This window comes from Glycine soja, chromosome 2, assembly GCF_004193775.1.
Source record: "Glycine soja cultivar W05 chromosome 2, ASM419377v2, whole genome shotgun sequence".
Lineage (NCBI taxonomy): Eukaryota > Viridiplantae > Streptophyta > Magnoliopsida > Fabales > Fabaceae > Glycine > Glycine soja.
This window is the reverse complement of record NC_041003.1, coordinates 27,647,768-27,791,946: the sequence shown is the minus strand read 5'-3', so window position 1 is coordinate 27,791,946 and position 144,179 is coordinate 27,647,768. Positions and strand designations below refer to the sequence as shown.

Below are 144,179 nucleotides of genomic sequence, written 5' to 3'. Positions count from 1 at the left end.
TGTGCCTGGACAATGTGCATCGGACTACATCCACTGGTTCTACATGATTTCGCATCCATTCATGATGCCGACACAGCCCGAGAATCCACCTAGACATCCACCTGTGATGCGATGAGACATATGTGGAACCAAATATGCTTGAGTTCTCGGTGGCAGCAGCAGCTATGGAGGAAATACCTACACATGCACCTTCTCATGTGGAGCAGCCTTGACATGCAGTGGTAACATATATATTCATGTTATTTTTAATCTGATTTGATTTAATTATGCAATATATTCATGTTATTTTTAATCTGATTTAATTTAATTATGCAATATGGTAATACCTTATCCGTTGTTGTCAATGTCATAGGAGGCTTGCCAAGCAATTGCAGAAAGGTTGGAGCGGTTGCTCAACCTAAGGATAGTGACTAAAGGCACATAAGCACACGATGCATTGCAAGACTGCTTAAGGATCGCTAGGGGTGTCACTGTAGACCGCAATGTTTATGTCAGGTCGCAACGCACGGATCATGCTTGAAGACATTTTCAATTGTTTTGGAAATTTTTTAGACTATGTTTATAATTTTATTGTATTTGACAACATTTTCGTTTTACCAAGCTTATTTGAATTTTCTTAATGTTACTATTAATGTTATTATTAAGAAAGAAAGATAAATTATTTTACCCTAGAGCGTAACACTAAACCCTGGTATTGACATCATAGTTAATTGTAACAACCACGTAAGACTAAACCCTAACTGTAACATATAATACATAATTACGTGAATATGTAGTGAACCAATTATATATTAATGTAGTACATTATAATGTCATCGGTATGTAAATGTTCATTGTTCGCTTAAATCAACATAGTATTTTTTGAACATCATCAAATTTTTGTACCGTTACATTCTACTAATATATGAAGTTAGTCACTACTTTGCCTGGGGATGACAATTCCAAGACCATAACAAAGCTACGGGCGGTAAGGGATAACGGTCTCTTAAATAAATCTGTTGCACATGCACAAACAATTTCAAGTTACGATAACACAATTAATTTCATTAATTAAAAAATATGAACACGATGAACGTACTTGAACAAAATGATTGTCAAATACGTGACCAACACATATTACGTGATGCACAAAACAAAATGGTTGCCAAATGTCAAGCTTTATTGCAAAGACAACGATACAAGGATAACATTATATCTTGATGCTATGACATATCCCATGCCAGTTATATCCATCCACTTATCTGTAGTAACCTGTAAGAACCAACTATACGGATTACATTTATGTAAACTAAACTTAAAAAAAAATAAACAAAACATAAATTACATGCCAAGGATAATCCATCAACAAGTAGGGACCTCTTTAATTCCTCAAATTTGTCTATGCCACCAAAGAGGTTTATGAACTCATCAGACCACTTGGCAAGTTCTTTAAGCAAATTATTACGCATCAACGACCATGAATCTTCACCCATACCTAATAATGCAGCAATTGCATGATATCCACAGTTATCGTCAGCTTTCACATCCACAATGTTTTCAATGAAATCATGAATGAACGAATGAAATTGATCCAACATCGGCATGGTCCTTCTTGGAATGGCCTGGTCAGAAGATGATGCACTACGTTTGATTGAAGAATTACTATTTTGCACATAATGTAAAGCATCAACATACTCCCAATAAGACAAATCACACTTTAATGATCTTTGATATTTGGTCATCGATTTCTTCTGTGCACCTTTGGTGTTGACCTTTTCTGGAGGAGGACACATAGAGTTTAGATCAAGGTAGGCAATTTCCTGGAGTTTACTCTTTAGAGTTACTTTTCCACAAACATCAAGCTCCTCAAATCGCTTGGATATGGTTTTCATATCTTCGGTTATGGTTACTTGGGCTCAGATAACCCTTGGTATGAAAAACTTAGCCTCCGTCAAAACATATGGATTGTCTCAAGTGGGATGGTACCAAGAAATACTAATATTACGAATTATATTTCAAATAAACATATAAACAAATAATTTTTATTTTAAACAATAAATACTAACATATTTATAATTTAAAAATATTTAAAATTTTAATATTTTTTATTTAAAAAAATTAAAAATATGTATAAAATATACGAATTACTTAATCTGTATGTTTTATACGAATTACATAATCCGTATGTCATGCAAACACAAAAATTTTACAGCGTACCTCCGATGACCCACTTCCATTAACAACCGAACCTATCACCGCAACAATCACCACCTTGACTCCTACTATTGTGGAAGCTCTCATTTATTTCCAAAATTGGCTTAAATCTACTAAGAAAAATGTTAATAACTTGCAAGTTGAAATAAATGAAGCAAAAAGATTGAATCAGATGTGTAATCTCTTATTTCAGTTTTTATATTTGTATAAAATATCAATTAATTTTTGTGCTAACATAGTTGTGCTTAAATTTTTTAAGTTGTTTGGTTTAACTTTAAATACTGCGGGTATTGGGACTCCAAGTGTTGGGACGACTAGTGTTGGAACTTCTTAAGGTATTTATTACTTTCAAGTACATTATTATTTATTTTTCCTTTTTTCCATATTTATTTTTTCTAACATATTTATAATATTAATGGATCATATTTTGTTCATTTGTTTGAACAAATCTGGTTGCAATAAATGTGGTTGTAGCAAATCTGGTTGCAAGAAATTAGTTTATAGGAAATAATTGTGTTTCAGACTATTATAGTATATCTCTTTGAAGAATATTTTATTTTAATTTGTATTAGTCTATTTGAAAATATTATGTTGATGGTGCGAAATGAATCAATTTTACTACTTTCAGACATTTGATAATATTGTGTTAATTATATTGGATATTTGGAATAATCATGATATAAAGTAGTAGTTCTAAGAAAAAAAGATCAAATTTAAATGGGTAATCCGTTGGTCTGAACTGAACCAAACCGTTCATGAATGGATTGGGTTGGGTTGGGTTAAAAAAATTGTGAAAATGGAACCAAATTGAACCGATCAAATTTGATTGGGTTAGGTCTTAAATTTGGTCAAAACTGGTTCGAATCAGCCTACGAACACCCCTAAACCTCATAGTCAGTTGCTAAACGCAACTCTCTATACAAAAAAACTAAGAATTGTAGCACCCCATGCAAATGTCTTACACTCGGTCATAGAAATTGAAGATATATCAACCACATTGAACTACTAGTTTTGTCAAGAAATAGAAAACCACCAATATACCTTAAAATCCAAGCCCTGGTGTATTTCCTTAACTTTGTTGCCATTGTGTTGAGCAATGTCACCATATTGATGTGCCAACCACTTTAATTTAACAGTACTACCCCTTAATTCATTCTTCGCTGGTGTCACTCCAAGTAACTCTTAACACAATGAACTCTAATCCATACTTGTTGGTGCTATTAGAGGTGATCCATTAACAGACATGCCCAACAAAATGACGTCTTGTAGAGTGATCATGCATTCTCCACATCTCATGTGAAAAGTATGGGTTTCAGGTCTCCACCTCTCTAAAAAGAAAGTTATTGATCCCACATTGATGCGCATCAATCCAAGCTAGGCAACATGATAAAAACCAACTTCAACTAAAAATTCTGTAATTTGGGGTGAAATTTGTTCTTCTCTGTCATTTTTGGGTAAGGTACATCTCACTAATAATTTACGTTTAGCGAGACGATTCCAAATATGTTGAGAGATATGTTTTTCTTGCATCCATAAGATATCATTGTTAATAGGTCCAAAATGAACGTAAAGAAGCCATATGACTACGGTTAATATTCACGGTAGATATTATAAAATACTTCATAATTCAAATACAAAACTGAGAAAATTAAATTCTATAAAAACAAAAATTTATATAATCACAAAAAATTTGACTGCTATAACAAAAAGACTAGACAATTTTTAATTTATGAATTTATAATTGAAATAAAAAACTTAGAAAATTAAATTCTACCATAACAAAAAAAAATTATATAATAAAAACAATTTAACAGCAATAACAAAAAGACTACAAAATTTTTAATTTACGAATTTATAATTGAAATAAAAAAATTAAAAATTAAATTCTACAATAAGAATAAATTATATAATCACAAAAATTTTAAATAACAAAAAGACTATACAATTTTTAATTTTCAAATTTAGAATTTAAATACAAAACTTAAAAAATTAAACTGTACATTAACAAAGAATTATACAATCACAAAAAATTTAAATGCAATAACAAAAAGACTAGACAATTTTAAATGTATGAATTTAATTAGTATTTATTTTTAAGTTTTTAAGAAATAATTTTAGTAGTGAAAATTACAAAAATCAACTTATGAAAAAAATTACGTATAAAAATTACTTTTAGTAGTGAAAGTAAATTTCAAACTTTAAAAAATTTACTTTCTTTACTACAAATACTAAAATTACTTATAACTCAATTACCATGAAAATGTTTCACATACAACAAAGTTTATTGTCACAAAGCAATGTTCAAATAAAGGCACAATAAGAACTACAAAACTTATTTAAATGTAATTGACTTTCAAACTTTAGAAACTAAGAACTTGAGTAATTGGTGCAAAGAGAACCCACAAATTTTGAAATGTCCCAAAGTATCGAAACACATTGAGAAATTGAAAGAACCGGAGTGAAAACAACCACAAACAAACGGGTCTCTATATTTGACACATGAGTAAAAACTATTATTTTAACTTAAAGAGTCAACATTTTACATTTGTTGGTTCAAAGCTATTTTCACAGGACTTCCTGCGTCTACAAGACTGGGTAAGTGACCTCCTACTTCGACGAGACAAGGCAAGCACGCACATGGTGTCTAGCAAAATGAATTTGTTATTTCAAAGATGCATCACATCAACTTAACAGTGACCAACAAAACAAATTTATCGTTACAGTACCCGACAAAATCATCTTGTTGTTTTATATTTGTATGAGATGCATGGAACAACATGCTTGAACCAGCATTCAAGGTTATTGTTTGTTTGAACTCCATCAACCCGCTATTTGTTTTTGTTGTTTCATGGAACATTATTAGTTAATCATTAATATCAATTGTCCAACAAAACTTGAGAGTCTTGAACTAGCAATTTACAATTATTGGTTTATGTGGAAGCCTTTCTCAATTTTTTTAAGCCAAAAAAGCATGCAGCAATAGAAAAACGAGTCAAAATAGTTGTTTCACCTTTTTTTGAGTAAAAAACAAACCCATGCCAAGAATTTGTTTTAGAATGAATCTATTTTGATAAAAAGTTTGTAAAAGTGACCCAAAAGCGTCAATCACTTGCATTGTCCATATGTGAAATTGTGTTACACTAATCTAAAGTGTAAAGTAACTACGCAAACTTTTATATCTCTCAAGGACGTGGGTTCAATTCCTGCCATGACAAGTAATATGTAACCCCTTAGTGTGTGACACCCTCTACCCCGACATACATATAAATAAATAAAATATATAAAATTATTGATCAACAAATTTACGTGGATAAAAAGTTTGTTAGTCATCTTATACAACTAACTTTTGTATAGAAAACTTTTACAAAATATGTATATTTTCCCCAATTTATAGTTCTTTTCTAGGATTGTACATAAATTTTGCTTTGCTTTGATCTCTGTTCATTAGAAGCCTCTTTATATGGAATTAATGTTAAATTCTCTTCAATTTCAGGCAAAAATGAGCAAATTTGAAGAAGTGTCAAAGTGGATGTTGCGCTAAGCGAACTCCGTGCGCTTAGCGCGTATCAGCGACTAAGCCCAGCACAAGAGTGCTTAGCAAGTCAAGGGAATCTAGAAGGGCATCTGCTACGCAAGCTTGCACTTAGCGCGATATCATCTCGCTAAGCGAGTCATCTGTCACTTTCCAGGCTCAACGCAAGATTGGCGCTAAGCTCAAATTCACTTACTCGCGCTAAGCGCAACGTCTAGGTTTTTTAGCCCTTTTAAAGCCTGATTTGCACTGAAAAGAGAGGGGGGAAGAGCTTTTGGAGTGAGACCACAGAGAGCCTCTGAGTGTGGACTGCATAGAACGAAGAAGCAGAGCAAGGAGCCAAGTTCTCAACTTTTAGAGAGATTAAGGAGCTTTTGAGTGATTGTGCGGTGCCAAGAGGTGGAGGAGACATCCCCCCTCCTGTGTAAGCAAGCAATTTCTCTTGATTCCCTTTCTTTATTGTAAAAGGAGCTTCCTTGCCATGGAAGGCTAAAACCCTCAGTTGGGGATTTCTATTGAACAGTTGATGTAAAACCTTTTTCATATCTAATTAAGTGTGTTTTATATGTTCATTGCTTCTATCGGTGCTTGATTCTTGCATGCTTTTGGTCTGATCACCCATTGGTGTGTGCTGTTAGGAACTTTAGCATTGGGAAATGTACTATTTCCTTAGAACTTGATAGAGCAGGGCTAGATAACTGCATTGCTAAGGATAGGGTGCAGGGTTTTAGTTTTTATTATGATGTGATTATTATGTTGTGATTATAATGTTGTTTAAATTAAACCGAGTTCAACAAGAGGGATGTGAGAACGAAGTTTAGTTTAAATTAGTCTAAACTTGTGAGACATCGAGGTTTAGTACTGGAGCCTTTGGCATAGAACACATGAACATCCTTAATTAGAGAAACATCTTTAATTGCATCAACTTGTTCAGTAGGAAGACCCAACGCCTTTAGATAATCAGTTTTTTTTTTCTCACACTTACTTGCTCGTGTTTATTGTTTTCATTAGGATAGAATACACTTTTACTTCAATTCACACTTATTAATTTCTGTTTACAAAATGCCTGATTATTGAACACAACTTTGCTAAATGAACAAGTTCACTGTGTTTGATACTCGGGTTATTTTGTTTTAATTATTTACTTGGCGACCCGGTGCACTTTCCGGTAAATCACTTTCACGTAAAAAAAGTAATTACAAATTTTAGAAAAAGGAACTGTGGAAGAGGGTCAACAAGCAATTTTTGGCGCCGTTGCCGAGGAACTTTTTCCATTTGGAAAGTTTAGTTCAGTTTGAAGGCATTAATTCATTATTCTTTGATTTATTAATTTTTATTTTTGTTAATATTTGTTTAGTTCAGAATTTATTTTCTTCTTGAATTGGTTAACTATTGTTCCTGTTAGTGTTTGTATGCGTAGATCTTCTATAGGTGAATTGGTTCCATTGGATTTAGAAATTTAAGCCACCTTTAGAAGAAACAACGCAGAGAGAAAAAGAAAGCTTTTGCACGACAGAACAGTAGCATCAATTCTTGAAGAGACTCACTTTTCTGAGTCATCATCTTCTAATTCACCTACATCCAGGGAATCTCAAACAGCGGAATTTGAAGCCAAAGTCATGGCTGAAGAGCAACCTCGACGAGTGACCTTGGAAGATTACTCAAGTACTTTAGTGCCGTAATATTTCTCAAGTGTTGTGCTGCCAGAGGTTCAGGCACAAAACTTAACTTACCCACCTTCATTGATACAGCTAATACGGAGCAATTTGTTTCATGGTTTACCAAATGAAGATCCATACTCACACTTGGCAACGTATATTGAGATTTGTAATACTGTCAAGCTTGTCGGTGTACCTGAAGATGCTATTAGGCTCAGCCTGTTTTCATTTTCTTTATCTGGTGAGGCCAAGAGATGGTTGCATTCATTCAAGGGCAACAATTTAAAGACTTGGGATGAAGTTGTTGAGAAGTTTCTAAAAAAATATTTCCCAGAGTCTAAAACTGCAGAGGGAAAAGCTGTAATTTCTTCATTTCACCAGTTTCCCGATGAATCTTTGAGTGAGGCATTAGAAAGATTTTGTAGCTTGCTGCGGAAAACTCCCACTCATGGTTTTTCAGAACCTATACAGCTGAACATCTTCATTGATGGGTTACGACCGCAGTCAAAACAATTACTCGACGCTTCTGCAGGAGGAAAAATTAAGTTGAAGACACCTGAAGAAGCCATGGACTTAATTGAAAATATGGCTGCCAGTGACCACGCAACTTTGCATGATACAGTTCATATTCCTACCAAGAAGAGTTTATTGGAGCTTTCATCACAAAATGCCTTGTTGGCCCAAAATAAGTTGTTGTCCAAGCAACTTGAAGCTTTAACTGAAACACTAAGTAAGTTTCCAACTCAATTGCATGCTAGTCAACCTTTACCTTCATCTATTTTGCAGGTTACAGGTTGCACACTTTGTGGTGGAGCTCATGGGTCAGGCTTGCGTATTCCCACTAAAGAAACATCTCATGAAGTTAATTAGATGGGAAACCAGCCTAGACAAAATTTTAATGCAGGCGGATTTTCTGGATTTCAACATGGCCAACCTTACCAGCAGCATAATCAATGGAGAAATCACCCTGGTAATCAGTTCAATAAAGACCAGGGTGGGCTACCTAACAGGCCACAACAACAAGGGCCTAGTTTATCTGAGAGAATAACAAAGCTGGAAGAAACTCTTGCTCAGTTTATGCAGGTGTCATTGACTAATCATAAGAGCACAGAGTCAGTCATCAAAAATCTAGAGGTCCAAGTAGGCCAGCTAGCCAAACAACTTGTAGAAAAATCTTCTAGTACCTTTGGAGCTAACACTGAGCAGAATCCAAAAGAAGAATGCAAGGCTGTGATGACCCGAGGAAGGAAGGTAACCATGGAGGAGGAGAAAAAGAAAGAGAAAATGGTGGAGGATGACAAACAGCAGTTGGTAATTGAACCAGCACCTGAACTAGTGCAACCTTTTTCTGAACTTATAGAGGAGGAAGAAGAAGAGGAGGATGAACAGATGAGAGAGACACCAATAATTTTGAGTGAAAAAGAAATAAATGAAAAAGAAAAGAAAGAAAAAGAAAAAGAAAATGGAAAAAATGAAAAAGAAAAAGAGAGAAAAGAAGAGACGAGAAAAAGCAAGAGTAAGTGTGCTAGAAAGAAAAAGAGAGAAGCATCTCCAACTGAAGGGAGAGAAGTACCATATCATGTGGTACCTTCTAGGAAGGACAAAGAAAGACATCTAGCTAGATTTCTGGATATTTTCAAGAAGCTAGAAATTACCATGCCCTTTGGAGAAGCTCTACAGCAAATGCCGCTCTACTCTAAATTTTTGAAGGATATGTTGACAAGGAAGAACAAATACATTCACAATGAGAATATAGTAGTGGAAGGTAACTGCAGTGCAGTCATTCAGAAGATCCTTCCACCAAAGCATAAAGACCCTGGGAGTGTGACCATTCCTTGTTCAATTGGTGAAATCTCGGTGTGAAAAGCTCTCATTAACTTTAGAACCAGTATCAACTTGATGTCACTCTCCATGTGTAGAAGGTTGGGGGAGTAGGAAATAATGCCCACAAGAATGACCTTATAGCTAGTTGATCACTCCATAACCAGACCCTACGATGTTATTGAAGATTTTTTGGTTCGAATCAAACATTTCAATTTCCCAGCTGATTTTGTAGTGGTGGACATAGAAGAGGACTCTGAGATTCACTTAATCTTAGGGCGCCCGTTCATGTTGACTGCAAGTTGTGTAGTAGACATGGGAAAGAAAAAGCTGGAGTTAGGCATTGATAATCAGAAAATCAGCTTCGACTTGTTTGATGAAGAAAAACATTTGTCGGACCAAAATGTCTGCTTACAGGTGAAGGAGTTTGATGAGAAGGTTCTGAAGGAGAGAACCAAGATTGATCCAGGATAACAGAGAACTATGCGTCAAGCTAATGACGTTAAACAAGCACTTGCTGGGAAGCAACCCATTCATTTATTTTTAATTTTGTTTTGCTTGCATTTAGTCTAGTTTGATTGTTTGTGATTGTGTGATCTTCAGCATGTTTGGTATTGAAGGAATGGGTTCATAAGCTTTTCTGAAGAGGTGGACAGAAAAAGAACTCAGAAAAATTTTCAGTTGTTCACTCGCTAAGTGCACCTCTCACGCTAAGCGGGCCCTTGCTCGCACTAAGTGCTTGGACCCCTGACTAGTGGCTGGAAGGTAACACTAAGCGCACTTCACTGCGCTAAGCCCAATTACCTTTCTGGAGTTTGATTTCTCGAATTGGGCTTAGCGAGGTGATGCACCAAGCGCAATTCCCTCTTTGTTTTGGAAATCTTTGGAATTGCGCTAAGCGCCAGCTGAGTGCTAAGCGCAAGCCATCACTGCATTAAGAAGCATGTTTTTGCGCTAAGCCCACCATTGGTGGCTAAGCGCGGATTGCAGGATCAATCCAAGCTGCAGGAAGCGCTAAGCGCGTGTCCTCGCGCTAGGCCTAAAAACCACTTAATTTGAAATTTGTGAATTGGGATTAGCGTGAGAAGTCACACTAAGCGCTTGGGCCTTAAAACCCAAACATCGTGTTGTCACGCTAAGCGTGGCTGTGCACTAAGCGCGCAACACGAAACTGCTAAAATAGAATGGGAATTGACTAGGCAGTTACCATTTTACACTAAAGAGCATTTTTCCCATACACTTTTGTGCATTGTGCCCTTCTTTTGCGCTGTTTTATGCATAAAGTTCCCTGCATTCCCACATTTCTGCTTCTTCATGCTATCTGTACTTCAATCCAAGTAAGCTTTACTTGCTTGATTTTCTTTTCAAGTTTCAAACTTTAGGATAGAGGACTTAGTAGTTTGTAAGTTGAATCTCTGTTTAGTTTTAGTGTTATTAGGTTAGTATGGTTAGAATAGACTTAGGGTTTCATTGTAGGAGTAATGTAGTTAGGATCTAGTGGCCTAATAGGGGCCTTAATCGAAAGGGGTGAAAAAACCCTAGGTTTTTTCTGGAAATCGAGATGAATTCACTAAGCATCATGTTGCGTTAAGCGAATTCATCGCTTATGTTGAAGATTTTGATTTCCATATGATCCCGCTAAGTGTGGCCTTGTCGCGCTAAACGAATTCATCTTCTCTGTTGAGTATCAATGTTGAACTCACTAAGTGCGCATGTGCACTAAGCGAGGGATGTGTTTCAGACACTTAGAATTTTTGAATTTTGTTGAGCGCTAAGCGTGCCTGTCACGCTAAGCGCTATTTCGTCTTTGTTTTCAAATTTCATAGAATTGGGCTTAGCAAGCCTACTCGCTAAGCCTGTGCTTTCTTTTTGACTGGTTGCGCTAAGCCCGGCTTGCCGCGCTAAGTGCTAATCCCTCTCTATTTTGAAAACTTGTGGAATTGGGCTTAGCAAGCCTGCTTGCTAAGCCTATTCTACAGAAAAAATATTTTCTGTGTTCTCGCGCTAAGCGCGTGGCTATCGCGCTTAGCCCATGAGTAAATTTTCATAAGGCGCGCTAAGCGCCCAGTCTTATTTCTAGTTTTATTTTCTGCTTTTCTTTTTTAATAAATCCTGTGTAATCTTGTCTTATGCTTCTATTGTTTTATAGATGGCTTCACGAAAAAGGAAGGCAACAGCTTTGGTACCCCAGGCCAGATATGATAGATCTAAATTTTCATCCCAAGACGCTTGGGACCGTTACATAGATAATATACACGGCCGGAAGATCCTTTCGGAGAGAAATGTAAAGTTGTATGTCACTGAGTTTGATGAATTCAGAAGGGAACTAGAAAGGAGAAATTGACATAAGGAACTTAAAAACTTTTCAGATGGGAGCATAGACGTAGCAATTGTCAAGGAGTTCTATGCAAATCTCTATGACCTCGAAGACAAATCACCCAAGCAGGTAATGGTTAGGAGGCATCTAATAAAATTTGATGATGATGCCCTTAACTGTTTCTTCCAGACACCGGTGGTCATAGAGGAAGGGGAGAGCCTGCCAGCCTAATCTAGGTTTGCTCAGTTGAGGCCAGATTCACAAGAGTTGGCAGCCCGCTTATGTATCCCTAGAAAGGGATTTGAATTGAATGCAGACGGGCTGCCTCTGAAGATTTTGAGAAAGAATTTGACTATGTTGGCCCAAACCTGGAGCGTACTTTCCTTTTCTAACTTGGCCTCTACCTCTCACACTTCAGACATCACTTTAGACGGGGCCAGGTTAATTTATGGCATTATTCAAAAGATGGACATGAACCTCGGGTACCTCATCTCGAGTCAGATTTCTCTTATTGCTCAGCATGACTCCTCGAGGCTAGGTTTTCCTGCCCTCATCACTGCCTTGTGCAAGGCCCGAGGAGTCACCTCTGACTCTTTGACTTTTGAGAGCTTGAGCCCAGCCATTAATTTGGCATATGTTAAAAAGAATTGTTGGAACCTGGATGACCCTTCGGTCTCTTTTCGAGGAACCCACAAATTTAGGGGCAAATGATCCGAGGTACCATCTTCTTCTGCTCCCCCTTCTTCAGCTCCTTCCACATCAACTCCATCTACATTTGCATCTGCTCTCCCACCTTCAGTCCCAGCTCCAATTCTCCTAGGGCTTGCCACTCCTAGCTCAGAGCATTTATTGTCCATGCTGCAGATTTTGCATCAGGGTCAGATCCTGATTATGCAAAGTCTGCAAAACTCGGTCTAGCAGAGGCATGTGATGAGCGTTGAGGAGTTCATTCAGTCGGTGGCTTGGCCAGGAGTCCAGTCTTCTCCTTCGGGAGGGGGTAAGGCCTCAACAGCCCAGGAGTCGCAACCAAAGGAGGAGGATGACACTATCATTCTAGAGCCCACTCCACCTGAGTCCTTTACTTTTGAGGCTGACACAGTTATTGCTTAGGAGGATGTGGCATCACCAGAGCCCTTCCCTTAGGTAGAGCCATCTCCATCTCCTTCCTCTGAGCCTAAGCCATCTGCACTAGCACCAGTGCCTGACCAGTCTACTTCTCAGGACCCATCATCTATACCGCTGTTGGATCTGAACGAGCATGCAGAGGATCATTCAAAGGATGATTGACAGGATCAGGACTTTTATTTTCTTCCATTCTGAACAGTTTATTTTTATTCTATCTTTAGTAATTTTTATATTTAGATCTATGTTTATGTTTCAGTCTTTAAATTTCAGTTCAGTTTTTAATCTCAGTTTATAGTTATATTTTGTTTGGTAGCTTGTATAAAAGCATGATTAAACAGTACATTGATTATATTCAGTGGTTTGATGTCTGATTTGAAATTCGGTGTTTGTGATTGGTTTGAAATGATCAATTGTATGATTCGAGTGGATTGGAATGTGTAGATCATATGCCTTGAATGAGCATGCTGTCATTAGAAGAGAAAGAACATGAAATTAAGATTATGACTGAAAATGCTAGTCGATTTGTCAGATTGATTGTGAAGGAATGTGTTAACCATAACCCGGTGAGAGTGTGATCTCTAATTGTGAGAGAATGACTAACATTAAGCAATGATTTTTTCATGAATCTCTAAAGTATGGAAAGAATGCATGAAATTGAGGATGATGAAGGCCATGTTTTGATTGAAAGTAGCCACTTAGCCAAAAAGCTTACCTTGTGTATGAATGAATTATCCCTTGCACCCAGTTCAAGTTGAAAGTATGATTGTTTGATGGAACCTTGAGCTTGTACAATTCATCTCCTGCTACCTTGTCTTAGGTTGTAGGAGAGCATCATTCGTAGAAAGAATCTTGGTTCAAGGCAAAGTTGCTCCAAATTTGGGGGAGTTACATTTCAAGTTAATTTTGTCCCAAATTTGGGGGAATCACTGGGTAAAAGATTGAAATGGTAAAAAAAGAGTAGCACACACAGTTAGTTAATAAGTATGTGTTAAAAAAACTGTAATTATAAAATAAAAGTGTGTGTGCCGCTATTCAAGAAAAAGAAAGCTAAGTGCGAAAAAAGGCAAGTAATAAGGTTGGAACAAAAAGAAAAAGGTTGATCTATGGATGAATGCTCTCCTAGAACTTAAGTTTTGCATCCTAGAAAAACCATGATTAGTTTGTAGCCCGGCCTCATTACAAGCCTAATAAAGTCCTTCGAATTCAGTTTGTGTGTTCTTGACTGTATGATATGAGATGAAGTGCAAAGGTTGAGACTTGTGTTAGTTGTTGATTGATAGATAACCTAAACACTTGTGCTGGAGTGAAACAGTGACCATGAGGCTTTGGTTAATGACCCTTCCTTGATATCTGTCATTTTTACTAGCTTACTTCAGTTATGAGGCCTAATAAATATGTTCATATCTTTGAAAAGTTGCATGTCTTGTGAGAAGCTGTTGGTTGAAGCATTAAATGCCATTTATTTCATGTGATTGAATTCTTTGGAACAAACTTTGTTTTTGAATAACCACTGTGATTTTGTCACTTGAGGACAAGTGATTTGTTTTTTCTTTGCTTGAGGACAAGCAAAACTGTAAATTTGGGGGAGTTTGTTAGTCATCTTATACGACTAACTTCTGTACATAAAACTTTTACAAAATATCTATATTTTCCCCAATTTATAGTTCTTTTCTAGGATTGAACATAAATTTTACTTTTCTTTGATCTCTGTTCATTAGAAGCCTCTTTATATGGAATTAATATTAAATTCTCTTCAATTTCAGGCAAACATGAGCAAATTTGAAGAAGTGCCAAAGTGAATGTCGTACTAAGCGAGTTTCGTGCGCTTAGCGCGTATCAGCGGCTAAGCCCAGCACAAGAGCGCTTAGCGAGTCAAGGGAATCTGGAAAGACATCTACTACGCAAGCTCGCGCTTAGTGCGATATCAGCTCACCAAGCGAGTCGTCTGTCGCTTTCCAGGCTCAACGTGAGATTGCGTTAAGCTCAAATTCACTTACTCGCGCTAAGCGCGACGTCTAGGTTTTTAAGCCCTTTTAAATCCTGATTTGCACAGAAAAGAGAGGGGGGAAGAGCTTTTGGAGTGAGACCACAGAGAGCCTCTGAGTGTGGACTGCAGAGAACGAAGAAGCAGAGCAAGGAGCCAAGTTCTCAACTTTTAGAGAGATTAGGGAGCTTTTGAGTGATTGTGCGGTGCCAAGAGGTGGAGGAGACATCCCCCCCTCCTGTGTAAGCAAGCAATTTCTCTTCATTCCCTTTCTTTATTGCAAAAGGAGCCGTCAATACTGCATGTTACATCATGAATAGGGCCTTAATAAGACCCATTTTAAAGAAAACCCCATATGAGTTATATAATGGTAGAAAACCTAACATTTCACATCTTCATGTTTTTGGTTGCAAATGTTTTGTGCTTAATAATGGTAAAGATAATCTAGGAAATTTTGATGCAAAATTTGATGAAGGCATCTTTCTTGGATATTCATTGCAAAGTAAAGCATATAGAATATATAACAAAAGAACTATGAGTATTGAAGAATCAATTCATGTTTCTTTTGATGAATCTAATGCTATTCTATCAAGAAAGAATATACTAGATGATATTGCAGAATCTTTAGAACAAATTCATATACATGGATAAGATTCTAAAGGAAAAGGGAAAGGAAGCAATGAAGATCCTCAAGAAGAAGCAAAATCAAATGATGAACTTCCAAAAGAATGGAAAGCCTCAAAAGATCATCCCCTCGACAGCATTATTGGTGATATCTCAAAAGGGGTTACAACTAGACATTCTCTTAAAGAATTATGCTATAATATGACTTTTGTATCTATAATTGAACCTAAAAATATAAAAGAAGCCATAATAGATGATAATTGGATAATTGCTATGCAAGAAGAACTAAATCAATTTGAAAGAAACAATGTGTGGGAACTTGTTGAGAAACCTAAAAACTATCCCATCATAGGAACAAAATAGGTATTTAGAAATACGTTAGATGAACATGGAATAATCATTAGAAATAAGGCTAGATTAGTTGCAAAAGGATATAATCAAGAAGAAGGTATAGATTATGAAGAAGCGTATGCTCCAGTTGCTAGATTAGAAGCCATTAGAATGCTCTTAGCATATGCATCCATAATGAATTTTAAGCTTTATCAAATGGATGTTAAAAGTGCTTTTCTAAATGGCTTAATTCAAGAAGAAGTATATGTTGAACAACCACCAGGTTTTGAAATATTGGATAAGCCAAATCATGTCTATAAATTGAAAAAGGCTTTATATGGCTTGAAATAAGCCCCTAGGGCTTGGTACAAGCGTCTAAGTAAGTTTCTTTTAGAAAAAAAACTTCTCTAGAGGAAAAGTGGATACTACTCTTTTTATAAAGAGAAAATCACATGATATTTTATTAGTTCAAATTTATGTTGATGATATTATTTTTGGATCCACTAATGAATTATTGTGCAAGGAATTCTCCCATGACATGCAAAGTGAGTTTGAAATGTCAATGATGGGAGAACTTAATTTCCTTCTTGGATTGCAAATTAAACAAACCAAGGATGGTATCTTTGTCAATCAATCCAAGTATTGTAAAGAGTTAATCCACAAATTTGACATGGAAAATGCTAAGCACATGGCTACACCAATGAGCACTGCTTGCTATCTAGATAAAGATGAAACCGGTCAGTTAATAGATGTTAAGCAATATCGAGGTATGATCGGATCACTTCTTTATTTATCTGCTACCAGACCTGATATAATGTTTAGTGTGTGTATGTGTGCTAGATTTCAATCAAATCCTAAACAATCACATCTTAGTGCTATTAAAAGAATCATAAGATATTTAGTAGGCACTATGAACATAGGATTATGGTATCTTAGAAATTCCACATGCAGCTTAATTGGATATTCTGATTTAGACTTTGCCGGTTCTAAAACAGATAGAAAGAGCACAAGTGGAACTTGTCAATTCATTGGATCTGCTCTAGTTTCTTGGCATAGTAAGAAACAAAATAGTGTTGCTTTATCCACTGCAGAAGCGGAATATATTTCTGTCGGCAGTTGTTATGCACAAATCTTGTGGATGAAACAACAACTTTCTAACTACGGAATCCTTCTTGACCATATACCTATTAGATGTGATAATACAAGTGCAATTAATCTTTCAAAAAATCCAGTTCAACACTCTAGAACTAAACATATAGAAATTAGGCACCATTTTCTAAGAGATCACGTTCTAAAGAGAGATTGTGTATTAGACTTTGTTGATACAAAGAATCAACTTGCTGATATATTCACAAAACCTCTCCCCAAAGAAACATTCTTCTCTGTTAGAAGGGAATTAGGCCTCTTAGATGTTAGTGATTTAGATAAATAAGGATTGATTGATTAATTTATTTTTATGATTGATTGTTTGTGTTAAGTATGTTACTTTGCTTGATTTTGTTTAAATTCTTGTTATTATGATAGGCTTTATGAATTATTGTGTGTTTGATGTTTGAATGATTAAATTAAATGCATTAGCAGTGATGATTGATAGTATTAGATGTATTTAGCATAGACATAGGTAATTTTTAGAGAAACTAGCCTAGTTTATGCTCTGGTAATCGATTATCATTCAGTATAATCGATTACACAAGAACAGGCAGCCTGTAATCGATTACAACACCCTGTAATCGATTACCAGAAGGCTTACTACTCCTGTAATCGATTACCATACCTTGTAATCGATTACACTTCGTCCTCCTCTATAAATACCCACGAAACCAGTCACGCTGCGCAGCCTTACCCTCGTTCTCGAGCCTCCTTCATCCCTAATCTTCAAATTCTTATATCTTCCTCATTTCTCCACCAAAACACGTCCCGTAAAGCCCAATCTTCCTCTTTTTCACTCCTCTTTCGATTCCACCGATTGAAATTCACTAAAACTTCATCAAATGGAAGAATCGCCAAAAAAGAGAAAGGGATCATCCTCCACCGCCGCTGCTGCTGCCCATCGCCGCCACGGACCATCCGAAGCACCCACAGCACCTATCCATCCTTCCTTGTCATCTCCAAGATCATCCACTATGTTTTCTTCCGATGATCAGCGTCTATGGTACCTTTCTCAATTTTCTTCTAGGATCATTTTAGACCCTAAGTACCTAGACATAGATTTCTTCAATGATGAGACATTTGATTGTTATCAAGTGTTTCAAAATTCTGGCTTGGTTGATTTCATGTCTTTAGAATTGCGTTATTATCCTGAACTTGTCAAAGTCTTTTATTTCAATTTAAAAATTCAGGATGGCATTCTTTCTTCTAAGGTGCATGGTATTCCCATGATCATTGATCAATCATTGTTCTTTTCTTTGACTAAACTACCCAGTCAAGGTGCACCTTTTGAGGGCACCATTGTTGATGACTGGAAATTTGATTATTCTAGTCATGATGCTCGTTGTATGGTTTGCAATGACCAGGCTGAAATGACCGGTAGATTGCTGGCCAGATCATTAACTTTTGATAATCGTATCATGCACTACATTATTGTTAGAATTTTGCTTCCCTGGTCTTCAAATTTGGCTCAAGCCTCTGAGGAGGATTTGATTTTGATGTGGGCTTTCCTTACCGGTCATCAAATCGACTGGGCTCACTTGGTTCGGTACCGAATGCATAAGGCATTACAGGCCAATGGACCTCTCCCTTACCCTCAATTGGTCACTCTATTTCTCCGTCATTTTCAAATTCCGCTTGATTATGAACCATTTGTTTAAGTCAAGCGTTCCTTTGCTATTGGTGCTGGTGCAGTCACTTCTTTTGGATACTGTAAGGATCGGAATGGTCCATGGCTGAAGAAAGATGCACTTCCTCCACAAGATGAGCGTACTCCTTCTCCTCCTCCTCAGCGAGATGATTCAGCCCTCATGAATGAAGTTCTTTCCGAGTTACGGGGTCTGCGTACTTATGTTGGAGAACGTTTTGATTTATTGGATAATCACTTTGCCGGCATGGATATCCATCTCACACAACTTGAAGAAGATGTGGGTTATATTCGTCAGAGCTTCGACCTTCCACCACCACCTCCACCTTCTTAGAGTTTAGTTTCTAATTTTCTTTTAAGCCTTGTATTTTGGCTATGGTAGTTAAGTTATCATTTTTTGCACTTTATTTATCTTTTAGTATTTGGACTTTAGTCTTTTATGTTTAGATTCTATGTGGTTTTGAATTATGACTGTTTGGATTATATTTTGGTTATGACTTATTTATGATTTTGGTTGGTTATCACTTATAATTGATCTTAGTCCACTTCATTATTTTATCTGTATTGATTCCCACGAACTTTGGCTTTTTGATGTTGCCAAAGGGGGAGAAAAATGGGGTGGTAGAGAAGCTTAGAAAAAGCTTAGAAATCAAGTGATCATCAATTCCAAAACATAGGGCGAGTGAACGCGCAATATATTATGCATATATATTGCTTGCTTGTATCTTGATTTCAGAACTTATATTGTCATCATCAAAAAGGGGGAGATTGTATAAGCAAATGACTTTGATGTTTTGATGATGATCATGATGATTTGATGCAAATGATGCAAATGCGCTTTTCAAGTTTAAATTCAAGACAATGATTCAAGAATACAAGACACAACATCAAGATGATCACTAGTATTTTAGGAAGGGAATTCCTAATTGATATAGCAAAAGGTTTGGCCAAGTAATTGAAGTTAAAAAGTGTTTTTCAAGAGATTTACTCTCTGGTAATCGATTACCAGAGGATGTAATCGATTACCAATGCCCAAAAATGGCTTACAACAGCTATTAAAAATTTGAATTCAAATTTTAGACTGTGTAATCGATTACACAATATTGGTAATCGATTACCAGCAGTTAATAAACGTTATAATTCAAATTTTAAAACCTGTAATCGATTACACAAATCCTGTAATCGATTACCAGAGAAGATTTTCAGAAAATAACTTCCAAGAGTCACATCTATTCAAATGGTTTATGAATGGCCATCAAAGGTCTATTTATATGTGACTTGGAAACACGAATTGTGAGAGAGTTTTCATTGCCCAAAAATTTTTATCCTCTCAAAAGATTAAGAGAGTTTTTCTGAATTGAAATGTCTTATACTCTCAAAGATTCCTTGGTCAAACACTTGCATATTCAATAAGGAATTGTGATTGATCTTCATTGTACAATCTATCTCTTTCAAGAGAGATTTCTTCTTCTCTTCTTCTTACTTCTGAAAAGGGATTAAGAGGACGAGGGTCTCTTGTTGTAAAGGATTCCTGAACACAAGGGAAGGGTTGTCCCTGTGTGGTTCAGACTTTGTAAAAGGAGTTTTACAAAGAGAGTGGAAAATCTCAAGTGGGTTGCTTGAGGATTGGACGTAGGCACAGGAAGTGGCTGAACCAATATAAATCAGTTTGCATTTCTCTCTTCCCTTAAACTTCTTTTATTTATTGCATTTATCTTTTGCTTTAAAGAAGTTTATTCTGAATTATCTTTTGAGTAATTCATGTTAAGGGTGCATTGTTAATCTAAAAAGAGAGAGTGGAATTTTAATTGAGGAATAGTCTTTGTATCTTAATTCAACCCCCCCTTCTTAAAATAACCGAGGCCATTTGTTTAACAGGTTTTAGTTTTTATTATGTTGTGATTATAATGCTATTTAAATTAAGCCGAGTTCAACAAGAGGGATCTGAGAATGAAGTTTAGTTTAAATTAGTCTAAACTTGCGAGACATCAAGGTTTAGTACTTGATCCTTCGGCATAGAACACAGGAACATCCATAATTAGAGAAACATCTTAAATTGCATCAACTTGTTTAGTAGGAAGACCCAACGCCTTTAGATAATCTGGTTTTTTTTCACACTTACTTGCTCGCGTTTATTGTTTTCATTAGGATAGAATACACTTTTACTTCAATTCACACTTATTAATTTCTATTTACAAAAGGCTTGATTATTGAACACAACTTTGCTAAATGAACAAGTTTCATGTGTTCGATACTCAGATCATTCCATTTTAATTATTTACTTGGCAACCCGGTGCACTTTCCGGTACACCACTTCCACATAAAAAGAGTAATTACAAATTTTAGAAAAAGGAACTATGGAAAAGGGTCAACAAGCAGTTCACATTCACTTCACTATTACCAAATAAGACTTATTAAAAACATATTTGTCTCAAAACAAGGCCGTCAAAGTTTACAAAAAAATGTTTTGTTAAATCAATGAGGTAATATAAAATAAAATAATATCATGCAATTAAAATAAAAACTCATCCCCAATGTCACATCCTATCAGAGCATTGTGTCCCAACGTCCTCTAGCACAAGGTTCTTTAAAGTCATCCACCTAGTCATCTGCTCCCACGAATACAAGGTTCGAGATCATCATAGGATCCAAACACAAATACCACACAGGGAGTGAGTTATCATACAGAAAAAAACTAAACAAATAAACAAGACGTAATCAAAATAAATTATGGAAATATTTATAACATAACTCAACTTAATACAACCCACATCACTTCACCACTTTATCTTTAAAATTCGTTTTTTTCAATCACTAATCACATTACACATGAATCACACACTCAAGTCAAGACATAATAACACTCATCAATTTCATAATAAACAATTAGCAAGCATTATGCAACAATTATACTAAGACTTAAACCTACATGCAATGCAGTACCAGGTCAATGAAAAACCACCCTAGGGAGCCGAGGAGTACATAACAAGACACACCACACAATGGGTATGTCAGGTCATTCTCACTAAGTAAAATCATAAGGTGATTGTTTGCAAACGTCGGCAAGTGTACTGATTCGCACAAGTAGTATAAAACAATAAGACCAAGTATCGTATCCTCGGAGAATTTGTTTCACTCAGACCATGTATATTCAGTATGTAAACATTTGTATGGATTAAAGGTAAGGTAAATGTTAAGTTCTATACTAGAAAACCCATTTGAACATAAACAAAATATCTAAAGCTATGAAAGTGAACAACTATCAAGTTAAAAGCGTTGGGTCATTCTACTGTATTTCCCTTGATGTTTAATATGTATTTTTCTCTATTTAACGTTATCCCTGTGTTCTTATGCTGAGAAACTACTCAAACCAAGATCCCTCTAGTGAATGAGTCTAACTTTCTTTAAACTTCGTCCTTGATCCCTCAACAAACTTAGTCTAAAATAGTTGCATTAAGCCTATAGCATAATATGGACTAGATCACTGCACTCAATTCTTAGACATACAGATTTCTAGCTTGCTTTACCAAGTTCTAAGGCTTTAAAGCATTTCCTAATGCTAAAAATCCTAAGTGTATATACAAATGGGTGATCAAGCCACAAGCACATAAAATAAGAATAGATAGAAGTAATGAACACATAAAAATAACATTAAATAGATAGTAAGAGTGTTACATCAAGGTTTTTCAGCAGAACTCCCCAACAAAGAGGCTTAGCCTTCCATTACAAGCAATGCAATCTCACAATACAAGGAAGGAATAGCTTTGAGTGAAAGAAAATGGCAAAAGATGATTGAGGATGTCTCCTACCACCTCTAAACCCTAAACTTCACTCCTTCTCACCTAAGCTCTCTTTGCTCTCTTTCTGTCTCTTGTTCTCCCAAAAAATGTGATTTCCTCTAAACTCCCTTTATTTTCGCCAACTTCAGTGTTTTAAAGACTCTTGGACCTTTCAGCTTCCAAAGGCTCGCTTAGCAAGACTGGCTCGCTAAGCGAGAGTAAGTGAATTTTGGCTTAACGAGACTGGGCGCGCTGAGCGCGAGAAGAGACAACGTCCTCCCTGGGCGGGCACATCTCTGACTTATCATCTTCTAGGGTTTCCCAATCCGTTAAGCGAGTTGTATGCCTCGCTAAGCGGATGCCACTCGCTGAGCGGATCAGTCTCGTTGAGTGAGTCATCAGTTACACTAAATTTCTCTTCTTTGGCCTGAAATTGAGTTGAATTCAACATTAATTCACAAAATTGGAGTATATATTCTATAAAATCACACTAAACAGAAAAATATGTAAAATTCCTACAAAAATAACCATAAATTGGAGGTAAAACGTTATTTCCTTGCAAATATTCAACATTAAACTAACTCATGAATAGCAACTAATGATGACCAATCAGGGTCACTCTATTTTGCAAGAATACTCTAACCATATGAGATCAACATAGGCTTAAAGGAGCACTCAAACCGAGTGTCTTTACCCCCAAAGCCTAGACTCCGAAGAATCCGTTAGGGCCTCACCTTCCTGATTCAGGTCCAACCCCTAAAACAATTTTTGCAAGCAAACACTGCTCATGAATTATACAATACCCATGACGTCACACTCGTGTTTCAAACACGTTTAACATATTGCGCTACAATTTAATACTAGTTCCTAACTAGGAACCTACACTTTCTCTTTAACATTGCGCATAAACACTTTTCTCAATATAAACACTAGTCGGGTTATTCTAAAATTCACAGCTCACAACACAATTATTATCACATCAAGTGTTAAACGCACACACTTATTCACAATCAAATATCATGCCCACAACTTAACATCTCATAATGTCACAATCCACCATCACAGGTTTACATGTATCTCACAAATTAACACATGTTCAACTTTGTATTTATACTTGATTTCAACAATAATATCATAAGCAGGCACTGCTCATGAATTATACAATACCTACGATCAAACACTCGTATTTCAAACATGTTTAACACATTGTGTTATAGTTTAACACTGGTTCCTAACTAGGAAACCTACATTTTTCCTTTAACATTTTGCATCAACATTTTTTTCTCAAGATAAACACTGGTCGGGTTATTGTATAATTCACAGCTCATAACACAAGTAATGTCACATCAAGTGTTAACCACACACTCATTCACAACTAAAACTCATGTTCACAACTTCACGTCTCATTATGTCACAATCAACCATCTAATGTTTACGTTTATCTCACAATTTAACACATTCAACTTTGCACTTATACTTAATCTCCATAACAATATCATAATCTCAAAGAAATATATTATTCTACAATTCATCGTATATTCAATTTATCACTTATATACAATTTCAATCACAATTTCATAATCTCAATATAACTATTTGTTACGCTAATCTTATTCAAAACACAAACAAATTATACAAAAATATTTCTCAATCCACGGGGAGTAAAACCCCTCAAACAATTTCATATAATCATACAAGAAGAATTTTAATACAATAAACATTCCAAAATAAACCCCAATTTGATCCTTTAAGAACCCCTACACATGTTCATTCTAACCCCAATTGTGATAAACTCATCCCTTACCTCTAAGCGGGCTCATGTGTGTATTCTAACGGTGATAGCGGCATCTCTAACAGTTTCCTAAGATTCCTCAAGTTTTTCCTCTGATTGTTCTGATAGGGTTTCCAAGCATTAGAGAGAGGTGTGACACCCTCTACCCCTCACATATATATTAATAAAGGAATAAAAATTCAAATATTAATTAAAAGTATTTTTAAAAAAAATTTAAATACAAGTCTTTCAAATGGGAAAAAGGCTCACATTCATTTTTCAAACATCATCATAAAATTTTTCTAAATAAATAATAAATTCACTTCGACTCAAAGAAGGCCATCTAAGTTTCATACAATTAATATAGAACCTATATCCTAATGTCACATCCTATCAGAGTGTGGTGTTCCTGTGTCCTCTAGCATGAGGTTCTTCATAGTCATCCACCTATTCATCTGCTCCCCCGAACACAAAGTTCAAGATCATCACAGGATCCAAACACAAACAGAAAACCGAGAATGAGTTATCACATTTCTAACTACTAGAGAGAAACAACACAACATATAGTAGCCAAATACAATTTACTTAGCATATCTCACATTATTTCATCACTTTGTCATTCATCAATCACACTTTCCATCCATCAATCACACCTTTCAATCATCAATCACAATACATAGGAATCACACACTCCGATCAAGACATAATAACACATTAATTTCATAATAAACAATTAGCAAGTGTATGCAACAGTTATGCTAAGACTCAAGCCTATATGCAATGTGGTACCATGTCAGTGAAAAACCTCGTCGGGCGCCTAGGAGTACATGACAAGACAAACCACACAATAGTAAGTCAAGTCACTCTCACTAGGTAATATCATAGGGAGACCAGTCAGGGTCACAGTATTTTGCGAGAATGCTCCAACCATATGGGATCAACATAGGCTTAAAGGAGCACTCAAACCGTGTGACCCCCAAAGCCTACACTCCGAAGAGTCCGTCAGGGTCTCTCCCTCCTGATTCAGGTCCAACCCAGAAAACATTTTAGCGCACAGACTCTATCAATGAACTGTACAAAACACACAACTTCTCTATTGTTCTCAAAATAGTTTTAACTCATCGCCCTAAAAGGGACTTAACATTAACTCGTCGCCCTTAAAGGTACTTATAGTCGTGTGATTATACAATTCATAGTTCATACTCAATGCACACAATATCTCAATCACATACATACACAATTTATCACATACACTCGATCTCAATCACAATGGTATAATATCAAAATAGCATGTTATCACACATCATGGATCATATACACTTTACTTATGAACTATGCAATACACACATTTACTCAATTGTTTTCAAAATTATTTTAACTCGTCGGGTTCCCACAGTGAATCCCTATCACAATACTCGTCGCCCTTAAAGGGTCTTACAATTGTGTGATATCTCAGTTCATAGTTCACAACTCAATACATACATCTCATCTCAATACACATATATTTCATCATCCGTCACATGTTCCATTTATCACATACGCACAGTTTGAATCATCATTTCATAACCTAAACATAATAATTTATACAAAAGATTTTATCACAACATGGGGTGTAAAACCTCTGAAATAGTTTTTCACAATTGTATCAAAATCAATTAATCAAAATCATGGGTTAAACACAAAGACATCAAGAGCACTCAAGTTTATCAATCAATTCTCATCAGGATATCAATTGGTACATAGAACACAATAATATTGTATTTATAATCATAAAGGAAAAGTTATGATTCAATAAACATCTCAAAATAAACTCAAATTTAGTTCTCTAAGGATCCCTACACATGTTCATTCTAACCCCCAGTTGCGATAAACTCATCCCTTACCTCTGAGCAGACTCACGTGTCTTCAGCCAGCGATAGTAACATCTCTAGCGGTTCCCTGAGATTCCTTCAGTTATTCCTCCTACTGCTTTGATAGAATTTCCAAACATCAGAGAGACGGAGAAGAGATTGAAACTTCCACTTGTACTGTCTTCATGCGATTCATTTTTCTCCCTCTACAAATATTATCTCAAAAATCCCAATGGTGTAAGTGTTCGCAATTGAATTTCAAACAACATACCCAAATTTCATGAAATTCCAACGGTTAAAGAAACCGGGATCATAGTTTTACCGAGACATTTTTGGGTTTCTGCGAGAAATTAAAATGCTACAATACGAAGGATTTTCCTCTAAGCTCAGATATGATTTTGAAATTCCCAACGGTGAGCATGTTTGAAATTGGGTTGCAAACTTGGTACTCAAATTTCACAACGATCCAACGGTGAACGAGTCTGAGATCGTCTTTTTTCTGAGACAGGTTTGGTGGGTTGCGGGAAAAAGAAAGGGTTTTGAGAGCAGAAGGGAAAAAACGAAAATGAGACCAAAGAGAGGCACCTGACTCAACATAACTATTTATACCTAGGGTACTAGCCTATTATTTTCTCTACATTTATTTATTTGTTTATTTTATAAAAATAAACTTTATTTTATTTTCTATCAAACAAATAAATGAAATACCCTTTTTATTTTCTCTCAAATCATTATTTTAATTAATAATTATATCTCCTTATTTATTTATTTATAAAATCTCATCATTTTTCTAAAACTCAATTTATTTATAAATAACAATCATTTTTAATATATATTACAAAAATTGGGATGTTACAAGAGGAGTTCCACTGTCTACGTGAGATGAGTATTTCTCCCTCCACAGATAGTAGTTTACAAATCCAAATGGTGAAGATGTGCATAAATGAGACAGTTTTGGGTTTTTGCGGGAAAAGAAAAAGCTACAATGCAAAGGATATTTCTCTCAGCTCTGACATTTTTTTGTAATTCCCATGATGAGAATGTTCGGAAATGAGTTCCTAACCCGGTACTCAAATTTCACGATGATCCAACGGTGAATGAGTCTGAGATCGTCGTTTTTCTGAGATAGGTGTGGTGGTATGCGAAAAGAAAAAAAAAAAAGAGTTTTGGGAAGAGGAGAAGGAAAACGAAACTGAGAAGAAGAAGAGACGTAGAAAGTATTGTTATTTTTTTATTTATTTTTTTATAAATAAATACTCTATTTTATTTCCTATCAAATGAATAAATCAAATATCTTTCCTTTTTTTCTTTCAGACCATTATTTTAATACATTTATTTCTCCTTATTTTTTTAATTATAAAATCTCATCATTTTTTAAAACTCTTTTTTTTTTAACTAAATTTTTTTTTTAATTTATTTACGAAAAATGGGATGTTACATAGTGAGTCTTTAGCCCTTACCTTGGTCTTGATATGAGCTTCAGGGATGTAATTCACCTAAACTTTCGTATATAAAAAAGTATTAAGTAATTACGTTATTATTCAATCATAAAATAAGTTAATTATCTTTTATAATAATTATTTTAAAACTTTTACCAAAAATATTTTTGATTGATTTTCAGTTTATATCATTAAATTCTTATTATATTATAATTTAGAATAACTTTATGGGTTTGGTTAACAATAATACCACAAGGACACTATAATAAACTAGGGGAAACACATCATGATTTTTTTTACAGATATATTTGGTTTAAGTATTTTAAAAAAAATAGGTTCATTTCCATTATTTGTTCTTTATATTTTAGTGATTTTTTTGTTTTGTTCCTTTAAGTTTCAAAAGTATCATTTTGATCTTTTATGTTTTTAAATGTTTTGTTTTAATCTTTTTAGCAAAAATATTAAATATGTTAACAGAAAAGTGTGACATGTTTGTTAACATTGATTGGGATGATGATATGGCGTGTTAATTGAAACAACATTGTTTCAAACAATTTTAATCCAGTCCATTAAGTTTTTAAATGGTTCCATTTTGGTCATTTAAGTTTAAAAAAATCATTTTAATACTGTCAATTCCAAATACGCATACTCAATACTGGTAGCAGATTACCTTCTGTAACATCCTGGAAATTTCTATCCGGAATTTTTGGAAACGATGTATTTTGAATGATTATATATAAGTATTATTCAGTGTATATGCCTATATGTTCTTGGTAGAAGTAGGAATAGCGGGGGGCAAGATATGCGGGTTAGGCTAATTAAGGGAGAGAAATCCATAACTGGGAGGTTATGGGTTAATTCCTAATTAATTAGTTAAAAATCATCGTTTTGCGTGCGACTTAAAATTTAACGAAACCAACCTCTAAACCACGCTCGGGGTTTCATTCTGAGCATTTTGATATATATATATTGCTTGCTTTCGAAAACTGGCCCCGGCGGACGCAGAGAAACGCGAGAAACTGGAATCAGAGAAACGACACGCAAACCGAGGCAGGATTTTAGCGTTTCAAAGGTCAGATTTTTCTCACTTTTGTGAATGAGTATAGGTCACAGTCAAAAAGAGAAAGTGGGCCCTTTTGCTCCAATTAAATAGGGACATGTGGCAGAGCTTGAATAAAATAATGGAAAAAGGGGAAAACCCTTTTTATTTTAAAACCAAAAAGCTTTTCTCTCTCCTCACTCAGCCAAAGCAGAAATTCAGAAGCCTTTTCTCTCCCTCTCTCACGTAGCTTTCTTCTTCTTCATTCTCCATTGAAGCTTCAAGCAAAGCTTCAACCTTTGGCCACCATTTCTGCCCCAAATCGTGAAAGGAGAGCATTTTTGGAGTCGTGAAGTGCGTGGCTACGAGTGGGACTTCGAAATTTCAGGTTTGGGTGGACTTCTTTCCCTCTTGATTTTCGTGGGTATGGGGTTTTGGGAGATATGAGGGGTAGTTTTGTTAGTTTTCTGCTGTGTGATGATTATTTGTGAAGACATTTGTTGAAAGCTTGTCGAAATTGCCATGTTTGGGTGAGTTAGACATACCTATTCTGTTTTAGGGTTTTTGTGATGATGTTTGTGATGTTTATATGCTGAAATTGCTGATGGAAATCTGTTAGAGATGAAGGGTAGAACTAACCCAAGGTTAGAAAGTGAGAATGTGATGTTATGAGTGGAAAAAGAGTGAGACTTTGAGAGTTGGAAGGCTAAGTCTGAATTCTGTGGTAAATGGAGGTTAGAGTGAGTTAATACTAGCTTGAAATGTCATTTAGAACATGTGAGAAAGGTTAGGCTGAGCTAGAGAGAAAAACAAATGACCAAAGTGAACAAAGAGTCATTGCTAGGGCAAATTTGGGTGTTGAAGAGTCAAATTTTGATTCGGTGAGATTTTAGGTGTAAATCCAGTTTGAACAAGTCTAAATGGATGTTATGGACTGGTGTGAGGTGAGAGTTTGCCTCAAATTTACCTCATTCTAAATTTCACTTTTCAAACCTAGAAAACCCATTGAATTGAGGGGTTTTGGACACCTAGATTTTGTGTTGCTGTGGTTTGAAGCTTGACCTTGGTTTAGACATGATTGATACATGATTTGGGACTTGTAGGATTTGATTTGGGCAAGATTGGATGAGGGGAAGTGTGGTTTTCGAAATCTGCATTTTGTGCAGATTTTTGCTGTGAAATTGTGCAGCAGGATTTTGCACAAGTGCAGAAAAATACTAGGCTTTTGCTGGTTGTGGAAAGAGCAGTGCAGAATGAGTTCTGGATGTTTGCTAGTAGATCCCAACGGTCAAAATGTAGGCTTATGTACTAGAGACTTCCAGTAAAAATTTGGAGTCGATCCAACGGTTAACGAATTGGAACGAAGGAATTGTTACTGGGGTCTTTAAGTGAGAAAAGCTGTGATTTTGGTTGGTGTTTTGGCAGAGTTTTCTGCCTTTGCTCTGTTTTCTTTGCTGTGATAGTTTGTGCTATTTGAATGTTGTATTACTTTGATGTTGGGGAAGCTTGGGAGGATTGATGGGGACCCGGTGTTGAGAGAAACGAGGATATGGGCTACGTGGGAGTACGTGAGCTCAGTTGGAGGTGGGCTACAGGGGATGGTGGGTTTATGCGCGCATTGTGGATGTGGAAAAACTTGTTGTGCACCATCGCCCGACCGCCACCTAGTACCACATGTGATGGGTACCCCATAATCCTACAAGCTTGAGATGAGGAAGTGTTGAAGGGTGAAACTTCCTGCTTTTATTGTTGACCACAGAGTGGTACCTGGAGATATGTCGCGGGGGTCAGGAGACCTTGGGGACGTCAGGTGGGGTGCTATTGCCCAAAACCAAGCTTGACCAATCCCGACCCAACCCGGGCATAGTCGGTCAGTGAGAACCTGTGATGTACCTAAGCAGGCGAGCTCCTGGCAGTCAACAGATAAAAGGAAAACAAGACCACAAAGCAAGGAGGCTTGTGGTGGCTGGCCAGCTGTGAATTTTGTGTAATATGTGGATTGTGGCCTCTGGTAATCGATTACCAAAGGTGAGTAATCGATTACAAGGCTTAAAATTGAGGACAGGAGGCTAAGATGGTCTCTGGTAATCGATTACCAAGGGGTGTAATCGATTACCAGGCTTGAAAACGAAGTCAGGAAACTTAGGGAGCCTCTGGTAATCGATTACCAGCCTGTGTAATCGATTACACAGAGGAATGGGTCACTGGTAATCGATTACCAGGCATGTGTAATCGATTACACAGTGTATTATTGCATATTTCATGTCCTGAGGCTGTGTAATTCAAGTTTAGCCTCTGGTAATCGATTACCAAGGTTGTGTAATCGATTACCAGAGATGAAAAGCCTCAAGATACTCCTTTTAACGTCATGTAGTGGTTATGAGATGCATTGTGTGCAGCGCAGTTAGATTCTTGTGAAAGAGTCTACCCCTTTCTTTTCTTTCTTGTAGATCGTGATGGCGGCGCAGCTAATCCGTGATCGAGTAGAGATGGAGTGCCTAGAGGGAGTTTGGGAGACCCTCGAAGGCAACACGAGGTGCCGATTTCGGGGCACCATTCGATTCACGGCCACTTCTTTGGTGCATCCAGATGAACCTGCACGGACGCTTCAGCGCACGGTGGAGTGGATACTACCCACGCCTACACCATATCGTCTAGTGGAGCCCGTTCAAGTGATCGAGGTAACGTCATCTGAGGAAGACCCTGAGGAGGACCTGGAGGAGCTACCTCCTGAGCCTGCTGTGGATGCCCTTGACTTTCTGGAGGGTGATGAGGATCCACTTCTCGAGGTGGATTCTCCCGAGGAAGTCATGTCGGCATCTGAGGCAGACTCTACGGAGGATAGTGGCCCGAGGGAGATGGCGATCAGCGGAGGCTCTTCATCCTAGTGGACAACTTTTTGGATTAGTTTTGTATACTTTTTGAGGGTGGGGGTATCTAGGACTGACTGTTAGGTTTACTCTTTTGTTTTTATGTGGGTAGACCTGATGTATAGGAATTTGATGATTGTATACATGTGGCTGAAGCCACCACTATGGACACCTTTGCTCTGGATGACACTATATATTTTGTAAAACTCCCATATTTTGGACAGCTTTAAATGATGAATGCATTTATGATCGATCTTGTTATCTGAAAAGAAATCATTAGCAACTTTATTTGTAAAAGAGTTTATCGACTGTATTTTACCCTTTTTTCACGTGACGACCTAAAGTAATGGCTGGTATATTCTTCCTTTTGAGACAGCAAAATAATTTAGAGAATTATGAGTGGTAAGAAAGAAATGACTCCGAATAGAGTTGTGAACTGGCCATTCAGGACTTTATAGTGAGGATTTTCCTTCTAAACCTAGTTATAGTGAAAAGAGAAAGAAATGAAAAAGAAAAAGAAAAAAAAAATTTACCATGGTTTTTGTTATTTAAATTATTACTATTAAACCAGTCATTAATTTAGGGACGCCTCACCTTCTACCAAAATTATCACACTACTTCAAAGAGAAAGGGAAGCTCAATTGTTCATTTGCTCAAGCGATTTTTCCATTAATGATTCCCCTGTATAAGAAAAGTGGTACCTTAGTAAGATTGTACTGAAACTCTATCATTAAAAAATTGACAATTTAAAGTAGCTACAGCTTCCTCAATGGCTTTTGTTCTATATAAGTTGTTGTCAAAAGGATCTTGCCGCAACAAAACAGCTATTGCATTTGCGAATTCTTCAAGAAATTAAATTAATTTCATGTGTAATAATGGAGTGGCTAAAAGTACTGAGTCGCAAAATTTAGATAGTTGTGCACAACCAATAATTCCAAATAAGCACTACTATTGAATGTGTTAAAATTACCATGAGATCAAGCACCAACACAACAACAATATCCCTGCAACTAAAGGGTGTAATCCAGTCCAGGTAGAGCCTTCTGAAATTAAATGGAAAAAAATGTATTATGTTTAAGCCACCCCATCCATAATCTTTATTCTATTCCTGTTCAAAAATTTAAAAAATTAATTCTTTTGGTACAATTAATTTAGATAACTTCAACGTATTAAGTTTTTGTTATTCGGGTGAATTGTATCTAAATTTGAACTTATCTAAAGTAATTTGAAGTAATGTGATAGTTTTGGTAGAAGGTAATGGTATTTACCAGTAATAGATACTGAGTATGCATATATGGAATAGATAGTACTAAAATGAAATTTTTGTAAACTTAAAATGACCAAAATGAAATAAGTTAAAAATTTAATGGATTGAATTGAAACCATTCTAAAATCATTAAGGATCAAAATAACATCATTTGAAATGATGTTATTTCAATTAACATGTAATATCATCATTCCATTAAGTGGTAACGAATATGTCACACTTTTCGGTTAACATGATGTTTATGCTAAAAAAGACCAAAACGAAATCCTTTGAAAAAAAAATAAAAGATCAAGATAAGACTTTTAAAACTTAAAAAACCACAACAACAAATGCTAAAACATAATAACCAAAAGTGACATTTAGGGTGCGTTTTGATTCGCTAAAAAATAAGGGATTGAACAGCACAAAAATATTTGTCCAACTTTTGATTTAAAAAATGACTGAGGGACAATACAAAATAAAGAATGATGAATTGGATAAAAACCCAAAAACTTGTAACTCATTAAATCGGTACAACTTTTTGTCTAGTATCTAATAAAAGTCACAATACAATATTATTCCTATTTTTTTACTTTTCATTTTCCCACATCTGTTTTCTTTTTCCATATGTGTCTCCTTCTCTTAACTTCCCTCTCCAAACATTAACAACCTCACTGCCCTCCTCTTCACCGTGCCAAAACTCTCCCAATTTACCTCCCTCCTCGCCTCTGTCACGTCCCTCACCACGGATCTCTTAGATCGTTCCTCTTTCTCCATTCTCGTCATCCCCAACACCTATCTCATTGCCGACGACCACATCTCCCACCACCACCTCTCCTCGACAGCCCTCGCCGACATCCTTCACTACTGCCATGTCATCCTTTAGTTTCTCTCTTGGTTCGACCTCCGCTCACCCCCTCCCCCCCATCTAGCAAGCTCATCACCACGCTTCTTCAAACCACTAGCCGTGCCACCGACAACTTCGGCTCCATGAACCTCACCCGCGACTCCCAATCTGGCGTAATCTCAATCCACTCCCCTGCACCATACTCCCCCTCCAACACCACCATCCTCTCCTTCAATATTTAATAATTAAGAAAGCTTGAATTTACATATTACCAAAAATATCTTAATAAGATTTTATATTCTTAATAACATTGTATTATTGTGAAATATTTTTAGTTATAACATTATAAATTATTATTAGTTTACTTATGCATTTCGTTAATTTTTTTTGAATTTTTTTTAATTTATAATATGATACTTATAAGATATAGTTAAAAATATATCAACATAATTAATAAATTATAAATTTTTTATAACAATAAATCTAAAATAATACTTTAAAATATATCACAATATTAATAAGTCATGAAAATAAATTTTATGTTAAATAATAAGATAATGTAAAAAGTTTCAAAATCTTATTCTGGATCTTTTCCTGGTGCAAATCAAATATTGCATGGTACAAAGGATATTATTATAGTAAAATTTATATTATTTTGTTCAGTACATAAACACATCAAACAAGATACAATACAAAATTATTTATACTGTGCATTGATCACCAAACTACAGTACAAAAAGTTATCTTATAACTCAACTACTTGTCCAATATTGATCTATTTGTCCTATCTTTTTAGCAAATCAAATACAGCGTTAGTCTATTAGCTTTATGGTTACATTGCATTTTACTCTCCATGTGCAGGGTTTGGTGAATGGTTATTCATAATAAACAATGGTATTGATTTTTTTTATCATAATTTTTCAAAATTATGAAATGACAATTTTGTTCCGATCCATATTTCTTTCTATTCCATTCCATTTTATTTCATTCTTTAAAAACGATAATTAATGAAATAAAAAGTGAATATGAATTAGTTTTAATGGTCTTTTGTAATTTATATTAATTATGATCTTATCACAATCATTACTAAGCGAGGTATGATTTTTTTTTTTTTCATAAAATGGAGGGATGGCATGTTTAAATAAAATAAATCTAATTGGGCAAAACATAATTTGTTGTAAACTTATATCTTTTTTTTATAAGCTAAAAGAGGTATAACACAAGAACTTATTAGGCTGCCATTCATCCTATTACTACTTTTATCATAAGTTTATGTAATAAGTGATAATATGTTATATTTGTGTTATAATGAATACTTTTTTTGTGAAGGTTATAATGAATACTTTAATTACTTTTATTAGTAAAATAATAACATTTTAGTTTAAAAAATAAAACAAAGTTCCTCAAATGTAGGGTTGACAAAATAATTTGTTTTTATAATCTAACAAATTCATCCAGACATATATTCAATTAAGTCGTTTTGATAAACAAAAATAATTGAATTATTATGATTAATGGACAAATGGATCAAGGGGTTCTTTTCATTACTATTGTCTAAAACTCATTTCTTCTTCTTCCTACTATGTGATCAATTGACAATAATATCGTAGTTATTAAAAAAAAATCAAATATAACACCTTTTAATTAGATTGGATAAGATATCCATTTATAAATAATAATTAATTGATGAGTTATATATTTTTAATTAAATGAGTCATGGGTGGGTGAGTTAAGTGAGTTAAATTTTTTCAATATATTTCTAATATTATAAATAGATTTTTTTTTTCATTCATTACAGTACAACTTAAAACTTAAAATTTATCCAATCGAGCCACCTACCCAGGCAAGAAAATGAAATTTTTAAAAATAATTACTGAGTTTTAATTAAGGTCTCTAAATCATTTATTTCTTCTTAGTCCACTTCTAGTTTCTTAATAATTGCTTTTTCAATATTTTGATAAATAGACTAGTTACAATTAATAAGACAGTGTCCTATAGATACAAGATGTCCTTAATCATTTTTATTTTTGTCTAATTTAAATATAATATTGAAAACCCATGGTGAAATTTTAATGGTTCCTCCCCTAATTTACACACAACTATCAATTCTAGATATTTTATCTCGAGGACAAGAATGGATTCAATATCATCATATCCAGATGAACAAAAATCCTAATCCTTAATTCAATTTAGGTTGTTACACATATAAATTAAGGTTGAGAAGACTAACAACAAAAAATAGTATAGTATTTTAGTTGATTTAAAAATAATTCATATTTAAATTTAAATTAATATACAAAAGGCTGGATAAGATGATAAAACGAGATAAGATATAAAAGGCTGTATGAGACACGATGACAGTTTACTTTTTCACATAACCTTACTCAATCTCAAAAGTTGGATAATGTTCTTTGACAAACATTAGGAAAAATATATAACTTTAAAGATCTTATAAAATCAGGGTAAACCAAAATTTTATAAGATGTAGTATAGAACCATTAAACTAACGATAAGCTTAAGGGTAACTTAGCTATCAAGAAGAATTCTTAATTGCTGATTTTCTACTAACAGAGAGGCTAGGAAGTTACAGCCACTCATAGGAAATTGATTCAATTGATACTTTTAGTGTAAAAAAAAGACAAGATTAGGTAATTAAGCACAGAACCATTTAGTTGAGAGAGTAATCAAATCAACGATATGTGCATGCTAATTAGGGATAACTCCCGACTTAGACTGTCAAAGGCTAAGGACCCTATCAAAATACATAACACAGAATTACTCATGCCCATTGGTCCCCCTCCAATCTGTTTACTCCCTCTCGTCTCCCTCTTCTACAGACTCAAACAAGTCATCCCAGTCAGAAATTTTTGGGTTGCTTACACAGATTGTCTTCTCCATATGCAGCATTTCCCCACCTTATTTGCCAAACCAGCAAAACCAAGAAAATGGTAAATCTTTCCTATGATAAAAGATTTCCTGTCATAAGGAATGCATGGATTCAGGCAAACCGTGGTTGAGAAGATACAGCTTTTTCACCATTAAAGTCAGAAATTTTATATACAATCAACAAGAGAATGAATTAGTGATGTGACACTAATCTAATCCCAAGCACTAGGCACACCTTGACCATACCCTCCACCATAATTGCCACAATATCCACCACCAGTTCCGCCACCATAGTAATCTGTTGCTTTATTAAACGAGCCCTCTTTCCTAAAATCTCGGCCACCAAAACGGGATCCCCCCGACTTCCTATTTCTGTTGCCACCACTGTAAGTAGCCCTTGCCGCATAACGGCTGAGCCAGGCAGGTACTTCTTGATTTGCTTCTTGCATCAGATCAGCTAATGGTTTAGCCATGTTGAAATTACCTTCGTTGAAGAAGGCCGTTGCTAATCCCATTTTACCAGCTCGCCCCGTTCTTCCTATCCGGTGCACATAATCATCAATGTCATTGGGAAGATCAAAATTTACCACATGTGCTACCCGTGGGATGTCAAGACCACGTGCAGCAACATCTGTTGCCACTAGAATTGGTGTGTTTCCAGTCTTGAATGACCTCAATGCTAGTTCTCTTTCCTGCATACAAAACCATTACATTGTGCACATTTATTTTCAGGAGTACACAGATCAAAAGAAATATGGGTTTGGATCCCCTAATGTTACATTTCTGTCATGTGAAATCTCAACCTTTAATAAAAAAATAAGAGAGAAAATTTAATAATATATAAAAGGACAAATTCTAGTTCAAAAGCTCTAAAAATATATATATGAGAAAGCACTTTCTAAACTGTAAATTGATTGTGAATAGAATCTTTGGAAACCCTTTTGGGGGGGGAATTAAAATAACTATAGCATTACGGCAGATTTTAAGTAAGGATTTCAACTAGAAGTTGCCACAATAGACAAATTCATTTCTCACATAAAAAGATGGGAGCCCAATAATATCAAGATTGCTAACAATTAAAAAAAAAAACTCAATTGGACCCAAAAAGGTAATTTGAAAGTTCAAAGCACAAATTCTATTGGTTCTAATGAAAAGAGGACAATATAACTACAAGAAAAGTCACCTGAGAAGCAGAAGTGCCATTCAATATTATTATTCGATGAAATGATGGTGGCATGAAGATTTTCTCCCTTTAAAGTAGGAATTGGGTAAAAGAGATGAGCTGTCGTGGTTAATTTGAAACCCCTCATTTCAATTATAACAAAAACAAAACAGTAGATTTTCTATGGAAGAGAAAAATTAGAGGTAGCACAAGAGACCATCCTTATCATCAATGATTACACAAGTAGGATTGGAGACTCTTGTCAAAGAAAAGATTTGGAGGGATAGGTACAAGGTGTTCCACAAGAGGAAAGATTTTCTTAGACAGGGATTTAAATGAGCATGCTGGTGAGGCAAGGCAATTATCAGGAGGTCATGGTGGTTTTGGTTTTGGAGGACTAAATGAGGAAGGACAAACTATTCTTGATTTCACTATGACTTATGATTTCAGAATTATGATCAAGAAGCATGAGGAACATTAAATCACTTATAAGAGTGGAGGTTTAAGGTTGCGAATTGATTTCTTTTTGGTAAGAAGTGTTGTTAAAAGAAATTGTAAGGATTAGAGGGTGATTCCAGGAGAGTCTTAATGCGCAACATAGAATTGATTCTTGATGTTTGTTCCAAAAGGCATAAACAACAAACCCAACAAGTTACAAATCCAAGAATCAAGTGGTGGCAACTCAAGGGAGATAAACATTTGACTTTCAAGAAGAAATTATTGGAGGAATGTAATTGAAAATAACAAGGTCATGCTAACCTCATTTGGGATGAGATGTCTTAGAAGATTAGGAAGGTTGCAAGAGCTGTCTTGGATGAATCAAAAGGTTTTGGACCGAGAGATGAGGAATCTTGGTGGTGGAATGAAAGCATTTAAGACAAGTTAAGAAACAAGAGTGTTTTACAGCCTTACATGGGTGCAATAATGTTAAAAGTTGAGCAAGGTATTTGATAAGCACCCAAGTACTTGGGAACCCTGCCTAAAAAGCTAGCTGCTAAGGGGGAAACCAAGCACTTAAATAATCCACCTCGCATTCCATACTACTTGATGTTGGACTTAGGCACCCCATAATACCAAGTCCCATCATGGCACCACCCCTGAGAACCGACATCCAGGCAGTTTCACTCTACAGCCTTTCAGTCAACCTTTTTTATCAGCCCCTCTGTAGGTAGCCTTTTTCAAGACATCAACAACTGGCTCTAACACCAATTAACAATCATCCAAGTACTTAAGTCGCATTAAGACTCTCCTGGAATCACCCTGTAATCCTTACAATTTCTTTTAACAACACTTCTTACCAAAAAGAAATCAATTCGCAACCAATTAAGAATACTAGAAATGAGACAAGAAAAATTGTGAATGAAGCACAATCTAAAGCTTTTGAAGAGTTCTACAAAGATCTTGAGACAAAAAGTGGAGAGCATAAGATATATAAGCTTGCCAAAAATAAAGAAAGGAATAGATTTGAATCTAGTAAGATGCATTAAGGATGAAGAAGGAAAAGTATTGGTCAGAGATCAAGATATCAAAGAAAGATGGGAGAAACATTTTATAAGCTTTTCAATTATGGACAAAGGATCAGCTTGGAAGTGAAGACAGAGCATATGCATTGCAATTTTAGCAAGAGGCAAGAGGAGTATGACTTGGAAGTGAAGATGGGAGAAGATGCCATACCACATGTTACTAAGTTTAAATATATGGGATCAATAATATAATACAATATCATGAGGAAATTAATGAGGATGTCACACATAGAATACAAGCAAGGTGGTTAAAATGGAGAAAGGCGTCAAGGGTTATTTGTGATTGCAAAATACCAACTTTAAATGCAAGTTTTGTTGTACAGCAATAGTTTGACTATACTCTATGGTAGTGAATGTTGGTTTTAGAGGGACAATACGAAGAAAAGGTCGGGGAGATATAAGGTTGGCTCAGTGGTTGGGAAAGGGTGAAGGGAGAATGTAGTGGGGAGAGGTTGCGGGTTCGAATCTCCCCAACTGACATTTCTAACAAAAAAAACTAACATACTAACATTTGCCGATAAAATAAAACGAGGAAAGGTGGGAATAACATAAATGAGAATGTTAAGATAGATGTGTGACTACACAAGAAAGGACAAGATACTATATGATTGTATACAAGGAGATATTAGTATAGCGCCAATTGAGGAAAATATGACAATTGGTTAAGGTCCAATGGAAAACGGGGAGAACCAGAGAAGGAGTTAAGAGGGATTTTTTGGTAAATAATACGAACTCTGGTCCTTAATATAAGGTCCAATTCACTAGGATTAAGGAAATTGGTTAATTTAGTTGAGAGCATTAAATTTGTCTTAAATTAATTTTTTTCCAAAACTACCCCCATGAACAAAACTAACAAACATTATCACACCATTCTAGGACTGACTTTAATTAAGGGAATTTTTATAAAAAATAATCAATGCAGGGGACATTTCATGTTGGAAAGAGGAGCATTTAATGATAATTTCCTTTCAAGTAGCTTAGTTAATAGTTAGTTGGGTTTAATGTATCTAAGGAAGTTGTGATATTTTAATTGTTCTCTTGAAAACAGAATTAGTTATTTATTATCCAGGTAATCATTTTGATTATAAATAAATCAATCTGCTGGGTGAAAGACTAAACAAGAAAGGCATATTCAAAATAGCTTTGCTTCTCTCGCTCTCTTAACATGAGAACAGAGCTCCTGATCTAGGGGGGCTCTGCTTCCGCACAAAAAGGGTTATTTAGCACGTTTGACTGGACTTTTGAAGTTGTCAAACTTTTCCAGCAACTGTCAGAATTCCGGTGACTTTTACAGCGACTGTCAGAATTCTGGAGACTTTTCGGTGACTCTCAAAATTCCAGTGACTCAGAATTTCGGTGACTTTTCGGTGACTCAGTTTTCGAACAATTTTTCCTGCTGCTTTCAAGTATGGAGGGGGAGGTTGTGCATCCACCTCAGAGTAACCAGTATTGTGATTTGCAGAGCATTCAGTCCGCTTATAGATTGAATGGAAAAAATTATTTGAAGTCGTCACAGCTTATCTTTCGAACTCTAAATGGAAAAGGGAAAATCAGCCACTTGACTGGTGCTGGACCAAAGAAGGGAGACCCAAAATTTACAGCATGGGATGAGGAAGATTCATTGATAATTGCTTGGTTATGGAATTCTATGAATCCAGAGATTAGTGATACCATTATGTTTCTCAGCACAGCAAAAGAAATTTGGGACGCAATAGAACAAACTTATTCTAAAACTAAGTTGTTTGCTCATGTCTATGATGTAAAGGTGAAAACATTAGCTGCAAAACAGGGAAACAAATCTGTTACTGAATATGCTGACCATTTAAAGTCTCTTTGGATGGAATTAGATCATTACAAAGTAATTAAGACTAATTGTGCTGAAGATGCTGCTGTTCCGAAGGAATTTATTGAAAAACACAGGGTTTATGATTTTCTTGTAGGGTTAAATCCTGAATTTGATCAAGTCCGGGTTCAAATCCTTAGAAAACCAGAAGTTTCAAGCTTTAATGAAGTGGTTGCTATTATACGAAGTGAGGAAAGTAGGAGGAATTTGATGCTTGATTCTCCAGTTGTTGAAAGCTCAGCCATGATTGCTGGAAAAGCCAAAAATGACCAGGCAAAGAAAGTAGATTTGTGGTGCACTTATTGTAATAAGGCATGGCATACACGGGAGAATTATTGGAAATTACATGATAAACCTCCCAATCGAGAATTGGGACAAAAAGAAGGAACATCCGGAGGAGCATCTCAAAGAAGTGGACAGGTCTATGTGGCTGAAAAGAATGAAGAAAAAGCAAACTCTTCCAACTTGTCGAAATCTACTAGCCTTAGTCAAGAAGAAATAGAAAGAATGAGAGCCTTTTTTAGCAGCCTTGAAAAACCATTAGGTACTTGTACATTGGCATATTCAGGTATGCTTCCTCTTTCTTTTGGATTTAATGTCTCAAAAACACTTCCATCCCTTTGGGTTTTAGATTTTGGAGCCACTAACCATATGACTCCTTCATTTAAATACTTCTTCACCTATTCTCCGTGTCCTAGCAATAAGAAAATAGCAATTGCTGATTGCACTCTTATAACTGTAGCCGGTATAGGAAACATCCAAATAAATCCCTTCATAACCCTAAAAAATGTTTTGCATGTCCCAAAGTTGTCCACAAATCTTGTCTCTGTTCAGAAACTTACAAATGAAGTCTTGTATTATTATTTTTTACGGCCATTGTTGTGTATTCCACGACAAGGAATCGGGGAGGACTATTGGATGTGCTAGAGAAAGAAATGGCCTTTTTATCTTCTTGAAGAGTCTTGTGTACCAGTTTTAGAAGAAAACCAATCTCATTCCTTCATGTTATAGTCTCAACTATAAAAAAAAAAAAAAAAAAGTTCTACTTTTTCATTATCGACTAGGACATCCCTCTTTTGAAATCATTAAAGTTATGTTTCCATCTCCGTTTTCTGGCTTAAAAAATTAATGCCTTCAATGTGATGTGTGCGAAATTGCAAAACACAAGTGTGTACCTTTCCATCAAGTAATAAAAAGAGTACCTTTCCTTTTTACCTTGTTCATACTGATGTTTGGGGCCATCTCCTATTCCAAATGTGTCCGCGGCTCGCTGGTTTGTGACTTTTATTGATGACTGTACTTGAGTGACTTGGGTTTTCCTTCTTAAACACAAATCTGAAGTAAGCAATGTCTTTCAAAATTTATTCTAATTGATTAAGAATCAATTTGGTGTATCCATAAAGAAACTAAGGTCGGACAATGGGAAGGAGTATTTCAATCAAGTCATTATTCTTTTTTTCCAAAAAGAAGGGATCATTCATGAGTCTTCTTGCGTCCAAACACCACAAAAAACTGGCATTGCAGAAAGAAAAAATAGGCACCTGTTAGATCAAACTAGGGCATTGTTTCAAAAAAATGTTCAAGAAAGTTATTGGGGGGAGGCTGTTCTCACAACTGCTACTTATCTTATCAATATATTACCCTAAAAAATCTTGGGATATAAGAGTCCTATGGATGTACTTTCTTCCTTCTATCCTAACTTATCCACTTCTAGTAAACTTCCCCCAAAAGTCTTTGGGTGTGTCTCATTTGTCCATGTTCATGGTCAAGATAGGGGTAAACTTGATCCTAGAGCTCTTAAGTGTGTCTTTGTTGGCTACTCCTATACTCAAAAAGGGTATAAGTGTTTCCATCCTCCTTCCAAGAAATTTTGTGTCTTGGGATGTCACCTTTCTTGAGGATCAGAATTATTTCAATCATCCTTATCTTCAAGGGGAGAGTCTTTGGGAAGATAAGGAGAATAACTTTGATATACTTGTCCTTCCCACTCTTGAGTTAAATTCTTGTGATCTTACACAAAAACCTGAGCAAGAAACGTTAGCCCAAAATGAATCCAACAAGGATGCGCCCACCAGACTTGAAAATGATATAAGGTTTGGGAAGAATCAGGTTTACACCAATGTTGTTAATGGCGGATGGTGGTTCATGGCGGAAAGCCAAAAATCTACCATAAAAATATGGCGGATGGCATAACGGGAAATGGCGGAAGTCATGGCGCACCAAAAAAAAAAAAAAATATATATATATATATATATACACACACACACACATTTATATATACATATAAATATTAACAAAACAATAGATAAAAAATAAATATAAATAAAAAATTTAAAAAAACAATGGATTGCATTCAAATAAACTAAAAAAATTTCATGAATTGACACAATAACCAACACCAAATAAACTCATTCAAGAGTTCAAAATAACAAAAGGATAAAAGCATAATGCAAAGTGCAAAGTAAAGGTCGAGGTTCTAATCATCTTCTCCAATCCCAACATAATCCTCTTCGTTGTAATTAGTAGAAGAGGACTAAACAGAAAGGAAAAAAAAAAGCAGAACCAAAAATTAAAAAAGAGTGTCAAACAGAAAAAAAAAAACTGAACAAAAGAAAAACAGAACCAGGTGCCGCTGCAGTCTGTAGTCGTTGCCGCCACCGTCGCCGTCGTTGCTCGCGTGCGTGGTGCATGGTGCCGTCGTCAACTTCGGGTGAGACCTCACACTAGTGCGTGGTGCCGTCGTCGCTGGTGCGTGCTGCTCGCGCTGGAGTTCGGGAGTTCGCGTGTTGTGTGCTGCTCATCCCACTTTGATTCGAAAACCGGGTTTAGGGTTGGGTCGGGTCAGCCCAAGACGACCCAATCTCATTTTCGGAAAATTTTCAAAAAAAAAAAGTTTCTTCCGCCATTCCGCCACCACCACCGTTAAGCCTATGGCGCCGCCATTTGAAACCCACAACGCCACCGCTATTTGGTGGCATTTTTTCAAAAATCCGCCATGCCATACCGCCATGGCACCGCCATAACCGCCATTTGACAACACTAGTTTACACAAGAAGATCAAAGGTCATTTCTGAATTAACACATGCCCAAGAGGCCAATCCAACTCCTGTAGATCAGGTACCTAACTTTAATTTTCCAATTTTGAATGATAATCTTTTAGCTTCTCCAAATGAAACGGAAATTTCAGAACATAATGATGACCTTTATCTTCCCATTGCCTTTAGAAAAGGAACCAAAACATGTATCAAAAAGCCTCTTTATCCTCTCTCAAATTACATCTCATTTCATAAATTTTCTCCAACCCATAAAACCTTTCTTGCAAACCTAAACTCTATCTCAATTCCCACTAATGTTTTTGAGGCATTATCTGATAAAAATTGGAAGCAGGCCATGGATACAGAAATGGAGACATTGCCGAAGAACAAAACATGGGAGTTGGTTTCTTTGCCAATAGGAAAGAAACCAGTGGGTTGCAAGTGGGTGTATACAGTAAGTGAGATTGGTCACTTAGGGTTTCACACAAACCTATGGGATAGATTACTCGGAGACTTTTGCTCCAGTTGCAAAGATGAATACAGTTCGAGTAATACTATCTCTTGCTGCGAATTATGGCTAAGAATTACAGCAGTTTGATGTAAAGAATATTTTCTTGCATGGGGAGCTTGAGGAGGAAATTTATATGGAGGTTCCACCTGGATATGAAGGTGCTGCCAATTCTGTTTGCCGGTTAAAAAAAGCTTTATATGGGTTGAAACAATCCCCTCGGGCATGGTTTGGGAGATTCACTAAGGTCATGACAGCCTTAGGATAAAAACAAAGCCAAGGAGACCACACTTTATTCATCAAACACTCGACCTCAGGGGGAGTGACTGTATTGTTAGTATATGAGGATGATATCATTGTTACTGGTGATGATTGGAAGGAACAACAACTTTTAAGTCAACATCTAGAAAAGGAGTTTGAGATGAAAACTCTTGGGAGGCTGAAATATTTTTTGGAAATTGAAGTGTTCCACTCCAAGAAAGGTATTTTCGTATCCCAACAGAAATATGTCACAGATTTGCTGAAGGAGACAGGTATGACAGCTTGTAAACCTCTAAGTATTCCCATGAATTCAAACCTTAAATTGGGTAATGAAGATGAAAGTGCAGAAGTGGATAAGGAGATATATCAACGTCTAGTTGGAATTTGGAAAATTGATTTACTTGTCTCACAAGGCCTAATATTACTTTTGTTGTTAGTTTAGTGAGCAAATTTATGCACTGTCCAAGAGAAGTCCATTTACAAGCTACCTATAGAATTCTCCATTACCTTAAGGGGACACCAGGAAGAGGAATTTTGTACAAAAGAAATGGGAATACAATACTTGAAGCTTATACAGATGCTGACTATGCAAGATCAATAACTGATAGGAGATCCACTTCAGGATATTGTACCTTTCTAGAAGGAAACTGGGTAACTTGGGCTATGGAGCTGAAGCTGAATTTCGGGCTATGCAAGATGTTGTCACGTGATCTAGTGCTGAAGCTGAATTTTGGGCTATGGCACGCACAAGGTATTTGTGAATTGCTTTGGTTAAAAATCATCTTAGAAGACTTGAAGATTAAATGGGAGGGACTCATGAAGCTCTACTGGGATAATAAGTCAGCAATCAGCATAGCCCATAATCCTGTACAGCATGATCAAACAAAACACATTGAAGTGGATAGACATTTTATCAAGGAAAAGTTGGATAGTGGTTTGATTTGTACTCCATATGTGCCTTCACAAGGTCAACTTGCAGATATTCTCACTAAAGGATTGCGCACTCCAAATTTTGATAGAATAATATGCAAGTTGGGAATGGATAACATCTATTCTCTAGCTTGAGGGGGAGTGTTGGAAAGAGGAGCATTTAATGATAATTTCCTTTCAAGTAGCTTAGTTAATAGTTAGTTGGGTTCAATGTATCTTAGGAAGTTGTGATATTTTAATTGTTCTCTTGAAAACAGAATTAGTTATTTATTATCCATGTAATCATACTGATTATAAATAAATCAATCTGCAGGGTGGAAGAGTAACCAAGAAAGGCATATTCAAAATAGTTTTGCTTCTCTCACTCTCTTCTTAACATTTTAGATTGGAACTTATGAAAAGGACCAAGTCAAACTTATAATTTGGACCTCAAAATAAGGATTATAGCTAGTACCTCTGAAAATATGGCCTTTAACCAAGCCAAATAACGTCATGTAATCTATTTAGCCCACGTTACCTAGTGGGAAAAAGGATTTTCTTGTTGTTGTGTTTGTAGAAAAATTAGATACGTGATATCAATCCCCTTTCTACGGTGGTAGGGATTAACATGGATAGGAAGTCTTAAATTTGATCCTTGATTTTTCTTTTTTAAAAAAATTGAGCTGCTAGGATTTTATAATACCTTTTAAATCTCATGAGGAATTTAGAATTTCATAGCACAAGTCAAACTCTTATTTACTACATTTACTTGCACTAAACCAATTCAAGCCCCTGGCCACAACAGAAACATAAAACAAACAAAGAAAAGAAAGGTAATTTTAATGTAATCAAAATAACACAAGTCAAACTCTGATTAACTACATTTACTTGCACTATACCGATTCAAGCCCCTGGCCACTACTAGAAACAACAAAGTAACATAAAATAAACAAAGAAAAGAAAGGTAATTTTAATGTCAATGCTGACATGTTTTACATTTTATACATAAACTTCAATTAGCAAAATAGACTTACTTGTTGTGTTCTGTCACCATGAATGCTAGCTGCAGGAAATCCATTAACACACAAGCAGTGTTCCAATGCATCAGCTCCTTTCTTCGTTTCCACAAAAACTAATGTCAGACCTTGCTGCAAAAAACCACCCAAAAATCCTTAAAGCTATGAATATGATAAATCAGCAACTCAGATTTAGCTACTCTTATGGCAAACAGTTGTTCCAGTGCAGCATAATTTTAAGAATAGTGAACTTTACTAACAAAATATAAACTAATCACAAATACAAGGCTGATGAGAAGCAGTGCATACAGGTGACAACAAATTTACCTTGCCATTAACTCCAGTTTCCCTCTGAGCATGAAGAAGGTCCATGAGGTGGCTTCTCTTGTCTGACTCGAGCACATATTCTACTCTTTGAGCAATTAGATCAGTACTTGAACCGACCCTTCCAACAGCCAGAAACACATAACGTGAAAGAAAATCTGATGCAAGAGCCTGCGTTCAAATGGAAATTGCAAATGTGCTATATCAAACCCACTTTTTCAGAAGAGTCATTACAATCATTGTTCTATCATGTAGCTAAAAGAAAATTACATCTAGCTGATTGCAACATGGTTGTCAACAACTCAACCTTTTATTGATTCATTGATTGGTGTTTCTATCTCATAGAAGGCATGATCCCCAGCACAAAGTGTTAATAACTCATTCAACAGTCAAACACAACCAAATTTAAGTATCCTAGTGACAATTAGAAAGCATCACCCTTAACAATTACCAAAAACTATATCACCATCACTTCATTCTGAATAAACTATTGCCACAACCACCATACTAGCTCTACAAATAATATTTTCTGTCGACTAGTAATAACCGAAACACTGTCATTTTTGCACCTGCCAAGCAAATGCAGCTTGGTTACAGGATCAACAGTAACACTTTCACCTTCCCAAATCAAGTTCCACATGCACTGATATAAATTTTAAAACAGCATGGTTATAGAAACAATAGGAATCTACACAACAGACACAGATGTCATAGCATTGGCATTCCACCACAATGAAACAAAATTTGAATTGGGAGTATTGTCTAAGAACTATTGTATCAAATCTAACTATCTAAGGGTTCATTATCACAAAAATCAATCATTCAAAAGTAAGAGAAGTGTTTAATTTGTGCAAAATTATGGATGTCCAAATTGCTAACTTCACACCTAGACTCTCCTTGGGGACTAACTATGAAAGTTAAAAGCAATTTTTCCATGTTTGACCATACCATAGCAGGATTTTCCATAAAGTTGTCAACCTTTCAGTTATGTAAAAGTGACAAAGTATAAAACAAGCTTTTTCTCCCCTTGTTCAATCAAATGCTTTCTTTTTTCACCACTTTCATGCTTGTTACTGTTGGGGAAGTCTTCTATGATTATTAGGCTTTAAAGCAGTTACTCAAACGCCTTAAATAAAGCAATCGCAATTTCCACTAGTGCAAGAATGGAGTAAAAACTTAAAAACACTTCATTTTCTCATTTCTGCCAGCAGTAAAAAAAGAGAAGAAATACCAGAAAAATGTTTTTTTTTTACAGTAATGGGATTTGTTAGCTTGTTTAAAGAAAAGGTGTTTCCAGCTTTAGAAAAAGATGAAAAATTCAAATTTTTCCCCACATTAGTTTTTTTTTTACAAAAGCAGTTTTGAGCTTCTTTTTTTTTCTTTATTTTTTTTTAGGGGGGAGGGGGGGGGGGGGGAGTTCCTCATGCAAAAACATGATCAGTTTGAGAATGAGTCCCAAGATACCTGTATCTCTTTGGGAAATGTGGCACTAAACAACAGCGTCTGTCTCATGCCTGGAGGAGGCATGTCCATTTGTTCAACTATCTTTCTTATTTGAGGCTCAAAACCCATATCCAGCATCCGATCTGCCTCATCAAGAGCCAAGTATCTTATCATCTGCAATGACAACCTAGCCCTCTCAAGCAAATCCACCAATCGTCCTGGAGTTGCCACCAGAATATCAACGCCTCTCTCAAGCTCCCGTAACTAAACAATGCAACACAACATTATTACCTAGTCAATTTAAGTTATTAACAATGGGCTAGTCATTAATCAATTTTGCGATTAAGAAGTTGAAAACCATCATCTATCAGTTAAACCTTTCATCAGAGCATATAATATAATCGATCAATCAATTCTTCATTTTCGGGTTCAGGATCTCTAAAACCATATTCCATACTGTTCATTTCAGACCAGTCTCCTCTAAAGTGTGCAATTCACTTTAGAGAGTATAGTAATCTCAGTCAATGATGAGAAAATAATCGGTGGTTGATATTATATGAACATGTATAATAAATCATGGATGTGTTGGAATATTAGTCATGAATTTTCACACCAATAACTAATATTACTTACTTTACACGTACTTTAGAGGAACCAAGTCCGTTCATTTCAACACAACTTTGCCCACGCTTGAAATGAGAAATAGTATGATTTTTTGTTTGATAAGTTATGTTCCTTACTAAAATATATATATATACGCACATATAAATATTACATGCATCAGCATAAACCATAATGTCAAGGAGGTGATGGTAAACAAAACAACCAAAATAAAGTATATATAGGCAAAAGTTAAAATAAGTCAGAGTGCCTTGAACATCAGTGGGTAAAAATAACCTGTTGGGTGATTGGTGCTCCTCCATAAGCAACCACCACTTTGACACCAGTTTGATAAGAAAACTTTTTGGCCTCATCATGTATCTGCGAGACAACAACATTTTAGTTTTTAGTATATATAGATCAACATCTACACATATGAAGGCAATGCAAACCAGGATCTAAAATCAGAATTGCACCTGACATGAAAGCTCCCTTGTAGGGGAGAGGATAAGTGCCAGCGGATAAGCAGTTCGAGCCACACGCGGCCTTTGAGCATATTGCTCCCTCATGATTCCACTTATAATAGGGAAGCAAAAGGCAGCTGTCTTTCCTGACCCAGTCTGAGCACAGGCCATCAAGTCTCGCCCCGCAAGAGAAATCGGAATGGCATACCTCTGAACCGGGGTTGGTTTCACATACTTGCATCTCTGTATATTCTGATTCAATGCCACACCCAAATCTATTTCCGCGAATGAATTCACGGGCAGTGGCACATTCTCCCCGCTAGTCTCCACAGGGATATCATCATATGCCTCAAAGTTAATCCCCGTATTCTCTTGCTCACTAAAAGATTGATCCTCAGCTTCAACATTCTCAAAAGGGTTCGCCTCACGCCTCCCACGGTCCCTCCCCACCCCTCTACCATTCCAGCCACCGCCACCACCACTCTGAAAACCAGAACCATATCCTTGCTGCTGCTGCCGCCCGTGATCAGGTTTAAAGTAACCACCACCCTGATGAGGAGCTGGACCACTATGATTAACCCGGTCATTCCCCAGAGCCACCGCCGGGTGTGACGCTGCCGCCAGAGGAACCTCTGACGACAATGCCCGGTTCCGAAGATGTGGCGGTACATAAGCTCCCCGGGAAGGGCAAGCCGAGGCATTGGTGATGCCAGAACCAATGGCAGAGTTGTCAGCAGAATCCGCCCACGAAGTTCTCATACTGCAGAAACCGTCGTGACTTTGCTCTTACAACAAGCAAATGCTGGAAAAAAAACAAAAACTAAGCTTCCCAATCCACGATCCTCTTACCTGCACGCTTTATCACACAATCACGACCAGCTAAACAAAAAATAAAAGTAAAAACGATCAAACCACATAACAAAAAAAAAACGAGATCGCGGCAAGGAAAACTCAAATTCCAAACACGAAATCCACAAATCACAAGAACGCAAGTCGCAAACGCGAAATCCAGCTAATCAAAACAACAAATTCCCAAATAATCATAAGAAAAAAAAACCAACAACTTTCCAAATTGAAAATCATTTTTCCAAAAATTAAAAAAAAAAATAATAACAATCCGCAAGCAGATAGATCGAGAAGAGAAACGAAAGCAAGCTCGTGATTTCTAAAAACAATGAGCGAATCAGATTTCAGAGAAAGAGAGAAAAAAAAAAAAGCGAACCTGAACGAATTACAGAAGAAACGAGCTTCGATAGAGTTTTTTTTTTCTTAAACACGAGGATATCGCTGAAAGGATGAAAGGAGATTTATCTTTTCTTTCTCAAGTTGAAATGAATCAAAACTTTTTCCTTATTTTCTCTTCAAGTTTTCTCCGCTGCCAAACGCAATTTTTTGTTGTGCGCTGAAAATAAGGAGGTTAAAATATCTTAATGTGTTTGGACGAGGGAACGTTTACTTACCTAAATTAAAATTTCTCATTCTTATTCTTATTTTAAATCAAAAAAATTTAAATTATCTAATAAAAAGGTCACATGTCACATGCTGTTTGGGCCCATCGATTTTTTATTTACCAAAACAATGCACTCCCCCCCTTTTTCTTAATCGGTGCTTGATCACTTCGACAGTCGGATAACATATCTTGCTTTGTATTTTGGAATTGACTCCCTTAGCCCTTGTTAAAAATTCTAATCAAGAAGTCACATGAGATTATTTTGTTATTTTTAATTAAACTAATTGATCAAAATTATCAATAATAACATTAGATAATATTTTTTTATGATATTTGTTAATCTTATCTTCATCAGAATAATTTTAAATTTCATAAAAAAAACATTTATCATTCGTACATCTTTTTTGCTAAAAAAAATTTAAATTCTTGACAATTAAAGATTGATTCAAGCGTTCTCGATACAACCAATTGAACTTTTGTAAGTTTGTTTTTAGACATATTATTGTTAAATCGTATCAATACCATAATTAATTTTTGCATAGTTTTAAGTAATGAACAAAGAGAATTAGTTTTCTTTAGCTAACTAATAGTAATGTTGTGATTTTATTTAATTGGAATAGTTTTGTTTTTCAACCACGTAGTCAATATGATTCAATGAATTGGTACACTTAGAACCATATATAGCCAATTAGAATTGATAGACATATTGTGTTCATATGATCATTACATGCACTGAGTCTAAAAAAGGGGACTCTTGTTTAAAGGAGGTTGGTGTTCCACAGTACCGGGCAAAGCTTTTGCTTCATTCTTTACATGGGTTACGTTATTTATAGGGGATTCCTCACTCCTAATACTAGGTTTGGTTTTATTAATACCATCGTTTTTTGAGAAAAAAAAATAGTTAATAATTATGACTTTTCGAGCAAAATAAATATAATTTTTTTAGAAAAAAATAACTTACAGAGATGACAATATTTCAAACATATGTATCAAATTTTAAATAATAATAAATAGAATTTTATTACATTAAATACTGATAGAATAATTATATTAAATATTGATAAATAATATAATGTATACAGAAATTCATAAAATGTCACAAAATTATGCCTAAAAAAATGTATAATGTATAAATTAATTATACATGTAAATTATAGAAAATCATGATAATCAAACAAAAATTATCATAATTATAATACATTAAATAAATTGAATAACATATAATAAAAAAAATTCATAATCAACTTAAAATGTAATGAATCAATTCAGTCTTGATTTTGTTTTAGTTATTAATTTTTTAATCTCATTTATCATTTAAATTATAATTATTTTCAAATAGAAGAAATGTCTCACTTAATAATATCATATGATCAATCAATCAGATACGGACCATTAAAATTAATTGATTAAATTGAATAAGGCTATTTAATAATTTTAGAAGAAATGAATACAGGATTCTCATATAAGACTATTTTATACATACACCATCTTAGTTCCTAGTGTGCCTTGTATAGGTGTTAAATGTTAGCAATTTTGGGTCATACATATATATAACACATAATTGAATGAGTTAGGGCCATTATTTTATTAGTCAAAATATTAAAGTGATCTAATCAATATAAAATTATGGCTAAGGGCATATATGTCATTAAAGGTTAATTGTATAGATACTATCAGTGATATTATAATTTGATAAGAGGCCAAATTATAATTATTATGATCCTCATTTGTAGATAGGAGTGATAGACGTATCGTTTCACTTTTTTTTTTCTCTTTGTCCCCTATCGTAATACAAAAATTCACATAAGACAAAAAGAGCTCTCTAAATGTGGAAGATCATAAAACCAATCTTGATCCTCACCAATCTTTCATCATTTCATTATGCCTAATCTAGGTACGTTTCCGCATTTAGTTTTTTATCATGATTTTGAGTATGGGAACACAATGTGGTTTTATCCTGATTGATGATTGTCAGTTAGAATCAAATTAGGTTGATTGATTGAATCTCAACATTTGGTATTTGATTGAATCCCAACATTTGGTATCAAAGCCTCCCATACTTAATTCATGTATGATTTTGGAGATTTTATTCATTCAGGCAGTTGGCATATTCTAAATTTTAAATGAATTTAGATATTTTACATATTGTTGGTAAGATCAAGCAAATAACTTTAGATATTTTATATATTTTCATGTACTTTGTGCTCGTTCTTACTGTTAGAGACCACTACAGTAAATTAAAATAATAATCATGGGCTTCTGAAATTTAAAATAAATAAACAAAGTTAAAAGAATTTACTCTAGAAATGTTTTAATTTTGGATTTAGTGCATCAATGTTCAAAATTTAGCTATGGTATATCATTTTAATTGTTTAGCATTTAGATGAGCTAATTGAATCAAGATATCACAAAAGTGACCCCTCTTGTGTAGATTGTTCATGAGAAATGTTAATGTGTGTGATTATTTATATGAATGGTGATTGGTCCAAAGGAAAGTTACCATTTAACTAATTTACATACACACGTGTGAAAACGTGTGATAATTATGAGGTTTTGGATGTGAATGATAAGTCAAATCAAAAAATGGGTTTGTCATTTGATATGCTTTTATTATCAATGTTTGAACATTACAACAAGGATATCACTAACAATTAATACTACTATCCAAAGACTTGATATTAATGGTGCACTAGATATCTTGAGATGGAATATACCATTATTTAAATGCATTGATGATTGTTACGTGAGTTTATTGTATTATTTGTTTTGATCTTTTCAGTTGTTCTTCTGTATCTGCTAATCTGAATTCGATTTCGGTTCTTAATGGTACAAATTTTAAAGACTAGAAAACAGAACATGCAAATTGTTCTTGGTTGCATGGATTTAGACCTTGCATTAAGGATTGAGAAACCCCTTTCTCCTATGGATTCCAGTACCTCTGAACAGAGGAAACTTCATGAGAAGTGGGATCACTCAAATCGCATGAGTCTTATGATCGTTAAGTGCGGCATTCCCGAGGTCTTTAGGGGCACTGTTTCAAATGATATAACTAGTGCAAAGAATTCCTTGCTGAAATTGAAAAGCGCTTTGCAAGAAGTGATAAGGCGGAAACAAGTACTCTTCTTCAGAACTTAATGCAAAGGAATTGTCAAGGAATACATTATGGGAATGTCAAATATTGCATCAAAATTAAGGGCACTAAAGCTTAAGCTATAAGACTTGCTTATTCACAGTTCAGTCAGTTTAAGATCTCTTATAATTGTCAAAAGGAGAAATAGTCTCTTAATGAGCTCATTTCATACTGTGTGCAAGAAGAGCAAAGGCCGAAGCAAGAAAGGACCTGCTCATGTTGTGAGTACCTCTAAATACAAGGGCAAAAGAAAAAGAACTGAGGAGCTCAAGAATGAAGCTGCTAAAGGTTTAGTACAAAAGAAACAAAATCAAGGTGACAATTGTTTCTTTTGCAGTGAGCCTGGACATGTAAAGAAGAAATGTACCAAATATCATGCTTGGCATGCAAAGAAAGGTATGTTTCTTACTTTGGTCTGTTCTGAGGTCAATTTAGCTTCAGTACCTAAAAACACTTGGTGGTTAGATTCTGGTGTCACTTCTAACATCAGTGTTTCAATGCAGGATTGCCTAAGCTACCGGAAGTCAATTGATTATGAAAGATGGATCTATGTTGGAGATGGTAAATCGGTGGAGGTGGAAGTTATAGGGCATTTTAGATTATTATTATGTACTGATTTTTATTTGGATTTGAAAGATACTTTTGTTGTACCGTCATTTAGAAGGAATTTGATTTCAATTTCTTATTTGGACAAATTGGGTTATTTGTGTTCATTTGAAAACAACGTGATTAGGTTGTCTTTTAATTCAGATATTGTTGGAACTGGTTCACTCTTGGCTTATGATAATATATATTTACTTGATATTGTAGCTTCTTATGGTGAATCCTTTAATGCGGAATTACGTGGTACTAAGCGTAAAATTGATAATACAAACTCAGGAGCATTATGGCATAAGCACTTAGGTCACATTTCTAAGAACAAAATTGAACGACTTGTGTTAAATGAAATCTTGGATTCCATTGATTTCATAAGCTTTGATGTTTGTGTTGAATGCATAAAAGGTAAACAAACCAAAAGCAAGAAATTAGGTGCATATAGAGCTACAAACGTCTTGGAATTGATACATACAAACATTTGTGGGCCATTTCATACACCTTCATGGAATGGTCAACAATATTTTATATCATTCATATATTATTACTCCAGATATGCATACCTATTTCTTATACATGAAAAGTCACAATCTCTGGATGTGTTCAAAACATTTAAAGTTGAAGTTGAAAATCAACTCAACAAAAGAATCAAGTGTTAGATCTGACTGTGGTGGTGAATACTATGGCAGATATAACAGTTCAGGTGAACAACGTCCGGGACCTTTTGCTAGGTACCTAGAGGAATGTGGAATCATCCCACAGTACACCATGTCGGGGTCACCTAGCATGAATGGTGTGACTGAAAGACAAAACAAAACTCTTAAGGATATGGTAAGAAGCATGATTTGTCATTCTAATTTACCAGAGTCACTCTGGGGAGAGGCACTAAAGACTGGAGCTTACATTCTAAATAGAGTGTCAACCAAGGCAGTTGCCAAAACACCTTATGTGCTTTGGGTTGGGCGAAAGCCTAGTCTGAAACATTTTCATGTATGGAGATGTCCAGTTGAGGCAAAGCCTTATAAGCCAAATGAAAGGAAATTGGACTCCCGAACAGTGAGCTGCTACTTTATTGGTTATTTTGAAAGATCCGGGGCTATAAATTTTATGATCCCAAATTAAAGACAATTTTTGAGATGAGAACCACCACATTCTTTGAGGATATTGAGTTTGGGAGGAAGAATAAGGTTAAAGACTTTGTCTTAGAGGAAGAATCAGTAACAATTCCAGAATCGATTCATAAAGTTGCTTTTGATAAAACAAATTCAAAACCTCTACAAGATATTGTTATTGAATCTCCCATCAAGATAATTTGGTCGTTCATGAAGAACAAACTCAAGATCCTCAAGAACCTATGCTTCATGAGCCAGTACCTTTGTGAAGATTTACAAGAGAAAAGAGAAGTACTATTCTGAATGATTATGTGGTATTTCTCAAGGAACATGAGGAAAATAATGGTATGATGGAAGATGACTCAGTCAACTTCCCTCAAGCCATGCAAGATTTCAACTCAGAAAAGTGGATTGAAGTAATGAATGAGGACTATAAGTCCATGCAAGACAACAAGGTTTAGGAACTTGTCCATTACTAGAAGGTGCGAAACCCATTGGTTGCAAATGGATATTTAAGACCAAGCGGGATTCCAAAGGTAATGGGGAGAGGTATAAGACTCATCTTGTGGCGAAGGGCTATACCCAAAAGGAAGGGATTGACTTTAAAGAGACTTTCTCTCCAGTTTCATTGAAAGACTCTTTTAGGACAATCATGACTCTTGTTGCACATTATGATTTGGAGCTTCGTCAAATGGATGTCAAGATGACATTTCTCAATGACAACATTGATGAGACAATTTATATGGTGCAACCAGAAAACTTTGTGTCAAGAGACCCAAAGAATATGATTTGCAAACTGACAAAATTTATTTATGGGCTAAAATAGACATCTCGTCAATGGTATAAAAAATTTCATCAAGTAATTCTCTCATTTGGTTTCAAGATAAATCTTGTTGATGATTGTGTGTATCACAAATTAAGTGGGAGCAAGTACATTTTCCTGGTCTTATTATATGTTGATGACGTACTGCTTGCCACTAATGATATAGGCATGTTGCACGAAACCAAGAGATTTCTATCAAGAAACTTCGAAATGAAAGATCTTGGTGATGCCTCCTTTGTATTAGGAATTCAGATACACCGAGATCGATCTTGAGGTATTCTAGGATTATCACAAAGGAGTTATATCGAAAAGGTACTTAAAAGGTTTGGCATGCAGGAATGTAAATCCGAGGATACTCCAGTTGCTAAGGGAGACAAGTTTAGTCTCAAACAGTGCCCAATAGGAAATTTGGAAATTCAGGAAATGCAGAAGATTCCTTATGCATCAGCTGTAGGGACTTTGATGTATGCCCAAGTATGTACGCGTCTGGATATAGCATACATAGTTGGGGTATTAGGTAAATATTTAAGCAATCCATGAATGGATCGTTGGAAAGTAGCCAAAAGAGTTATGATGTATTTGAAGAGATCAAAGTATCATATGTTCACATACAAGAGGCCAGATCAGTTGGAGATCACTTGGTATTCTGACTCGGATTTTGCAGGATGCCTAGATAGTTTGAGATCCACTTCAGGTTACATTTTCATGTTAACTGGTGGTGCGGTTTCTTGGCACAGTGCCAAGCAAACCCTTACTACTTCATCCACTATGGCAGCAGAATTTGTGGCATGCTATGAGGCATCAAATCATGGAATATGGTTGAGAAATTTTATCATAGGGCTGCAAATTGTGGAAGGAATTGAAAGACCAGTTATATTGTGACAATAAATCAGTTGTATTATATTCTAACAAAAATATGAGCTCGACCAAGTCGAAATATATTGACATCAAGTTCCTAATTGTTAAGGAAAGGATACAGAGTGGACAAATTTCTATAAAACACTTAGGGACAAACTCCATGATAGTAGATCCTCTTACTAAGGGACTTTCACCTAAGGTCTTTCATGAGCATGTTGCTCACATGGGTGTTTTACAGTTCGAGGAATCTTTGGTTTAGTCAGAGTTAGTCACTTTTAAGTTCTATGTTAGATTTTATGTATACATTGACTTTTGAATATATTTGGTTATATATATGTATATATATATATATATATATATATATATATTATTCAATTATTACACTTTGTACATTAAGGTTATTAAATGATCTCATTGAGGTAAAGTATGATAAGTTGAAAATAGACGTGTACAAGCCACCTTCACGTAATTTTCATGCTACACATTTCATGATGAGTCTATGTCATTTGATTCTGTTAGCATTAGTGATCATTGATGGGTTTAGTTGTGATTGATACAATAAAAACTGCTTTGGTTCTACGTGCGGATGTAATCAATGGACAAGATTTTTGGAATATGCTCAAGGCATGTAATGGCAAATTTTGAGCTCATAAAGTCTAACACATTCATAAGAATTGTAAGGATATATATATATTTGTGACCAATGGGAGATTGTTAGCAATTTTGGGTCACACACACACACACACACACACACACACACACACATATATATATATATATATGTGTGTGTGTGTGTGTGTGTGTGTGTGTGTGTGTGTGTGTGTGTATGTATATATCACATAATTGAATGATTTAGAGCCATTATTTTATTAGCCAAATATTAAAGTGGTCTAATCAATATAAAATTATGGCTAAGGGCATATATGTCATGAAAGGTTAATTGTGTAAATATCATTAGTGATATTATAATTTGATGAGGAGCCAAATTATAATTATTAAATTTGGGGGTAACTGATGACAATTGCTAACATAAGAGGTTATGTCCCCCGTTTGTAGAGAGGAGCGAAAGACGTACAATTTCGTTTTTCTTTTCTCTTTATCTCCCATCAAAAGAAAAAAGTTCAAAGAAGAACAAAATGGCTCTCTAAATTTGGAAGATCATAAAATCAATCTTGATCCTCATCAATCTTTCATCATTCCATTATGGCTAATCCAAGTATGCTTCCGCATTTAGTTTTTTATCATGATTTTGAGTATGAGAACACAATGGGATTTTATTCTTCTTTAAGCAATAATTTTTCTCTACATGGATAGAAAACATGTAGTTATGATTGATAATTGTCTGTTAGAATTAAATTAGGTTGATTGATTGAATCCCAATATTTGAAATTTGATTGAATCCCAACATTAAATTCATATTTTATAATTTATAGAAATATTTTTTATATTATTTGAATTTTTAATATAGTATTAATTATTTATTTTAAATTTTAATGAGCGTATGTTAACAGGTATGCCAATAAATATTTTTATATACATATATATTCTATAAAATTGTTATTATTGGAAGTGTTGTCCTAAATAAAATCTCATTCACTTTGATGTCTTTCGTGTTTCCTCTTTACTTTCTTTTAAAATAAGTTAATTTTGTTCATTTTTTATTTTTGTTTTTGTTTATATACTTGATTTGGGATAACAAAAATTGAATGAAGTTATTTATTTATAATAAAATTATGTGTCTTGCTAATTAAATATATTTATTATGGTTTGTATGCATATTTTTATATTTTACACTTGTAGTTGATTGCATAGTTTTAATGTTTTAAATATATCACAATTAATAAATAATATATTTTATTTATTATTTGGATCACATGATAATTGTCTATTTTAATTTTAAAACCTATTCTAGGAAAACTAATAAGTTAATTAAGGTATTATAGAAAATAAAAATTCATATAAGATTGCATGATTTAAGTAAATCAAATATATATTCATGGTAATTTTCTTAATTGTTTATATAATTCAGACAAATTTTCGATTGATAATTTTTTGTTGGAAAGTAAATAAAAGTGAAAACAAAAAAAAAAGATAAAAATCACAAGTAGAATGATAAAAAAATGTTTGATTTAATTAACTTTAAAAAGATTTTATTATGTCCTTTATTAAATAAATTTTTAAACTAAATATACTTAATAAACTAATTAATTACCAAACAAACACTATTAACATAGTCAAATATATTTAATCAAAAATCAAATATTCAATATATCAACCAAATTTCAATAAACTGTACTTAGCATGAAAATTAGTATTTAATGGTTAACCTTTTATTCAAACTACATACATTAAAATAATTTTTATTATATAGTACTATATGAATAATTGTTTCCCTTAAGTTAAAAGTTTTAAACTAAATTTATTAGCATGACTGAAACAAATAATAAGAGATAAATAGAATTCATATCTAAGACTATCTATTAAAAAAACATAATTTGATTAACAAAATTGAATTTACAAATACAAAATTACTAATTCTCAATTCATAATCCTATAAAATAGAAGATTTTTTCTAGATACCTATAAAATAGAAGATAAAACACAACTTTGGTTGTGTCACTTACATACTATAATCCTATAAAAAATATAAGTGTAATTGGATATTTTTCATATTTTTACTTTGATCAACAAAAAATATACCATATCAATTTACGCGGTTCTTATATCTAATATATAAAATTCAAAAAAATATAATAATGAAACTACTCTAAAATAACTTTGTCATAGTTGCTAAAAAACTTAATCTTGGTGGGTCCCATTATGTCATATTTAGGAATTCCAATAAATTTTTCTCTAATAATGAAATCACTTAAGTACTTAAAATGGACTCATGTATTACCTCACATCTTTATAATTTTTGTTTAAAATAATAATAATTTTACTTTAAGAGTTGATTCTTATACAATAATCATTCTTATGTTATGACTTCCAACTTAGCCTACGCTAATGAATCTTCCAAATGAGAACCACTTCCTACCTCTAAGAATAAAGAGTATTTATTCATTTTGTTTTATTAGACAAATTTGACTACATGAACTAAATTCAATTAGTTAGGTTTTTTTCTTTGATCAAGTTTGACTGCATTGGTTAAAATATTCAGTTTATGTTTTACAATTTACGTCACTTGAACATTGGACTAAGTCATCCATCTTTTTTTTATTGTTTTTAAGATTTCTTTTCCTTTATTTTTTATTTTCTATAATGAGATTGCTGAGGGAGTCAATCACTAAGGGAAAGGTCTATCAGGCTCTCATGGGTATGAAATCCTACAAGGCGCCTAGCCTTGATGGATTTCAACCTATTTTTATAAAATGTTTTGAGACTTGATTGGTGATGATGTTTGGGATTTTGTGAAGAGGGCCTTTGAGATAGGTATGGTTGATCCTTCTACTTATGAAACTTTGATTGTTCTTATTCAAAACCATCACAATCCCTAGTGTTTAAAGGACTTTTGAGCAATTAGTTTGTGTAATGTTATCTACAAGCTAATTTCTATTGTCTTGGTGAATAGAGTGACACCTGCTTGGACCGCCTCACTAGTCATATGCAAAAGTAGCTTTATCCCTGAGAGAAGTATTACAAATTGTGCAATCATCTTGTAAGAGATTATTCATTCTTTGTCAAGGACTAGGAGGCAAAAGGGGGATGTTGTTTTAAATTAGACCTTGAAAAAGTGTATGATAGAGTGAATTGAAGATTTTTGAAGAGGATGTTAGTTGACTTGGGTTTTTAAAAAATATTGTCTCTTTAATTATGCATAATATCTCCTCTTCTGCTCTTTGTTTATTGTGGAATGGCAAAAGGTCTTTCTCTTTTGTTCCAAAGAGAGGACTACGTCAAGGGGGTTTGCTATTTTTGTACCTTTTTCTTTTGTGTATGGGAAATGTTTGGTTATTTGATTAAGGAAGCAATATGGATGATGGTTCTTGGGAGCCTTTCCAATTAAAGAGAGGTCCCCCTCAATATCTCATCTCTTTTTCGTAGATGATGTTACTCTCTTTTCTAGAGCCAATCCATCCATGATGAGAGTTATTACTAATATCTTGGACATATTTTGCTCTAAATCAAGGTGAAGAGTTTGGGAAGTCCAAAGATTTTGCGTCTAAAGGTGTGATTGCTAGGAGAAGGAGGAAGTTGTTTAATATTTCTCATAATAATTTTACTCATAATTTGGAGAGATATTTGGGCTTCAGTATGGTGCATGGGAAGACAAACGTTTTTCTCCTTTAGTGGAAAAAATTAAGTCCTCATCTATTGTAACACCCTTAGTTACTATTATGATTTTTCTTAATTTATTTGCAACATTATGAAGTAAAGGAATTAATTTAGAACGAATTTTCCAACATCCTTTTTCAAAATAATGAATAACATTTTGTCATTGCTTTTAAAAAATGTTATTACCGGAGATCCCGTAAAATGATAAGTCATATTAAGATAATACTCGTTATACATAAAATAAGGCATCCATCAACATCATATCTTTCAATAAGAAACAATTTGATTTATAAAAATTTAATTTTCATTAAACCAATACAATATAATAAAAGCTCATTTGTACATTCTCAATTATGCCTTGTTAAGCAACTACACTATACAATTATAACACATGTCTACATTCTTGAAATTAGATATGTAATATATGTCACATACGAAAGAATGATAACAACATAAGATTAAAACCTAATCTATCCTTTATTGTACAAGAAAAGACTGAGACTTAGAGCAATGACTCAAAGAAAACTCAACCCTTATATACTTGTTAGTGCTTAGCTTTACTGAGCTTTTAAAAGATTGGCTAAAATTTTGTTAAAACATAAGCACTTAGACATTGAAGGAAAGCTGGAGTTGCTGCACATGATGTCCAACGTTATGTCAAGGAATCAGATCGGGCTGCACAATGCACAAGGCAAGATAAAATGTCAAATGAAGAATTGAAGCTGCAGGATCCACGATGTCGGATACAATGTCCAGGACATCCTGCCCGAAAATACTGGACACATAAATCTGTTATATCTTTAACAGATTGTGCAGGATCCACGATGTCGGATACAATGTCCAGGACATCCTGCCCGAAAATACTGGACACATAAATCTGTTATATCTTTAACAGAGTAATGTGTAGTTAGCAACAGATTTGGCGATCTATCTTTAGGAACGAATTAAAAGATAATTAAAGTTCGAATTACAAACTTGAATAGTTCGTTCAGGGATTAAAGATTAAAGATAAAAACTAAAAGATCAAACGTTATCTTTTAGATCTTTAAGTGCAGATTTTCAGGAAAATGATAGATCTCATCCAGCGCAAGTTGTTGCAGCCCAGATACGCACACTGCTATATAAACATGAAGGCTGCACGAGTTTTGTACCAAGTCCGGGATTGAAGAGTTATTTTGTGAGTTTTGGGACTTGAGTCTTTTGTGAGCCACCTTGATGTTATCCTAACATCAAGTGTTGGACCTGAGTGTGTAGAGTTGATCTCTGTAGTTTGTGTAGAGTTGATCTCTGTAGTTTGTGTAGAGTTGATCTCTATTGTTCAGAGAGCAATCTCTGGTGTGTCTTTGATTTGTTTGTAAACACGGGAGTGTGAGTGAGAGGGAGTGAGCGGGGTTCTCATATCTAAGAGTGGCTCTTAGGTAGAGGTCGCACGGGTAGTGGTTAGGTGAGAAGGTTGTAAACAGTGGCTGTTAGATCTTCGAACTAACACTATTTTAGTGGATTTCCTCCCTGGCTTGGTAGCCCCCAGATGTAGGTGAGGTTGCACCGAACTGGGTTAACAATTCTCTTGTGTTATTTACTTGTTTAATCTGTTCATACAGTCAAATACAATCTGCATGTTCTGAAGCGTGATGTCGTGACATCCGGTACGACATCTGTCCCCAGTATCAGAATTTCAATTGGTATCAGAGCGGGCACTCGAAATCACTGAGTGAGATCTAGGGAGATAAATTCTGATGAACATGGAGAAAGAAGGAGGACCAGTGAACAGACCACCAATACTGGATGGAAGCAACTATGAATACTGGAAAGCAAGGATGGTGGCCTTCCTCAAATCACTGGATAGCAGAACCTGGAAAGCTGTCATCAAAGGCTGGGAACATCCCAGGATGCTGGACACAGAAGGAAAGCCCACTGATGAATTAAAGCCAGAAGAAGACTGGACAAAAGAAGAGGACGAATTGGCACTTGGAAACTCCAAAGCCTTGAATGCTCTATTCAATGGAGTTGACAAGAATATCTTCAGACTGATCAACACATGCACAGTGGCCAAGGATGCATGGGAGATCCTGAAAACCACTCATGAAGGAACTTCCAAAGTGAAGATGTCCAGATTGCAACTATTGGCTACAAAATTTGAAAATCTGAAGATGAAGGAGGAAGAGTGTATTCATGACTTCCACATGAACATTCTTGAAATTGCCAATGCTTGCACTGCCTTGGGAGAAAGGATGACAGACGAAAAGCTGGTGAGAAAAATCCTCAGATCTTTGCCTAAGAGATTTGACATGAAAGTCACTGCAATAGAGGAGGCCCAAGACATTTGCAACATGAGAGTAGATGAACTCATTGGTTCCCTTCAAACCTTTGAGCTAGGATTCTCGGATAGGGCTGAAAAGAAGAGCAAAAACCTGGCGTTCGTGTCCAATGATGAAGGAGAAGAAGATGAGTATGACCTAGATACTGATGAAGGTCTGACTAACGCAGTTGTGCTCCTTGGAAAGCAGTTCAACAAAGTGCTGAACAGAATGGACAGGAGGCAGAAACCACATGTCCGGAACATCCCTTTCGACATCAGGAAAGGTAGTAAATACCAGAAAAGGTCAGATGAAAAGCCCAGTCACAGCAAAGGAATTCAATGCCGTGGGTGTGAAGGCTTTGGACACATCAAAGCTAAATGTCCCACTCATCTCAAGAAGCAGAGGAAAGGACTTTCTGTATGTCGGTCTGATGATACAGAGAGTGAACAAGAAAGTGATTCTGACAGAGATGTGAATGCACTCACTGGGAGATTTGAATCTGCTGAAGATTCAAGCGATACAGATAGTGAAATCACTTTTGATGAGCTTGCTATATCCTATAGAGAACTATGCATCAAAAGTGAGAAGATTCTTCAGCAAGAAGCACAACTGAAGAAGGTCATTGCAAATCTGGAGGCTGAGAAAGAGGCACATGAAGAGGAGATCTCTGAGCTTAAAGGAGAAGTTGGTTTTCTGAACTCTAAACTGGAAAACATGACAAAACCAATAAAGATGCTGAATAAAGGCTCAGATATGCTTGATGACGTGCTACAGCTTGGGAAGAATGTTGGAAACCAGAGAGGACTTGGGCTTAATCATAAATCTGCTGGCAGAATAACCATGACAGAATTTGTTCCTGCCAAAAACAGCACTGGAGCCACGATGTCACAACATCGGTCTCGACATCATGGAACGCAGCAGAAAAGGAGCAAAAGAAAGAAGTGGAGGTGTCACTACTGTGGCAAGTATGGTCACATAAAGCCCTTTTGCTATCATTTACATGGCCAGCCACATCATGGAACTCAAAGTAGCAGCAGTGGAAGGAAGATGGTGTGGGTTCCAAAACACAAGACTGTCAGTCTTGTTGTTCATACTTCACTTAGAGCATCAGCTAAGGAAGATTGGTACCTAGATAGCGGCTGTTCCAGACACATGACAGGAGTTAAAGAATTCCTGGTGAACATTGAACCTTGCTCCACTAGCTATGTGACATTTGGAGATGGTTCTAAAGGAAAGATCATTGGAATGGGAAAGCTAGTCCATGATGGACTTCCTAGTCTGAACAGAGTACTGCTGGTGAAGGGACTGACTGCAAACCTGATCAGCATCAGTCAGTTGTGTGATGAAGGATTCAATGTAAACTTCACAAAGTCAGAATGCTTGGTGACAAATGAGAAGAGTGAAGTTCTAATGAAGGGCAGCAGATCAAAGGACAACTGTTACCTATGGACACCTCAAGAAACCAGCTACTCCTCCACATGTCTATCCTCCAAAGAAGATGAAGTCAGAATATGGCATCAAAGATTTGGACATCTGCACTTAAGAGGCATGAAGAAAATCATTGACAAAGGTGCTGTTAGAGGCATTCCCAATCTGAAAATAGAAGAAGGCAGAATCTGTGGTGAATGTCAGATTGGAAAGCGAGTCAAGATGTCCCACCAGAAGCTTCAACATCAGACCACTTCCAGGGTGCTGGAACTACTTCACATGGACTTGATGGGGCCTATGCAAGTTGAAAGCCTTGGAGGAAAGAGGTATGCCTATGTTGTTGTGGATGATTTCTCCAGATTTACCTGGGTCAACTTTATTAAAGAGAAATCAGATACCTTTGAAGTATTCAAGGAGTTGAGTCTAAGACTTCAAAGAGAAAAAGACTGTGTCATCAAGAGAATCAGGAGTGACCATGGCAGAGAGTTTGATAACAGCAAGTTTACTGAATTCTGCACATCTGAAGGCATCACTCATGAGTTCTCTGCAGCCATTACACCACAACAAAATGACATAGTTGAAAGGAAAAACAGGACTTTGCAAGAGGCTGCTAGGGTCATGCTTCATGCCAAAGAACTTCCCTATAATCTCTGGGCTGAAGCCATGAACACAGCATGCTACATCCACAACAGAGTCACACTTAGAAGAGGGACTCCAACCACACTGTATGAAATCTGGAAAGGGAGGAAGCCAACTGTCAAGCACTTCCACATCTTTGGAAGCCCATGTTACATTTTGGCAGATAGAGAGCAAAGGAGAAAGATGGATCCCAAGAGTGATGCAGGAATATTCCTGGGATACTCTACAAACAGCAGAGCATATAGAGTATTCAATTCCAGAACCAGAACTGTGATGGAATCCATCAATGTGGTTGTTGATGATCTAACTCCAGCAATAAAGAAGGATGTCGAAGAAGATGTCAGAACATCGGGAGACAATGTAGCAGATACAGCTAAAAGTGCAGAAAATGCAGAAAACTCTGATTCTGCTACAGATGAACCGAACATCAACCAACCTGACAAGAAACCCTCCATTAGAATCCAGAAGATGCACCCCAAGGAGCTGATTATAGGAGATCCAAACAGAGGGGTCACTACAAGATCAAGGGAGATTGAGATTGTCTCCAATTCATGCTTTGTCTCCAAAATTGAGCCCAAGAATGTGAAAGAGGCACTGACTGATGAGTTCTGGATCAATGCTATGCAAGAAGAATTGGGGCAATTCAAAAGGAATGAAGTTTGGGAGCTAGTTCCTAGACCCGAGGGAACTAATGTGATTGGCACCAAGTGGATCTTCAAGAACAAGACCAATGAAGAAGGTGTTATAACCAGAAACAAGGCCAGACTTGTTGCTCAAGGCTACACTCAGATTGAAGGTGTAGACTTTGATGAAACTTTCGCTCCTGTTGCTAGACTTGAGTCCATCAGATTGTTACTTGGTGTAGCTTGCATCCTCAAATTCAAGCTGTACCAGATGGATGTGAAGAGCGCGTTTCTGAATGGATACCTGAATGAAGAAGCCTATGTGGAACAGCCAAAGGGATTTGTAGATCCAACTCATCCAGATCATGTATACAGGCTCAAGAAGGCTCTCTATGGATTGAAGCAAGCTCCAAGAGCTTGGTATGAAAGGCTAACAGAGTTCCTTACTCAGCAAGGGTATAGGAAGGGAGGAATTGACAAGACTCTCTTTGTCAAACAAGATGCTGAAAACTTGATGATAGCACAGATATATGTTGATGACATTGTGTTTGGAGGGATGTCGAATGAGATGCTTCGACATTTTGTCCAACAGATGCAATCTGAATTAGAGATGAGTCTTGTTGGAGAGCTGACTTATTTTCTGGGACTCCAAGTAAAGCAGATGGAAGACTCCATATTCCTCTCACAAAGCAAGTATGCAAAGAACATTGTCAAGAAGTTTGGGATGGAAAATGCCAGCCATAAAAGAACACCTGCACCTACTCACTTGAAGCTGACAAAAGATGAAGCTGGCACCAGTGTTGATCAAAGTCTGTACAGAAGCATGATTGGGAGCTTACTATATTTAACAGCTAGCAGACCTGACATCACCTATGCAGTAGGTGTTTGTGCAAGATATCAAGCCAATCCCAAGATAAGTCACTTGAATCAAGTAAAGAGAATTCTGAAATATGTAAATGGCACCAGTGACTATGGGATTATGTACTGTCATTGTTCAGATTCAATGCTGGTTGGGTATTGTGATGCTGATTGGGCTGGAAGTGCAGATGACAGAAAAAGCACTTCAGGTGGATGTTTCTATTTGGGAAACAATCTTATTTCATGGTTCAGCAAGAAGCAAAACTGCGTGTCCCTATCTACTGCTGAAGCAGAGTATATTGCAGCAGGAAGCAGCTGTTCACAACTAGTTTGGATGAAGCAGATGCTCAAGGAGTACAATGTCGAACAAGATGTCATGACATTGTACTGTGACAACTTGAGTGCTATTAATATTTCTAAAAATCTTGTTCAACACAGCAGAACCAAGCACATTGACATTAGACATCACTATATTAGAGAGCTTGTTGATGATAAAGTTATCACACTGGAGCATGTTGACACTGAGGAACAAATAGCAGATATTTTCACAAAGGCATTGGATGCAAATCAGTTTGAAAAACTGAGGGGCAAGCTGGGCATTTGTCTGCTAGAGGATTTATAGCAATTACTGTTATCTGAATGTGCTCAAACGATTATAGCACATTCACTACTGGGCCAAAACAGATTTGACCGTTGCTTCACACGTCCCTTTACATTCCTCATTCAAACTTATATTGTCGTGGTAATCCCGTCTTCAGCATTTCCCAATAGCTCTCAGAAATTTACGAAAACATTCCAAAGGCTCTGCTTCTCCATGGCTACCTCACCAAAAGAAACTTTAGCTTCTGGTTCACCCTCTGTACCATCATCTCCGCACCAGGAACAACCTGAATTCAACATCCAACCCATACAAATAATTCCTGGTCAAGCCCCTGTTCCTGAGAAACTGGTCCCCAAACGACAACAGGGAGTGAAGATTTCTGAAAACCCTAGCCTTGCAACAAGTCCTAGGGAAGTAGACACGGAGATGGACAAGAAGATCCGCAGTATTGTGAGTAGCATTCTGAAAAATGCTTCTGTTCCTGATGCTGATGAAGATGTTCCAACATCTTCCACCCCAAATGTTTTTGTGCCTGATGCTGATAAAGATGTTCCAACATCTTCCACTCCAAATGCTGAAGTCCTCCCTTCACCCAGTGAAGAGGAATCAACAGAGGAAGAGGATCAAGCCACAGAGGAGACCCCTGCACCACGGGCACCAGAACCTGCTCCAGGTGACCTCATTGACCTAGAAGAAGTAGAATCTGATGAGGAACCCATTGCCAACAAGTTAGCACCTGGCATTGCAGAAAGACTTCAAAGCAGAAAGGGAAAAACCCCCATTACAAGGTCTGGACGAATCAAAACTATGGCACAGAAGAAGAGCACACCAATCACTCCTACCACATCCAGATGGAGCAAAGTTGCAATCCCCTCCAAGAAGAGGAAAGAAATTTCCTCATCTGATTCTGATGATGATGTCGAACTAGATGTCTCGACATCAAAGAGGGCCAAGAAATCTGGGAGAAAGGTGCCTGGAAATGTCCCTGATGCACCATTGGACAACATCTCATTCCACTCCATTGGCAATGTTGAAAAGTGGAAATATGTATATCAACGCAGACTTGCGGTTGAAAGAGAACTGGGAAGAGATGCCTTGGCTTGCAAGGAGATCATGGACCTCATCAAGGCTGCTGGACTGCTGAAAACTGTCACCAAGTTGGGAGATTGCTATGAAAGCTTAGTCAGGGAATTCATTGTCAACATTCCCTCTGACATAACAAACAGAAAGAGTGATGATTATCAGAAAGTGTTTGTCAGAGGAAAATGTGTTAGATTCTCCCCTGCTGTAATCAACAAGTACCTAGGCAGACCAACTGATGGAGTGGTGGATATTGTTGTTTCTGAGCATCAAATTGCCAAGGAAATCACTGCCAAACGAGTTCAGCACTGGCCAAAGAAAGGGAAGCTTTCTGCAGGAAAGCTAAGTGTGAAGTATGCAATCCTGCACAGGATTGGGGCTGCAAACTGGGTACCCACCAATCACACTTCCACTGTTGCCACAGGTTTGGGTAAATTTCTGTATGCTGTTGGAACCAAGTCCAAATTTAATTTTGGAAACTATATTTTTGATCAAACTGTTAAGCATTCAGAATCTTTTGCTGTCAAATTACCCATTGCCTTCCCAACTGTATTGTGTGGCATTATGTTGAGTCAACATCCCAATATGTTAAACAACATTGACTCTGTGATGAAGAGAGAGTCGGCTCTGTCCCTGCATTACAAACTGTTTGAGGGGACACATGTCACAGACATTGTCTCGACATCAGGGAAAGCTGCTGCTTCAGGTGCTGTGTCCAAGGATGCTTTGATTGCTGAACTCAAGGACACATGCAAGGTGCTGGAAGCAACCATCAAAGCCACCACAGAGAAGAAAATGGAGCTGGAACGCCTGATCAAAAGACTCTCAGACAGTGGCATTGATGATGGTGAAGCAGCTGAGGAAGAAGAAGAAGCAGCTGAGGAAGAAGAAGATGCAGCAGAGGATACAGAATCCGATGATGATGATTCTGAGGCCACCCCATGATCATCAGACCTTTATTTTTTGCTTTTACTTTTACTAGTTATTGGTCTGTAATATTTGCACATTAATTTCATGCATCCTACTTTTGCCAAATTCTGTCTAAAAAGGGGGAGTAATAGTATTATATGCATGATTTATGAGTTTGAGTAGTAGGATACGATGTATGCATGATTTATGATTTTGAGGGGGAGTTGTATGTATTTGAGGGGGAGTTGTATGTATATGATTTTGAGGGGGAGACTGCTGCTGCTGATGATGACTGATGTAAGCTACTGTAACCACTAGTAGCTGATAGAAGATGCTGCAGTAAGAGCATGGAGACAGGGGGAGCAGAAAGCTGATGTCACGTGAGATGTCTTGACATCCTGGAAACGACTTGCAACTTGCAGAATTTTGCTGTCGCCACTACAGATACCGCTGTGCTTGATTACTCTGATAATGAAAGTTGCTGATCCCACTTGCATAACTGCTCGTACCTGCTCAGGAAGTGTCTAAGTATGTTTTAGACAAAATTTGCCAAAGGGGGAGATTGTTAGTGCTTAGCTTTACTGAGCTTTTAAAAGATTGGCTAAAATTTTGTTAAAACATAAGCACTTAGACATTGAAGGAAAGCTGGAGTTGCTGCACATGATGTCCAACGTTATGTCAAGGAATCAGATCGGGCTGCACAATGCACAAGGCAAGATAAAATGTCAAATGAAGAATTGAAGCTGCAGGATCCACGATGTCGGATACAATGTCCAGGACATCCTGCCCGAAAATACTGGACACATAAATCTGTTATATCTTTAACAGATTGTGCAGGATCCACGATGTCGGATACAATGTCCAGGACATCCTGCCCGAAAATACTGGACACATAAATCTGTTATATCTTTAACAGAGTAATGTGTAGTTAGCAACAGATTTGGCGATCTATCTTTAGGAACGAATTAAAAGATAATTAAAGTTCGAATTACAAACTTGAATAGTTCGTTCAGGGATTAAAGATTAAAGATAAAAACTAAAAGATCAAGCTTTATCTTTTAGATCTTTAAGTGCAGATTTTCAGGAAAATGATAGATCTCATCCAGCGCAAGTTGCTGCAGCCCAGATACGCACACTGCTATATAAACATGAAGGCTGCACGAGTTCTGTACCAAGTCCGGGATTGAAGAGTTATTTTGTGAGTTTTGGGACTTGAGTCTTTTGTGAGCCACCTTGATGTTATCCTAACATCAAGTGTTGGACCTGAGTGTGTAGAGTTGATCTCTGTAGTTTGTGTAGAGTTGATCTCTGTAGTTTGTGTAGAGTTGATCTCTATTGTTCAGAGAGCAATCTCTGGTGTGTCTTTGATTTGTTTGTAAACACGGGAGTGTGAGTGAGAGGGAGTGAGCGGGGTTCTCATATCTAAGAGTGGCTCTTAGGTAGAGGTCGCACGGGTAGTGGTTAGGTGAGAAGGTTGTAAACAGTGGCTGTTAGATCTTCGAACTAACACTATTTTAGTGGATTTCCTCCCTGGCTTGGTAGCCCCCAGATGTAGGTGAGGTTGCACCGAACTGGGTTAACAATTCTCTTGTGTTATTTACTTGTTTAATCTGTTCATACAGTCAAATACAATCTGCATGTTCTGAAGCGTGATGTCGTGACATCCGGTACGACATCTGTCCCCAGTATCAGAATTTCAATACTCACTTCAAAACTCTTGAGGCATCATCAGTAGATCCTTATTCTTTTTAAACAAGTACAACTGTTTCTTCAGTGCTCATCGCAACTTTCACATCCGATCTTCGTTATTAGCATCGAGCCCTTCATCCTTCTCTGAAAAACAAAGGGTGTATGAAGTTAGTCACTCATCTTCTCCAAAACCAAAAGCAAACAACCTTACGGTCACAAACATACATACTTGCCACCACTAGGTGGTTCTCTCATGGTCTCACTCGAATCATATTCACGTTTCTAATAGATTTTTAACTTATCACATTGCGAGCCTGTTGTCACTGGAACTTTTAGAACTCAGTGGTCTTACATAATTTAAATTGGATGGTTGTTAGGAGTACACCCTCACCATAGTACAATGGCGGACCCTCACCAACTAGTTATGTCTTGCATCTGTCAAGATTGCCAAGTTGACACTATGGAAACACAACCACAAACTCAACACCATACCCTTAAGAAATAGCAAGTCAAATATCCATCCCCCGAGTATCACTCTGTGTGGTCATCCAATCTCTGAGGAATGACTCCTTAACAAATTTCCCCACTAGGATTGTCCCTTGCAGGTTTGTGTGGGCTTCTCTATCAATGGTACTAGATGACAGTCAACTAAACGACATAAGCTTATTAATATATCGCACGCAGATCAACATCTCCCCCACTATCTTAAGTGGTCAATCCATTGTTATCCCATATTTCACAAACATAACACACAACATTGATAGAGCTCCTCACATAATCTCTACAAAACTTGTCTCCACAGCTAGTGATCACAAAGAGATCATATTTCTTGAACGACATGTTATCCTTATCACAATTTTGTCACATTTTGCATGGTTTAACCATGACTAAATTGAGAAAGGGTTCTCCCTTCTCCTTTTGTGCTCACAAACAAGCGTGATCTTACAACACATCAAACTCAATTCATGAAACACACATGTATCATGCACCACAACAACACATCATAATCCATAACAATTCATTAAAGCATTCTTACTCATTCCATGAATTGGATTCATGCCACATCCCATGTTTTATTACATTATATGTTATCCTTCCATCTCTCAATATTATGTGGGGTTTATCATGACTCATGTTCTCCAAGCAAGGGTCCTAAGGCTTATTCTAAGTCCAATCCTTACGAATGTACTCCAATGTGCAAAGGTGCCTAAGATTTACTATGTCTAATAATTTATTATGTTCACACTCTTATTAAGTCTTTATTCATTATTTGTCACAATGAATCTTAACTATCATGAGAATTAAATTCTAGTTTCTACATATGCACTCATGCATTGAGTCCATTTGTCCCACCTCAAGTATCCCATAACCCTTAATCACACCAAACAACACCACATCAATATATAAGCACACACTCAATCAAGGTCTTCAGCACACAATTTGCCCAAGGATCCCAATTTCTCTTGATCTCCAATTCAATCAATAAAAATTAAATAGAAGCAATTAAAATAAATCCATTCACAATAGTCAATAAATCATGTTAAAGTATAATGGTCTCCATTTGGGGTAGACTCATTCAATCATGGTAAAGTATAAGGGTCTCAAGACTTATTCCAATAACAATTTAGTAATAACGATTAAAATGTGAATAGTTCATACTCAATTTGATTCAATTCCTAACTCATCAATGCTTAGTAAAAGTAAATACTTAAATCATAACTTTAAAACCCATTTATATTATTCTAAAACCCCAGATCAACAAGGAAATTCAAACTCATAATCCATTTGGAATACAATCACATGTGCCTAATAGATAGTGGCGCTTAAGGGCCACCTACCATGCGCTTAAGCTCCACCACCTGGCGCTTAAGTGCCGCATTTCTTGCGCTTAAGTCCTAACATCTGACAACAACAGTGGTGCTTGTAAAAGCAAAGACATGTTTAAGCGTGAGTAACATCTCGCTTAAGCATGTGGACGACTAGAAGACCTAAAAGATATATGCATTTTTCACCTCCAATGACTTCCAAATCAACCCAAATCAAAACCCAATAACACCAAACACTTTCCCACAACAAGAACCACCCAAAATGACAGAGAATTACAAGTTACAACAAGTTTGCATGAATTTACAACAAAATAGATCTAAAGTGTTGATTTATGGAGAGGTATTCCTATGCTCCTACGACATATCTAAAGTGGAGACTATTCTATGAGCAAGCAAGAAAACAAGAGTAAGAATTGTCTCCTTCATACCTCAACTTAATGCACGAAAATTGGTGAAGAATGAGTGGTTTTAAGTTGCAAGACACAAGCATTTAAGCAATAAGGTAAGAACTCAAACAAGCAGGTAAGAACAAACTTCCAAGCCAGCACCCAACACAAAATATCCTCCCTTTCTTCTTGAAACCTCACGACCACCACCACCAAGAATGACCTCTCTTGGCCAATAGAGCATAAAAATGAGGGGTTCACTCTATGTTAATGCTTTTAATTTGGTCTCAAGTGTGTTGGAATTTAATTTGGACTTGGAGGTAATAAAAGGCTTCAAGATCTAGGATTTTAGGGAGTAATGTAATTTTTTTATGGTCAATGGGGTGCCCAAACATAGCTATCCAAGAAATTTCATTTATGGCTAAAATGACTTTTGAATCTTTTGCTTAAAAAGGCTAAAGTAGAATTAGGGCAAAAATGGAAATATCACTTTAATCGTAAATGGCAATCCTCTAGGTAATTGACCTTGATCCTTGTGCTAATTATCTAGGGAAGAGTCATTAAATCTAACCTTACACATTGTTAGTCTTACATAGAGTAACTATGTACAACGCGAATTTACACAATGCAAGTTCACAGTATAAATTCTACATAGTCCAAATTGTTCTCAATTAAATATCAACAATCAATAGATGTTGGTCACAAAAAATCAATCACACGAATAACTAAATGAGATTTCACTCAAGATTAATTATCTTAGGAAAAAGCATAATTAAATTATCTACATAGTATAAATTCACACAGTGAAAAACTTTGATTTCAACTAAAGTTGAATTTTCGCTAAAGCTTGTCACATGGAATAATGTACATACAATTCAAAATTTTGTAAATCACTTAAATCATCATTGTAATTAATTTCAATATCAATTAAGCTTTGATAAAGCACCCAAACACAAAACTTACTATAGTCTGAGTTACAAATTTTTAGGGTGTTACATACAGCCTAGAAAGGTAAACTTTTGAGAAGGCCAGGTAAGTTGCCCTTGTCAATTTTGTGGTGGTGTATATTCCCACTTACACAATGCAATTGATGGGTGCCACGACAAATTTGTGATAAGTAGGATATGTTGGGCATTAGTTTATTTGGAGTGGAAATCTAGAGGGGAGCCTCCATCTGGTTAAGTGGGATTCTATTATTCAGAAGAAGAGGTCTAGGGGTTCGAGTAGCTAGACTTCATAATATTGCTTTGGTTGGAAAGCTTATTTGGGATATTCTCCATAGCCCTAACATGCTTTGTGTTTAGCTTATTCATAATAAGTGCCCCGTTGAGGATATTGACGATATGGTGCAACACAAAGGTTCATAATTGCTTACCTCGATCAAGCATGCTTATTCAAAAATTTGTGATTGGTTCAAGAATAAAATTGGGGGTGACAATTGTAGCTTTTGGTTTGATGCATGGTAAAGGACTAGCATCTCATCGAAGGTTCCTTATGTTCACCTTCATGATGCTAATTTGAGGGTGAGTAATACGGTTTTGGGTGAAGGGTGAGATCTCAACAATATTTAAACGTTGTTGCTCGATGAGGTTGACGACAAAGTATTGGCATCCAAGGTCATTTTGCATCATTTTGTGTTTGATGTCAATGTGTGGGAAAGTGACCTCTCTAGCATTTATTCTACTAGGTCAGGGTATAATTGGCTTCTTGTGAATCATGGGCACTCGTTAGGAGATCATTAGGATTAGATTTGGAATAGTGCACTACTTGAAAAATGTCAAGTTCTTTATTTGGCAGTTGGGGCATAGTGCTTTGCCTACAAGACAGTTTTTGGCGCATAAGCATATCCCTATCTGTCTAGCTTGCCCTTAACGTGGGGGCATGTATTGAGGACATTCACCATATTTTTTGGGTGTGTGGGAATATTATCTAGGTGTGTGATGTGTCATCATTTTATCATATTTCTTAACCCTTTTTGTCACCATTTTAATTACTAATTAGCCTTAATTGTCAAATTAATTATGCAGTTTTATCATTTGGTCCTACTGGATTAATTTTTGTGTTTTTAATTTAATTTCAGGATAATTATAAGCAATTGGGCTTGAATCCGGAATTGGGCTTGGACTTGAAGAGAGCATACAATTTTATTCTACCAAATCTTATCTAGATTTTATCTCATCTAGATTTTATCTTATCATATCTAGATTTTATCTCATCTAGATATTATTTCATCTAGATCTTATCTTATCTTATCTAGATTTTATTTCTTCTAGATATTATTTCATTTAGATTTTGTCTTATCTTATCTTATCTAGATTTTATTTTATTTATGGGCTTGGACTTAAAACAGATTTGTAAGCTTTGGGGTTGAGAACTATATAACAGCACCAAGGTTCTAGTTTTAGGCTCTCTCTCTCTTTCATTTTAGTTTTTTTCGTTTTGGAGAATAATTCTAGTTTTCTTCATTTTCTACTACAATTTTTTTTATATTGATTAATGGAAGGCTAAGTCTCCAGCGTTGTTTTCTCTTGAGGATCAAACACAACTCTCTTTGAAGTTTTATTATTACTATTGAATTCTGATCAGTTTTTCCTCTTCACCAATTACTCTGTATTTGTTGCTATTAATCCATGCATGCTTAGTGCTTGATTAATTATCTCTGCGCTTAATTTACGTTCATGCTTAATGATCAGTTTCGTTCATGATTAATTGGTGTATGTGTTGCTTAATCACATAATGAATACCTTATGTTAAATTTCACTTAGTAATTTAATTTAGGGTTGGATTATGTGGTTGAACTGATAAAAGATAAATCCTCGTAACCTAGGATAAGAGACTTGCTTGTGAATCAAGGGGAAACAACATATTTTAATTTTGATATTTTCTAATTCAAATTTACTTGCTGTTTAATTTACAAAAACAAACAACCCCCCCAATTCGTTATTGTTTTATTACAATTTGTTATGAACGTTTGGTTGATCATTGCTCATTGGAAGACGACCTAAGATCACTTCCTAGATATTGCATTTTTAATGTTTATTTGATTCTGGTACGACCTCGATCAGTGTGGCAGGAGTTTCATATTAATTGTCAAATCTCAAATAGAGATGGAATGAATTGGATAGTTTGGATTTATGCTCAGATGCAACAATTTGGGAGGCTTATTCCTATCACTTTGTAGGAAATATAGAGGGATAGGAATAAAGTAGTGTTCTAAGGTAAGAATTGTTATTGTTTCCATGTTACAACTAGGGTCTTCTCTCTTTTTACCAGTGTTAGATTGGCTTTTGATAAGCAACCATACAATATGCAAGGCGATATCATCAGACAACAGAGGTGGGTGACTTGTCTTTAGGCCAAGGGAGATCAAGTTACTCTTTATACAGATAGGATTTGTATTGGGAACCTTGGCCAAGTTGCTTATGGGGGATTACTTCATGATGCCCATGGTAGTTGGATGCGAGGGTACCTTGTGAGCATTGGATTTGCAGATATTTTGTAGGCAGAGTTGTTGGGTTTACGTCAAGGGCTGAAGGTGGCTTGGAAAATGAATTGTAGTGATGTGCTTTGTGTTTCAAATTCTATGCATGTGTTGCAACTTATCAAGCAGCTTATGCATCACTACCATGCTTACTTATGCTAATATTGTGGAGCATATCAGGGAATTCTTAAAAAAAGTGGAGGGTGGAGTTCAAGTACACTTTATGTGAGGGAAATCCGTGTGTGGATGCCTTGGTGAAGAGAGGTTTTCCTGTTAGTGATTCTTTGTGGTTTTGGAGCATCTTCCTTCAAGTTGGATTGTTTATTGTTGGTTGATGCCATGCAAGTGTCTTTCAATAGACACTAAGGTCATGCTTTTGTTTTGTTTTGCTGCTTGTTTGCCTTACATTACCAAAAAAAAAGGTCTCGTTCGAGGTGGTTGTGAGTTTCCTATTTTTGATTTTGAAATACAAATTTGAAAACAAAACATGTTTGGATAAAATGCGATTGAGTTGGATTTTTCCCTTTATTTTGAAATGCTTCTCCTATTCTTTGGTTTTAGTTTCATATGTTGATGCATGCTAATGTGTGAGACCTCTATGAGGAAGTAATGTTGTTTGTTAGATTTATTAATTTTTTAAATCAATGGCTAAATTTTTTTTTAACTTTTTATTTTTTTTTCTCTTTCTCAAATTTACCCCCCTTTCTCCCTCTCCATAATTTCCAACTACTCAACACGCTTTTCTATTTTTATCAGAATCAACAACATAGTGCCTTCCAATTTTCCCAAACTCAACAACATCTTGAAGGGAAAGAAAGACTAGTGCCTTCCAATTTTGCCAAACTCAACAACATCTTCAAGGGAAAGAAAGACCCTAACAAGGAAGTCAAGAACTCCAACAACATTATCCTTATTATTACTTTCAAGAACTATAGTTCCTTCCCCAAATTATAATAATTTTGTGAATCTTGTGTTCATTCACCAATTTTAACATTTCTAATAGATTCTATCCAACTTGGACTAGATTAATTAGATGTATAATATAATATCTAGATACCCAACTTTAAATCAAATGTCACAAAAAACATTTTTAAATATTTAGTTTTGAAGCATGTATGTGAAGTTTCAAGTGGAGATGATGGTGGCTTCATGGTGCAAATTGTAACACCTTGAAATTTCGATAACTTAAAATTGATGTTTAATGTAATTCTTGTGTTATTTGATTATTTGGTTGATTTGGATGAGTTGAGGTGTTGTGTAGATTAGCTATGTGCCATTACTTGATGTGGATGTTAAATTATGTAGAGTTTGATGGATTAGCCATATTTCATACTTCATATTACATAGAAATAATATAAACTTTATAAGTAAGTACTTGTAGTTTCTCATGAGGGGAAATACTTGTACTTGAGGGCATGTCACTCGATTCAGAACTTCTTTAAGACTTAGGCTGATCATCATTAGGGAGAGTGACCTGTGTACGATAGGGTGACCTCAACACTTGTTGTCTAGTTTTCTTAAGTGAGAGTGTTGTGTGGACACATTTTGGCTATTTCTTGATGAATGATACCACATTGTATTTGAGAGTTGATGTCAAGTGCATGCATCATATTGAGCATGATTGATTGGGACTATGGTAAAGTTGATGATTGTTAAGTGTATAATGGACTAATGGATATTTGTGTATGATTATAGTATCTGCTAAGGTTTTTCATACTAATCATGGTCATTTGATTTTTGTGTTGATTCCTTTTATAATAAACTGACCCTTGCAATTTTTGTATCGTGTGGTCGATACCTATGATGATCACGAACCTTCGTTCGTGAGAGCAGATGGACAACAGTAGATTACGTGGAGTGAGATCCTTTTGTTGGAGCCACCAAGCCGACATGATGACGTTGGGATTATTTTGGGAGAGAGTTGTGTTATATATATATATATATATATATATATATTCATTTGAGTATTTGTGTATTACTGGTGAACATATATCGCGAAAAAGTTACTCTCATTTTTCACAAGCAAATTAATGGAGTTTTCATCTAAAATTAAAATTTTACGCGGTTTAGAGTAGTGATATCGTAGCACGAGGTGGGTCGCTACACGAATATGATTGTAGGATGGGCGAAATAAGGTCGCACATGGTAGTGATGAATCACTAATGATAGGAGTTACAACACACCAAAAAGGGTTTATGGTGCAACGACAAAGGTTTTCATACCCTTTATTGCTTTCCATTGTGGCTTTCAATTTTATTATAGCAACCATGCTTTTCCGAGAGAGCAAGAGAGAGAGAGAGTCAAATGTTATGTTTGACAAGGTATTTTACCTAATCTCTTGTTTTTTTACTAATTGAAAAACTTGTTTAAACGACAATTAACAAACTTTTTTTAGCAATTTCTTAGTAGTTTCTATAGGTTTTTTTTAAATGATACTTGAGGTAACATTTTTTAAAATGTTAGTTTCTAACTTTTTATATTTCCTTTCATTTTTATCCTCAATAAATTTATTCAATTTCCTATTATCCTTTTCAAATAAAGTGATTTTATTATTTTTCTATTATTTTGTACTTTTCAACTATTTCATCAAGTAATTTTCAATTAACTTTTTAGCTATCAACTGATTCTCTAGCTTTTAGTAATAAGTTAATTTTTTAGTTACCAACTGATTTTCTAACTTTTAGTTAACTTTTTAGGTTTCACTTAATTTTGTAGTTAATTTTGTTAAAAATAACCTAAAGAAAATGGAGATGAAGGGATGAGTGGTTGGTGACAATGGGGGAGATGAAGGCATAAATTTGGAAATTCAAAAAAAAAATCTAAACGATTGATTTAGAAAATTAATAAATCTATGTGCTAGCCTGCGTCTTCATCTTCATATGTTATCTCACTTCATCTCTCATTTCTTACCGAGAAAGTGCCCCTCCAGTCCACAAAGTCTTTAATCACTGTCACCCTCTCCCCCTCCTCCGGACACCACCTTCACCATAACTGTACCACACTTCTCGCTTGCTTTCTTATGACAAACAATATTCCAAAATTGAAAATCAACATTGCAGCAACAATAGGGATAGCAAATATAATAACTTCAATATAATTCTGTCCTGAGCAAATATCAATAGAATTAAATCACTCACCAATTCAACCCATTATTAGTGTTGTGCGTTTGTACTTGAAGACGAGTCAAAACCTGTAGGTCAATGTTTTGATGCTATTGTTAAACATTATATCTTAAATTGTTGCATCCATGAAGCAATGACGATTCTGAAACATAATAAGTATTCTCTTTTAACTAGTTACCAGGGTCCTTTTTTGTTTTTTATGTGGTAGTCACAATCATAGCCGGCGCAATAGCGAGAAATGCGATACAGTTACAGAGGAGGTGGTGTTAAGAGATTGTGTTTTTCAAAACTAAAAAATTCAAAACAAAAACCAGATTTGATTTCTAAAATTTTCAAAACTTTAAACTGAAAATTTTCCGAAGAAGCCTAAAATTTTAAATATTTTAAAATTTTGTTTCTAGATTGAATTTTAGTTGTTGAAAAAAAAATTACAAGAATTTTCATTTTTTTATTTTATTTTATCATAACGTTAGATGTGATAGGCTTAAACTAAACCAATTCCATTTTTATTGAGTTAATTTGGTTTGGGTTTAACAAGATAGTTGTCAGCATCAAGCAAAATCGAACCAAACAATTTAAAATTAATTTACTTTTTCTTTTTTTCTTAAAAATAACTAAACTAAACCCATAAACTACCCTAATTAGAACCACTCAAACAATTCTCATTAAAAACATTCTTTAAAACTTGTGTAGATTTCAATCAATAAGAAAAAAAATGTATTAAAAAGAAAGCATAACAAATTTCGTAAAAGAAAGAAGAATAAAATATAAAAACAATTATGTTATTGTACAAAAAGAATAAACAATGGTTATGAGAGTGGATTGATTTCCTTTTTTTACGTTAGTGGATTGATTTCCTTATTCTTTATGCAAATAATGTTGGTGAACGACCAAAACAAATAGTATGTGACATGATTGCATTAAAAGGAAATGCTTAGTTTAATTTGCTTTACATTTATAAGATTTTCATATTATACACACATTTAAATGAAAAGTAGTTCCATTTTGGTATATTATCAAGCGAAGAAGGATAAAGAGATTTAGGGGTTGCTAGATCTCAAATTAAAGGTTAATCACATAATTGACCTAAAGAATTAAAGTTTATGAAAATATTTTATGATGGATAAAAAAATTACAAAATTTTTATTATTAACAATTAGAAATAATCTAATGTATAATTCTTAAAATAATTATTATAAATTTTAATAATTTTATTATACATGATAATGTAAAAAAATTTATACCGTCGTGGCATTCTAATTGAATTCTAAAAAAGTATGATCAAAATTAATTTTATCACATATTTTAAATACACTTAATAACTATTTTTTAGTTTAATTACTACATACATAATTTCTTAGTGACAATTCTATTTAAAATACTATTAGACATTAATTCTGTGAGGACTTGAATCTTGATTTGTTATATCACGAGGAACTATATTCTTTTACTAGACTTAACTCCAATTGATTATATATATATATATATATATATATATATATATATATATATATATATATATATTGTTTATTATAAGTTTTGGTTGATTGAGAATGCAGAGTGTACGATACATATCATAAGTTTGATACTTTTATAAAAATCAGCTTACAACTTCATACAAATATTAATTTATGATTAATTGAAAATGTGAAATGTAAGAAATATTTATTTGTATTTTCATTTGGCCATTGCTTTAATGTAACTTAAAAATACATTACATCGGTTTATATTAGGTATATTCCAATCATGAACTTTATTTACATTTTTTATTTTAGTTTTAAATTTAATATTTTATTAAAGAATCACTTTATCCCTAAACTTCACCATTTAATATTTTGATTTTTGAATCAACAACTGATTGCGGTGGTTATGTGACGATTGATTTTGATCATGCGAAATTGAGCGTCGATATGTTGTGGCATTTAGAATCGTTGTAGGTGATGTAGTTGGTTTGGAAGATTAACTAATTAAGGTGTATAACCATTCATAACATAGGTGCATTAGATGCACTGGCTAACCTAAGTTTATTTGAGGGAGTGCACTTGCACCCGCTCATTCTTTAAAATTTATCAAATATATAAATAAAATTTTATATTTTTGTATTTTATTTTATCTATATTTATATAATTGAACCTCCTAATTTTATTTTTTATAATTTACATTCATTAACTTAGGATTTTGGATCCGCCACTACTTAGATGTGAATTTATTCTTGGACTTAGCTGGATTCCTTTAATCTTTTTAGTGAAAATGTTGTTTACATGTGAATCTAAAGATGGTTAAAATAAAAATATAAGTGGAGAGGAAAAAGATGACCATTGGAGATTTGGAGGTTCGGAGAGGTCCAAGGTAATGAGAAGGTGAAGGGTTCAGGTCTTAAGAATAAATTGGGAAAAAATGGAAAGACAAAGGAAAAAAAAGTTAAAAAAGAAGAAAAATCTCAACTATTGGTTCAAAAATTAAAATATCAAATGGTGAAGATTAGGGATAAAGTGATCTTTTAATAAAATATTAAATTAAAAAAATAAAAATAAAAACTTTGCTATAAGGTTCTTAGGTTTGAATTGCAAAAAAAAATAAAATTAATTAACTAACATGGTAATGTAATTCACATGACATTCCATGATTGAACTTTATATAATACATATTGGTATAACTTATTTTAAATTCATATTAAAGTAACAATCTTTTCAATTTCTATTTTCACCTTTTAATTATAAGATTGATGGTTATTTATTTTGTGTTTTAAAAAATTTGTTTAAGAAATTTTGTTTTTTCCATTTTCTTTATAAATCTTTCAAAACAAAGAAGTATAGTTTTATAATTAAAAATGGAAAACAGAAAATGCATCAAAAGTAAATGGATTTCATCAATAGTCAATAGTATTACAAAAGATATTCAATGTCATCACGTGTTGGTTGAACAATTTTTCAAGTTCATTTTTTTATTTTACTTATTTTTTAGTCTATTTTTCTCTTTGTTTATTTTTGTTTAAAATCATGTAATGCCCAAGTCCAACTACTAGTTTTTGGAATGTGGACAAAAAGACGACCTAGAATTATTAAACTCTTTACATTATATATATATATATATATATATATATATATATATATGTTTGTGTGTGTGTAAAATAATTAATGAATGAGACTCCTTATGCAAGATTGCAAATTCGAGAAAGCGGATAGAAAACCAAAGGAAGAAAGAAACAAAAAGAATGTTTTGCTGAGTGCATCTATATCTATATACTATCTATAAAAGAGATACCTCTGGAAAATCCTAAAATACCCCTACCTAAGATTGTGACATCTATCCATTTCCTTGGTTTTTTGGTCTTTTAGCCTTTTCATTTCTCACTCCCTTGGTTGCTCCACGTATTGTTCCATGTGTCTTTCTTTTCTAACCTTTTCATTTCCCACTCCCTTGGTTGCTCTCCACGTATTGTTCCAGTGTCTTCTTTTCCAATCTTCATCCCAAGTCTTTTCAGTTTTCTTTTTATTTTTCCATTTCTCTTTCTCCTGTGGCAAAAGGCTCTTTTCTCTTTCTCTCTCACTCACTTTCTTTCTCTATACAACTTGGAAGCTTTCTCTCTCTCAAAGCAGCAAGGTCCTCCACCACCACCACCTCCAATCTCCGTCTTTTACACAGAGAGAGATACTGTGTGTGTGAGATCAGTTTTTGGTTCATGGATTCCTTTTCTCTTCTACACAATTCCAAGCATCTATTCTTGGTATTTGATATATTTCATTCCTTTCTCTCTTGTATATTTTTTTCTTCTTTTAATTTACTATTTTTTGGTTTATAAACGGTCACCCATGATGCGGATTGGATTTTGTGTTGTGTAGGTTTGAACAAGTTTTGGGCTTTTGGTGGTAATGTGGTGTCTCACTATATGAAAGTTGCGAGTTAAGTCTTTTCTTAATTCATTGTGATTTTAAGTTAATTTTTGTTGTTAGAAATTAAGGGACCAAAAAGCCTAGGTTTGCATACTCTATATGATTGTTGTGCATGCACTATTTATGATGCAATGTTCTATGGAAATTGGATTAAGCATGTGGATTTGGGCAAAGTTTTTGGTCAGAATCGGGTGTTTGATGAAAACAGTATACCTCCATTAATAGGTTGCTGTAATTTATCTTTTGAGGAATTTATAATTTATCGAAATTATCCTATGCAAAATTCGTTTTTTGTCTATACTTTAGGTTAGGCTTTTATCTGATTATTTTTATAGCATAGGGTGGAGGGAAAAAAATTGGTCAATACTAAAGGCATGTTATGGGCTGCAGGTATGGTATCAATCTGGCTAAAGGTATTCTGGAACATCACTTGAAAGGGATCCTAGATTCTGACAAACCAAGGAAATTGCTCGAAGATTTTCGAATTGGCAAGCTCATCACAGGTAATATACATAGGTTGCAGGTTTCTAATTAGCATTTTAGGATAACTTTTTTTTCCCATTTTTGATTAATTAAAATAATTCAGATTGATAATTCACATTTTCTAATCATGTTCATTAGGACATTTATTGGTTGCAGGTTATGTGTTTGATCAAATGTCAAGATGATATTTTTGGGTATATTTTCTTATTTCTTATTGGTATATATTTCAATTTAGGTTGGCAAGATAGAAGCAGAGAAAATGCTTATTCAAATGGTTGAAACTGAGTTGGAGAAGAGAAAGCAACAGGGCACATATAAAGGAGGATTTGGGGGGCAGTCCCACTTTTTTGGGTACTCCGTCTATTTTAGATATATCATTCTTAGAATTGTAAGGTTTGATAATATGATTTGCTATGAGACAGAAAAATATGAAAAGGTCCTATGGTCCTGCTTTAGGATTTACCTTCAAGTTTAAGTTGGATTAAAATTCTTTTGAACATACATTTGCTAATGGCATCTCTATCTTTGGTTAGAATTTGTAGTCACCTGTACTCTTTTAAAATATGTAGCTATGAAGGGAGATGTGGCTTGCCAACTAATTTTGATTCTACTTACTGCTATGCATTGGGTTATGGTGTTGCAGCCCTCCTTCAAAGTGGGAAGACTGGATTAATATCATCAGTTTGTGCCAATGCTCTTCACATTATCTTCTAATCATCAAATTAGATGTTTCTTCTCGATTGGTTTTAATGATTGATTATGGTTGAAAATGTTTGGTAATATTGGGGCCATCAACTCAATTTTTTTATTTGTTATGATATTTTGATCAGGTTGGTAATTTATGTGCTCCTGTAGAAGAATGGATTGTTGGTGGAACTGCACTCACTTCATTGATGGACGTGGAGAGGAGACATGGTATACATTGTGATCTAGCGGAGCTTTTGCTTTGCCCCAATACCTATTTTCTAAATTTTTATTCATTACATGACATTTTGTCTCCATGTTGTTACATTTATTTGAATGTGCTTTCTCTGATGTTCTACTGTTAATGAATTGTGTGATTTTCTTTTTAGGTAAATTCAAGCCTGTTATCAAAAAGACCAATTGAAATTATATATCAAACCAAGAAGCTTTTCATTTAATTGATTCATGTGTCTTAGCTTTCAAGCGTTTGGTGGTGATTATTTTATACATTATATATACTTTGATTTTTATGTCTGTTTAGATCTTATTCCATTGAAATTAATTTACATATATAAAGACATCCAGATGTAGTTTGATGTACCTTTAGTCATTTAATACTGCTTAACAAAGCAAGGGTAGATGATAGAAAAAATTATTTAATTCACAAAACAAAAGAAAATAAACGATAGTTTTGTAAATACTAAATACTATTATAGTAGTAATTTTCTATTATATAATTATTACTATTACAGGTATGCATCAGCGGTGGCAATAGAGAGCCAGTCCAAGTTGGATGACGAGCAATGGCTAGCTTATTAGATCACCTATTCGTTTGTCACCCTTGCGGAAATGATTCTTCAACCTATCTTAGAGTGGCGAGTTAGAAATTATATATTTGTACGAATGAATCATGCATAAACATATTCTCTCATTGAATTTATTTATTTTCATTGGAATTTATCTTGAATTTTATCAAAGAGGTTTAACTGTTTAACTCAGAAACTTGAACAAGTGTGTCATAAATCTCTTAATAATCATCTTTGTGATTCCTACGGACTACGGATCAAAAAGAAATTGTTGATTAATATAGTTAGGAAAAAATGATTATAAAATTTGAAATTGGCAGGATACCAATTTGGTACAATGTGAAGCTATTGACAGTGGCATGGCTGGTGTTGCCACAGTTCGCAGGAGCTGCGTACTTATATGAAAGGTTTGTGAGAGATACATAAGGAAATACATAACGGAGAGACAACATCTCTATGACAACCACCAGCAACAAAGAAAAAAGTCTCCCAATAACGGTGGCAAGGCCAAGAAGTTCTTCGAATTCGTCACGCCCAAGAAAGTGAGTTTTAGTTGGTTTAACCTTTTTTCTAATTATCATTTTGAAATGACTTAATTTGATACATCAAATTCTAATGTAAATTTGTGGTTGTGAATTTGCCATGACGATGCTGGAACAGAGGGATCAAGAGGCGTATTGAATTGGCAATTGGACGGTGCTGACCAGTGTATTTTAAGTTTTTTAACTGAGAATCTTTCAATTGGTCTTTTGAGTCAAATCAACCTTCCTTTTAATTTGGTTATAACTGTGTTTTATTTATGTTTTATCTATATATATGTATGTGGATCTGTAAATTAACCATTTATTTAATTTTGATTTCTTAAATGATTGGCTCTTATATTTCTTCTATCGACTGCTTTATCTTCTCTTATTTCTTCACTTTCATAACTTAAGCTGCAAGGTACAAAGACAAAAAAAAAATGTAATCTTCTGAGTTCCTTGATGTAATGTTTTGCGCCGTGTATTGTTTTCTTAGTTTTGATTAAATATATATGGTTATACTAATTTAGAAGTCAAATGCTGTATTTGTTGACCCATCACATGTGATTGTGTAAAACTACTTGCTGCTTAGACTTATGTAGTAATCTTCTAGGTGGGCTTCGATTAACATTCCTAGCATGCCATTTGCACCCCGACCAGTAGCATTGGGGGCGCCTCCCCATTCTACCAATTTTTTCACACACAAAAAAGTTTTTTAAACCCTATAAAAGAAACTATAAACTTTAGCATGTTATATTAGACTATTCTTATTTTCTTATTGAAATTTTAGATTGATGTTATCATTGTTATGAATATGGATTGTGAAATCTATGATTATGTTACATAATTTCAGTTAAGTTTTAAGAGTGGTTGCTATTTTTGGTTTCATATATTTGAGGGCATCATTTTTTTCTTTGTTCTTTTGTTTTATGAAAGTATTTGATGAAATTCGATAAATTATATTAACTTTGCTTTTTCTTCTTCTTTTATTGCATTTTTTAAATAATAAAGATTACATCATGTTTGGAACCTTTTTTTTTTGCTTTCGTAGGTAGAAAACATTTTATATGCTGTATTCGTATGGAATCTACCTACTAGTCAATTTTTGGCTTTCTGATAATGAGCGCATAGCTAGCTATATTATCATATCATCAACTTGGTAACCATTCTTTATCGTATAAATATACATTCTTTAACAAAAAATATATCTTTATCACATAAAGATACATTCTTTATCCGATAGGCATGCTTATCCTCAAAAACATTGATTTGTTTATTGTTTGGATGTATTATATCTGCATCTACCACATAACGTATCTGAATGTATTATATTACCCGTTATTAACATAAATCTATTTAATTAGCTAGCATGACATCCTAAAGGACTATGTATTTAAATTGAAAAACAGGTATGGCACGTAGAATTAGCTTAATTGTCGAGATTAATGATACAGAGGATACATGGAGACTTGCAATCAGAATTACAAAAATATGCTTCATTCAAAAGAATGTAGGAGGAGGTTTTTGGGAGATGATTTTAATGGATGAGAAGGTAATCCTACATTCATTAAATTATCAACTCAAGTTGATTAAATATTATCTACACAATTGGAGCCCTTATGACTTTTATTTTTTTGGCTCATCTTCTTAGGGACACAAGATCAGGGCCACAATGAACATTTTAAATTTGACAGATGGAAAAATCAACTCAAAGAGAGAAAAACTTATATTGTTTAGAACTTTGAGGTAAAAAATAATGTATTAGTAGGTAATTTCTAATTTGCATATTAATCATTATAGAATAAAATATGGTGTATGCTTTTGGGGGAAAATTTTAGATTTATTATCTTCTTTTTTTAAGCAGATGTGATTGATCAGTTTGTTGATATAAAGCAAGAACATCGTGTTAATCCAAAGATGGTAATCAATGTACTGTACTATATAAAACTCTTTAATATCGTTATTAGTCTTTTTCCTTTTTTTATAATACCTTTCTTTTAATTATTTTATCGAAAATCAATTGGCAAACTACTTGTGCGTATACACAGATTACCGACTAGTACTATTATAAAAACCGTCTAACAATTATCACGTGTTGGTTGAACAATTTTTCAAGTTATATTTTTTATTTTACTCTATTTTCTATTTTTTAAAAAAAAATCATATATTGCACAAGTCCAACTACTGATTTTTGGAAAGTGGACAAAAGACAACATAGAATTATTAAACTCTTTATATTAAATATATTTTTTTTTGAAAAAATAATTAAAGAATGGGGCTCCTTGTGCAAAATTACAACTTCGAGAAATAAAAAAGGAAACAAATAAAAAATACCATAAAAAGAAGGAAAGAAACAAAAAAGAGTGTTTTACAACATTATAAAAATTATCCAACTTTGATCTTGGTCGAACAATTTTTTAAGTTATTTTTTTATTTTACTTGTTTTTTACTCTATCTTTCTCTTTGTTTTGTTTTTGTTAAAAATCGTATAATACATAGGTCAGCTACTAGTTTTTGGAAAGTGGACAAAAGACATCATATAATTGTTAAACTCTTTACATTAAATATATATTTTTTTAAAAAATAATTAATGAATGGAACTCCTTTTACAAAATTGCAACGTCGAGAAACGAGAAAGAAAAAAAACCATAAAAAGAAAGAAACAAAAAAAGTGTTTTATTGAAGGCATAATATTATAAAAACTATTCAACTGTTATCAGCTGTTTGGTTGATTAGTTTTTTAAGTTATTTTTTGTTTGTTTATTTTACTTGTTTTTTACTCTATCTTTCTGTTTGTTTTTGTTTTTGTTTTTATTTTTATTTTGTTAAAATTTTGTAATGAACAAGTATAACTACTACTTTTTGGAAATTGAACAAAAAAACAACATTGAATTAAAATCTTTACACTATATATATTTTTCAAAAAAAATAATTAATGAATTGTACTCCTTGTGCAAAATAGCAAATTTGAGAAAGCAAAAAGGAAAAAAAAAAACAAAGAAAGAAAGAAACAAAATAAGTGTTTTACTGAGCGCATAATACTATAAAAAAATTAAAAATTGTCCAAGTGTCATCGTGTATTGATTGGACAATTTTTCAAGTGTTTTTTTACTAGTGTTCTTGCTCTATCTTTCTTTGTTTTTATTGTTTTTTTGTTAAAGATGGTGTAATGCACTGGTCCAATTGCTAATTTATGGAAAGTGAGCAAAAGATAACAGAATTATTAAACTCTTTACATTAAATATATTTTTTTCAAAAAAATAATAATAATTAATGAATGTTGCTCCTTGTACAAAATTACAAATTCGAGAAAGGATAAAGAAAAAAAAAGTCAAAAAACCAAAAAGAATGTTTTAGTAAGCACATAATATTATAAAAATTCTTCAACAGTCCTCGTGTGTTTGGTTGAATAATTTAAGTTTTTTTTTACTTGTTCTTTAGTCTATCTTCCTCTTAGTTTGTTTGTTTTATTTAGATCGTGTAACGCACAGGTCCAGATCTTGCTGCTAGTTTTTAAAAAGTGAACAAAACCTGCTGCTAGTTTTTAAAAAGTGAACAAAAGACAGCGTAGAATTATTAAATTCAACCGCCATTACATAACACTACATTTTTTTTATTCACTCACTCCGTTCTCTGCTCTTTTTCTTCTTCTACCCCCACACCGGAGGAGAGAAAACCAATATCACTCTTCACCGTTAGGGTTAGGGTTTCGGTTTCCCCCTAATCCAATCGCGCAGCAGCAGCAGCGAGATGGGCGCCAATTCGTTGTCATCGGCGGAATCAACCCTCGATCTCGACGAGCAGATATCGCAGCTCATGCAATGCAAGCCACTCTCCGAACACCAGGTTTCCATTCCCCTCGTTCTTCGCGATCTGCTTCGTTTTGGTTTGGAATTTACCTTGATTTGAATTTGTTCATTGCTTAGTTTTTGCATTTTTTTTCTTTTTCTTTTGTCTCACTCTCTTTTCCGTTTTTGAATCGCTTAGAATAGGAGTGTTGGAAGGATTGAGTTGGAAATCGCTCGTACTTAACGTGGAGAAATTATGAAGATGATTTTTTATTTATATAGAAATGGAAATTGATCGGAAAAAGAAAAAAATAATAGATTTTTATTTTCGACAATTTTAAAAGCCGTTTCTTCTATTCCTGGCTGGATTTGTATGTAGTTTGACAGTCGTTTAGGGTAATATGGATTAATCAATTTCATGGTTTTGAAGGATTTTAATTATGGATGGTTGATTATGGTGTGTGGATGTTTCAAATTGCTTCGTTAGGCTCAATATTTAGAAAATCTAGTCTAGGATTGTGTATATTTGAAACACTGGGAGGGCTTGCTTGCCTTGAAGTTACTTTTCATGTGATTGGTTCTGCATTAAAAGCTCATAACATGCGTAAAATCTGTGAAAATCAGAACCTTCTGCTTTGGATTTGGGAGTTTGACGTAGGTATTGTTTAAATTGGTGCAAAACCATACAGCCTATTTGAAGTTTCTCCCATGTGATGGTGTAACAGAGTGGTTGTTAAAACAGCCTCTCCGCTCTTGTAAGGGTGATGTTGCATTCGTCTGACCCTCACCCTTCTAGAGCCCAAGATTGTGAGTATGTTGTGCCCTGGCTGTTTGTCTGTTGAGGGAATCTGACACTAATAATCATTATTTTCATGGACTGCTGCTAGTTCTGTAATGTATTTGGCGAGCTGAAGTAATTTTGATTCTTGTATATTATATAGCATTGTGGTAACTTAGAGTTATGTGCATAAAGTTGTTGCAGAACTTTGTTGGCATCTTAGTGGAGCAGTGTTTACGAACATCTGTGGGCTTTCTCTCTAACTTGTACATAGAACCACAATGCAGAAGGAGTTCTATTGTTCTAAATATGTTGTGTTGGTGCTACTTTTATGGAGTCATTCAGTTTTTATAATAAATTCATGCTTTTGTCACTTTTGTATCAGCAGTATAGTTTATTTGTCTGTCCTCACAAAAGATCTTGTCTCTCAAAGTTTGTATGCTTGAAAATTGACTTAGATGGGAAAATGAATAGCTTTCATTGCTTCCTTTGTGACCTATTTGCACTTTGATACTTATTTTGCATTTTTGCCTTAAAAATATCATATATGTTTATTTTTTTTCTTGCTATTTTTGGATTGTTTTAACAAAGCATGATGGCTCTTTTTTGGAAGTTGTCTCCAATATAATTTCCTCCTGACTATTATCATCTCTGGGAAAATAAATATAAAAGTAAACTAACACTCTTGTTTTCTATTCTGCCTGTAGGTTAGAGTTTTATGTGAGAAGGCTAAGGAGATTTTGATGGATGAAAGTAATGTCCAGGTGCAACCCTCTCTTCCTTCCTTTTTATTACTCGTGTTATGTTTTGATATTTCTCTAGACATTGATCTCACTTTTCATTGCTTTTTCATCTTCTGCTTGCTTTGTGTGAAAAGTAATCCTTTGAAGCAGAAATGAGTTGTTGCTTATTGGACATCATATTTTTAGGTTTCCCCCCTTATTATTTGGGTTCATTATCTGATATTATTACTTCTATTCCCTGTTTTGTAATGGGAAGAAGTAATTCTTTCTATCTTCTTTTTTGTAAATTTGTGTGCTATATAACTTTTTTTGGATGCCAACACATCTCACTATTTCAATGCAACTTTTAATTGCAAGTTTTTTTTTTCTCTTAGAGAGAAAGCATTAATTTATATCTCTTCTGTATCACAGCCTGTGAAAAGCCCCGTGACAATTTGTGGTGATATCCATGGGCAGTTTCATGATCTTGCTGAACTATTTCGAATTGGAGGGAAGGTATCAGTTCTGACTATCACTTTCCTTTTGTATTCAACTCTCTGTTTCAGCTGGGGAATGTCTTAACTAACTAATTGAGACCTGCCAAAGAAAAGGCTTTTGAAGATTGAAGTGCTTCAGAGGTATCGCGGAGTAGATTGTATAACCAGGGAACTACTCCTTGAATTCACTACAACCCTAATATTACCACGTTAAAGTTTACTAACATGTCACTGGTGCAAAATGAACCTTTTTGTGACAAGGTTTCTGTTTTTATTTTTTATATTATACTTTGCTGATTGTTTAGCTATGGAATCTAAGAATTTGTTTTGTTTACAGTGTCCAGATACTAATTACTTGTTTATGGGTGATTATGTGGACCGGGGTTATTATTCAGTTGAAACTGTAACAGTAAGTACTTTAAAGATAAACTTGTGGAATTTTCTGCACCTTGTTGCTTTGTAGTTTAGTAGTTCGTTCTCCATTCCGGGAGCTTGCATTTTATGTTATTCATGCTTTTTGGCATATGAATCTATGAAAGTATGGGTATGCATTCAAGTTGCTTCTTGCTATTAGGGCGGAATTGAATACTGGACTGCCCCCAAATGGCAAGTAGCTCCTTTCAAGTTTCAAATTTATAATATAACAAGGAAATATAATAGTTAGAATTTGCACTGTGCAGTATTATTAGCGGCTTTTTTAACATAGTCAGATTTAGACGGCTCCCAGTTGATAAAAATTATAAATAAGTCTGCATTTTATATATTTCAAATTTTGAAGATAAGTTTGTCTGTGTCAATTGCTTAACTTGTGAATATCAGGCAGAGGCAATTGCTGGAAATTTTTGGGTTTTGGGGTTTAAGAAAGTCATATTCTGATGAAATCTCAAATCTGAAATTAATATATTTTGAAGCTATGGTTGTATATTTTAATGTTATTGATGTATATTTTAATGTTTGATAGCTGTTTCTGAATTGGGATTTTTATTTCTGAGATCATTAAAGGTTATCTAAGCATACTAGATCTCAATCATCAGTTATTGTAAATTCCTTTCCATTAGTGGCAACATGTTTATGTACATGACTACATCTAAAAGATTGTAATTTTTTTTCTGGAGATTACTTATGCTGTTATTGTCTCTTAGATTACTGAATGAGGTTAAATGTATTTTTATTTATTTGGACATATCTTTATGTATTGGCTGGATATTGTTGTATTGTATGTTAGAGGTACTAATTTGTTATTCTCTCTAGCTTCTTGTGTCACTGAAAGTGCGATATCCTCAGCGAATTACTATTCTTAGAGGAAACCATGAAAGCCGTCAGGTATGCTTGCATGCAAAATCTTCTTTCGTTCAAAATTATGTATTATGTTCCTGAGGTTCTTATATTGGACTTATTTATGGAGTTATTAACTTGTATTCCTTAATGCCGCAAAAATTAACTTGTCTTGGAGGCTTTCTAGTTGCATAATGTGTTGTTTTGTACTTTTGTTACTGTTCAGGCTTTGATTTAAAGACTCGTGTATTAGTTGTTGAACTAATTGTTCCTTTCTTTATCCTTTTTTTAATATTTTTTTGCACAGATCACTCAAGTATATGGATTTTACGATGAATGCCTCAGAAAGTAAGCTTTCAAAACCTTCATTTAGAGGTCAATGGGGAGGGAAGGGGATACTTCCTTTTAAGGGAAATCTATGTACTTACAATTTTGTATTTGTTCAAGTTAGAGTTTATTTTTGTTGATTGTGAATGTTCACTATGTTGGTTTCATAAACTTGCGTTAAGAACTTAAGATATGTACTGGATACTGTATAAGCTGTTTGGGAAATCCTTTTTCTTTTTTCCTGCAATTTTCGTGGTACTTGTAACATTATATTTTGATTTGCTAGTATCTTTACATGCACTGAACGGAGTGATCATCTGAGCTTTTCCAGTGATTTGGCACTGTATGCAACCATTTGATTCCAGATTTTTTATTTTGAGATGTTCAGTTTTTTATCTGATTGATATGTGGCATGTGGCAACATCTGAGTTGTGTTGTGGAAGTTGTATGGGTACACACTCTATTTTTGGTCTACAATGTCTTGTTCTTGTTAACATGGATAAAGAATATATAGTTCTATTCAATGTATTGGTCAAAATTGAAATTAAGAAAAATATAATAAGCAATGATAATTTGTTGGATCCAATTTTGCAGACTAGATGACCTAGACAAACTGTTAACATCAGTATGGCTGTCCAGATTTGGTCAAATCATGTAAATTTAAATAAGTTATCCTTCAAAAAGTAATGCTTCTCAAAATATTAATGACAAGAAAATGCTGCTTTTTGAGGGAGGGTTGAGGAAGCGTGTGATGTGATCTATGCCAATTTTTCTTTCATGACCCTTTATTGGAGTATGTAAATGCATAACTGTGAAAACAGTTTTGTATCATGATTGTAAGGGCTGTTGGCTTTTGCGCATCACCCATCTAGTGTTAGTCAGCAGTATAGAAATTGTAAGGGTTGTTAGTTTTCACTAACGACACCTCACTAGGATCAGGTAGTTACATTCTGTTAGGATTAGTTATTGTTAGTTTCACAGTTCAGAGGTCTTTAAATACCTTAGTTGTAACTAACTCAAATCAACTTTTCAGATCAATAATATTAGTTACCTCATTTTTCTATTTCTCTCTCTCTCTCTCTCTCTCAGCTTATCGAAAATGGTATCTAGAGCCATTTTTTCGTAAGCATAGTTCTTCTGCAAGATCCTGTACTATGCGTTCATGGCTTCTGCTCCTTGAAATTCAGTTTCTCAATCTTTTCCTAACTCGATTGCAGAGAAACTTGATGATTCGAATTATCTTTACTGGCATCAACATGTTGAGCCAGTGAATAAATCACACAAGTTGCAGCGATTTGTTGTTAATTCTGTCGTTCCACCTCGGTATCTCACTGAGGACGATTGCGTCACTGATCGAGTCAACCCTGAGTATGAAACCTGGGAGGTTTAAGACCAAACGCTCCTTGTTTGGCTACAATCTACACTTTCGAAGTCCGTGCTGCCGAGAGTTCTTGGTTCCAATCATTCCTATCAAGTTTGGGACAATCCATGAATACTTCAGCCTTCACACCAAATCCCGTGCACAAAAACTTTGTTCTGCCATGTGCACGATCAATCTTGATGGAAAATCGATTGAGGAATACTTGTGCAAAATCAAAGGCTACGTTGATGAATTAGCTGGCATGGGCGTTCCTGTTCGTCACGAGGAGTATGTTGATGCGCTCCTCGAAGGATTACCATTTGATTATGCGCCAGTAATCTCTGTTATCGAAAGTAAGAAGCGTACTCCTTCCATTGCAGAAATCAAAGCTCTTCTTTATGGTCATGAAACTCGCCTTACACGCTACAATCAAGATGCTCAGACGATCAATTCTGCGTCGTTAAATTACACTCAAGGTTACTCGCATCCAAACACCTACAAAAATGGTGGTTCTCAAGACTCGTATAGTCATGGCGGTGGTTGTGGTACCTTTTATGATCAGAGTATTGGACGCGGTGGCGGTGGCCCTGGCAGAGGCAGCAGTGGTGGCCGGTTTGCTAACTTCCAGTGCCAAATTTGTTTTAAATATGGGTACACTGCTAATGCTTGTCATTTCAAGACTGATGTTAGTTTTCAACCACATGATTCTCTGACCTTTTTTGATCCTAGTATGCTGTAGCCTATTCCTTATTCCACTGGTCCACCTAGAACCTCCAACACCTGGGTTAATCCCAATTCTAAGTCCACTGGTCTAGGCCACAGTCAATCTAGTTCCATGTTCAGGAACTTGTCCTCGCATGGGACTGGTCCAGCTGGCTCTACTTGGATACCAGATTTTGGAGCCGGTTTTCATGTTCCTGATGATTCTCAAAATATTAAGCAGTTCACTCATTTTGATGGACCCGATCAGATCTTCATAGGCAATTGTGAAGGTTTAAGTATCTCTAAAACTTGTTCCTCAACCTTTATTTCTCCTAACGACACTGGTATAACCTTTAAACTTCACAAATTGTTACATGTTCCTTCTATTTCGAAAAATTTGTTAATTGTGAGTCAGTTTGCCAAAGATAACTTTGTGTTTTGTGAGTTTCATCCTCATATCTGTCTTGTGAAATCTCAGGAGACACATAAGGTCCTCCTTCAAGGAGTTGTGGGTGTTGATGGCCTTTATTCATTTCACAATCTCCAGCTTCAAGGCAATCCTTCCCTGCTGATGTCTACTTCTGCCCCTGTTACAAATGCTGACTTCTCTTATTCAACTGCTACTGTCAATAATAGCTCTAGCATAGGCTCAAAATCTGTTGTTTCAGGTTAGGACATCCAAACGATCATGTTATGAAAATTGTTCTTAATCATTGTAACATTTCCCATTTGAATACAAGCTTCACAGAATTTTGTTCCTCTTGTTGTATGGGTAAAGCTCATAGATTACCTTCTCACAGTTCTACTTCTGTGTATTCACCTTTAGAACTTATTTTCACTAACTTGTGGGGACCTTCACACCTCATATGCTGGTTATACATATTATGTTTCCTTCATTGATGCTTTCTCTAGGCACACATGGATTTTTCCTATAAAGTCCAAGGTTGAAACCATCTCTGTTTTCCAAAATTTCAAGTCCATGGTTGAATTACAGCTTAATACTAAGATCAAGAGTATTCAATCAAATTGAGGAGGTGAATACACATCTCTCTCTAATCTCCTAGCTTCCTTTGGAATCTCTCAGACTAATCTGTCCTCACGCTCATCATCAAAATGGTGTGGTTGAGAGAAAACATAGATGCATAGTTGATTTGGGTTTGACTTTGTTTCATGCTTCTTTACCACTACAGTTTTGGGATTATGCCTTTACTACAGCTGTTTACATAATTAACAGGCTACTTACTACTACTCTTAAATTTGCTATTCCTTTTGTTACCTTGTTCAATAAAGAGCCTGATTATCACTTTCTTAAAACCTTTGGGTGTGCCTGTTTTCCTTTGCTAAGACCATATCAAACACACAAGCTCAATTTTTGAGAGTGCTTGTTTCTGGGTTACTCTTCTTCTCACAAGGGTTACAAGTGCTTATCATCTTCTAGAAGAGTTTACATCTCTAAGGATGCCCTGTTTAATGAGTTAAGGTTTCCTTACTCTGATCTTTTTTCCCCTTCCTCTAGTTCCACAAAGAGTTTGGATACTTATTTTAGTCTCAGTCCTAGCCTCTCTCCACCTTGTGTTGCAACTATTCCCCAGATAACGCAAGCATCACCTGCTAATTCCGGTTCTATTCCACTTATTCCCCTGGGTTTTCACCTTTGTCCACTCATTCTCCCATCACCACTGTGTTTGTACCTCCATCATCTACTTCTTCTGCATCCATTTCTGCTGAACCTCAAAATTCTGAGTCCACTACCCTTCCTACATCCACTTCAGAGGCTATTACTGCACCCATCTCTATCCCAGTTAACACTCACCCATGCAAACAAGATCTAAATCTGGTATTCACAATCCTAGACAGCACCCTTTACTATTTCTCACTCATTCTGAGCCTAAAACTGTGAAACAAGCCCTAGCAAATCATGACTGGCTTACTGCTATGCAGCAAGATTATTATGCCTTGATGAAGAATAATATTTGGGACTTAGTACCATTACCTCCTAATAGGCAGGCCATTGGCTGTAAATGGGTATACAAGGTAAAGGAAAATGCTGATGGTTCTATTAACAGATTCAAAGCAAGGTTGGTAGCCAATGGGTTTCATCAAGTTCATGGTTTTGATTTTCATGAAACATTTTTTCCTGTAATCAAGCCTGTCACCATTTGAATTGTCCTTACTCTTGCTCTGTCCTAGGGATGGAAATTGTTTCAGCTTGATGTGAATAATGCCTTTTTAAATGGGACACTTGAAGAAACTGTTTTTATGAAACAACCTCCTGGCTTTGAAGTTACAGACTAGTCACTGGTCTGCAAGCTCAATAAAGCCATCTATGGCTTAAAACAGGCTCCAAGGCAGTGGTTTAACAGACTTAAGTTCGCTCTACTACAGTTTGGTTTTGTTGGAAGCAAGAGTGATTCATCCTTGTTTATCTACCGACAACAAATGCATACTGTTTATCTGTTGGTCTATGTGGATGATATATTCTGACAGGCAGCTTAACCTCTCTGATTCAGCAGCTTACAGACAGACTTAAATACTGCTTTTTCCCTTAAGCAGCTTGGTCATTTAGACTATTTCTTGGGCCTAGAAATCAAGTATCTGTCCAACAATTCTATCTTGATGACTCAGCAAATACATTCGAGATCTACTCCATAAAACTAACATGGCTGAGGCTCACTCCATTTCTTCTCCAATGGTCTCTAACTGCAAACTGTCCAGATATGGTGCTGATGCTTTTCATGATCCTACTCTATACAGATCTGTGGTTGGTGCATTACAATATGCTACCCTTACTAGACTTGAAATCAGTCTTGCTGTCAACAAAGTTTGCCAATTTATGGCTGCCCCATTGATTCTCACTGGACGGTGGTGAAAAGAATCTTAAGATATCTCAAAGGCACCTTGTTTCATGGTTTGCTTCTTCAACCCACTTCTATTACAAAGCCCTTGATTATTAGAGCATTTTGTGATGCCGACTAGGCGTCTGACATGGAGAACAGGCGCTCAACCTCAGGGACTGCCATTTTTCTTGGTCCAAATTCAATATCTTGGTGGTCTCGCAAACAAAAAGTTACTGCCAGGTCCAATACAGAATCCGAATATTGCAGCATAGCTTAGACTTCCACTGAGTTGACTTGGATTCATACTTTGCTGACAGAATTAAAAGTCCCTTTCACCACTCATGTTATCTTCTGTGATAATCAGAGTGCTGTCTCCATTGCTCATAATCCAGTTTTTCATAGCAGAACTAAACACATGGAAATTGATGTGTTTTTTGTCAGGGAAAAGATTTTGGCCAAGCAGCTCTCTATTATTCATATTCCAGCTCTGGATCAGTGGGCTGATGTTCTGACTAAGCCTCTCTCTACATCAAGATTTGAAGCTCTTCGAGGCAAACTCAATGTGAAGAGTCTTCTGAAAACTCTTCTCCTTGAGTTTGAGAGAGGGGGGGGGGGTATTGGAGTATGTAAATGCATAACTGTGAAAATAGTTTTGTATCATGATTGTAAGGGCTGTTAGCTTTTGCTAACAACACCCATCTATTGTTAGTCAGCAATATAGAAATAAGGGCTGTTAGTTTTCATTAACGGCACCTCACTAGGATCAGGTAGTTACATTCTGTCAGGATTGAGGGGGCTGATGATGGATGGCACTTGGGTAGAAAATCCTGATTTGATCAAGGCTGAAGTTCTGCAACATTTTCAGAATAGATTCAATGAACCTCATTTGAACAGACCCAACTTGGATGGAGTTCAGTTTAATGTTCTGTCTCCTACCCAGAGGGAGATGATGGTCCAGCCTTTTAATGAAGAAGAGATTAGGTGTGCTGTGTGGAGCTGTGGAAGCGACAAAAGCCCGGGTCCAGATGGGTTTAACTTCAGATTTATCAAATATTTTTGGAAGGAGCTAAAACCTGAGTTTCTAAGGTTTTTTGCAGAATTCTATGCGAATGCTTCATTCCCCAAGGGCAGTAATTATTCTTTTATTGCTCTCATCCCTAAGCTCAAGGACCCACAGTCTATTAGTGACTTTAGACCTATTTCCCTCATAGGTTGTGTCTACATAGTCATTGCTAAACTGCTAGCTAATAGGCTGAGAAAGGTCTTAACTCACCTCATTGATGAAAGGCAGTCAGCCTTTGTAAAGGATAGACAGCTGCTGCATGGGGTTTTGGTTGCTAATGAGGTAGTGGAGGAGGCAAGGAGGACCAACAGGTCTTGTATGGTATTCAAAGTTGACTTTGAAAAGGCCTATGATTCGGTGTCATGACAGTTCCTTTTCTACATGTTGAGCAGAATGGGTTTTCATGAGAGATGGATTAGCTGGATCAAGGGATGCATCACCTCAGCTTCTGTGTCAATCCTTGTAAATGGAAGCCCAACCTCAGAGTTTAAGCCTCAAAGAGGCCTGAGACAAGGGGATCCTTTGGCCCCACTTTTATTTGACCTGGTTGCTGAAGGGCTGACAGGTTTGATGAGGGAAGCAATTAGCAAAAACTGCTTCCAAAGCTTTCTGGTGGGGAAGAATAAAGTGCCTGTTAATATTCTCCAATATGCAGACAACACAATTTTTTTTGGAGAAGCTTCTATGGATAATGTCAAATCTGTGAAGGCCATGCTTAGATGTTTCGAGATGGTTTCTGGCCTGCGAATCAACTTTGCTAAAAGTCAATTTGAAGCTATAGGGAAATCTGAGGATTGGTGCCTATCTGCTGCTGCCTTCTTAAACTGTGCTCTGCTCAACTTTCCTTTCTGCTACCTAGGGATTCCTATTGGAGTTAATCCGAGAAGAATGGTGGTGTGGGAACCCATTATCAGAAAATTCGAGGCTAGACTCAATAAATGGAAACAGAGAAACATTTCTATGGCTGGCAGAATTACTCTAATTAATGCTGTCCTAACAGCGCTGCCTATGTTCTATTTGTTTTGTTTCAGGGCCCCTACAGCAATGATTAATAGGCTAACTGCAATTCAAAGGAAATTTCTCTGGGGTGGCAGCTGTGAAGGGAAGAAGATAGCTTGGAGTAAAGTTTGTGCCTCTAGAGCTATGGGAGGCTTGGGAATTACAGACATTAAGGCACTTAATAATGCTCTGTTAATTAAATGGAAATGGCTGATGTTTCACCAATCAGACCAGCTTTGCAGCAGGATCCTATTTTCTAAGTACAAGGGATGGAGAGGCTTAGACCAGAGGCCATCAAAGAAATATTTCTCCCAATGGTGGTCTGACTTAAGGCTTGTTAATCAGCACCCGGACATGGAGGATGTCTCCAAGCAGTTCTCTTGGAAGGTGGGTAGGGGAGACCAAGCTCTTTTCTGGGAAGATTCTTGGGTTGACGGCGGGGTACCTCTCAAAGAGCAATTTCCAGAACTTTACCAAATTTCTTCCCAAAGATTACACATTGTGGAAGACATGGGGTACTTCTCTGATTATGGGTGGGATTGGAATTTCTCTTGGAGACGTAATTTGTTTGACAGTGAGATGGGGGTAGCTTCAACTTTTTTAGACAATATTGCAGCTATCACAATTCATGGCAATCTGAAAGACACCTGGCTGTGGGGGGCTGAACCTAATGGGATCTTTTCTACCAAATCAGCCTACAACCTTATTAAAGCTGAGCAGCTCCCTGAAGTTCAAGTTTCGGGCTTTCATCAGCTTTGGGATCTGAAAGTCCCTCCTAAAGTCCTATTTTTTGCTTGGAGGCTGCTTTGGGATAGACTCCCTACTAAGGATAATCTGTCTAGGAGACAAATTCAGCTTGATAATGACCTATGTCCTCTCTGTCAAACTCAACCAGAAACTGCCTCTCATTTGTTCTTCACCTGCGAGAAAGTGTTGCCTCTGTGGTGGGAATTCTTTACTTGGGTCAAGCAAGATACAGCTCTTCATTATAGCCCAATGGATAACTTCCTTCAACACTCATCTACAGCTGGAGGAAAGGACATCAATAGAAGATGGAAGATATGGTGGTTGGCTGCCACAAAGTCAATTTGGCAATCCAGGAATGACTTGCTGTTTCACAATCATTCGTTTGATATCTCTAAGTTGGTTGATAATTCTATTTTCCTCACTTGGACTTGGCTCAAGGGGTGGGATAAGGATTTCAGTGTTCCTTATCACCAATGGTCATCAGCAATGCCTTTAGCCTTTGCTTAAGTTTGCTGTGTAGGGTTGGGATTGTGTTGTTTCTTTTGTGGGGCTCTTGTCTTTTGTACCTTATCAGGAGATTTCTCTCCTGTGCTATTTGTAGTACCCCTGGTACTCTTTCATATTAATATATTATTATTTTTGGCGGTTAAAAAAAAAAAAAACATTCTGTCAGGATTAGTTAGAATTAGTTATTGTTAGTTTCACAGTTCAGAGGTCTTTAAATACCTTAGTTGTAACTAACTCAAATCAACTTTTCAGATCAATAATATTAGTTACCTCATTTTTCTATTTCTCTCTCTCTCCCACTCTCACAGCTTATCGAAAACCCTTCCTTTCATTATTTTTTTTATATCATCTCTAATAGATAAATGGCTACAATCATTCAGAACCTTTTTGTTTTGAAGATATCTGCTTTGTAAAGTTACTTCCTTTGTATCCGAAGCAAATTTTATGATGCCGGTTGCCTGGCTCTGGTTACATCTAGTGGTCAATTTTTTTTTATAAAAAAACAGTAATATTCCATATGTTCAATGAAGGCTTTAATACTTAAATTTGACATTTTTGTTTGTTGAAGTCAGATTTCTCTTTATTTTCTCTTCAACCAAACTAAAAAATTACTTTCTTCCCTATTTTCTTTTCCTCCATCCAAACATAGGGTAAAGGTGATACAAGCATCCGTCAATGTGAATTGTAACAAGCTAATAAGATGTGGTTTGATAAATATTGATAGAAATATATTAGGACTATTAGTCTTAATGTTGGTAAGCTTGAGCTACATTATGACTAATTTGCCTAATAAATTCGAACAAATATTATATGCATTTGGATTTAGATTGAGATGCAGCTTGACTAGATCTGGATTTAATTCTTTTTAGGTTCAATTTTATGAGACTCTGGATCAGTATATCATAAATGTTTTTTTTAAGAGAGTATATTATAAATGTTATCTTATCGATTTATCTAATTCCATGTTTCCTTCATTAAATGCATAATAGTTCTTATGATTGTTTCTTTTGCAGATATGGTAGTGCTAGTGTTTGGAAGATCTTTACTGACCTTTTTGATTTCTTTCCGTTGACTGCATTGGTTAGTATACTTTTTATCTTCCTAATTTGTGATTTTAACTGGTGGAAAGGACAATAAATATTGAGAATAAACTGCATATCAGTTATTATGTAAATTTTTTAGTTAACTACTTTTTTTTCCTAGATTAAGCAAATTTATCAATATTTTCCTCTTGTCAGAGGGTTGGAGGAACCCTTTATCCTAGAGCAGTACCTAATGAATTTTAAATTAACCTAAATTTACATGTTCTATTGGTAAATTAAAATGTTGGAGGGGTGACTGGGATAATGGACTTAGACATATATGGTAATTTTTAACAAACTCATGTTGTTTGTGCTAGCATAAGTAGTCTTTTAATTAAAAAATGATGGTCATGTAACTACACTGAATTTCTCTGTTAGTGAATTTAAAATGCTCAAGTTTGTTCCGTTAGTTTGTAGTTTGCAACTAGTTCAATTGCCACTCATTTTTATTATAATTATTTTCTTGCCATATGAAAAAAACATTAGCAGTTAAAGGTCATAGTTTCAGGTTTTTGATCATTCAGCTTCTAATTTAATATGGTCCCTTTCAGGTTGAGTCCGAAATATTTTGTTTGCATGGTGGGCTTTCACCTTCAATTGAGACTCTTGATAACATAAGGAACTTCGATCGTGTTCAAGAGGTTCCTCATGAAGGGCCCATGTGCGATCTGTTGTGGTCTGATCCAGATGATAGGTGTGGCTGGGGAATTTCTCCTCGTGGTGCTGGATATACATTTGGCCAGGTAACTAAAGATATAATTTCTCAATTCTATATGTTGGTGAACATACTATTTATGAAGCATTGAGAGAGATTTGCTACTGTATTTTATATTCAAATTCATTCTTTCTTTCAGGATATATCCGAACAATTTAATCACACAAACAAGCTTAAGTTAATTGCTAGAGCTCATCAGCTGGTTATGGATGGATTTAACTGGGCTCATGTAATTGACCTTCTCATGGAATAATCTTTTTTGTATTGTTTGCTTTGGAATTATGGGAGTGAAGTTTAGATGTCCATTGTTTTGTTGAAACAGGAACAAAAGGTGGTTACCATTTTTAGTGCACCTAACTACTGTTATCGATGTGGGAACATGGCCTCCATTTTAGAGGTTGATGATTCCATGGGCCACACATTTATCCAGGTCTCTCTTCCTATCTTGTTTAACATAATTTGCTCCTATACTGCTTGGTAAAATATTTTCATGTTCACTAGATCGCTGGACATAAATTTGAAATGTTCTTGCAGTTTGATCCTGCTCCCAGGAGAGGAGAACCTGATGTCACCCGTAGAACGCCTGATTACTTCTTATGATGTTGCTGCTGCTGCATATCATACTGGGGTCGCAGTTACATCTCATTCTGCACAAATTTCAAGTAGTTTGTGCATCCTCATCCTCGTTGATGAGATTGCTGTAAGGACTTAAAATCTTTGGGTATGCACACCAAACTTTTTTGGTGATTGCCCAATACCGTACTAATGTAAATTAGGCGAGAAACATTCCAGTTTTTTGTGACGCTCAAGAACTTGCTGGACACCCTATTGGAGAAGTCTCCTAGATGATGGCCATGTCAGAATATGTATTATTCCAGTGACCTGTGGATATATTTTTTGTGTTTCCCCATCTCTAGAAGCAATGACTGTGTTTCCCCATCTCTAGAAGCAATGACTTGGATTTTATATTTCTGTTGATGATTTGCTTTGCTATGTTCTATCAATTTTCAGTAAAAGTTGCATGATAATAGTGATTCAGTTTTGTTCTTTACTAATTATGTTCAATTTCATTCCTAGAGCTTATTGGTGGTTATCAATTGGCTTCAGATTGCCAGTGAAAAGAATATATATACTTTAGTTGGTCAAACTAAATAGTTGTGAACGAAAGGAAATATGATTCTTTTCCCTTGCCTGTTGGCTTTGATGCAGTTGTATGTCTATATAAACATTTAGTATCTGAATATCTGCCAAGTAGCGTTCCATCTTCGGTTGACATATCGAAGTTATCAACCAAGCTGCCTCAGTTGTTCAGGTTAGTGCTGATCTCCTTTGTTAATTTGAACTTAGTACCCTACATTTTGCGACAAATGTGGGGTTTTCAAAATAAATAAATAATTGTTAAAAATTTACAAATTTATTTTACTGAGAAAAACATTTTGTGTAACTCGTTTGATTTTTATTCCAAAAAATGCTGGAATTTCCATTTGGAAGGACTTATCATGTAAATTGCAAGAAACACGCACGAGGCCTATTACAGAGAAAATAGATTTGAATTAGAAGGTAAATAATTAGCTCAGCCATCACATTTTAGTTTTCATTGGAACAGATTCAAGAGAATTTTTCTTGTGTTCACAGTTTATGGAACTAAATGAAGCAATTATAATCTAAACAGGTTTTTTTGCCACGAAATTATTTTAACTAAGAAATTACTATTAGACGTAGGAATTTCGGTCTTTCAATTTGTCTTCCAGAGTTATAGTTCAGTAAAATTTATCCCAGAAATTGAACAATTGTTTTACCCAACGGACGAATTCCTTTGAAATTAGTTGATATAATGCATCTCTTAGCATCCCAAAATCATGTATGAAATAAGGGATTGCAAAAGCAAAGCCCTTATACTGAAGAAATCCTATCAATATCAAAAGCTTCGCGCTGTAACGTGCAAATAAACTTGTGTATGTATTCTACCCGTGTATGATTTGGCGTTTGTTGAACGTCCAAGTTTTCTCTTCCAAAAATTGCGTTGAACGTGTCAAGGAGTGTAATTTGTGTAAAACACACACCCGTGGTTGATTTTATTGGGATGCCCACGGCATTGGATACCATAGGTAGAGTACATTTTGCTAGAGCCTTGCTGCAGAATTTTACGATAAGAACTGTAGGTATCCCCAACAACATTCTTCTCATAAATACAAGTGTATAGTAGTAAGCTCAGAATAGAATAGAAGAGGAATTGTCATGATGAAATTGATGGTAGGTATGCTGTATCCTAGCGACCCGTATAATGCCCATTTAAGTTAAGATGTTTAGTTTTGGGAACAAAAATAACATGGGTGTTGCTAGGTGTACTCAGCATTATTGCTGGTGCACCCAACACTTAAGGTAAAATGACAAAAATACCCTTAATCCGTAAGTCATTTAAGTTGATCCGTAAAAGACTTATGAACCAACTTGATCTGTAGAAGCCTTACGGATCAACTTGATCTGTAAGCCTTTTACGGATCAAGTTGATTTGTAAGGTTTCTATGGATCAAGTTGATCCGTATTGTTTCGTAAAAGGCTTACGGATCAAGTTGATCCGTTAGCATTTTATGAATCAACTTGATCCGTAAGTCTTTTACGGAACAATACGAATCAACTTGATCCGTAGAAACCTTATAGATCAACTTGATCCGTATCAACCTTATGGATCAACTTGATTCGTACGATTTATGGATCACCTTCACACACACCCATCACAAATGCGAAATAAGCGCATGGATAATTTTGGTATTTTAAAAAAATGTTGGGTGCATCAGCAATGATGTTGGGTGCACCTAGCAACACCCAAATAACACTCAAAGAAATATAATTGATTGAAGGCTAATTTGTCCTTAACTCACTGTACTTAGAGAACATAAACAAATGGGTCTTAAGAGTTTAAGCCACTTAAATAATAAATTTCATAAATGTGCAGAAAAAAGGTGAACAACAATTCAAACTGGTTAAAATACTTGAAAGCTGCAGGTTGTAGGGTATCTTTATATATATATGAGAGGTAAATTGAGATAATTGATGCAATGACTTTTTTTCGTCCACATGGATGATAATTTCGTAATTTTATGTTATTATACTAAAATAAATTATTGTAATATATTTCATATTTCAATCAAGATTAATTTCTTAATTGATGTGTATAATAAATGCACAAATATGCCGTCTTTCAAGATCAGCCATATATATATATATTCTCCCTGTTGCTATCAATGACCAATGAGAACACTCGAAGACCACTTTTAATATGAAGTGAAAAACATCATATGTCAAACTTTAGTTGCATCTTGCATTGGGCATTGGAAGAGGTTCTTCATTTTCCACAAAGCATGCAATGGAATAATTGTTTCACTTCTTACTACATTCTTCATTTCTTCATCTTCCCCACAATCCTCTTTATTCACGCAGCATTATGATTATACGAAATCAAATTGCTTCTCTTAATCATGCATTGGGTGTGCTCCATGAATTGTCCAAGTGAAACTTAAAATGATTTTTTTATTTTACGAAAGTGAAGTCTTAAGTTCTTCTCTTGCATTGGTACAATCTTCTTCCATTCTCTATCATTACTTTTTTGTTCATTAATATGTTCTCAAATTTACAATGTGACTTTAATCCAACACTAAACACATTTTTTCTCTTCTTCCTCTCAAAGTTGAAGGTGCTATTTTATTGGAAGTTGATTTTTCTTCTTCTGATTATCATTTTACAAAAGTACGAAGTCATCAATTATAAAAGTTCACATTCATTGCTTAACATTTGAATATGCTTTATATATATATATATATATTACTAATCTTCAATATGTATGGAAACGAAATAGGTATCATGAAGATAAGACACAAATGAAAGATAGAATAATGTCAATCTGACATTGTAATATACTTTTAACCATGATATATATTTCATACTTTTAACATTTTTTTAGGCTTGAACTTGGTTGCTGAATTTTGATTTTTATATAGGACACGAATGAAAGATACTATAAAATAAAAAAAGATAGGTGTTATAAAGATCTTCATTCTATTTTATTTAGAATTAATTATTCCACAATCTAAGTATATCAAAATATTTTTTTTGTATTTGATTTTTTTTCCTTTTCTGATTCAAATTTGTATCTAATTGTTTTAGGCTTGATTTATGCCCAAATATGGTGTCAATGGTGATTGATTCTTTGTGGATGTGGCATGGCTATCTGACTTGATATTGTTGTGGAAAATGGAAATGAAAGCAACCTAGGTAGTGATATATGGAAGCCAACATGAGTATGTTAGTATTTTTTCTCTCCTTTTCTTTCTTGTATTGTATTTGATTTAGTTCTTCCTATGGATCCATTACAATCTCAATATTCTTTTTCAACATGGTACAATTTATTTTTGTTTATCAGCAATAAAAGAACATTTATTAAAAACAGAAAAATGGGTACCAGAAATACCCTATAGTCTACATAACAATAACATTGTTATTTTATTTTAAATTTAATGTTGATGCAAAGTTGAGGCAATCTAAACCTAACATCAATTGTTTGTCCGAATTTCATGGTAATTTTTATTTCCTTCTTTTAGATAGAGAAAGCCATGATTGTAAGCCAGGTTTAATTTTCTTTCCTATGCAAATGCTGAAATACATTATTTTTAATGTAAGATTGTTTTTGCTCTGCTAATATTTTTTATATTTCCTATGCAATATATAATGAACAACATTTTTTTGCTATTTCCCTTTCTTTTATGCATTAGTCTGCAAAAATTTCATCTAGAATTTTTTAACTGAAGGTAGGTATTTTTGTTCGGAATCCATTTGTTTAACAAGTGGTATCAGAAATTAATTCTTGTATAAGGTTTAGAAACTTCAAGAATAGTTATGACCTCATCAGATTAATAGGCCTCATATATTCAATGGTGTGGGTTATCATTACTAGAAAACTCATATGCAAATTTATATAGAGGCTATAGATTTAAACATCTGGGAAGCCATTGAAATCGGTCCTTACATTCCTACTATGGTAGCAGGAAATGCAACTATAGAAAAACTTAGGGAACAATGGGATGAAGAAGAAAGGAAAATGGTACAATATAACTTAAAAGCCAAAAATATAACAACATTTGCATTAGACATGGATGAATATTTTAGAGTATCAAACTGCAAGAATGCAAAAGAAATATGGGATACCTTACAAGTAACCAATGAAGGAACAACAAATGTAAAAAGATCTAGAATAAATACCCTAACCCATGAATATGAATTGTTTAGAATGAATCAAAATGAAACTATACAGGATATGCAAAAGAGATTCACACATATAGTAAATCATCTTGCATCATTAGATATTTCCCAATGAAGATCTTATTAACAAAGTTCTAAGATGTTTAAGCAGGGAATGACAACCAAAGGTAATGGTAATTACAGAATCAAGAGATCTTACTAACATGTCTCTTGCAACTTTGTTTGGAAAGTTTTAGGAACACGAAATGGAACTCATGAGACTAAATCAACATGAAGAAAATGACAAGAAAAAGAAAGGAATCGCACTTAAAGCTTCATCTTCAATTCAAGAAGGAAGTGATAAAGAAGACTTGAATGAAATAGAGGAAGACGATGATTTCAATTTCTTCGTAAAGAGATTCAATAAATTCCTAAGAAACAAAGGAAATCAAAGAAGATCAAACTTCAAACCAAAGAAAAGAGGAGAAGATTCATCTTTTATTCCAAATTGTTATGAATGTAATCAACCAGGACATCTGAGAGTTGATTGCCCAAGTTTCAAGAAAAGAATAGAAAGATCTGAAAAGAAAACCTTCAATGATAAGAAAGCAAAGGAAGCTTACATCACTTGGGAAGACAACGATATGAATTCGTCCGAAGACTTAGAAAATGAAGTTGTAAATCTAAGTCTTATGGACAAAAATTATGAAAGCAATGAAGAGGTAACATCTTCTAACAATAACTTATCTATTTCCTTTGATGAACTTCAAGATGCATTCACTGATTTACATAAAGAATTAGTCAAACTTGCAAAACTAGTTTCATTTTCTAAAAAACTATTTCAAACTTAGAAAAAGAAGTTTTAAAATTAAATGAAGAATTAGAAAATCTTAGAACTGAAGTCAAAACTTTAAAACCAATTGACACAAATCAATCTTCCACCATAAAAGTAATACATGATAGTAAAGAAGCATCTAATTCATGTAATTATTGTAGCAAGTTTATAGAAGAAATCAAGGATCTGAAAAATTCTCTTGCCAAATTTATTATTGGCAAAAATAATTTAGATATTGTAATAGGAAAGCAAAAATGTGTGTTTGATAAGGCTAGATTAGGATATAGACCCGATAAACAACAAAAATTATATAAAAATTTCTTTGCATCTACTCAAAAGAATAGTTCTCCTTTCTTAATATGTTTTTACTGTGGAAAGAAAGGACATAGTGCATCTACATGCTATTTTAGGAAAAATAGTAATAATATTAAAATGATATGAGTTCCAAAAGGATCTTTTATCAAAATTGACATTCAAGTACCCAAGAAAGTTTGGGTACCTAAGTCATAAAAATGATTAGATAGGATTCTTTGAAGAAGAGTTGGTACATTGATAGCGGATGCTCTAAACACATGACGGGAGATGCATCAAAGTTTACTCATATTTCTCCCAAGAATAGTGGACATGTGACTTATGGCGACAACAATAAAGGTAGAATCCTTGGAGTCGGAAAAATAGGTACGACTTCATCTACCTCCATTGAAAACATTCTACTTGTTGATGGTCTTAAGCATAGTCCACTAAATGTTAGTCAATTATGTGATAAAGGCTATCTAGTATCATTTGACTCTCATAATTGTGTTATTGACAACAAACATGATTGAAATATAAAACATATAGGCTATAGATCAAATAATGTATACATGATAAATTTAGATAAAACATCAAATCATGATTAATGTTTTCTTAGTAAAAATGATGGTCCTTGGTTATGGCATAAAAGAATTACCCATATAAACATGGAACATTTAAATAAACTAATTTCTAACGATTTAGTTATTGTTTTACCAAAACTTAAATTTGAAAAAGATAGATTATGTGATGCTTGTCAAAAAGGAAAATAAGTAAGGGTTTCCTTCAAATCAAAGAATATTGTGTTTACAACTCAACCCTTACAACTTTTGCATATGGATCTTTTTGGCCCCTCTAGAACTATGAGTTTTGGAGGAAACTACTATGTTCTTGTTATAGTTGATGATTACTCAAGATTTACATGGACATTATTTCTCACTCATAAAAGAGATGTTTTTCATGCTTTCAAGAAACTTGCTAAAATCATTCAAAATAAGAAAAATCTCAAAATTACATCTATTAGGAGTGATCATGGAGGAGAATTTGAAAATAAGGATTTTGAATCATTTTGTGATGAAAATGGTATTGAACAAAATTTTTCTACACCTAGAACCCCTCAACAAAATGGAGTAGTTAAGAGGAAAAATAGATCTTTAGAAGAGATAACCAGAACTTTGCTTAATGATACAATCCTTCCTATATATTTATGGGCTGAAGCTGTAAGTATTGCATGCTATATAATGAATAGAGCTTTAATTAGATCAATCTTGAAGAAAACTCTATATGAATTGTATAATGGAAGAAATTCAAACATTTCTCATCTTCATGTGTTTGGATGTAAGTGTTTTGTGCTAAACAACAACAAAGACAACTTAGGTAAGTTTGATGCAAAATCTGATGAAGGTATATTCCTTGACTATATCTTGAACAATAAAGCATTTAGAATTTATAACAAAAGAACTATGATCATTGAAGAATCTATCCATGTTGCTTTTGATGAAACAAACCCAATTATGCCAAGAAAGGATACTCTAGATGATATTTCAGATTCTTTAGAAGGTATGCATATTCATGGTGAAGAGCACAAAGGCAAAGGAAAGGGAAATGATGAAGACTTTCAAATTGATGAAACAAAAACAAGTACAGATCTTCCAAGAGAGTGGAGAACTTCAAGATACCATCATCTTGAACATCATCGGTGACATATCTAAAAGGGTAACAACTAGACACTCTCTTAAAGATGTTTACAATAATGACTTTTGTTTCTTTAATTGAACCTAAAAATTTAAAAGAAGTCATAATTGATGAACACTGGATTATAGGTATGCAAGAAGAGTTAAATCAGTTTGAAAGAAATAAAGTTTGGGAATTAGTTGACAAACCCAATAATAATCCAGTTATAGGAACTAAATGGGTATTCAGAAACAAATTGGATGAACATGGAATAGTAATTAGAAATAAAGTTAGGGTAGTAGCCAAAGGATATAATCAAGAAGAAGGAATAGATTATGAGGAAACATATGCTCCAATAGCCAGATTAGAAGTCATTAGAATGTTATTAGCTTTTGCATCCATAATGAACTTTAAACTCTATCAAATGGATGTTAAAAGTGATTTTTAAATGGTTTTATCCAAGAAGAAGTATATGTGGATCAACCTCCTGACTTTGAAAACTTAGAAAAGCCTAATCATGTCTTTAAATTTAAAAAGACTTTATATGGTTTAAAACAAGCTAGGGCTCGGTATGAACGTCTAAGTAAATTTCTTTTAGAAAATGGTTTTTCAAGAGGAAAGGTTGATACCACCCTTTTTATCAAAAGAAAATTAAATGATATACACTTAGTATAGATATATGTTGATGATATCATTTTTGGGTCAACTAATGATTCTCTTTGCAAAGAATTCTCTCAAGATATGCAAAATGAATTTGAAATGTCAATGATGGTGAGTTAAACTTTTTTTCTTGGACTCCAAATAAAGCAAACACATAATGAAATATTTATCAATCAATCAAAATATTGCAAAGACCTAATTCACAGATTTGGGATGGAAAATGCTAAACACATGGCTACTATTATGAGTACTGCTCACTATCTGGATAAAGATGAAATCGGTCAGTCAATAGACATAAAGAAATATAAAGGTATGATCGGATCTCTTCTTTATTTATCTGCAAGTAGACCTGATATAATGTTTAGTGTTTGTATGTGTGCAAGATTTCAAGCAAATCCCAAAGAATCTCACCTTAGTGTAGTTAAAAGAATCATGAGATACTTATTAGTCACTATCAATCTAGGATTATGGTTTCCTAAAAATTCCTCTTATAATCTAATAGGATACTCTAATTTTGATTTTTTCGGATGCAAAACTGCTAGAAAGAGCACAGGTGGAACCTATCATTTTATTGGCTCTGCTATAGTATCATGGCATAGTAAAAAACAAAATAGTGTTATTTTATCCACTGCTGAGGCGGAATATATTTCTGCTGGCAGTTGTTGTGCACAAATACTTTGGATGAAACAATAACTTTCTGACTACGGATTAATTTTTGATCATATTCCCATTCAATGTGATAACACGAGTGTAATCAATCTATCTAAAAATCCTATTTTGCACTCGAGAACCAAGCAAATTGCAATTAGACATCATTTCTTGAGAGATCATGTTCAAAAAGGAGATTGTGTACTAGAATTTGTTGACACAAAGAATCAGTTAGCTGATATCTTTACAAAACCTCCTCCCAAAGAAACTTTCTTTGCTATTAGAAGAGAATTATGACTCCTAGATATCAATAACTTAGATAAATAGCTATTTTGTTTGTCTATTTATGATTATTTTTTCTTATGATTGTTAATTTTTTTTATTGTCCTTGATGATTGTGTTTGATAGTTATGATGATTATTGATTGCTTTTGATAATTATTGTTGATTGAGGTTTGATGATTGTTTTTGCTTGAGTTTTGATTGTCGTTGATGATTGTGTTTGAGAGTTATGATGATTGTTGATTGCTTTTGATGCTTATTTTATATTATTGTATTTTTTGATTATTTATACTGAATGTGTATTTTTTGTGTGGGTGAAAAATAGTTAATTTTAATGAAAAATCCATGTTTTAGGGTCTGGTAGTTGATTACCACTCCCTGTAATCGATTACAACACACTGTAATCGATTACTAGAGGGGTTTGGGCAGCTGCAGGTTACGCCTATAATTGATTATAGTTCGTCCCTATCTATAAATACTATGTTTTCTCTCTCCTTGTGCAGACCCTCTTGGCCTTTTCTTCCTCACTCTCCTTGACATCGCCCCTCCTTCTCAAAACTTCAAATTTGCATAACTTTCTCATTTCTTATCCAAATCACTTCAAACAAAGCTCAAATTTCATCCTTTTTAATTCTCTAAAAACCCCTGATCAGAATTTGCAAAAATAGGCTCAAATGGCAGAACCATCAAAAAAGAGAAAGGGTTCATCCTCTACAACCACCGCTGCAAGACAACGCCACCACGACACATCCGGTGACCCACCAGCACCACCTCCTCCTTCTTTTTCTTTTCCACGATCATTGACTCTACTTTCTTCAGATGAACAACATCAAAGGTAATATTCCCTATTCTCCAATCATGTCATTCTCGATCCTAAGTATCTAGACGTAGAATTCTTTGATGAGGAAACCTTTGATTGCTATCAAGTTTTTCAAAATTCTAAGCTAATTGCTTTTATGTCTCTAAAATTGTCATTCTATCCTGAATTAGTTTGAGTCTTTTATAATAATATGCAAATTCAGGATTGTGTCATTTTTTTTAGGTGCATAAAATACCCATTGTTGTTGATCAATCTCTATTTTATTCTTTGACAAAACTGAGTAGTCATGGTGTTCCTTTTGAGGGCACTTTAGTTGATGATTGGAAGCATTTTTATTCTAGTCATGATGCCCGTAAAATGGTCTGTAATGACCATGCTGATATGACCGACAGATTTCTTACTGGCCTCATTCACCTTTGAATGTCGCATTATGCATTATATCCTTTGTCGAGTTTAGCTTTCATGTTCCACAAATCTTGCTCAGGCCTCTAAAAGGGATTTAATTTTGCTATGGGCTCTTCAAACCGATCGCCAAATTGACTGGGCCCATCTTGTTAGGTACCATATGCATAAGGAATTACGAGCCAATGCACCTCTTCTGTATCCTCATCTTGTCACTATGTTTCTTCAGCATTGTAATGTTCCTTTAGAGGATGAACCTTTTGTTAAGGTCAAATGATCATTTGCTATTGGTGCTGGTGTTGTTGCCTTCTTTGGATACCAAAAGGATATGGATGACCAATGGGTGCGTAAACAAGACCTGCCACCTCCCATTCCTGATGAACGCACACCCTCCCTACCATCGTAACGAGATACCTCCTCTTCCTTATTGAATGACATTCTCACTGAGCTTCGGGATCTTCGGGCTTTCGTAGGTGATCACTTTAATGCTATGAATTCCTGCATCCCGCGTCTTGAAGACGACATGAGCTTCATTCGTCGTTGCTTTGATCCTCCTTCGAATCCTTAGACGTTTCTTTTACATCCTACTTTTCTCTAGTATTATAAGTTGTTAATTTTCTGGACATTTTATTATTTCTGCCTTGTATTTGGCTTTGGATATTTAGCACTTGGTTATTTTGTGTTTTGCTTTGGATATTTCGCTCTTGGTTATATTGCTATGGATGATTCGCTTTTGGTTATTTTGTGATGTTAGCTTTGGATTTTGTGGCTTTGTTATTTTGTCTGGCATTTTTGACTTTTTGATGTTGCCAAAGAGGGAGAGAAACTCAGGGTAGATCTTTTCTAACAATAGGCAATAAATTGCAAAATTACGGGGGAGTAAGGGTGAGTGCTCGTCTTGCGAATATAATATCTTGTAATCATGTTTTCAAATAGTTGTCATCATCAAAAAGGGGGAGAATGTGAGTGCATATGCTGTATGAAGATTTTGATGATGCCAAAAGATTGAAGCAATTCAAAGTTTACTACAAGATTCAAGTTAAAATCAAGATATCAAGAGAAAAGAATCACGATAGTCCTTTATGTGTTAAAAGAATCTCTTAAAAAGATTGCAAAAGTTTGGCCTTAAAATGCTTAAACTTTCAAATCTCTTATAAAGTTTTTAAGTGGCTTTACATCTTCGAAAAATATATATTTCTCGTAATTGATTACCAGAAGCAAAAATGATTTTGCAAAGCTTTCAAAAAAGTTTGAAATTGAATTTTAAAGGTTGTAATCAATTACCACTTGTGTAATCGATTATCAATAACAAAATGTTTTGAATTTCAAACTGAAAAGACATGACTTCTCAAAAATTAATTGTGTAATCGATTACCACAGATCTGTAATTGATTACCAGTGAGAAAATTTCAAAAATAACTCTGAAAAGTCACATCCCTTCATAAGTTTTTGAAAAGCCACCAAAGGCCTATAAATATGTGACTTATGTTCGAAAATATTTAGAAATTTTCAGAACTTCATTGTCTTATTCTCTCAAAAGAAAATCTTTGGCCAAACACTTGCAAAACAATTAAGAATTCTTATAAGTTCTTCAAGTTGTATTATTCTTCTCTTAAAGAGAAAAAAACATCTTCTGTACTTCAAAAGCAAACTATTGTTGTAATCAAGAGGCAGTGGGTCTCTTGATTTGTAAGTTTTTCTGAATACAAGGGAAAGGTATCCCTGTGTGGTTCAAAAGTTATAAAGGAATTTACAAGGATAGTAGAAATCTCAAGTGGATTGCTTGAGAACTAGACGTAGGCACACTAAATGGCCGAACCAATATAAAACTGAGTTTGCAATTCTCTCTTCCCTAATCTCATTTACATTATTGTAGTTTAATTTTATTTTGCACATTTAAATAGCATCGAATGAATTGTTCATTGCTTCTTTTTCTGCATATTAAGACTGCATATATCTTTTAAAGAGATAATTAATATTTGTTAGGGGAAAATTTTGAAACTTAATTCACCTCCCATCTTAAGTTATTGAGGTCACTTGTTTAACAATATGTAATTTAATCATTTTAATAATATTGTTAATAGTATTTGTCACATTGTTGGAAAGAAGTTTATGCATCTTTTTATGATTGGACAAATCACATATAGAATACTAAAAAATTTCAAATAAACATACTCATATGCTTTTTTTTATCCCGTGTTGTTATATTGGAGAGATTTTTTATTTTATTTTTGTCACACTCTCTAGTAATTGTTTATACCTATTTGTACATCTGAGTAAATCATAGTGTAAATAAAGACAATAACATTTCAAGTAAAATTTATCACATTCTTTGACATATATGTCTATGCCTATTTTCACACTTGGATAAATCACATTTAGTGAATAACACGAGTTAAATACTATGCTAGATATATTAATCATGTTGTGATTGCATTTTTCAAATATATTCTTATTGAACATTGCTCAATAGTTCATTTTCATTAAATAAAGGCAATCGCATTTAAGATAAATTTGTGACATTAATTGGATAAAAAAAAACAAAATTCAAATAAAAATTGTCACACTCTTTGACAATTGTTTTGCCTATTTTCTCACTTGGGTAATCACATTGAGTGAATGACAGTTTAAATAAATAATTCGATTTTATTATGTATGTTTATCACAATTTAAATATTACACTTACCATATTAATTTTATTGTGATTTTTCATATTTTAAATATTTTTTTAACAAATATTGTTCAATTGTTCAGTTCCATTAAATAAAAGTGAAAATTGTTATATTCTTTGATAGATGTTTATGCTCATTTTTATGGTTAAATAAAAATAAAAATACTCAAATTCTATGTATATCCCATGCATCACACAAGTAAAAAAAAAAACTAGTTTAATGGAAAAGGGAGAACGTGTAGAAGAAAGATTGTTAGGGTTTTCAAAGAAAGGAAAAATTGACTTAGACAAGTTATTTTTAACACTCAAATTTTAATTGTCAAAATAGTCCTCAATGTTTTGATTTACATGTAATGTGCCACGTCACCAACATTATTAATGTTAATTGATTGATGCTAACAAAGACTAAGAGCATATGCAATGGGGGAGTTTTTTTTTAATGAGTTGCTTAACAAAAAAATTGTTTTGGTGTGTCACATATAATTTTGAATTGTTTAAATATTGCGTAGGAGTTGCTTAACTTTGTATTAAATATAAGAGAGAAATTAATTGAGTTGTTTAAGATTGAGGTGACACAAATTGAATTACTTATATCAACACCATTGTAAATATTCTAACACGACTAACATCTTATAATTTCAAGAATGTATTTACAAGTTTTTTTTCAAGAATCAACATGTCAACGTTCTATAATTTCAAGAACTAAAATAATGATTTACTTATAAATTTTTGTGATAATTTGGGTGGGTGATTACCCTTAATTACAACAAAACTCGTCACTCATGTTGATACATACACATCTTGGATAGTAATTTTTTTAATATTTATTTCTCATTATTATTTGTCTTTGGAACTACATTTTGTTTTTGTGTACTCAAATTTGTTCATGTCTCTTTCATATTAAATTTTAACTTACAAATTTTAGTTATACACTTTTCCATGATCGCACTTTGTCATTAATAATTATCATTCTTCTCACCAAAATCCTTCATAGAAAAAGGTTTGAAAATGAGATAGGGGAAGTAGACCTCTTTGTTGTGTTTGACAAAGCACATTCCAACCAAAGAACATGTAAATAAGCGAAACCGGGTGGTAACCAATTACGAAAATTTGATTATTCTTGCTATTAAATTACATTATAGATAATGAAGCATACTCTTGTTGTAGTTGTTGCCACGCCCTATAGGGTTCTACAAAAGAAAGAAAAACACACATTTTAATACAGTTTGTTGTTTGTTGTAGCATAAGACTAGAGATTACATGGCACAATATATAATAAGTCACAGACTCCCCATTCCTCGTCCCTTCATGACATGTCTCCTTAGGCCAGGTATATGGACATTGGTGATGTAGTCATTCCAATCAATGCTCTTTACATCAAAGCCAAACTCCCTTTTTTCTTTTTCAGACATGCTTTCCATTAATCTTTGTGTGTTACTATTATCAAACCTGGATCACATTAATTTGTTTGAAATCAGTAATTTATTCCTCATTACATGTACGGTTGTTTTTATTTTATTTTATTTTGAGTAAACAATATATGGATTAATAACATAATTTTTATATTGTCATTTAATTACAAAATATCACATATTTACATAGGGGTGTAAGTGAGTCGGTTTAGGTTGGGTTGGTCAAACCTGTGACCCAACCTAATCAGAGTTGGTTAAGGTCGATTTTCTAAAGCAAAAAATAAAACCCAACCTAAATCAATCTGTTTGTAAACAGTTTGAGTTGGGTTGGGTCAACAAGTCAAAACATTTAATTTTGTTTGTTCTTTTTTGAAATGTAATATTTTTATAAGTTAAAATTTTTATTAAATGAATCAGACATAATTATTTATTGTTAGATTTTTTATTAAAAAGAAAATTTTATTGTGATGGCACATCCCACTCCACTCGAGTGACTCCTATCTATCTATCTATCCATGGGGGATGGGAAATTAAACATACCATATTCGAAATAAGGAGTTTTAATAAACATGCTGAGGATGGGTTTCAAATACTTTTTTCTACCAAAACTAATGAGACACTACAAGGCTTACCCTTTGTAAATAGACCCGAAATATTTTTAGAAGTCCATCTGAAGGGACTTCAATAAATAAAATCATTGTTGCTTTGATCCTGAAGGTTAAAAATGCGTTGATGATTACTCAATTCATGTCGATAAGTCTATATAATCAATAGTTTTTTAAAAATACAAAAATATATAATAATAATAATAATAATAATAATAATAATAATAATAATAATAGTTTAATACAAATTAAAGGGTTAACGGGTTAACGGGTTAATGGTTTAACAGGTTCAGATGTGGCCAAACTCAAAACTCAATAGGTTTGATTGGTTCGATTCAGGTCTAACCCAAACATAAAAATTATTCAACCTAAACTATTTGGATTGATCTGGGTCAATTCGGATTCGCAGGTGATCTGCACCCACTTACACCCCACCTTTTATAATAACTATCTTCAAAGTCATGTCTCATGATTTCTGATTGACTATGAATTATATAGGAAGTTTATTAACTTTTTTAGAGTGTCATTCATATTTATTGAGAGTGAAAATTTTTACACTGACAGTGCATGTTAAATTAAACTTGAGCTACTATTGTTGCCACTAGTTGAAGAGTGTGAAATTAAATGAGTATCTAACCTTCCACCATAAAATGTGTATGGTTCATAAATGTTGGCCAAGTACTTTGCTTGCTCCACTGATTTTCTGCACATGTTTTCAAGTTTTTGAGACATCTTCCCCTTTGAGGAGGCCACAGCTGTGAGGCCTCTTTTCTGAATAGCATCTCTCCACAGGTGGCCAGAGAATTCTTCTGTGGAGCTAAACAACTTCATCAGTGGAACTTGAATTGGCCTACCCTTTGAGTCAATGCATGGTGAGGAGCTGTAATGTTCATAGAGAAGCCTTGCCAGGTCTTGGAAAACTAGAGGGTTCACCACAGATGAAGCAATTTGGTACACATTGATATCTGGCTTTTGGCTCACTCCATGCCTTGCCATTGCAGCTAAGGTTGCATTAACAACCATGTCAGCTGGGACCTATATGATGAGAGCAAATGAACAACTGCTTAGTGTGAGAAATGAGAATTATTAACCAATCTATGGAGTTTAAGAATTGTTTAATTCTCTTTTTACTTTTTAGATAATGGATTGTGTGAAAAAACGTAATTCTTTAATGTCACTTACCACATCTAGTACTCCATTTGGATCTACCAGAAAACCTGTTAGCTGCCCTTTCCCATAGCAGAGAACTATTGGATCCATCATCCTGGTAGTTAAAAGAAAAACTTTTAGTTACAATAACAAATCCTTATCCCACTAGGTGAAGTCAGTTGCATAGATCACAACGTCATTCAGCACACTTAAAAAGAAAAACTTTTAGTTATATCAGACAAATTAAGAGTGCAGTTTGTTTAAGATTCTTTTTCCCAAGAGCCATTTTTGAAATATGTTGAAGTATTTGGTAAGCATTTTAAAAAAATATGAAAACCAGATTTTAGATTATTTTGAGAAATTATATAAAATAATAACTTTTGAAGTCTCTAAAAGAAAATCATTTTTTTTATGCTATCTTAAAATCACTTTTTATTATGCTTAAACAAATGATCTTTAAGTTCGTTTTCTTTTTAAAAAAATGATGGTAACTTACCTATTTCCTTCCATCCATCCAGGAAATGGTTCACTGAAAGTGCTCTCAATAACACTTGGTCGCATTACAACAACTGGAATATCCCCTCTCAATTTGTCAATCATCATTTCTCCCATAGCCTTTGTGAACACATATGTATCCTGCCACCCATATCTTCTGGCCCTGTATAAGAAATAACTCAACAATCAAATTAGATTATGAATTTCAAATAGGAGGTTGAACCTTCCTGTTTCTACAATTTCTTGATCATTTTACATAAACATGAAAATTGGAAAGATAAATAACGAGCCATTTAAAACATGAAATTTTTTAAAAACAGTATAATTGTGGCCACAATTGCGGTTGCAATATCAAGATTTTTGGAAACTTCACATCACAACCATAATATAAGGAAACTCAATACCTCTCTAGACCAATCTCCTTCATTTTCTGAGCTAGTAAGTTGTCTTCAATGTCCCCTTTGTAATTTGAAACCAGATTTATTTCTCCTTCAATGTCCAATGTGGGAAGGTATTTTGGGGAAACTTCAGATATATATTTTTCTCTTGCTATGCACTCTCCAATGCTAAATGGTCTCTCCATGATCCTACCTTGCCTTTGTCCATTGACATATGCTGCACATTACAAGCAAGGACTTTGTCATTTGGGTATACAATGTAAATCATACTTAGCACATGGATTTGAGTTTTTAAAACAATTCTTGTCGTTTTACCTGTTGAAACATGCAGAAAGAGCTTGAGCTTCTTGCACTTTTTGGCAATGTTCATAAGGCGGCATGGCCCTATGGTGTTTATGTTGATAGCAGTGTCATATCTGATAGCATTAGTCAAATGATTACACACAAAAAAATAGGAATTTATCATTGATGTAGAAGCTTTTTGGAGAGTCATAGAGGCTAACCTTTCATCAAATGTGGTATTAGCTGCAGAATTTACAATGACATCTACCTCCTCTGCTATAACATCAGATATACCCTCATCTAGTCCAAGATTATGTTCACAAATATTGCCTACAACAGGAACTAGCTTGCTCAACATAAAGGCTTGGTATGATTTTCCATGGATTTCTTGAAGGCATCTGAAAAGTTCTGTGTTTATGATCTAAACCACACAAGCAAAAATTTAACACGAGATTAAGAAATGAAGCAATGAGCTTAGACAAGTTCAAACTGAAAAAATAAGATGAGAAAACATTTTCTATTTATTCCTATTTTCAAAATTACAAAAACATCATCTCATTTTAACTTTTTCTATATTTTCAAAGATTCATATAGAAACAGTGAAAACAAAAGAAAACATGTATTTAGTATTTCAAGTACGAATCTTGAAACAAAGTGAAATTAAGATGTCATTTTTGTAATTATATGTGAATAGAAATTTTTTCTCAAACCTAAAATTTCATAAATGCCATACTTCGTTTTGCAATCTCTCCATTGCAGCTTGCTTATTCTTTGCCTTGATCAAAAGGTACATTTTCCCCACATCTGGCTCTGTCCTTAGAATCTTCTCAATAAAAACTGAATTAATAGCAAACAAATGTCACTACTCACAATATATCATTGTCAAAACCTATTAAACAATTGAGGAAACTTAAGATGCTTGGCATATTATCTCCACAAAAGATTATATTAGAAAGATACCTTTGGCTAGAAACCCAGTTGCCCCAGTAATGAAAAACTTTTTCCCTCCAAGAAACTTGACAATGCCTATTCCATCTTCCACCCCTATCAATGTTGTTGGTCCATCATAAGGCACCAAATCCTTCACCAAAATCTCTGCCTGGCTTTTCCCATTTTGTGACAAGACCAAGCTTCCTGCATCCATTAGAACTGCAGCTGCATGATCTGTGCCAACCAATGCTGATCTTTCTGTCAACACAGAAGACAAGCCTGAGGAGGACTTAATTACATTCCCACCCCCTTGGCAATACACAACACATGCCTTCCTCCTTGAAGGGCACCGCTCATTGTTTTGTGGCACTCCAAATATGAGTTTGGTGAGTAAACTTGAGGAAAAAGAATAACCTATGGACAAGACCCCCATGGCTTGCAGGGAAAATGAGAAACAAAGTTAAGAAGATAAAAGGGTAGTGCTAGCTAAATGTGGTGCAGTTAAAATTGGTTAACTTGAAATCTTGGCTAAATTTCTTGATGAACAAGAAAGAAAAATGCAAGTAAACAAACTCCACTCTATAAGATAAGAGAAGGGGATTGGTTGGTTTGGTGTACAAAGAGAATGAATGAAGGGAAGGGAAGGGAAGAGTCTGAAGGGGAAAAGAAAAGTAGGTTGGATTTAAGGATGAAGGAGATGAGAGTTAGGTACTTATAATATTGTATTTTGTGGAATGTGAGAGTATATCTCATATGAAACTCTCTTTTTGCCGCATTGTCACACCTCACATGAAGGCATGCATGCACCTAAAGCTTAGATGGCGGGAGCTCTCTTTCTTTCACTTGTTTGATTATTATTCTCTCTTCTTGGTAACTGGTGGTTTCTTATGTTCTATTCTTTGCTAGAAAATATAGGGATAGAAAGGGTGTGAGTGAGACACTGGTTGGTTTTGGTTCCCATTGAGCTGCAACTTTGGTTTAGCATTTATATGAGGAGAGATCACTAGTTTAAAAGTAACTCTTTTAGAATTATTTATTATTATTATTATTTTTTGAAAATCTAATGTTATAATTTTTTTGAATTTAGTGTCCTATTTTATCCCACAAATTTGATTTTACTGGTTTAATTGAACAATTTTTAATAATGATTTAACTTAACATTCAATATTTAATGAAATTTGAACGTGGTGGTGCAATTAAATGTCTTTGTTAAATATTGGAGGTTAAATTAATGGATAAACCAAAATTACACGGTTATGATAAATAATGAATCAAATTCGTGAAATAAAAGGGAGAGACTAATTCACAATTCACAAAGAACAATAATAAGGAAATTAAAAATGTTATATAAAAAATATATTAAGAGTATAACTAAGTCATAATGTATTAAATTATTAATGATTATTCTTTAGTAGCCGTATAAAGATCAATAGTAAGTGTAATGTCAAAAGGGGTCAAATTCTTAGGTGACAAATGAGCCCAAAACTTTGAAGCTTCAAATGCAATACAGATAATCATAAATACTAATGTTCCTTTACGTACATGATAACTACGTGACATGCATATCATAGTAAGTTAACCCCAATTTGTCTAGTTAGATATTATGGGAGATATATTGTAGGAGAGAAACACATTGAATGTTAGAAAATTGTACATGTTCTGTTCAACCAAATCAAAGGGAGAGAGAAATGTAAAAGGAATGAATGATGATAAATAACTCAAGCTGTTTAATGAATAATGTATAGGCCGAAGTCAAATAATTCAATAAGAATTAAGAAAATTTACCATGTTTGCATCGAGGATTTCAAAATTTCTAGAAAATTTAAATACATAACATTTTAATTACTTGATTTAAATTCTTTTCATTTTCTAAACATTTTGTTTGGATGAAACAATTTAATTTCTTATATTTTAATTTTCTTGTTTGGATAAAATAATTTAATTTTCAATCAAATTCAAATTTTAATTTTTAAATATTTATTTAAAAAATAAAATATTAATATTGAATAAAAATAAATATTTTTCATTTTTAAAATATTTAAATATTCAAAATAATTTCAATAATTTTTTTAATATTTAACAATTAAAAACAAAAAAAATAATAATTAGATTAAACAATTTTGAATCTTACACAATATTCTTGTATTAACACAAAAAAACTTAGATTAAACAATACTACAAACTTAAGAATGAATGATATATAATTCTTTGTTCAATCTAGTTTCTTATTAAAAAAAATTCAATTGCATCGTCTCGCAATAAATTTTTAAAAACACATCGAAAATAAACAATTACATGATTTAATATCTCATACAAAATTCAAATATTAATATTAATTTCATTGTTTGTAAGAGAAGAAAATAATTATAATACATATCAAGACCTAAAATCTTATATTGTCCACGTTGATATCATTCACTAATAATAGATAAAAAATAATTGATGACTCAAATAAGCCCAAACTAAAACTAAATTATATCATTGGTTATCCGTGTCCCAAAATATGCAGTTACTAGTGAAATTCCAATACTCCAATATAGGACTCCAAACCACTAGCCTCTAATCCTCCTACAAGTAGCAAAAATGATTAGTTTTTGGATACACCATTGTAGAAGAAACATGAGTTTCTATTTCTTGTGTCTAGTCATCAGTTCTCACATCTCATTATCACACTTGACACCTGAACAACAAAAATGTCAAAAATCAAACCAACCATAATTTAGTGAGAAAAGAGATGAGCCATTGAGTTGGGTGATGGGTGAATAACAAAGGTTGAAAGTTGAAACTTATGTAGAGAAGAGGTTAAGGAATTTTGCAAGATGTGTTAAAACATAATCTGTGTTTTTGTCGATTGGGAGGGCTTTCACACTCGCTAATTGCTTTAGATTTAGATTGTCGATTTAATAGTTTTAGCCCATGGTTGTCGTGTTAAGATGAGTATCAAAACTGACTCACGTAACACTTCTTGAATATCTTCATCATTGACTTTACCATCCATTTTTTCTACCATTAGGTTAAAAGAGTTGGACATTTTATTCAAAGAAGTTATTATTCCTTATTTTACTCCAATCTCTTGTGATCAGAATGTGTGCCAAAAGAAGTTGAACCTTGTCCTTTTTCCTTTTGCATTAGAACTTGGTTATTCTAGGTCTATAGAAGCATTATCCCTTCTATTTTGTTTCACACAAAAGTGGACTATGTTATTCACATTGCTTCTTTATTCTTCTATTTTGAAAAATATTGCAAATTGTATGTTTTTTAAGAGTTTAATAACAAGTATCAAAAGTTCGAAACTAACATATTTAAATATATATCAATATGTTTTAAATATATAAAAAATAAATTATGAAATATTTTCAATTTATATCTTATTACAAATAATTCATTGTAAATTGTATTTTTAATATATTATATTTATTTCATATTAAAATTAAATGTGTTAATATTCAATTTTTTATGTTGATTAATATATATATATAATCATATAATTTATTGAAGTAATTTATTAAATATTTTCATATATATTATCATATTTATTTATATTTTAAAAAATAAAAAAAATTAAAGTAATAATCATACTCATTGAAGGTATAAGAGTAGTCTTATACCATATAACCATAACAATGTTGTGAATGATTCCACACTCATGATAAATATGAAGCAACAACAAGTACATGATCAAACATGGTCTTTTTTTGTTTGTGGTTTCAAATTCATATGATCAATATAAAGCAAAAATTAAAATATGTGATCAAACATGTATGCTTTATTTTTTATCGTGTTTTGATACAAAAATAATAAAGTAATATATATACTGATTTTAACCTTTTTTATACAATTACAAATGTTGACCTAATGTGTGACATTGTTTGTTAATAAATTTAGTGATTGCTTAACTTGATTGGCATAAATTATAAGCCAAAACATTATTTAAAATAAAAAAATTTAATTTATTAGATTTTTTGTGTAAATTTAAATTGTTAATTCAACTAAAACATAGACCATAAGCAGACAATCAAGTATTTTATGAAAATTTAATATGAGTAGTCATTATTAATCATAATGAATTATACGTGAAATTCCATAATAATTCTAATTAACACTCTAGATTAAAATACTATTATTTTATTTGATGTCGAATATGTGTTTTACGAAGAGTAACTATGGAGCAGAGATACAACTAGAAGCATCCCCCATACATGATAAATTATTATTTTAACCTTCGGATATCATTAGAGACCTAATTAGACCATTAGAAACATACATCTCAATTAATTAAAGTCCTACAACAAATTGGCTAAATAAAAAAAAATACTTAGTCTTGGGAAAATTATTTCTTTTATTCTCTTTTAAAACTTATTTTATTACTTAAGTGTAATATAAATCCCAAGACAAATCACTTTTACCACAATCCCTTGTCAATCCCTCTTTATATCCTTCAACCAAAGACATTCTCCACATATAGAAGCAATTTTGCTTCCCCACACCTCCATCCATACCCGTCAAGTCAAATGACATAACTCATGAATACTCTCATTGGTTCAATTGTCTCCATTTTCCTCCATCCACTTTAAGCAAGGTGAACTTTTCTCTTATTTTTTTCTTGTTAGGGCTATGCAAAAGTATTTACCATGTTTTCCATCTCTTTTTTCTTTCCTTTCTATGGCTTCAAAATGATAGCTTATCTTTCTTGGTTGTTGGAAGCTTGGAGCACCATTCTTTAAGAACTTTGGCAAAAAAAAAAAGTCAAAAACAAACCTTTAGTTGGGGGAAACTCTTAAGCCCTCAGAAATTTATGAATTGTTTGTGTTGTATTTTTTTCCTAAAAAATGTTTGGTAAACTCTTCCCAATTAGTTTGACAACTTGAGCAAGGTTCTTAATGAAAAATTTATTCTTACATGATTTGCTATTTTATTTCTCCTTTCTCCACGTTTTGCTAATATTTTCTTGATTTTATTGGTTGGATATTGGCATAATGTTATGTTTAAAATTATATTCTTTGATAGATATATATATGATTGTGTTGTTGGGTGATATGTGTTGTGTTGCATTTTAGTTCATTATTATGTGTCCTTTTAGTTAGAATTAGTTGTATGATTTGTTGTTTAGGTCTTAGTTTTGCATATTTTGAATGTTTTCATATTTTTTTAACTTGTTACGCTTTTGTTTTTTTAATTTGTGCATGAGATTTATGTTGATTCAAGTTTAAAATCTTGAAGATTAGTCCATAGGTTTTGGTTTCATGATTTTACAATGTCAAACAAGTTTTAATATATACGACATTTGTATTGTATGTTTTTAGACTAGTCATGATGTTTGATATAGTTGTAGTTTGTCTTATATTCATGCTTAGTATGATTCAAATATGTTAAACAAGTGGATTGATCTCTAAGTTTCTTATAAGCATTAAGTCCAACACTTTGTAATCGATTAGGAGGTTTTGTAATCATTTACAAAGTGTTAGAACAAGCAACAAAATCATCTTATACTTGAAATTACGCTAGAAGCATCGAAGTAATCGATTACCAATTTTGTAATCAATTATATGTGCCAGTTTCAGAAGAAGAAAGTTTTGTTGTGTTGCAACCTACCCTTCAGCGGAAAGGCAAGGCGAAATGTCAAAGGTGCATCTTCCAAAAAGGAAAACACGTGGGAGTCACCACCAACATTTATTTGAGGAAAATGTTAGAAAAAATGAAAAAGAAAAGGTCTGCAGATTTTGAAAATAAGGGTTCGGGAGTTATTTACGCCTGGGGAAGGTATTAGCACTCCATGCGCTCGTTACAAGGGACTACAACCTTTGATCGAGTGTGCAAAACAATACTTCAAAATTGTGCATTTTCCCTTTTTATATTTTTTTTTCTGGGATTGACAAGGGTGTTGCCCTTGCTCCTACATATCCTCAGGTGCGATGAGGAATTCAGACCTACGTAGTTCTTTAAGTCTGAAAGTTTGTGTGTTAAATTGATTTTTATGTTTTTGAAAGATTGATTTTAATTGCTAACAAAAGTCGTTAAGGTGTTGGACCTTGAAATGATGTTTTAGAATTTGAAAAGCGGAGAGAATTGTTAAGGCGTTGGACCTTGAAACGATCTCAGGTGATACTTGATAAAAACAAGTTAGTTATGAGTTGTTTTTATCTTGGTTTTATTTATTAACTTTCAATCTCTCTTAAGACCACTTTACAACATTAGTGATCGGTTAAGATTGAACTTTACAAAGAAAAATGAGATTGTCGATGATAGATGGAGAAGATGAGTGTTCACATAATAACAAGAGGGACCCCTAAGGGTACATAGATCACATTCAATCCTCAAAAATAAAACTAACCGACGGTCACACGAAGAACACGGAACAAGAAACGAAGTAAGGAATGATCGCGGTCGCGATTCGGTAGCGCCTTGGCCTTATTTCCTCTTCTTTCTTCTTCTTCTTGCTCTCTTCTCTCAATTCCCTCACCTTTTGAACCTTGGAACCTCTCCCCAGCCTCCCTAGCATGCCTATTTATAGGAAAATGGGCACTTGGGGCAATGGCAACTCACCCAGGCGAGTTGATGCTTACTCCTGAAGTAACTGGCTCACCCAGGGAGCTGGTTCCTTCACCCTGAAGTAATTTAGGGGCCCAGGCGAGCTAGAGGCTAGCTTGGGCAAGCTAGGGTCCAGGAAACTCAATAAAAAGACCCTTTTTGCCCCTCTTTTTTGGTATTTTTTGCATTCCTAATTGAAACACTGAATGGTTCCTTGCTTTGCACTATAACTGGCGTTCAACACCGTAAGTCGACTAGCAAGGATCAAAAGATCAACGAACAATAGTCCTCGGACGAAATTAAGGTATGACATGTAGCATAAGATAATTGATTACCATTTATTGTAATCGATTAAATGCATTTGGAAACTTAAGGAGCCCTATGTGTGGTTCAAATAATCAATTACCACATTGATAATCGATTATTCTAGAAAGCACAAAAGCATGAGAAGCTTTCTGTTTAAAATGAGATAATCGATTACCATTTCCTATAATCGATTGACACATTTTTGGAAATACAAAATAAGAAGAATGTTAACAAATTAATCGATTACCCAGTTTGATAATCAATTAAACCAATTTTGTCTGTTAAAATTATAAATACCCTCACTGGTTATTTTCATTAGTGACTCTTGATACGTTTTTATCAAGATTCATTCATTGTTCATCATGATTTTATCATTCTTTGAAGAGCTTGAGGATGTTGATCTACACATAAAGGTGGATTCAATCCAATTTTGATTTCTTTATTGTTTTTTATCTTGGTTAGGGTTATCAAGGATTTGCATGAGTTTATAGGATTTCAATTCTTGTTCTTTCTCTTGTAGCGTTCAAAGGAAGAGTAGAATTCAGGAATTGCATATGCATAGTATTTATACTTGATTCTCTGTTAGTGAAAGTTCTAAAGTGTCTTAGAACAACTGTACGCAGGTCCTTTTAAGGATTGAACCCATATAAATTCTATGTGATTTTCTCTTTCTCTAACCCTTAGTCTTATATGTCAAAATTGGTAATGGAATTGATCTTAAAGGACCATAAAACTCTGTTTTCATCTTATATTGATTTCATTTCTTTCTTGGTTGTGATAATATTTATATGATAAACTTTTGAGAAAACTTTGATTAATCAAAAGGGTTCATTTTAATTGAATTAAGAAACTAAGTGGTAAAGTTTTCAAAGGAATCTATTTATCCCCCTTCTAGATTCCTAGTTAACCAACACTTTCTACTTGGCTTTAGGTTGCAAAAAGAGCCTTTTTATGCATGCTAGACTTTAGGAATCAAGCCTTGGCCTTTAGAGGCATCTTGGAGTGGAAATATTGGAGCTTTTCTTATGCTGGCCAAAAGTTGCACGAGCGTGCAAAAATTCGTGCACCCATGCACATAGCTTCTTTGGTGTGTGTTTGAAAGTTGCATGGGCATGTATGCCTCAGTGAGATTTTATTGCTTTATTTTATGTTTTGTTAGTGAGCATGCCTAATCATATTTGACCCATAGCTTTAAACAGGAACTTTCTGTTTAGATTAGCATTACAAATCTTGCCTTTTGAAAACTTAGATAGCAACATGGATTTCTCTTCCTCTCTTTGTTTGTGGTTAGATGTTTTTCTTTTACTTTATTTCAGATTCTATATATGGCTACAAGTGAGTAGTTTTCCACTATTCCTTATTCTAGGATTGAGGCACAACCTTGACAATTGTTCATGTTAATTTAATTTAATTAAGGTTTTCTTTAATTTTGTGCTTTTAATTCTTCTCTTATTGATTTATAAACGTTAGATGTTTAATCACCGTTTGCATGACGTTAGGCACTTAAGGATGAATTGAAAGATGAAGTTAACGTGTTGGAACCATAAGATGAGAGCTTAGGTTTTGATTCATCAGAGTAGGATTAATCCTAAGTGGATAAAATGAATTAGTAAAAAGCGTAAATATTTAATTGAACATAACACCACGAAAATAGGGATTAATTCTGCTCAACTTGTTAATTTCTATTCAATGTGACACTTTACCTTCACGTTTGTACTCCAAATGTATTATTGTCAATTCCAACTATTCTAGGCTTATATATAAAGATATTTTCTTATATTTGAATTAAGATTAATTTGTCATTAAAAGAGAATTAGAAAGAACTTTCAATTTGTAGATTAATTGAATAAGAGTCTTGGTTTGAAATCCCCACGATCCTCAAAGTTTTCTAAATCTGAATTTTATCAAATAGAAATATTGCTCTATCTTTATATTTATCTTTAATTTACTCTTTATCTCTTGAATCAAATCTTCAAAACATTCCCGAATCAATTTTTAATATTTTCCCAATTTAATTTATATATTATATTTTACTTATAAAATTCACATACTACGGTCTCAAATATAAATTAATTTAGAAAGTTAGTTAGTAGCATTTAATTGCCCTGCTCTCATTTAAAAAATAATAATTTTTTAAAAATATTTTTCATTGAAACTTGATATCAAAAATAAAAAAAATATTGAAAATAAAATCTCAATTAAGTGAAGATCATTTTAGAGATAGTATCATTAAATGGGTCAAAATTAGTTGAGATTTGTTTATATATTTAAGAACAAGAATAAGCATTTTTTCTCTTATATTTAGGCAAGAGTTCTTAATATATATCAATTTATGTGGTTCAACGATTGATTAAGTGGTTCAACTAATAACTCACTAACCGAATACCTAGTGACTAGGCTGGTTTTGGTAATACTGGTTTTAAGAATACATGTATTTACTTTTTTTTATCCATAGAAATAAAAAATAATGTCACAAGATGTACAACAATTCATGCATCCTATTCAACCTATTAAGTTAAATCCCTTTTACACACATAGTTAACTATACCAACTTATAATCTTCACCAACAAAAAAATGGCTTCATACACAAGTCAACTTCTTATATCAATACAACACGCAAAACAAACTCAAAAAATCGAATTCAATATCAACAGCCAATAGCTGCCATCTATGACCCTAGAATGTGATAGTGTAATACAATTACAAAAGCATTATACATGTTAAGTAACAATTAGCATCATCATCAACCATTTGTGTAGCGAAAAAACAAAAGCACTAAACAATTACAAGTTTCCATGTATATATCATCTATGCAAGGGTGAATGATCTCCAATCTAGCTCATCATCTGAAGAACAATCTCTCTGTAGTTCCTGAGGAGGTATGAAGCAGTCCAAGGACAACCCTGGCACATTGAATGCAACATCATCAATGGTCCATGACTCTTCCAACCTTGTGATGGATGGTCCAGCCTTCAGGTTGTCCCCAAACCTGGTGATCAACGCGGTCGATGAGCCAGCATGTGCAATCATCACACCATCCACAATTCTATAGTCCTCAATCTTGGTTGACATTGTGGTTTCCCAGTATGTGGGGTGAGACCCTGGTGCCTGAATCCTGGTCAGGTAAGAGTCCTCTAGGTACACCAAAAGGCCACTTCTCTGGCTGAAGTAACCAAATATGGCATGCTTGATCATCTCGGCCGTGTTGTCGCTGCGCTCAACAAGGTCTTTCTGATCAGCTGAGAGTTTCAGCACAAAGCAATCCATGCCTGAGATTTCTTTCTCCCCCATGTATTGTGCTGCACAGAATACAGCAGACACTGCCAAAGGGTCTAGTCCCTACAACGCACAAATATAGTGTCACTTAAAAACCAGAACCACTGAAATCAGTACCAAATAGTAGAGATACCAAGATACAATTATGGGTGCAGATCAATTCAGTCTCACTGCAGAGTGGACCCTGTAGGCTAATAAAGTCTACAATTGCATTCATATTTTGTGTGAAAACATTAAATTCAGCTCTTCTGTTTTAGTCTTCTTAGGCCTTGGTTTTGAAGAATCTTAATTGAAATGTTAAGTTAAAATAATCACACATAAACCATGATGGTTGATGAGCAAGTTGTATATGGTGAGGAAGCTGAGAAATAAAGAAAAAGAAACATAGGAATGTGGTTAGATGGAACAAACCAATGAAATTTAGTAGGGAAACACAGATCCATTAAATTGGCTGGTAGCATGTGGATATATTGAAAGCCTTGTATAGTTGTATTAATTAAAATGAACAATAGCAGCAGTGTTAACCCCCATTTATGGCCATTTAAGTATTTGATTACCACTCTACATCTGTTACAGATCTGTGTCAACAACACTTTTCTTTAATTTTTTCTCATAATAATTTCCAAACACCATCTTAACACATTAACACATTCCAAAAGGGGTTCTTCCCTTACACTTTATGCCAAAACACTATACCCCACCAATTCATGGAGCCAGGGATTAGGTCACAAGTCGTACCAATTCAATTTTTTTATAACATAAGATTTTCATACTCAGCATCATTATGTCCCAACATTAACAATCACATTTAGCTGTCAATTGTAACTCAGCTCTAAAAACACCTTCAAGGTACCACACCAATGAATACCATCACAACAACCAACATAACAGTACCAACAACAAACACAACACAAAATTTGTTGGAAAATTTAAAACAAGACATGATGATGATGATGAAGAACTTGCCTGAAGAGCACGGCGAAGAGGCCGGACACCACCTTTGGCAGCATGCACGCCAAGCCAAGGCGTGTGGCGCCAAGCAATGGCACCATTGCTACCAGCCACAACCTTTTGGCCACCCAAAACCAGCTCTATCTGCCACTTATCAGGAACCATTTGCCACATAACAAAGCACCCTTTCTCCAAATTAATGCCACCACTTGTGGATCCAAGCTCATCCACCACATCCATTGTCACTTTCCCTGTTGTGAACACATTCTTCACTGTCCCCTCCAACTTCCTACACCCTGTTGCAGCCCTGAAGTGTTGTATGATATACTGTGCCGAAGATGACACCTATTACATATTACATTTGTTCCAACAAATGAAGAAAAACATTATTGAAATGCCTCTGCCATTCTCCTTAAAAGAATATATCAACCTTTTCATATCTTTACGACACACTCTTTACAGTAATCACATGGTAAGATGATAAAATCGGTGGCACACACATAAAGATTAAAGAGGTTCCATGTATAAAGAAAGTGATCAAAAGTAACACTTTCAACTAACTTTTTAATCTTGATCAAGAAAGAACATCAGTTCAACCAAAGAAGGTAAATTAGCAAGATTCTTTTAAAAAACGCACACACAACTTATTTTCATAGACAAACAAAATACATAATTGATGGTATTTTTTTCTTCTGGTAATTATGAAGGGAAATTTATATGCGCTTGTGAAGAATTACATATAGCAAAAGTTAGAGCTTTGCCGCTCAATAGTCTTATGTGACTCGAAAAGAATTATATCTTGTAGGTTTGTATCTTACTGACTCAAGTAGGATTGTTTCTCATGAGAGAGATATATATACAATGTCTTTAGACTCTTCACCAAAAAGAAATATATATAGCAGAAGTTTTCAAACAGCAACACCACCACTTTCTCTTGCATGGTGATGGTGCATTAGAATTTAGAGAGAAAAAAAAGAGAGAAAGAGAAGAAGAGGGCTTGCCTCATTGAGGGGTAGAATGGGGTGGACAGGCACAGGAAATAAAGGGCAACCCAAGACACTAAGGAGGATCTTGAGGTTGGACTTTTTGTTGAAGGCAAGGGAAAAATGAGTCTTGATCCAATTCCAGTTCCTCCATGACTGAAGGCATTTCTTTGAGTTACTATTGTTGTAGCCTTCGTTTTCTTCATTGATGGGTTCTTCTGATAATGGTGCAAGTCTACCCATCATAGCTTCAGCTTCTTCTGCAGGTTGTTGAAACGTGAGACACACAACAGAGAAAGAGGAAAATGCGTGCAAAGACTTGAAGACAGGGCTTCAAAGGAACACATACACACTTTGTGGTGTTGTTGTTGCTGCTGTTGTAATGTGTTTGTAGGGGTTTGAGCACGCGCAGGGTGAGTGCGTGGGGTGCACGATGGAGAGAAAAAAGAAAGAAAAAAAAAAGGTTGCACCAAAGTTAACTGCAAGATTGAATGTGGTGATGTGACCCAAAGGGTCTGATTTAAAGAGAGGGTGTAAAAAGAACTGAGAAAGATGGGATAAAGTAGAAGTTTCATTGTGCTTTCGGATTGCATTATTATATGGTGCGATGAGAATTAGGGTTGGGATAGGCCGGACTGGTTTACAGGGATCTACGACCTGATCTACATAAAGCTTGACCTGGATTGGCCTATTTAATTAAAAGGTCAGGCTCAGACTTTTTTAAAAGCCTATTTAATTAAATAGGTCAGACTTAGGCTTATTAAAAAGCCTTATAAGCCTAATAGGCCGGCCTATATATATATATATATATATATATATATTATTTTTTGGGTATAATTAATATTTTTTTTAACTAGCAGATTCCATTCCTATAATTAAGTAAAACTTTAATTACAAGGTGTATTCTAGAGCAAATAAAAATCATATCTTATCATAATATCCTATTATCATATTATGTTTCTATACAAATCATATCTTATCATATCCAATTACGTTCTTATACAAAAATTATATCCTATCATATTTACGTTCCTATGCAAAAATCATATCATTTTTCTATCAGGTTTCCTTTTTTTTAATTCTCCTATTACGTTCCTAAATAAAAAATTTATTGTAAAAAGGCTTTTAAAGAGGTTATCAGGCCAGACCAGGCTTTTAAAAAGGTTAGGCCGAGCTAAAATAAAAGTCTTTGATAGGCTATAGGTCAGGTTCAGGCCTCAAAGATTCATCGTAGGCTAGGCTCAGGCCTTTTAAAGCCTGATCTGGTCTGACCTATTCCCACCCCTAATGAGAAGTGAACAACTAATTAATCTTGTAAGTAATCCACCACTTTTTAACCTTAACTTTTGATTTCTTAGTAAAAGTAGAATCAATAATATAATCATGAGTTTATGAATTGATAGTGCAAAGATTTTTGTATTTTTTTAATTAAATAGAAATTGTTTTAAATGTGATTTTTAAAGTTTTTACGGGCATGTATTTTTAAACTGATCTATAACTATTAATAAAAATAATTATCTCATTGTATATATTTATTATTCCTAATTTATGATTTAACTACTTTTTAAAAATTACTCACAATTACAAATAGTTATTATCTTATAACTTTTTTCAACATGATAATTATTATAATTATATCTAACTCAGAAAGAAAAAATACACACTTAAAACACAAGGCACTGTTCTTCACTGTTCTTCAACTAGTTATTATAAATATAAATAATCTTATCATGCATGCTATCTATACTTAAATGACAATACCAAAATAACTGTCGACGTATTTTAATTAAATTATATTTAAATCTACATGATGGTATGAAGTTGATATCACATTATTTCGTACAATAATCCGTCCTCAACCTGTACAAATTAACAGTCTTGTTTTATTGCAGGTTTTGCTTGCTTAGATATTGAAATTGAAAAGAGAACAAAACTAAAATTCAAATAATTTCTTTTTTGTTCTTCATTCCGGTTATAATCCAAGTTATAATTGAAACAACTAAAACAGGTCATGTGACACCCTCTATTTAACATATATATAAAATAAATATAAAATAAATAAAATATATAAAAATACGGATAAACAAATTTATGTGGGTAAAAGGTTCAGATTTATTTTAATATTGTCAAATAAAACTTATTAAAACATACGACTCAAAACAATGCCATCAAAGTTTACAAAAGAAATTTTGATAAAATAAAATAACATCATGTGATTAAAATAAAAACTTATCACCACTGTCATATCCTATTATAATATTATGTTCCAACGTCCTCTAGCACGAGATTCTTTAAAGTTATCCACCTAGTCATCTACTCCTACGAACACAAGATTCAAGATCATCACATGTTTCAAACACAAATAACACACAGAGGGAGTTATCACATTTCTAAAAACAAACAAATAAGCAAAGATATGATCAAAATAAATTATAGAAGTATTTATAACATAACTCAACTTAATACAATCCACGTCACTTCATCACTTTATCATTTAAAATTCATATTTTAATCATCAATCACATTACACATGAATCACACACTCGGGTCAAGACATAATAACACTCATCAATTTCATAATAGACAATTAGTGAGCATTATACAACAATTATACTGAGACTCAAACCTATATGCAATGTGGTACCATGTCAATGAGGTACATAACAAGACACACCACACAATGGGTATGTCATGTCACTCTCACTAAGTAAAATCATAAGGTGATCAGTCAGGGTTACTCTGTTTTGCAAGAATGCTCTAATCATATGGGATCAACGTAGGTTTAAAGGAGCATTCAAACCAATCTTTACCCCAAGGCCTAGACTCCGAAGAATCTATTAAGGTCACACCTTCTTGATTCAAGTCCAACCCCTGAAATCATTTTTGCACGCAGACAGTGCTTATGAATTATACAATACTCACGACCTCACGTTCGTGTTTCAAACATGTTTAACGTATTGCGCTACAATATAACATTTTAGGTTCCTAACTAGGAATCCTACACTTTCCCTTTAACATTTTTCTCAAGGTAAACACCAGTCGAGTTATTATATAATTCGCATCTCACAACACAAGTATGGTCACATCAAGTGTTAACCACACACTCATTACAACCAAATTATATGTCTACAATTTTAACATATCACAACGTCACAATCTATCATCATATGTTTACGTGTATGTCACAAATCAACACACGTTCAACTTTGCATTTATACTCAATCCCAAAAACAATGTTAAGATCTCAAAGGAGCATGCTATCTCACAATTCATCACATATTCAATTTATCACTTAGGCATAGTTTTAATCACAATTTCATAATCTCAATACAATTTATCATGTCAATCTAGCAAATCTTGTCCAAAGTACAAATAATTTATACAAAAATACTTCTCACAACATGGGGAGTAAAACCCCTTAAACAATTTCACACAATCATATCAAAATCAAAATCTTAGGTTCAAAATACAAAAACACTATGAGCACTCAATTTTATCAACCAATTCGCATCAGGATATCAACTGGTCCATCAAACACAACAATATCGTATTTATAATCATAAATAAAAAATCATAATTCAATAAACATCCCAAAATAAATATCAATTTGATCCCCTAAGGATTCCTACACATGTTCATTATAACTCCAATTGCGATAAATTCATCCCTTACCTCTAAGCGGGCTCACGTGTGTAGTCCGACAGTGAGCGGCGTCTCTAGCAGTTTCCTAAGATTCCTCTAGCTTTTCCTCTGTTTGTTCTGTTAGGGTTTCCAAGCGTTAGAGAGAATGAGAAGAGATTGAAGCCTTCATTTTACTGTCAATGTGTGAGACTAATTTCTCTCTTCAGAAACATTATTTTGCAAATCCCAACGATGAGAATGTGAGAAATTTGGTTCCAAAGGTGGTGTTCACAATAATCCAACGGTTGAAGAGTCCGGTATTGTAGTTTTACTGGGATAGATTTTAGATGTCTGTGGGAAAAGAGAAAGCTCAGTGCGATGGACATTTCTTTCACCACATATATTATATCAAAATTCCAATGATGGGTGTGTGAGAGAATAATTTTTTAACAACTCCTTCAAATTTCATAATGATCCAACGGTTAACAAGTCCGGTAGCATCATTTTAATGAGATAGATTTAAGTGTATGTGGAAAAAGAGAGTTTTGAGAAAGGAAGAAGGGAGAACGAATTTGATTTGAGAGAAAGAGATATCGTAGAGACGTGTTGTGAATGTAAAAAATGACATATTATGTCTTTATTTATAAGGTACTTTCTGTCTTTTATTTATTCTATCTTTTATTTATTTATAAGAAAAATTTTATTTTATTTCTTATCAATTGAATAAATAAAATATCTTTTTTATTTTCCTTCAAATCATTATTTTAATTAATAAATTTATTTCTCCATATTTATTTAATTATAAAAATCTCATCAATTTTTTTAAAACTTTATTTATTTTTAAATAATTTTTTTTAATTTATTTTAAAAAAATGAGGTGTTACAGGTCAATTAATCTCATATGTTACATTACTTTTTTTTTTATCGGCAATGGATTATATAGGATAAAATATGTTTTCATTTCATGTATTTTAGTTAAATTTTGGTTTTAATTATCAAATTTTAGTTAAATTTGGTTCATAAACTTTACAAAATGCAATGATTTTTATCTCTCCTAACAGTGCAAACTTTACTAAAATCATATTTTTTTTCTAAAATTCAGGATCGATCAAAATTAAATACCTAAATAAATATCATTTTCTTATAAAAAATACAAAGACTAAAGACTAAAAGCATATATTATCCAATCATATATTACATATATTTTGACTGATAATGGCATATGAGCGCTTTAATTAGTACTGATGAAGACATACTCAAAAGGAGATTAAGAAGCCCACACATATCTGGAAAACTATATAGGAATTGAAAAATATAAGAACATAAGACCACATCATTAATTTGGACTTTCAGAATTCATAATTAAACATTATGATCTGCTTCCAACAGATCTGCGCAGACTGTTTTACAAAAAAGTATTCACTAATGGTGTCACGTTGGCCAACAACTTTTCACCTATTGTTCCTAAAGTTGGTCCATGGTTTCTTTATCTTTAGATTTTTTTTCTTTATCTTTAGATTGGAGGTGTGAAAGTGTCATAACACGAGGGAATCCATGGTCCCTTACCTTTTTATGATAATAAAAGATAACAACATTAGCATTGTCAAGAACATTGTTCTCTAACTTCCAATTATTATTTCTTATAAAGAGTATCGTTACTTTTATCTCATAAAATATTTATAATAAAAAAGAAAGATGAGAAAAAACTGAAAAAAAAATATGAAATAAGATAAATAGTACGATAAAAAAATATCGAAAGGTAAATATGAATAAAAATAACACTCTTCTTTTTATATAAATAGCCATGCACATGCATCAGGCATATTGGAAGTTGGAACAACTTTGAATGTCACGTGCTGTGCATATTTTCTTAAAGAAGTCATGAAATGTGAAAAAGTGTGTACGTCAAAAATAGAAATGCAAAAATATTTAAAAACTATCTTAACCCTTTTTATATTTACTAAAATCACATGAGGAGTCTTATTCTAAAATCCAATTTACATATATATAGATATAGATATATATAAATTCTGAATAAACATTAATTGAATCTATATATTGATAATCTTTTTATATACTCCAATAAAGATTATTGAGAACGCAAATAAAAGTGATCAAGTTCCTAAATCTTAACAAAGATTAATTATTATTAAAATTGATGGACACTTCATGCTTATTATAATATATATATATATATATATATAATCTTTTTTTAGATAAATAATGAATAGCTTTTACCAAAAAGTAATTACATGTTCAAATTGAATAGAACTATTATAAATAATAATTTTTTTTAATATTTAATATAATTTTATATCAAAATCTTTTAAATATTTAACGTCTGCATATCAAAACTCAAAAAATCTAAAATCACTAATTAAACTAGAAGAATCTCACGTTAAGATCATAAAACCTTTGGTGTTAGACGGTTGGTGGTGTTTATATGACTTTTTTACGACTAACTGTTTTTTTTTTCTCTAAGTTAATTTCCCAGTCTTTCATGTAATTGAAGAAGCAACTACATTAATTTCATACCTTCGAAAAATTTGCTCTCAAATATCTAAACATTATTAAGCGTGGGCATATAGAGAAGTTTTTCATAATATAAGTTCGAACAAATTATATTAATACTCCTTGAGACTTTTTGGATTATACATAATATCTCTTTTTATTTAATGTTTACAACCACTTGCAGGAGTGTTAGTATAATTTTTCAAACAATTAGAAAGATTAATGTAATATATAAAAGGGTGCCAGTATAATATTTTCAAACAAGGAGGATTGGCATAGGAGTAAAAAAAGAGCGATATTACGTGTAATTAAAAAAACTAAGGGATGAGTATAATTTGTTTTATATGTTTTTCTCTCCTAATTAATGCATAGATATTTATATAAATTCAAGTTTAATAATAATTGTAAAATTATAAGATTTATTGAGGGGCATTCAAGTTCTAAATAATATTAATTTTAAAATTATAAGAATCATAAACCGATTAAAATAGTAATTTGTGATTTATTAGTTTAATCACAATTAAATCATATATCGTATACTATTTCTTCTTCTTTTTATAAGAACAAGCACTACTACAAAGTAGGCTTTTTACATCGGTTAAAAGTGGTTTTTTTAGCCAGCGATGTTGAAACATAGTCGTCCTACTATGATGGTTCAACGACCGATGTAGAATGGCTTGGGTTCCACAACAGGTGTCGACCCAAATCTGATGTAGAGTGCTAACGATTCTACGTTGATTGTTAGGAAACCCGATCTAGTAAGTGGATTCAACCAAATAAATGAACAAATGATTATTAAAAAATTATCAAAATATTGAAATAGTTTTTGGCAACTACTCAGTGGGAGAAATTACATTTTAAATCAAAGTGTTAGAAATACTTTATAATGTAAAATGAACTAAATCATCTCTTGAAAGAGCGTGAAAGCAAGATGGTAACTAAACAGTTCCAACCTTTCAGTACTTTTAAATTTTATATAAATTTGGAATTGTATCAGAATAGGTCACCATCTACAAGAAATAAGAATGACAAAAAGATTTTGTATGCAGGCTATGAATATCAGAGTACAAACGACATATCCCTTAGTGGGAAAACACATCAAAAGTATGCAATAGCACAAATCACTCGATGAAGAGCCAAATTCACTACTAGAGTTGCTTGAATTGTGTTCACTGATTTTGTTGGTGCCACCATTCTCAATCTCTGCTGGAGGGTAACTTGGAAGAGGAGGATCATCCCCACCAACAATGTCCACCTCCTCTTCAACTGGTTCATTGCCTGCACACAATCATTAAAAATTAAAATTAAAGGATCAACAATATAGTCACTTATCAGTGCTTGTAAAAAAAAGTCACTTATCAGAAATTCAATATTGGGGGATAGCTTGCTGGGCCTAATAGCAACAAGAGTGGCACCCTTCAACACAACCCCACTTGGTAATTCCATGTGCGGCGCATACCACAGCCTCATGTTAAGCGCCGGAACGAGAGTCCTCGTCGACGCCGACAAGGCCGAGAGCGGATTCACTCTCAGCTCCTCCAACTACTCCCGGTTCATGTAAAGCACCCTCTGGCCATCGACGTCCGTGAGAAACAAGTTGTCAAGGGAGGCGTGCTCAACGATTATCGGTTGAAGCAAGTAATGTTTGGCGGAGGCGGCGATGAGGGAGCTTATGATCCAAACGACGCGTAGTTTGAGGCCGTTGTTGGTGTAGGAGTTAGGAGGAGATTCCAGAAGGGGCCGCGGGAGTTGTCGGAGGCGACGGAGGAGGAACAGTTGCCGTTAGAGATGATGCAGTAGACGCGGACGAGGGAGTGGAAGCGACACGAGACGGCGCAACAACGACCTAGGGTTTTCTCTTTGGAGAGTGAGGGAGCGCGTAGAAGAGTAGCTAGATCTAGCTAGGGAGCGCGAAAGTGCTAACAACGCCATCCTCCGCCAGAGAGAGAAAGCCAAAAAAGCAAGACAAAAATTAAAGAGTCTGTGCGACCCGATAAAATAAGAAGAGAAAAAAAAAAGTATAGCCATTCAAAGACGGTCGGATAAAACCGTCTTTGTACCATCCTTAAACTTATAATTTAATTACGATAATGCCATTTTATTATTTTCAAATACGGGTTCTCCCAACCGATTTTGTTAGCGCGTCGTGGTATATAGGTTTTGTAGTAGTGAAGTAATAGCATATTTTACGATATCACTTGTTTCTTGTAAAAAGGTCATAGGTAGTATAATATATTAAGTGATAAATTTATGAAAAAAAAAACATGAGTTGAAGTTTTTTAAAATCTCAAAGTAACATAAACAACAATTATATGTCTTACAAGATAAAAATAACAATAATGATACATTTTTACAATGTAAACTTCATAAAGCAAGACAACCAAAAGTTATTTTGCTTGTTTCTTTTATCAGTTAACGAAAAAATAAATTCCAATATAAATTTATGGTTAAGATTATTTTAAAAATATATCCAATTTTAATGGATCATTTAAATTAATTTTAGAGGTTAATAATTATGTATTATTAGTGTGAAAATTTGTATACTGACAAATTATATCGTTGGTGTGATTTATAAAAACAATAATAAAAAAAATTAATAAATTATCATAAATAATAATTTATAATTAAATAATAATATAAAATTGTATTACCCTATTAATAATGTACAGACTATTTTCTCTTATTTTTAATAAAATTAGTTTATCCAAATTTATGTTAAACTAGACTTTAGTCAATAAAGAAAACACGTACACAAATCCAACCTAAGAAAAGTTAATTGAAATCATAATAAGGGTCTGTCTGCTGGTGGGAGGTCGGATACTATTATGTTGTCATACATTTTATTTTTTTTTGGTCTAGAACGCAAGATCTGTTGGAAATAATTATGTACAAAAAAAATTCTCTATTGGAAATAATTGTGTACAAAAATTTTTCTTTAAACTTTGAAGTAATTATATATTTAGGATTTTAATTTGGTTAAGTTAAAATGATTTTATATTATTTGATTTACGCATTGAGTTTATTATTGTAAAAAAAAGAAAAAGAAATTGA

At 34.2% G+C, this 144,179-nt stretch overlaps 6 protein-coding genes across 14 annotated transcripts in view; 3 read left to right on the top strand and 3 right to left on the bottom strand.

Annotated features, from left to right (window-relative positions):
• The window catches only part of LOC114391920, a 4,632-nt gene extending 3,966 nt beyond the window's left edge, over window positions 1–666 (top strand). For both annotated transcript variants that reach the window (XM_028352945.1, XM_028352954.1), the window contains exons 3-4: window positions 1–221; window positions 353–666. The exon at window positions 1–221 is cut by the window's left edge. The gene's annotated coding sequence lies outside the window, so the exon portion shown is untranslated. The remainder of the gene's footprint in view (window positions 222–352) is intronic.
• Window positions 667–35,813: 35,147 nt separating this feature from the next.
• LOC114391876 (DEAD-box ATP-dependent RNA helicase 37-like) lies at window positions 35,814–50,620 on the bottom strand. 4 transcript variants are annotated; one of them, XM_028352892.1, is made up of 8 exons: window positions 50,416–50,620; window positions 50,043–50,072; window positions 49,206–49,953; window positions 49,027–49,110; window positions 48,151–48,393; window positions 46,690–46,857; window positions 46,381–46,494; window positions 36,318–36,797 (listed from the first exon to the last, which is right to left on the bottom strand). In XM_028352892.1, exons 3-8 carry the CDS (start codon window positions 49,950–49,952, stop codon window positions 36,318–36,320), a joined length of 1,836 nt encoding a protein of 611 aa, XP_028208693.1. In that variant the 5' UTR covers window position 49,953; window positions 50,043–50,072; window positions 50,416–50,620. The 4 variants fall into 4 exon arrangements, with proteins under 4 accessions (XP_028208672.1, XP_028208693.1, XP_028208681.1 ...); XM_028352871.1 differs by having other exon boundaries at window positions 35,814–36,797; window positions 49,206–50,072; window positions 50,416–50,619; XM_028352880.1 differs by lacking the exon at window positions 50,043–50,072 and having other exon boundaries at window positions 49,206–50,042.
• A 33,308-nt stretch (window positions 50,621–83,928) lies between these two features.
• Window positions 83,929–86,557, top strand: LOC114391855 (pyrophosphate--fructose 6-phosphate 1-phosphotransferase subunit beta-like). 3 transcript variants are annotated; one of them, XM_028352855.1, is made up of 7 exons: window positions 83,929–84,104; window positions 84,220–84,279; window positions 84,661–84,773; window positions 84,989–85,104; window positions 85,323–85,434; window positions 85,584–85,668; window positions 86,190–86,557. In XM_028352855.1, exons 4-7 carry the CDS (start codon window positions 85,013–85,015, stop codon window positions 86,210–86,212), a joined length of 312 nt encoding a protein of 103 aa, XP_028208656.1. In that variant the 5' UTR covers window positions 83,929–84,104; window positions 84,220–84,279; window positions 84,661–84,773; window positions 84,989–85,012; the 3' UTR covers window positions 86,213–86,557. The 3 variants fall into 3 exon arrangements, 2 of the variants coding, with proteins under 2 accessions (XP_028208656.1, XP_028208652.1); XM_028352851.1 differs by lacking the exon at window positions 86,190–86,557 and adding an exon at window positions 85,827–86,149; XR_003662189.1 differs by lacking the exons at window positions 85,323–85,434; window positions 86,190–86,557 and adding an exon at window positions 85,827–86,148.
• A 3,682-nt stretch (window positions 86,558–90,239) lies between these two features.
• LOC114391837 (serine/threonine-protein phosphatase PP2A-4 catalytic subunit-like) lies at window positions 90,240–105,241 on the top strand. 3 transcript variants are annotated; one of them, XM_028352824.1, is made up of 11 exons: window positions 90,240–90,610; window positions 92,038–92,094; window positions 92,485–92,568; window positions 92,887–92,958; window positions 93,801–93,872; window positions 94,132–94,172; window positions 103,380–103,446; window positions 104,000–104,191; window positions 104,303–104,392; window positions 104,486–104,593; window positions 104,698–105,241. In XM_028352824.1, exons 1-11 carry the CDS (start codon window positions 90,515–90,517, stop codon window positions 104,761–104,763), a joined length of 945 nt encoding a protein of 314 aa, XP_028208625.1. In that variant the 5' UTR covers window positions 90,240–90,514; the 3' UTR covers window positions 104,764–105,241. The 3 variants fall into 3 exon arrangements, with proteins under 3 accessions (XP_028208625.1, XP_028208642.1, XP_028208634.1); XM_028352841.1 differs by lacking the exons at window positions 90,240–90,610; window positions 92,038–92,094 and adding an exon at window positions 92,664–92,810; XM_028352833.1 differs by lacking the exons at window positions 90,240–90,610; window positions 92,038–92,094; window positions 92,485–92,568 and adding an exon at window positions 92,575–92,810.
• Window positions 105,242–118,734: 13,493 nt separating this feature from the next.
• Window positions 118,735–123,594, bottom strand: LOC114391828 (fatty acyl-CoA reductase 2-like). The gene is made up of 9 exons (XM_028352813.1): window positions 122,982–123,594; window positions 122,755–122,858; window positions 122,243–122,442; window positions 122,055–122,155; window positions 121,746–121,956; window positions 121,343–121,504; window positions 120,880–120,961; window positions 120,335–120,732; window positions 118,735–119,129 (listed from the first exon to the last, which is right to left on the bottom strand). The coding sequence occupies exons 1-9, from the start codon at window positions 123,382–123,384 to the stop codon at window positions 118,961–118,963; spliced, it is 1,830 nt and encodes a 609-aa protein (XP_028208614.1). The 5' UTR covers window positions 123,385–123,594; the 3' UTR covers window positions 118,735–118,960.
• Window positions 123,595–132,337: 8,743 nt separating this feature from the next.
• LOC114391819 lies at window positions 132,338–135,466 on the bottom strand. The gene is made up of 3 exons (XM_028352802.1): window positions 135,015–135,466; window positions 134,029–134,358; window positions 132,338–133,125 (listed from the first exon to the last, which is right to left on the bottom strand). Exons 1-3 carry the CDS (start codon window positions 135,240–135,242, stop codon window positions 132,595–132,597), a joined length of 1,089 nt encoding a protein of 362 aa, XP_028208603.1. The 5' UTR covers window positions 135,243–135,466; the 3' UTR covers window positions 132,338–132,594.
• Window positions 135,467–144,179: the final 8,713 nt, after the last annotated feature.

Coding starts and splice junctions, on each gene's coding strand:
- LOC114391876 (XM_028352892.1), bottom strand. CDS start 49,952: ATGAGAACTTCGTGGGCGGATTCTGCTGACAACTCTGCCATTGGTTCT. Junction 49,111..49,205: donor CAAGGGAGCTTTCATGTCAG/GTGCAATTCTGA, acceptor GTTGTCTCGCAG/ATACATGATGAGGCCAAAAA. Junction 36,798..46,380: donor ATGGTGACAGAACACAACAA/GTAAGTCTATTT, acceptor TTTTGTATGCAG/GAAAGAGAACTAGCATTGAG.
- LOC114391855 (XM_028352851.1), top strand. CDS start 85,013: ATGCTTATTCAAATGGTTGAAACTGAGTTGGAGAAGAGAAAGCAACAG. Junction 85,105..85,322: donor GGGCAGTCCCACTTTTTTGG/GTACTCCGTCTA, acceptor TAAAATATGTAG/CTATGAAGGGAGATGTGGCT. Junction 85,435..85,583: donor AGACTGGATTAATATCATCA/GTTTGTGCCAAT, acceptor TATTTTGATCAG/GTTGGTAATTTATGTGCTCC.
- LOC114391837 (XM_028352824.1), top strand. CDS start 90,515: ATGGGCGCCAATTCGTTGTCATCGGCGGAATCAACCCTCGATCTCGAC. Junction 90,611..92,037: donor AGCCACTCTCCGAACACCAG/GTTTCCATTCCC, acceptor TTCTGCCTGTAG/GTTAGAGTTTTATGTGAGAA. Junction 92,959..93,800: donor ATTCAGTTGAAACTGTAACA/GTAAGTACTTTA, acceptor TATTCTCTCTAG/CTTCTTGTGTCACTGAAAGT.
- LOC114391828 (XM_028352813.1), bottom strand. CDS start 123,384: ATGGGGGTCTTGTCCATAGGTTATTCTTTTTCCTCAAGTTTACTCACC. Junction 120,733..120,879: donor CAAATGGAGTACTAGATGTG/GTAAGTGACATT, acceptor CTCATCATATAG/GTCCCAGCTGACATGGTTGT. Junction 119,130..120,334: donor TACACATTTTATGGTGGAAG/GTTAGATACTCA, acceptor AATGTGATCCAG/GTTTGATAATAGTAACACAC.
- LOC114391819 (XM_028352802.1), bottom strand. CDS start 135,242: ATGATGGGTAGACTTGCACCATTATCAGAAGAACCCATCAATGAAGAA. Junction 134,359..135,014: donor CCATTCTACCCCTCAATGAG/GCAAGCCCTCTT, acceptor AATATGTAATAG/GTGTCATCTTCGGCACAGTA. Junction 133,126..134,028: donor CTCTTCGCCGTGCTCTTCAG/GCAAGTTCTTCA, acceptor TGTGCGTTGTAG/GGACTAGACCCTTTGGCAGT.